General features: G+C 42.2%; 2 protein-coding genes and 1 long non-coding RNA gene across 3 annotated transcripts; 2 read left to right on the top strand and 1 right to left on the bottom strand.

Annotated features, from left to right (window-relative positions):
- Nucleotides 1-33,810: 33,810 nt before the first annotated feature.
- Nucleotides 33,811-69,072, bottom strand: KLF3 (Kruppel like factor 3). Its single transcript, XM_032400185.1, has 6 exons — nucleotides 68,620-69,072; nucleotides 53,272-53,367; nucleotides 45,497-45,983; nucleotides 45,060-45,210; nucleotides 40,002-40,162; nucleotides 33,811-37,866 (listed from the first exon to the last, which is right to left on the bottom strand). The coding sequence occupies exons 2-6, from the start codon at nucleotides 53,326-53,328 to the stop codon at nucleotides 37,685-37,687; spliced, it is 1,038 nt and encodes a 345-aa protein (XP_032256076.1). The 5' UTR covers nucleotides 53,329-53,367; nucleotides 68,620-69,072; the 3' UTR covers nucleotides 33,811-37,684.
- LOC116629907 lies at nucleotides 68,838-142,552 on the top strand. The gene is made up of 3 exons (XR_004298840.1): nucleotides 68,838-68,917; nucleotides 141,506-141,661; nucleotides 142,485-142,552. It is a non-coding gene; the product is annotated as an uncharacterized LOC116629907 (long non-coding RNA).
- Nucleotides 86,056-86,545, top strand: LOC116629906 (cytochrome c oxidase subunit 8A, mitochondrial-like). Its single transcript, XM_032400186.1, has one exon. The coding sequence runs from the start codon at nucleotides 86,111-86,113 to the stop codon at nucleotides 86,318-86,320; it is 210 nt and encodes a 69-aa protein (XP_032256077.1). The 5' UTR covers nucleotides 86,056-86,110; the 3' UTR covers nucleotides 86,321-86,545.
- Nucleotides 142,553-144,179: the final 1,627 nt, after the last annotated feature.

The raw sequence follows: 144,179 nt of genomic DNA, 5'->3' as shown, positions 1-144,179 counted from the left end.
TTAAATAGGGTCTTATTTGTCAAGAGCCTAGGGATGCCTTCTTCCCTCTCCCCAGCCTTCTTGCAAATAAACAAGCTGTGGATTTTTAGTGTTTGCATCACTGCTTTGGAGCTTGAGGGTAAAGTCCGACCATGTACATCCCGGGTTAATTTACCGGGGGACTTAGTCTTTCCTTCCTTCCTTTCTTTGGTGGGCGGCATGTTATCTGGGAGCTGATCTGTTTCTAACATAAGTTAAGGAGTCCTCTGTTTTTGCCTTGAGTGACAGGGAAAATACTTGAGCCTTAGAAGGCACAGAAGAAAATGAATGGCTTAGGAGGAGATTAAAACAAGGACTCCAGGGCAGTTTGAATAATGAATTAAGCCTTCATTATTCTTGTTTCTTTAACAGTTATTAATTAGTAACTGTTTTCCATAAAAATATCAGTGGGATCATCATTCTTAAAACTGGCCAACATAAACGTGATGTTTAATTTTGTGTTGTAATTAAAATTAGACGTTGTAATTGGCTTTTATTGTTATGTCTATTTCTGTAATAGGTATCTCCTCGGAAGGTACAGCAGCTGACCTTGTACTTTCCAGATTATCTGGATGGCAGGTTAATTTACATGCACATGCGTATGTATACACACTTGCCAAACATCTTGGAAGAAGAGTGGGTGTCTCTCTGCACCACAGAAACTTCCAACCTCCATGGAGCAGAGATTTGATGGCAGTTTCAATGGGCTGGGGCACCGCAGGACAGGGAAATGCACGGCCAGAAGCCTAGGCTGACAAGAGGGAAGTCTGAGAGTTGCTTTCTGTACGTTTTTCACATAGAAATGATTACAACAGGTAGATTCTTTTTATTAGTTAAAAATATTTTAAGAATGTGCATTTGTTGATTGGTTTTTCAGTTTTATCAGTGTTCAACATGTACAAAGGTTAACATGTCAAATGGTTTTATTTATTTTTAATTTTTTAAAAGATTTTATTTATTTATTTGAGAGAGAGCCCATGGGCGGGGGGGGGGGGGGGTGCGGACAGAGGGAGAAGCAGACTCCCTGCTGAGTGCAGAGCCTGACTCGGGACTCGATCCCAGGACCCTGAGATCACAACCTGAGCCGAAGTCAGACGCTTAAGTGACTGAGCCACCCAGGCGTTCCTCAAATGGTTTTATAAAAGGCTTTAATTGAAAACCAGCCATCCCCTGCTGTCCCTTTCCACTCTTGCTTTCCTCTCAACACCGATGATCACTTCCGTTTCTTAAAGCTGTTTCTTCTGGAGTTTGTCTCATATTTCTAAAAAATATATGCTTGTACTACTATTTTTCATACCCTCGTCTGTAAAATGGGTTTCACAACCTCATACGTTTGGTGTGAGCATTAAAAGGAATTAATTCAGGACGCCCGGCTCGCTCAGTCAGTAGAGCAGGTGACTCTTGATCTTGGAGTCATGGTTCAAGCCCCACACTGGGCATAGAGCTTACTTAAAAAAAAAGCAAAATAAAAAAAAAGGAATTCATTCATAAAAAGGACTTTTAACAGTGCCTGGCACTGTTGTTATGTTAACTTTTTGCTTTTAGTTATTACCTATTGTCTTCTTACCATAAAAACATTATATTTAGCTGTGTTATACAACACCCCCCTTTACACACACACACACACACATACACACACACACACACACATACGGTTTCCCCTCCTGGCCAGTATTTTTTTATCCTAAGTTTTTAAGACTTATATTTAGTGTTTACATTATTATAACCTTGAGTACCTATGGTTGAGTCACATAGAATATTATGATTACATTTTCTTTCTTACTGGCGTTAATCATTATCTTTTTTTTTTTTTTACTTGTTTATTTGCTTAGTACAATTCTGACACCAATTCCAACGTGTGTGTTTTTTCCACACAAGCAAAAAAATTCTCGGACACCAGCTAAGTGTCCTACAATTCAATTCAATCCTGACACTGTCAACCCGGAGACAGTGTCAGATCCCACAGGTGAAGGGACCAGTCCCACAGGACTGCCCTCTCTCCCACTTCAGAGGCCAAAAGCAAGTCCAGATTGTCCCCTGTGCTTCTGACCCACCGACTATCAATTAGGGGTTCCCATGGCCCACTCCCTGAATTCAGTTAATTTGCTAACGTGGCTCACAGAGCTCAGAGAAACATTTTACTTGCTAGATTACCAGTTCTTCATAAAAGAATATAACTCAGGAATAGCCAGATTGGACAGCTTCATAGGGCGAGGTGTGGGGAAAGGGTGAGGAAGCTCCATGCCCTGCCCAAGCATGCCACCCTTCATGAATATCCATGTGTTCATCAACCCCATCCTTTTGGGTAATGATGGAGGCTCTATGACCTAGGCATGATTGATTATCACTGGTCTTTGGTGGCTGATTCAACCTCCAGCCCCTTTCCCCTCCCTGGTGGTTAGGGGGGGTGGGACTGAAAGTTCTAACCCTCCAATCACGTGATTCGTTCCCTGGCAACCAGCCCCCATCTATAGGTTACCCAGGGGCTTTCCAAAAGTCACCTCATCAACGTCACAAAAGACACTTGTATCGCTCTAATCACTTAGGAACTTACAAGGGTTTTAGGAGCTCTGTGCCAGGAACAGGGACAAAGACCAAATATATATTTATTATAAATCATAATGTCACACTTTACTTTCTGTGGACCACGACTTCAATCATTCCCAACCCCTCCACCAGAAATCTCTTCTCAATATGTTCTAAAAGTGTAAATGTTTGGGGGGAAGCTATCCTTGCCAGGGCTCTCTCTCCTCCCGCTGTACTATGGTGGTTCTCTAAGTGGGCTGCACAGCTGTGCCCCTGGGATTGCCTCTTACTATCAACCTCAAAATTCCTTTCTGTTCTCCTCTACGGTAGATCCTCTTTTTTTTCCCTCCCACGAAATCTTCTTTCTTGCTTTCCATTTTCCTTTTGAGTGAGCACATCCTTCAGTAGCTTCTAGGTTATGAATGTCTAAAAAATTATCTCACCTTCATACACGATTGATAGCTGGACTAGGTATAGAATTCTAAGTTGAAAATATTTTCCCCTAAGAAGTGTGAAGACATTGTTTTTTCCCTAGCTTCTGGTGCAGCTCTTGAGAAGCTCTTGAGAAGTCTCTTTTATTTCTTGAATGAGGCTTGTTACTTCATCTCTGGATGTGTTTAGAATCTTTGCTTTGTCCTTGGAATTCCAAAATTTTATAATTATGTGTCTTGGTGTGGGACTTTTAAAATTTATTATGCAGGTGGGGTCCCTGGGTGGTTCAGTCTGTTAAGCCTCCGACGCTTGATTTCAGCTCAGGTCATGATCTCAGGGTCGTGAGATCGAGCCCTGTGTTGGGCTCTGTGCTCAGCAGGGAGTCTGCATGAGATTCTCTCTCTTCCTCTTCTTCTACCCCTCCCCCCATGCTCCCTCTCTCTAAAATAAAATAAATTAATTTAAAAAAATAATAAAATCTATTATACAGGGAACTCAATGAGTCCTCTCAATGTGAAAACTCATATACTTCATATCTGAGAATTTTTTTTTTGAAATTACCTTTGAATATTTCAATCCCTCTATTTCCTCTGTTTTCTCTTTCTGGAACTTCTATTTTATTCAAACATTGTAAATTTTGGTCTGGTCTCCAAATTTTCTTCTTTTTTTCCTCTGATATTTCCATCTCTGATGTTTTCCTGCTTTCTGGCATATTTCTCAAAATTTATCTTCCAACCTTTCTATTGTATTTTGCATGTCTGCTGTCATAGTTAATTTCCAAGAGCTTTTATATAACCTCCTAATTTCCTTCTCTTTTTTTCCTTTGAGCATATTAATGACAGTATCCTGAGGTTTTCTTCTGCCCCTTGCATTATTTCTATTTCTACTGAGCTCTTCAAAAAAAATAATATTTGTTTTGATCTCAGTTTTCCTATTAGAAAGTTTTCTCAGATGTTTGGTCATCCTTAGCTCCCCATTTCACCTTTAAGAGTAAGGCACTAAAAAATAGATGGGAAGCTATGTGGGGTGTGTGTGAGTGAGTGTGTGTGTGTGTGTGTGTGTGTCTGTACATACATGTGGTGTTGGGGGCTATAGGGAGCTTGCCAATGGGCAGAATTTTCTTTAGGGTGATCTTGCTGGGCTTTCAGCAATCCAAGACTGGAGTGGAGGAAAGGTGGTAAGGGCCCACAGGTGGGGGGGTGGGTTTGGGGAGACACAAACCTGTAAACAATATTTTCAACTTGCCACAATTAGCAGGATTTTTGAGTGATAGAATTCAAACAGTGTAATGGTAAAATATAAACCAAGCTGCATTAATTTATTAACTTATTAATGCATTAATTTATCAATTGATTCCTATTGGATTCAGTGTTTACTTTTAAAATTTCCTGGGCGTGGGAGAGCTGGTTGTTTTTATAGGGTTTTATATTTCCATAGGACAGTGTCCTATTTGTGGTGCATGTTTAGATCAGGGGGGAAAAAGCACTGGAAATCAATAAATCATCTCAAGCTTAGAAAAAGAATAGCAAATTCTACTCAAAGAAGCATATGGAAGGACATCGCAAAGATAAAATCAAAATGGGGATGCCTAAGTGGCTCAGTTGTTTATGTATCTGACTCTTAGTTTCAGCTCAGGTCTTGATCTCAGGGTCGTGAGTTCAAGCCCTGTGTTGGGCTCCACACTGGGTGTGGAGCCTACTTAAAAAAAAAAAAAAACAAAATGAACTGGGAAACAATGTACAATAGAGAAATTCATCAAAGTCAAAAGTAAATCCTGGTGATACTGATCATAAACAAAAAAGAGAAGACCTAAATTACCAATATCAGAAGTGAAAAAAAAAAAAACACTTCACCTTAGAGACTAACTACATCATATTATGAACCATTACATATTCAAGAGTTTTATATAAATTTGACAAATTCTTAGAAAAATAACCGGCAAAATAGACTTCAGGCATCTGAATAGCTCTTTAAATTTTTAAAAAATTGAATCTGTAATTTAATCATTCCCATAAAAAACAAAACAAAACAAAACCCTCCAGGTTAAAATGGCTTCACGAGAGAATTTGACCAGAGCTTTAAGAAATAAGACCAGTTTGACACAAAGTCTGCCAGAGGACAGAAGAAGTGGAACAATTTGCAAGCTGTTTTAAGAGGCCAGCACACCCTTGGCACCAAAATCTGACAAGGACATTATAAGAAAACTAGAGGCCAATTCTACACATACATGAAAAAAATCCAGACTAGAGTATTAGTAACCTGTACCCAGGCCAACTTCCTGCTGACAATATTTCGGCTGTTCAGAACGCCAGGTTCCATTTGTTCCAGAGCTGAAGGTGGTGGCCATGTCTGACACACTGACCCACAGAGGGCAGCATGGGAAGGATGTGCAGGGAAGCGTGGGGAGCTGACCAGTCTTTCCTCCCCTCAGTCACACCCGTCATTTCAGAGAGATCAACCTCTTGTGATATGACCAGCTACCCATGATTATTTCTGAGACTCTTGGGTTACCCTTCTATTGTTTCACCTACTCATTGTTTTTCTTTTTCTTCTTTTTTTAACCATCAGAGGTCTTAACTCTCTTCTAGTGGTTAAGAGCACTGCTTCTGGAGACCGTTTTGGGTTCGGTACTAGCGATGAAACGAATTTGCGTCCATTTAATCAAGCACAACTCTTGGTTCCTTCTATTGTCGCAGCAGGTTTGAAGTAAGTGAGCAGGAGTGACTCCCTCCCTCACTACCTCGCTGACAGGTTATCATTCTGCCACATAGATATTTATTAAGCAAATGTTTATGAACAAGCAAGTTTTGAGCCATCTCTGTAAACTTCGTTAGGCTGAAGGAAGGCCCAGCTTTCTGTCCCTTCGGGTGCTTCGTCGACTGCCTGGCATGATCAGGTCTTTCAGAACAAACTCACCAAATACACAGACACAGGGCTCTCTTTGCTTTAGAGCTGGGGTTGGCTGGAGAGTGAGCCACTATCTTCCGATCCGTGGCTGTACACAGACCCAGCTGCGGGCTTAGCCCCGAGCTTTACCCTTGAGGGTGAAAGCCGGAAGGGTCAAGGGTCCACGTGTTTCACCTGCGCAGTTGTGGGGAGTGTCTCTAAAATAGCTTAGCCAAGCCAGATATGTTCAATACCTTTAATTGCACCACACAAAACCCAGTTCTAAAATCCATCATGCTACTTAACCAGCCACGATGATCACAAATCAAAACCCATTTCTGACATTCGCCATACTGATTGGCAACGCATTAGGTGGGAACCAAGACACACCCAAACTGAGCATGCGCCGCAGCTGCCTCTGGTGCTCAGGCCCTGATTAGAATGTTCACTGACTACTGTTCATTAGAATAGACCACCCGAGCTGTTGCTCAACCAAAGGAATACGTGTATCACACCGCATATATACAAGTATTTAGAAGTAAGCTATAGACATTGAAACAACCATTCCTGCCACATCCTAATTAATGACCTGGACAAAGCATTCAACATTCCCATGCCTCAGTTGCCTCATTTGTCTGCACGCATGGACTGTTGGGTCAACAGAATGAAATAATATTTGCAAAGGACTTAACATTGTGCCTGGCATACAAAAAGCAACTAAGAAATGTAAGCTACTATTATAAGCTGTACACTGTACGTCTTCCGTTTGCTTCTCAGAAAGCCCTGGCTGCCAGTCCACACCGTGGTACAAATGGGGAAAATGAAACTGGGGTCCACTTATGTATGCTGGATGTGACTACATCCCAGGGACCAGACTGCCCTGCCCTCAGTTTACAAACCAGGAAATGATTTTTCCTCGGTATTTCCAGAGATGACTCATGATAACCAAGGTCATTAGAGACTGATGTACACATCAAAGTTTCAAGTTATAAATCATAATGAGAAATGTAGAGACCGACTACATTGGTTCTTTGAGTTCCTGGGAGTATGTGAATGATATCTTTAGTGTGGGTTCATTTTATGCCATGGATGAATTCCTGAAGACTTTGCATTATTCAAAACTCATGTAATTCAAAGCAAATGTTCCCATATTAATAAATTTAAAGTATGGAGGAGTATGTTCCCAGAGCACATAAATCTATACCCATTGGCGTGTAACTTCCTTTTAATGGTGCCTTTCATTTCTTCAGCATGATCTCTGGTATTTTGCAGAAATGAATCTGCTATATTGTAAGCATATCATATCATAATGGCTGTTAGGTCTTCTTCAGAGCCTTTTTATCATATCTAAAGTCTGTAATAAATGCATCGCTTTCAGTGCTTTTCTGTACCACCACATTATAAGTGCTCTGATGACATGGTCATAGGATATAAAAAAACATTTTAAATTATAATAACCTCACAATTGTCACTAAAATCACTTCAAGTTCTAAGCCACGTGAATAGCAGCATAGTTTAAAAGATACTAACGAAAGGAAGAGAGGATTTCTGTTTTAGAACTAAAGTGTTACAGTTTGCAATTCACTTGTCCTAGCAGGTTTGAAATTGAGCAATTCTTTGTTTCTTTTTTAATTTGGGGGATTTGCATGATTTCTCATTTTGAGCACAAAATAAAACCTTGTGAATGTTTTGTATCACGCAGTTACATGTAACTCAAATTCACTTAAAATGTAACCGTGGTACTGACAAATTCTTGCTTTCGGGTCTTTTTCCTTTCAAGGAGGGTATAGCAGAAAGACCTTGGCTTTGAAGCCACCAGACAGATCTAGGTCTAAATTAGTTTTCTTTGACTTATTAGCTGTGTGGGACTCAGTTTCCTTATGTATAAAATGGGAATTACAAGGGCGCCTGGGTGGCTCAGTTGGTTAAGCGACTGCCTTCGGCTCAGGTCATGATCCTGGAGTCCCGGGATCGAGTCCCGCATCGGGCTCCCTGCTCGGCAGGGAGTCTGCTTCTCCCTCTGACCCTCCCCCCTCATGCTCTCTCTCTCTGTCTCATTCTCTCTCTCAAATAAATAAATAAAATCTTTAAAAAAAAAAAAATAAATAAAATAAAATAAAATAAAATGGGAATTACAAATGCCTGTCATATAGGGTGATTCTGGAGATGAATATTAATACTTACCACTTATTAGAGGACTTACTATAGACCAACCGATTTATATATATTATTGGATTAATATTACAAAAATTCCATGATGTAGAAATTACTATTCCATTGAGAAAAAAGGCTTGTGGAAGTTAAGTAACATGACAAAGGCCACTTAATTAATAAGCAGCAGAACTGGAATTCAAACTCAGGTTTGAACTGACTTCACATCAAGAGACGCTACTCTTCCTTCCCAGAACTAAATGAGATAATATCTTTAAAATTACCAAGAACAGTATCTGACACAAAGCAGATGATTAATAAATGGCAATTATTATCACGATTATTGTGGGGAACTCCTCCCTCATGTCTAACACACACACACACACACACTCTCTCTCTCTCTCACACAGACAATTACAAAGAATCTGTACACTACATTGCCTTAACCTTCTTCCTTATTGATTTTATCATTCATGGTATACAAATAAATACTATGAAAGGAGAAATGGAACTCCTTAAGGTCTTTTCAGAGAGCTTACAATAAGAAAGAAAAATATCCAGTGCTTTTCTTCCTAGAAATAGATAACTCTGGCAAAGTCAAGTTATCTGCCAATAAACTGAGTGTGTGTATTTGTTTCCGAGGGCTGCTGGAGCAAAGAGACACGGACTAGGTGACTCAAACAACAGACATGTCTTGTTTGCAGTCTGCGAGTTTCCTTCTGTTGGCTGTGAGGGAGAATCTGTACTCTGCCTCTCTCTTCACTTCTGGTAGTTTGCTGTCGATCTTTGGTATTCTTTGGCCACATGAGTATCACCCTGATCTCTGCCTTCTTCTTCACATGGTGTCTTCCCTGTGTCTCTGTCTCTTCACAGTCTTCCCTTGTGCGTGTATGTCTTGGTGTCCAAACTTCCCCTTTTAGGAGAAGACAAGTCATCATGGATTAGGGCCCACCCTAATGACTTCATTTTAACTTGATTACCTCTGTTAAAGACCCTCTTTCTAAGTAAGGTCACATTCTGAGGTACTGGCAGTTAGGACTTCAATCTGTCTCTTGGGGGAGGGTTACAGTTCAACCAATAATAGTGTGTAGAAGTGTGCGTGCGTGTAAGAGAATACGTGTGAGCAAGGCTAGCACTGGACAAAAAAGTGGGGGGAGAGGTAAGAATTGTTGAAGACCATCTATCGGCACATTGGACGTGTTAAGTCGTGACTCTTTGGGTTGCAAGTGAGATACTCAACTTGAAGTAGATAAGCAAAGAGACAATGTATTGGTTTATATAATCAAACTACAGAAATGGCAGGAAGGGAAGAGCCTTGAGGATCGAGAGACGTGAAAGCTGTCAAATCTCTTTCTCCCCCTCTGCTCTTCTCCTGCATGCCACCTTCCTTCTTCCAGCCGTCCCACGAGGCGGCAGGCATGATGCTCGACCACTCCACACTTCCATCCATACCGCCTCGTAACCAGAGAATTAAGAACTTTCTTAGTTGGTGACGGAAGGATGCCAATAGGCTCTCCTTGGATCACCTGACCTTCCTGAAACCACCCCCTGATCCTGAGGGGATGAGGAAATATGATTGGGTCCACCCGGAGCACGTGTCCATCTCCAGTCATAGGTCCGGGGCGACTAGGACTGGCAAGGTTGAAATTGGAGAGGAGTGGTTGCCCAAAGAGGAGGACCGAACAATCAAGGTTCATCACAGAAGGGCTCTGGCACATTTGCAGCTTGAGGTGCAGCTAGAAGTTTGGCTCCCTGCAAGCTTGCCTGGGGGCTCATGTCCCCAGGGATGATCTGATCTATGCTTTTGCTCTGTCCTGGGATCTCACGTTCCTGGTTGTTGGGTAAGGCTGTGGTGGGGGCTGCCCGGCTCTACAAAACTCATTTCCTTCTTTTTCTGCACACAGAGCTGCACTCCATTTCCCAGCTGCCTTGCAGTTTCACTGTTGCGAAGCACTGACCAAGTCACTGAGTTCTAGCCACAGGAATGAGGCTGAAAGTGATGTGTGGTTCGCCCAAGTCTGACCCCTAAAGCCTCCCCTCCTCCACGCTCCTTCCCCTGCTGGCAGTTTGAAGCAGATGAGTACGGCTTGAAGGCAGCTTGAAGTCATGTCTTGAAGTCGGTGGAACTGCCACAGGGAAGGAGCCGAGGCTCCTGAATCCCTGCTTGGAGGAGAGGAGCCCCATTTTAGACTGATTCGAGTGGGAAGCAAACTTCCATTATTGGAGCAATTACACATTTCAGAGCTTTGCACAGCCATGAGTGCTGCCCTACCAACAAACTTTCTTCCCTCTCTCCACCTTTGGCTTCGTCATCCCTGGTTTCCCCAATAGCCGGAGGGGAATCCTGGACCCACAGAGTTGCGTTGGAATCCCGACTCTGCTGCTTAGCAGTGGTGTGACTTCAGGCAGGTCACGCATCTTCTTGAGGTGTGGTTTTTTCTTTTCTTTTTTTTAAAGATTTTATTTATTTATTTGATAGAGAGAGCACAAGCGGGTGGAGTGGCAGGCAGAGGGAGAGAGAGAAGCAGGTTCCCTGCAGAGCAGGGGGATCCCGATGTGGGACTCGATCCCAGGACCCCGGGATCATGACCTGAGCCGAAGGCAGCCACTTAACCGACTGAGCCACCCAGGCGCCCGAGGTGTGGTTTTCTGATCTGTAGGATAATGATGCCTACCTCACAATGTGGGCATGAGGATTGAACTAGAGAGAGTATATGAAAATAGTCTAGTTGTGGATTCTAGGTGTTGATAGTGTGTCTGTGTGTATATATATATATTTAATGATTTATTTTATTTATTTGTGAGAGAGAGAGTGGAGGGGCAGAGGGAGAGAATTTTCAAGCAGACTCCCCGCTGAGTGTGGAGCTGACGTGGGACTCGATCTCATGACCCTGAAATCATGACCTGAACCAGAACCAAGAGTCAGATGCTCAACCACCTGAGCCACCCAGGCACCCCTAGTATATATATATTTTTTAACTGCCACAGGGTGACTTCATCCCAAATGACTTCCCACCTAGTTCTGGCTGCGTTAGGTACTATCTTGTCAGTAAGGAGATTCCTCAGTCTCAGAAAAAAGCCTTCTGACTTAGAAAACTAAATTATGTCCTTGGGCTATGGTAAACTGCTGTTGCCACTAATCCTCTTCCTACCAGGAGGCAGACTCCAGCACATATTAAATCCCAGGCTCTTGTCCTATGTCTCTGAAATGTGTCAGATAGGAATACTTCTCAGTTCCAGGCTCGCAGGCCTCGGCTTCTCTTATTCATTCATTCATTCATTCATTTGTCCACTCATACATGTGTCCATCTGTCTGCTCCAGGCTCGCAGCCCTCGGCTTCTCTTATTCATTCATTCATTCATTCATTTGTCCACTCATACATGTGTCCATCTGTCTGCTTATTCATTCAAACCCGCAACAAATATTTATTGCATGCCAACTCTGTGCTGGAGATCCAGAAGTGAAAAGGAAAGGCATATCTTCACCCCCATGAAGCTCCCATTCGAATGAGAAGTCAGAGAAGAGAGTGGTAAGTGCCTCGGCTGGAATAGGGTGCTGCAGAGGCCCGGAGGAGGCCCGTGGTCCAGGCGCTGGGGTCAGGGAAGTCAGGAAAATCCACAAGCAGCGATGCCTAGCACAAGCTTTTCCAAGCAAAAGGATGGCAAAGCTCTTTCTACTACAATTACTAGCTACCCCTGAAATCAAGCTACTGGGGGATCTTCCACTTGTCAGCTGTATCATTTAGATATACCATCGCCATCACTCACCACCACCTCCCTTTCCAAGCCCTGCCCTGCCCAACTTCCAAACTTTTTAAGAATACAGTGCCCTGGGGGCGCCTGGGTGGCTCAGTTGGTTGAACATGCGACTCTTGGTTTTGGCTCAGGTCATGATCTCAGGGTCCTAAGACTGAGCGCCGCATCAGCTCCGCTGTCAGCACAGAGTCTGCTTGGGATTCTCTCTCCCTCTCCCTCTACCCCTCCCGCTCATGCTCTCTCTCTAAAATAAATAAATTAATCTTAAGAAAAAAAAAAGAATACAGTGCCCTGTGTAGTCCTATAGCTATCAAAAATTCTTTTATGCCTCATTCCCTCCCCATAACCACCAACATTCCACTCAAAGGGGCATAAACATCTTTAAGGCATTCTGTTTATATTGTATGTATGTATATGTACATATGTACAGTCTTCAAAATGTTGGTTACATATGCAAAAGCTTTAAAATGTAAAATATAAGTATACATGTTTGCATACATATACGTACACACAATGCATATATATGTGTCTCTATGCACCAATATACATATGTATAATCTCCAAATTTCTAAGAACACTAATTGTTCAGTTGGGGTTACTGTTGCTACTTCAGACACCAAACTTTATTAAACAAATTTAATAAAGTTGCTTTAATAAAGCAATAATAGGTGGCCTACAGCTTATTTTTCTAGCAATAAAAGCCAACAAACCCAACAAACTTGGCTGGCTGGCTGGAAGTGCTTGGCTGATACAAATTATTTTACCTTTCTCCTTTGAGAAAGCTTTATTGTTGGAATGGTGTTAATGATTTCTTCCCTTCCTTTGGTGTCTAGAATAATGCGTGCTATGATGCATGCCAAGGTCTGGATGACTACCAGCTGCCGGGAATTGTATGTTTACTGAGGGGTGGGACTGGAGATGTATTTTTTATATATATCATTATTATCTCTGCCATATTCCCTCTCTGAGCTGTCTCCCCATTATGGGACTCCCAGATTGTTGGAATTTTTGGTGGCCATGACAGTGACCCTTAGGGTGCAGAGAGGGAAGAAGCTTTCTATTAGGTTTTATTAATAATACTAATGGGAATAATGATGATGGCATTTATAATAGCAATAATCAATACATATATAATTAAAAATTATGCTCATTTACACATATTACCTCATTTATGTCTCAATTTCAACACATATGACTCCATTCATGTCTCATAACTGCTCTGTGAGGTGAGTTGTAGTATTAGAATCCTGATTATACAGATGAGGAAGGTAAGGCACAGAGAGGTTTAGTGATCTGCCCAAAGTCACACAGCGTGGCAGAGATAGGATTGGAACCCAGGCAGTCTAGCTCTAGGGTCCACCCTCCTTACCCCTAAGCCATGTGGCCTTTTCACTACTTGTATGCAATTTAGTCCTGGAAGGACAAGAAGGAGAAGAGCCAGGTATCCGAGGGGAGCAGGAGGTACTTCAAATACCTCATAAGACCGCTGGCTCTGAACTCAGGGCCCCGAACTTCTGGGTTCCCCCCCCCGTCCAGCAGGGGGCGCCCACAGTCCACATTTTCTGGGGTGCCCCTTAAGGACAGAAGCCTCTGCTGTTGAGAACCAGAACTCCTGACCCTTATCAGGAAGAGCCCCCATTTTAAAACGTTGTCTATCATTCTTGAAGTATTTGTAGTCTACTAATCAAAGGAATGCTCCAGTGTGTGGAAAGAATCAAGGAAATAATACCCTACATTTCTCGGAGGACCTGCAATGGGCATGGATAACCACAAGCCCAATAAACCTGCATAATCTCCAAGCTTACAGCAGCACTTCCTGGCTCCAGATAAACCACAGAGACATGAGAGGCAGGGATTTTTCTTGCCACACTCAGAAAGCATGTGATTCACACGAACCCCTGCTCTCGGGGTGGCAACGGACATAATAGTCCTCCCACCTGCTCTGTAAGGTCGGGGAGCCCACGCTGGACGCGCTGCGCTGCCCTTTGGAACTTATGTTGAGGTGTCCTCTCTAGCGACCTTTGTTATATGCTTTGTAGAAACTAGATCAGAGGAGCAGCGGAGAAGGCCCGACTTAACCTGGTCATGAGAGACAGGACGTGGACACAATTTGTAGTTTTCATAGTGGTGGGAGGAGGGGGGCTCGGGGAGGTGTCTGTACCCTTCTCAGTCTCCGCCCCCACCCTGGTAATACTCTGCAATGAAGAGTGGGTGGAGGGGGGCTAACTTTTAAGGGGGCCTCTCCGACTAGGAACAGGAACCGAATGGATTGCCCTGAGGATCCCTAGCAGCCTGCAGGGCACCCTCCCCAGACCCTCCCAGTGACCCTTTCTCTGAATATCTTCCGGTGTAAGAAATCTGATTCAAATTAAATGAGGAAAAACAGAGAGAGAAATAAACTGATGCCGGCCTCCAGGGAGGGGCTAGAGATCTCCGGGGTTCAGATTCCGGTCCGGCCTCCTGTGGGCTGGGCAGCCCCCCGAAAGTTGATTTACCCTTTCCGCACCACGGCTTCGTCCCTTGAACAAGGAAGATGACAAAATGCATCTCATAGGAGCATGTCCAGCGAATTAAGGCAGGTTAAGAGGAAGCCCTGTGTTTGGCCTGTAGGAAGCACCCGGTCAATCTTAGCTGTTGTGAGCAAACCTATTTGTGCAGGCCAGCACTCCCCAGAGAAGGAATCTTGCTTTCTGCCACCACCGCGATCCACCAGGGTAGGTCTCTCTGTTCCGGGCCCCACTAGCACACTTCCTTTCTCCCCCCGCCCAGGAACATACCGCCCTCCTCACCACCTCTGATCTGCGACCTCACTCCTTCAAGGTCGTTGACTAGATGCCATGCCGGAAGTTTTCTCTCCTGGAATCAGGTCCTGGGCATCTACCCTCCTGACTAACTGGCTCGGGGATGGGGTCAGTTGAAGTTCAAGAGGGCCAACATTCTGACTTTTACTGTTATTGATTTGTGTCGTTTCTAAGCCAAAGTGCATGGCCTCCAGGGCCAAGATTGCCGGCCCAACAATGCGTCCCTTCTCCCGTGGCCCTGTTTACCTTCTGGGAGCGGGCAGGGTGTGGCCAGAACTCTGGGTGGGGCTGCCCAGGACAGGCCTTGGAGAAGGGAGCCCAGCCACCAGCCACAGGGGCCTGGGTCTAAAGGCTGAGGAGCCTCGGGCTCTCTGCTCCTCACACAACAACAACAACAGCAACATGAATAGCATTGCCTTTCCTGAGTCCTTATGAACCATGTGTGGCGCTCCAAGCGCTCCCTTCATCGTTAGGACCAGGGGCTACGTGTGGGTCCCGGAACCACCACTCATGAGCTGCATGACTTTGGGGACTTGTCTTAGCCTCTCAATTCCTCGACATCCTCCTCTGTAAGAAGTGGGGTGGTTAAAGCACCTTGGCGGACGGCAGGGCTGGAGGCGCCCACCGGACCCCACGGCCACCATGCTGGAGCCCAGGAAGGGAAAGGCAGAATTAGACCAGGGGATGTCGGGGTGGGGGAATTTATCTTGGTGACTTTTGGATGCCAGGTGCATGTAGGTGTAAGTAGGCAAAGCTAAGAATCCAGGAAAGAATTGCTGGAGAAGGAATTAACAATCAGATTTTATATGAAAATGCCCACCTTGATCCTGAGAGAAAATAGACCACCTGGCAAGAGCAGCAATTGAGTGGAGTCTTGAGCACAGAAAACCAAAACAGAACTCACTGAAGTCTGCGTGAACAAAGCTGAGGTCAATTACTTAAAACATTTTATGTACCATAAGAAGGCTTTCAATCAAGGAAATAAAGTGTGTGTAAGTTGTAAAAGAAGAAGAAGGGGAAGAGGAAGAAGAAAAAGCACTTTCTTCCTTGGGCTGTCGGAGGATGAAGTGAGAAAGTCCCAGGATAGTTTCTGGCCCAAGGCCCAACGTTGGGTAAGTATTAGCAGTTGCTAATGTAAATTTCACCTGCATGACTTCATGCCCGCCTCACAACAATCCTGAAACAAGTCCTCTACAGAGCAGAAGCTTAGGGCACACTGAAAGAAGCAAGCAAAGCTGGGATTTGCTCCCAGGATTATCTGATTCTGAATCTCAAACTCTGGAACCAGAATCATGGTGTCTTACTGCCTTTCATTGACCAACCTCACCCCAAGAACCCTTGATTGAGTGCCTTGCTATGAGCCAAGATATTGTGACTTTAATCAGTTGAAACATTCCAATGTGCTCAGTTTTCATAGACACTTAACAGAGCTCTTCTCATTGGGCACTGAGCTGGGTCCTGGATCCACCTCCACGAGGGAGATGTTGGTCTTGCCCACAAGGAGCCCACTGGCCAATCTGCGAACAGAAAAACCCCTGTGTTGTGATCAAACAGCTTGACAGGTCTAAAGATTGTCTCCCCTTGCAATTCCATTTGGACAGCTACTTGAACTTCCTTACCTCTTTTGAGGGCCTTAACTAAAAACACCTATCCTGTTTTGCTTGAAATTCCCACTTCTAGATGGAGGTTTAAAGTAGACTGTTACATGGGGCACCTGGGTGGCTCAGTTGGTTTTAAGCGTCCAACTCTTGATTTCAGCTCTGGTCATGATCTCAGGGTCATGGGATCAAGCCCCACGTTGGGTTCTGTGCGGGCATGGAGCCTGCTTAAGATTCTCCCTCTCCCTCTGCACCCCGCCCCCCTCCCCCCCACCCCTGTGCTTTCTCTCTCTCAAATAAATGAATAAATCTTTCAATGAAAAAAACTTTCTCTAAAAAAAAAAAGTACACTGTTACATAAGATGAAAGAAAGGAATAAACTGGGGGAGACATTGACCATCCATTTATCAGTTATTGATTAATCCTTGAAAGGCTAGAAAGATTTGGTAAGGGTTGGAGGAAAGGAAAGACACCCCCTCTGGGCACAGGCCTCCTCTAAGTAGAGGCTTTGGAAAATTGCAACCAGATTCTGGAAGAGAGGTTGGGTAAACATTACCACTGAGAAACTAGGGAGAAAGTAGTAGATGAGATTTGCTATCTGCAGGTGTAATTCACCCTCAAGGTGTGTTGTAGATGGCTGCCTAGAGAGACTCGAAAACACCAAAATGAAATCCATGCATTTATGAAACAGACATGGGTGGAATACTCTAGGACACTATGCAAAACCGTGGGGATTTCACATGAAACTCAGCCCAGTCCCTGCCGCCAGGTGCCTTAGAGTATAATCTGAGACTAAATGTCAACAAAGAAAAGTAATCCAATCAATTGAATTAATCTGAGTGTTTACAGCCTTAAGTGTGTGGCCAGCATTGAGTGCTAGAAAGGGGGCCTTGGAGCCCACTCTTTTCGTGTTTATCCAGTCGCCGGGAGGGCCCAAGTTACCATCAGGAGAGGTGTGAGCTAGTTCCGAGGCCGGAGAAAGCCTTCTCGGGCTCTCCATCGTGGATAAATTTGTCACGTTAGTACTTATGGAGGCTTCCTCTGGGCCCAGGGCTGTTCCAAGCACTTGACACCTGATGGTCCATTTAATCCTCACAATAAACCTATGGGGTACATGTACTGCGCCCCTCCAAAATGTGAGGCCTGGATCCAGAGGTGGAGTGATTTACTCCAGGTGTCTCATGCAGCTAGGTAGAGAGCCGGGAACGACAATGGGGCGCCGGGGCAGGAATTCTAGCAGTTCCTCTACAGGTACCAAATAGCCTCATCAGGTGGGGCTTGGGGTCCTTGGTCACTTGATTGCGCGTGGCTAGGACACAATACAGACATGCCTCTCATGGCAATTTCATTATAGGGCATCCGGCTTGTACCCCAGTCTCTTCTGTAAATGTGGGCCCCGTGCCTTAGTTTCCCTGAGCCTGACTGTCTCAGGGTGCTCAGAAGAAAATCAACCCCCCCACTAGGAATGTGAAAGGATCGAACCCCAAAGCGAATTTATCAGACCTCCACCAGAACACAGTAGGTACAAGATCTAACAGCAGGAGCATCGGGACCAGAAGCCCGGGTTTGTTGGGTTTTTTTTTTTTCTTTTTTTTTTTGCTTCCGTCATGGTACTTTGTACTTGGAAAGAGAAAGGAAGGATTGAATACAGGAATGAAGTTCTGAGGACGTGGAGCCACACTTACAAACACACATGTAAGAAGTTACCCCACAGTTGAGGAGCTCAATGGGTACCATGGAGTGTGCTTTCTATCATCCGTCTTCACTCATAGAGCAGGGGCTCCCTCAAGGTGGGAACTTGGGGGAACCCCTGGAGGAGGTGAGAATAAGGGAGGTGGGGCCCAGAACTGGAGAGGGGGCAAGCCCAGTTTCAGAATCTCGAGGTAAGCGTTTGAGAGCAGGTAGACTTGAGGAACCCACAGGGTTTGGCAGAGGTTGTGAAATGCGCTGAGTTAAACCGAAACTGGAGGCTCGCGAGGCTCTGAGAGTGGAAGTTCTGAAACTTGTTCTGTTAGAGCCTCAGGACTTTCGGTGGTTAGGAGAAGGCGGGCCCAGGGGTGTGGCTTGGGTGTGGCCTGGGAGGATGGTGGGGGGATGGTAAGGCTCCCAACCCCACCCACTTCCAAGCCCTAGACGCATCAGAGCAGGACCCAGGGGATGCGGTGCTGGTCAGAAAGGGCTTGGGTTTGACCCCACTGACAAAGTTTGCTCAGAGGAGGGCCTCCAGTGGAAATAGGTGCCTCTGGAACCCAGGAAATCCGCACTTGATCTTAGCCGAGAGGTCGAGAAGTGATGGAACTCAGGAAATCCAAAAGAGCCATAAAACTGGGGCGCCTGGGTGGCTTCTGCCTCCGGCTCAGATCATGATCCCAGGGTCCTGGGATCGAGCCCCACATCAGGCTCCCTGCCCAGCGGGAAGCCTGCTTCTCTGCTTGTGTTCCCTCTCTCGCTGTCTCTGTCAAATAAATAAATAAATAAAGGAGCCGTAAAACTTTTACTGTTTCGGTTCAGTCCAACTCAATTGAATTCAACGAATTCAGCTAACTATTTACCGTGTAGTGGCTGGAAGCTAGGAATACAGCAGTGAACAAGATAGACAAACTCTTCCACCTGCAAGAAGTTTAGAGTCTAAAGGTTGACACAGATCAAAGCACAATGAAATCAACACTGAATTACAAATTGCAGTGCGAGCCACCAGACCTAGCCGCCCAGCTGCTTTAGATAGAGGGTCCTCCAAGGAAGCGACTTTTCCTTCGCAGCTAGCAGGGTGAGGAGCCCCCCAGGGGAAGAGTGGCTGCCAGTCAGCAGCTTGCCTGCCTCCCCCCACTTCTCCCTCCTCCAGAATCAGCACTGCCTAATCCCCATGGCTTCAGCCAGCCCTCTGATGCTTTTGAAAGATTTTCTTCCTGCTGCATCTAGATTTTCCAGTTTTTTCTGGCAGAAGCTTTGGTGTGCTGTAGGCTACTTTATCCCACATAGAAGTGGAATTCACAGCACTTACTTTCACACATTTCTTTCTTTTTTAACTACACACGTGGTACACAAATGCAATATCCTTATACACATTAATTGAAAATAACGGACAATACGACAGTAAATCATTGACGGTCCTCTTTGCCCCTCTCCGAGGCTTTCTGCCCATAGGTAATGGAGAAGGATGAACACTTCTTACCCTCCTTGGTGTCTCCCCTCTGTGTGAAGTTGTGACACTCCTGTCCACTCTTCCTCTCGCTTTCTGGCATGCCTAGGGGAGGAAGAAGGTGGCGGCACTTAGTTGGTGAGTTTGGGAACCGTACCGGAGGGGCTTAGCTCCGGTTTTGCCTCTCTTCCTCCTATTAGTGAGCTGTCTGTAAGAAAGGCAAATTCTCCTCTGTCCTGAGGGTTACTGGTCATCACCGCCACGTCCCCTCCCCTGGGGCGGGAAGACCACCAGCCCAGTCCTACACAGGCAGGTACGTTGGCCCTGTCCTAGGCTTTGATTAACAGACCATCTGGATCTCACATAAGGCATGCCCTCCAGCTTAGCCGTTTTCTGTAAAAAAAAAAAAAAAAGGGAGTATTTTGAACCACATCTGACATGCCTTTGGTGGGACCTAATTTTCATCCCCAATCTCAGCTGCAAGGCAGTTCAGGAAATGGCATGTTTAGTTTTCCAGGCTCTGCAGTCCCAGAAGGCGTGTTAGGAAAAGGTTGCATGAATGCAGAGGGCCAATTCACCCCATCCGTCCTGAGTGTGAGCGGTGTGCGTCACAGTGTATCTGCACTAGGGTGGCTAGTTAGTCCTGGAAAGCGCCCTAATCCGACGCCCGAGGGTCAGGTATGTGGTTCAGTATTAAGGTTGTATCATCTGCCTCTACTCACTGGAGTCAACTGATTTTACCAAGAGCACCTGACAGATGTTCCCTAGTCAAATTAGTATAGATTAGTTTGCAATGCATTCCTAGAAAATACTAAATTTTGATAAACACTATCAAGTTACTTTCTAAAGAAATCTCTAATCAATCCTCCCGTTACCAGCGGTTGAGAATGTCCTTTTCCTGTCATCTTAGCAGCTCTGGGGTCTCTTTCCCTTTTTTCTTGGCATGGCCTCCTTATTCATTCTGAGAGCACTAAATAGTAATGTAGTCAGGACAATAACTATGGTTTATGGAGCAAAACTCTACATTGCATGAAGTAAGGACTTTACAAACACAGTTTCATTCCATTCTGACAACCCCGTCATATCGATATGAGCTGCCCCTGTGTTACAGACCAGGCAGGTGAAGTCCTGAGAGGTTAAAGAGATTGCTGGGCCTTCAGAATGGCCAGGGACACCGCAGACACGTGAACAAGGGTGATCCCCTCTGAAGCCTGTGTGCTTAGGAGCAGAAGCATCAAAAAAAAAAAAAAAAAGAGAGAGAGAGAGAGAGACAGACTTAATGGCAAGGGTTCTTACCGTTTTCATAATAGTATTTGGTTGGTATTTGATTATTCAAATGCTCTCTCAAGGTCAGAGTTGTGTCTACCTCCAGCAGTGCAGAAATAAAATCTTTTTTTGAAGAAGGAAGATCATCCTTAGGATGTAAGCAGCTTTCTATGAACTCTGGGGGGGATCGTGGTGATTCCATTGCTCACCTGGGCTGTCTGTGCGGGAGATGAGCACAAGTACGATGGCCTCCATTTTAGAACACAGAAAGGAGACCAAAGCTTTCCGGTTTGCAAGTGGCCAGTCCAGGATTCCAATCGATAGATTCAGCCCCTGACTTCATGTTTGCCCTGTGTGTGTGTGCGTGCATGCCTTATTTAAAAAGGGTCAGAATGGAAGTGCACGGGGAGAAGGAGGATGTGTGTGTTTGTGGTGGAAGGGCAGTGCTAGCAATTTGGAGAAGCTGACCTTGGCCATCATCCCTTGGAATACCCGGAGACTTAAAAAGCTGACGCATAGGTCATAGGTTGGCAGGACGAGCCCTGGAGATAAAGATTTCTTCATTTATTTAAGATAAGAAGGTCTCCATAGGTCCCCTCTGTCCTCTACACCGTCCCACCTCCACACCCACCTTGCCCCACCCCACTCAGCTCCAAAGCACCGATTTACTGAGTCCGAGTCTCCAGAGGGGGAGACCTTAGAGTGTGCCTTCTCTGACAGGGTCGGCAGATGAGTTTATCTGCTGCGTTTGCAGCCCGATAGTGTCAGACGTGGATTGACTCTGAAGCTAATAAAGCTTCAAGGGATTCATGTGCATAAGTCCTTCTAAATTCTGGGATGGCACCAGTGTCATGCTCTCTTGCCATTTGTTTTTATGAAATTTGCAAGAGTACAATATTTTAACTGCATCTGGCCAAGATTCCTGTCTGACTTCTGTTCATGTCAATGGGACTGAAGCAGCTCCAGGAAAAGGATATTATCTAAGGAATTTCATTTTGTTTGGGGTTCTTAGAAGGTATGCATGTGTTCACATTACTTCCATGCTGAGTTACTGTCAGCTCATTCCAGGGTGGGAATAATATCCAGGAATACTTTTATCACTCACGGGGCTAGCATGGACACCTGAAGCCACAGGGTTCGAGGTCATATCGAAATAGGAATGTGTCCTGTGGCATCCGGCCCAGATGTGCCAGTGGAAGAATAGGGTCAGAAGCGAATCCATAGAAAATTCTTCCAGTCATCAAGGTGTGTAAAATCAAAAGCAGGGGACTCATTCTCATCAATACCTGCTCCAAACAGAAGTTCTCTCCTATCAAGAATCTACTCTCTTTTTCTTTGTTTATTCATTCGTTTTGTTTCTTAAATTCCACATATAAGGGGCCCCTGGGTGGCTGTCAGTTAAGCGTCTGCCTTAGGCTCAGGTCATGATCCCAGGGTCCTGGGATCGAGTCCTGTGTCGGGCTCCTGGCTCAGCATGGAGTCTGTTCCTCCCTCCCCTCTCTGTTGCTCCCCCTGTTCATGCTCGCTGTCTCTCTCTCTCTCTCTCTCAAACAGATACATAAAATATTTTAAAAATTTTCACATATAAGAGAAATCATATGGTATAGACAAACAAAACCAGACTGTTTAATACAGAGAACTAGGGGTTGCCAGAGGGGAGGTGGGTGGGTGGGAATGGATGAAACAGGTGAAGGGGATCAAGAGCACACTTATGATGAGCACTGAGTCATGTATAGAATTGTTGGATCATTATATTGTACCTGAAACTAATAGAGTACTGTATGTTAATTATACTTCAATTAAAAAAAGGCATCTACTCAATAATGCTGCGAATTATAAATGAAGCATATATATATGTCTTTCCCTTTTGAAGGAATCACATGAAATAGATTTTTTTTTCAGAATTTCTATATTTATAGGACACAAGCCTATAGCAATTCTACAAAGGTGAGTCCATTGGTATGCGAAATCACATGTTTTATGCATCCAGTTATTAAAAGACAAATTTTAATCAACCACAGGAGAGGAAAGATTGGCTTGTCTTTTTATTCTCTCAATAAAAAAAAATTATGAAATTGTTGCCATAGAAAGAAGCTATTAAAGACTATGCATCTAAAAAGTGCAGAAAACAAGTATTGTAAAGATGGTCAGGCAGTTTGCTAAGAGATACTATGATATTTTTATAGATTTTATAATGTTTAACATATCTACGGCTTTTAAATTTTATAGTTTATTTGGATTTCTTTTCTCATTTGAAATAAATATTCACATATTCACATAATCATAGTTGATTTTGTATTTGTATTTGTTATATTCTTTTTTTAAGAGTCCTTCCCCTTCCCAAATAGGTAAGCTTTGGGTCTCATAAAACCTGGCTTTACTCTTGACTGAATTGTACTGCAATTTTTTTTTTTTTTTAATATATATAGAGAGAGAGAGAGGGAGCACCAGCAGGTGCCTGGGGGGAGAGGGGGTTGGGCAGAGGGAGTAGGGAGAGAGAGAATCTTGAGCAGGTTTCACACCCAGCGTGGAGCCCACCGCAGGGTTCGATCTCACAACCCTGAGATCATGACCAGAGCCGAAATCAAGAGTCAAAGGCTTAACCAACGGAGCCACCCAAGAGCCCCTACACTGCATTTCTGAGACTCACGTCCCACATGGCTGCCTGCCCATCCCTGCTAGCCCATCCTTCTTGTCCTGCCTCCCCTTCCAATAAGATTGTATTTCTCCTTGATTTCTTTTGTCATTCTCACTTACCAAGATAATCTCCGATTTAATTGCAGCCAACTTGCCAGCCCATGTATTAAATTCTTGTAAAATCAGCAGCAGAGATTTTTGCAATGTCTGGCAGGCAAAATACTTGTAGGCATATTAAATTTGGTCTAATTAAAAGCTCAAATGAAACCAACTGTTTCACTCCATTCTTTATGAGGGAAGAGAGGCCTTTAAATGAAATTAGCCAGATGACTCTTTTCATTTCAAACATTCAGGTCAGCCATTTTCTCAACATTCTACTTTTAGTAAAAAGGATGTTCTGATTAGTAAGGTTGAAAGCTTCTGCTTATTAAAAAAAAAATAAGGTTGGGTTGCACCGTCTTACATGAGTTTTTAAGGTAGTCGTGGACTGACAGGTATACAGCCAGCATACAAGGGACTAGACTAGTCGGCCTGGTTTCTGCATGCAGTCGCGTTACTCATGCGCAGATCTCCCGATTCTTTGTGTTTACACCTACTAGTCCCCAATTGACCTTCCAGATTTTCTACAGGTTTCAAAGGAAGATATAATCATCAGTAACACTTCTTCCACTTTTGAAAATTAAAATTACTTGAGCTGACAGCTTTCTTTCTTCCTCTCTTTCTTTTCCCTTCTTCCTTAGTTCCTTCCTTATTTTCCTACCTCCATTGAAACACACATTAAGTTGTGACTTTAAATATGCAGGTATTCTTTTAAAAAAAAAAGATTTTATTTATTTATATGTTTAGAGAGGGGAGGGGCATAGGGAGAGGGAGAGAGAATCTCAAGCAGACTCCACGCCGAGTGCAGAGCCCCAGGTGGGCTCGATCTCAGACCCTGAGATCCTGACCTGAGCCGAAATCAAGAGCGGATGCTTAACTGACTGAGCCACCCAGGCGCCCCAAATGTGCATGTACTCTTGTAAAACATGTAGTTTATTTTGTATGTATATGCGTACCTACTTTATATGAATGGGTGTATGATATTGTTTCCTACTTTTCTCACTCCACACTATTTTTTTTTTTGAAAGATTTTATTTATTTATTTGACAGAGAGAGACACAGCGAGAGAGGGAGAAGCAGGCTTCCTGCCGAGCAGAGAGCCCGATGCGGGGCTCGATTCCAGGGCCCCGGGATCATGACCCGAGCCGAAGGCAGACACTCAATGACTGAGCCACCCAGGCGCCCCACTCCGCACCATTTTTGAGAGATAGCAATATTGATTTACATGTGTTCTTTGTATGGTCCTTGTAAAGATATTGAAAGTATCTTCTTCCATTCTGTTAACTACTGCTAACTTCACTGAAAAAAAATTTTTTTTGGTACAATCCAATCCATCAAAACCTTGCCAGGGAGTTTTCAGTCTTGTTGAAGAAATCTCTCCCTACCGGGAGCTTACAGTGATGGTCTCCTGCATTTCCTTCAGTTAGCTTTTAGTTTTTTTCTTTACACCAGGTATCTGTCTTTGTATATGATATAACGTAGTGATTCAGTTCTTCTCAAGCCATTTCCTAAGTGACTTTTCATCCATTAATGTGTGGTACCACCGTTCTTACATGACACAAGCCCATATGTGCCAGGATGCGTTTCCGGCTTGTCTCTTCAGTTTCATTGGTCTGTTTTCTCCTTCCTTCTCAGGCGTATTGCTAAAACGAAATCACAGATACCTAGAAACTGAATAAAACATTACTACATAACTTTTCAGTTAAAACAAATAACAATGATATGAATTTCCAGGGCATGCAGGTGTGTGGGCCCAATGGCAAACTTTCACAGGAACCCAAAACAGCCTTCATTACAAGAGGACTCCAGGAATCCTTCAGTAGTATTCGCTTTGTCTTCTCTTTAAAGGAGACTTTCCACCATGGAAAACATAAGCCCGTGCCAAGAATGGTAAGCGCAGATCTCCCGATTCTTTGTGTTTACACCTACTAGTCCCCAATTGACCTTCCAGATTTTCTACAGGTTTCAAAGGAAGATATAATCATCAGTAACACTTCTTCCACTTTTGAAAATTAAAATTACTTGAGTGGCAGAATGTAGCAAAAAAGGTAGGACTTTGGAATACGTGTGGATTTATTTATATATATAAAACAAAGATTGAGTTTTTAGGGACTTATAATCCTATATGTTTAGTTCTTCCTTAGTTCATTCATATGATATTATTCATTGAGCCCTTCCCAAAAAGATCACTAGTGAATTTCAACTAATTCTCTTGGAAGCATTTTTGGGATCCTCCACTTTTTCCATAAATAATTGTAAATCCTTGCCTTTTTCAACTCTTCCCCATAAATAATTTATTAATAAATGAAAAAGTGACATTTGGAAAAAAAAAAGACAAATAGCAAAACACTTGGGGATGAGCAAGCAACAGCCCCATCTCAGGATTCCCACCACCCTATGTGGCATCTCTGTTTGAATCAGAAAGAGGCATGTGTTTTGGGTGATTCCAACCCTGAGGGGGCTATGAGAAGTGAGCTAAAGGTCCCTTTGGGCAAAGAAACAACATTCCTTCCTTTCTGCAGGGCCTCCACTCACCCCTCCCAGGCCTGATGGTGCACTGAGTAGAAGACATTACATACACTATGGGGCAACTCCGCCTGGATGCCAAAATTCAGGGGACCCAATTAAAGCAGAACTTAGAAAGAAATTTGTAACTTTAAACACAAGCAAACAAGGGAGATTGAAAAGAAATGAGTTAGGCAATTTTCTCAAGCAGTTAAAAAATAGCAACAATGCAAACCCAGCACCAAGGGAGGAAATAATAAAGATAAAAGAATTAACGGAATCAGATACTAACAAAACTAACACAATGCACTCCAGAAGATTAATTAGCAAAACATACTTAGCAGTTTGAAAAAATTGGGATGATAGACTTCTGGCAAGACTGATCAAGAAAAGGAAAGAGAAGACAGAAATATGTAAAAGGTAGAATAAAAAGGAAAATAGCTCTTAGACACAGAGATTAAAAGAATTTTGAAATGCCATTATGACTAACAGTTTTCAAATATTGACTTAGAAAAACCAGATACATTTCTGGAAAAATGTGGAAGGTAAAAACTGGTGGAAGAAAGAATAGAAAATTTAAATAGAGTAATGATTATTTTAAAACCTGATTATTTAATAGTTATTAAAAACAAAGACCTCCACTGTCCAAGAGTTGGCCCAAGCTGTTATTCAGAGGAATTTTACCAAACTTTCAAGAATTTCTATCTTTTATAAGTTATTCCAGAAAATTGAAAAAGAAGGAAAGGGTGTTCAACTCCACTGAGAGACTGAATATACAAACAGATAATGGCCAGATCATTGGTAAAAATAGTACTCTGGCCCATAATACGCAATGAGCTGCCCAGGAAACTAATCCATTATTTATTGTAACCAGCTCATGAAGCCCAGGTGCTAGTTGCAAGTCAGATTTGTAGGAAGTCAGACCACTATCTCTAGTAAACAGTCAGGAAGCCAAACAATAATTCCTATAATGATTGGCCCCAAATAGCCAGGATTTGATTAATAATTGACAGCTTCCCCGATTTTTGCCCCCATGTTCAACTTAGGGCCAACCAGAAAAAGCCAACTGGGTAGCCCTAACCAATCACACAGATACCCTGCTTATACTTGGCCCTCCTATAGCTTCCCTGTGTCAACAATCTCCAATCAAGGCATACTTGAAGCCATTTTTCTTTTTTAATCCACCATAAAGCTTTCCCACTTTTCTGCCTGCTTTTGAGTCTGCCAAAACCCAAGTGATGTGGCTGACTCTCTTGCTATATCAAGCTCTAAATAGTAGCCTTTGCTTGTTCTCATCTAGTTGGTCTTCCTTTGTTTCCACATGGTTTAGGAAGCTAGTGAAACTATGATCAGGCAACTGTAAATTTGTTTCACTTATTGTCGTAGATACAAAATCCTAAATAAAACATGAGCTACACAAGTTTTAAATTTTATTAAAATATGCATATTTATATATACAAGCAGGCTTTATATAAGAAATGCAAGATTGGTTTCACAATCTATCACTATAACTTACCATATTAATGATCTAAGGAGAAAAACCACAGAGTATAAATAGATGAAGAACACTTGTTAAACTTTGTGCCCAGATAAAAAATCCTATAACAGAAATCATGCTTATTGGAGACATTTTTGGTTGCATTTCCATAAAGATTACAATAAGACAAGGATACTACTAATGCTTAACAATGTTGCAGAAATAATCCAACACCATAAGACAGGAGGTATGAGGATTGAAGGGGAAAAGTAAATAGTTACTATTGCAGGTATTTTAATTATCCTCATAAAAAAAATGACTCAATAGCATCAGCAGGCTAAGTAATAGAGCTAATAAGATAGTTCAGCCTGTTTGCCAGATACAAGATCATCTTCTAAAACCAGTAGTGTTCCTTTATAACAAAACCAATAGTGTTCCTTTATAACAGAAACTAGAAAATATAACAGAAATAAAGAGGGATGAGCAGGCTCACTCCAAACATTTGTGGTCCCTGCGGCAGGAATACAAATGAAGACCACAACATGTATCTAATATAAAAAATTTAAAATCAAAGCTATTTAAATTAAGCTATAATATGGGAGTACATTTAACAATATCTATCAGCAAACTCACCGTTTGCTTATCTCACCACACTACCATGTGAAAGAGGAGACAGAAGGCCAATATTTCTTTTTGCCACTAGGCCAGTTGGCACATGGCCAGGCCAGAATCCCTGGAAATACACTCCCAGACAGAGATTTGCATGCAGGTGGTTTAATGAGGAACGACGCCTATGATATAGAGTGTGCCCTGCATGAGACTGAGGGAAACAGGATGAGGCAGAAGAAGCTGAGAAATTTTATTTTATTTTTGGAAAAGTTCATGAAATATTATAAATGTCTTTATAAAAATAAGACCATTATAATTCTAGTATTTCATATCCATCTAGTTGCCACTGTGAAAATTCAATATCAGGCTTCATGCATGTTACGTCTACCGCTACACTGTTTTGCTTTGTCTTTCATTTTCAGCAGTTTGATTATGATGGGCCTGAGGGGGATTTCTTTGTGTTTATCCCAAGATGTTGTTTTGGAATTGAGTCAGCTACTTGAATCTGATGGGTTTTTGCTGTGGTGGTTATTGTTTGTTTGTTTGTTTTGTCTTTCAAAAAACTGGGGGGGGGGGGTTCAGACATTATTTTTTCAAATATTTCTTCAGCCCTGCACTTTCTTCTCTCCAGTGGCACTCCAGGGATATGAATGTTAAATCTTTTGTAATTCTTGCGGGTCCCCAAGGTTTTGCTCTTTTTTTTTTCAATTTATTTTCTCTATGTTGTTCAGATAATTAGTATTGATAGATCTTGAAGTCTACTGACTCTCTCTTCTGTGTTCTCTGCTATTGAGCTCATCTAATGAAAAATAATTTTTTTTAAGTAGGCTCCATGCCCAGCATGGAGCCCAACGCGGGAGTCGAACTCACAACCCCAAGATCAACACCAGGGCTGAGATTAAGAGTCAGACGTTTAACTGACTTAGCCACCCAGGTACCACGCCCAGTGAATATTTTTATTTTGGATGTTGTATTTTTCATTTTTAAATTTTCATTTGATTCTCTTTTTTAAATATCTTCTGTTTCTTTGCTGAGATTTTCTAGTGTTCCATTTGTTTCAAGAGTACTCATAATTGCTTTTGGAGAATTTTTATGATCATTCGTTTAAAATCTTTGTGAGATAATCCCAACACTCTTTGGGCTTAAGTATCTGTTGATTTTTTTTTTTTTCTCATGAAAGATGAGATTTTTCCTGATTCTTGCTATGCCAAGTAATTTTGGATTGTATCTTAGAAATTCTGTGTGTTATGTTTTGAGACTCTGATTCCTCTTTAAGTCCTCTATTTTAGCAGGCAGTCAACACATTTAGATTTAGGACACACATCCTGGCCCACTTTTGTGGGCTGTGGTTTAAATGTGAATTTGCCTTTTGAACCTTTGCAATGCTATTCTGGTCTGCCCCACTGTGTACTGCCGAGAGGCCAGTCTGCAGGCTCGGGGGTATTCCACGTGGTAGTTAATTCTCAAAGCTTTTGCTGCGATGATTATGGTCAGTGTAAGGCTAGGCTCACTCAGAGATGAGTCTCTTTTTTCTGCTCCCTTCTCTCCATAATCGTCTCCCAACTCTCTGGTTGGAAAGGGGCGGGGATGCTGCCTGTTTGCTGCTTAGTGCTGGGTGAGCACTGTGGACAGGGCTCCTCCCCACTGTCTCCGCTGCCACTACACCAGTACCTGGGGAAAGGGGAGCCACTCGGTGCAGAGTAAAGGGTGGTGATTGGGCTCCATCCCATAGACTCTGCAGCATGGGGGCAGCGGGGCAGTGTTGTGTCTTTTATGGTATTTGCCTGCACTGGGACAGTTATGGTCATAAAGGCTCCATCCTGTAGAGCCATCCTCTTTCTGGTTCTTTGTTGAAACAGAGTAGGTTTTCCTTGGATCTTTCTTTTTTCTTTTTTTTTCCTGTCTCTACCTGGTAGTGGTTCCAGGTTGTGGGTGTTCTAGCTCCCAGACCAGTCTCTATGGCAGGAGAACAAACAGAAAACTACCTCGAGGAATTTGCTGCTGGGTTGTCCCTCAAATCCTAAGTTCTCTAGCTAGTCTACCATCTTCTCTTCATCCTTCAGAGTCTACCAAGAGTTGCTTTATAATAGTCTTGTTTTAGAGTCTTTTGTTGTAATTAGCAGGAGGAATAGAGTGGAATGCACTTAATCATCCCTTAACTGGAACCAGAGATTCTTTTCTTAGGGCTTTGATTAATTCTATTATGTCTTTAAATGTACTTATTTTATAGTTTGTTTCTGACAATTCTACCACATGGACCTCTTGTGTTGTCCCATTTGTAGGGACAGCTGCCTCCTGCATCTGGTATATGTTTCCTCGTGTGTTTCGTTAGTTTGGTTTTGTGAATCAAAGTAAGGCTTTCTCTGTGTCATGGGTTAAGAGTATGTGCTTCCAAAAGTGTTTGGTATTTGCTCATATCCAGGGATTTATATAGGAAGTCTCAGTTTCAGCTACTGTAATCAAAATCATGTGGTTTTGGTGAAAGGATGGACACATAGAATAGTGAAACACCAAGTCCAGAAACTGACCTATATGTATATGGTTAGATGATTTTTTGACAAAACTACAAAGTCAATTTGAAGAAAGAGTAATCTTTTCAAAAGTGGTGCTGGATGGGGCACCTGGGTAAGCTCAGTCTGTTAAATGTCTGACTCTTGATTTAGGCTCAGGTCATGATCTTGGGATCTTGAGATCAAGCCCTGAGATGGGCTCCTTGCTCAATGGGGAGTCTGCTTAAGATTCTTTCTCTTTCCCTCTCCCTCTACCCCTCCCCCTGCTCATGCATCCACACTCTCTCTCTCTCTCAAACAAATAAATAAATCTTTAAAAATAAAGTGGTGCTGGAGGGGCGCCTGGGTGGCTCAGTCGGTTAAGCCTCTGACTCTTGATTTTGGCTCAGGTTGTGATCTCAGGGTTGTGAGATTGAGCCCTAAGTTGGGCTCTGCGCTCAGTGGGGAGTCTGCTTCTCTCCCTCTCTCTCTCCTTCTGCCCCTCCCGCTGCTTGTGCTCTCTCTCTAAAAGAAATAAATCTTTTTTTTTTTAAAGAGCTAAACATTAGCTACCACCCAATTTAGCAATCCCACTCTTAAGCATTTGCCCAAGAGAAGTGAAAACTTATGTTAACACAAAAATCTTTATGTGAATATTTGTAGCAGTTTTATTTATAATTGCCTCAAACTGGAAATAATCCAAATATCCTTCAACTGGAGAATGTATAAGCATATTGTGGTACATCCATATTAAATAATGAAAAGGAGCAAACTACTGATACATGTAACAACACGGACGAATCTCAGATACATACTGCCAAGCAATAGAAGTCAAACTCAAAAGGCTGCAATCTATTATGAAAAAGGCAAAAGTACAGGAAAGCAAAATAGGCCTGGAGGTAAGGATTGACTTCAAAAGGGTATGGGAGACTATTAGGGAGGATGGAATTGTTATTATTATTATTTTTTAAATTAATTTAAGGGGTTCCTGGGTGGCTCAGTCTGTTGAGTGTCCAGCTCTTGATCTCAGCTCAGGTCTAGATCCCAGGGTTGTGGGATCAAGCCCTGTGTTGGGTTCCATGCTGGGCGTGGAGCCTTCTTAAAAAAATTAATTTCAGTATAGTTGGCCTGCAATGTTACATAAGTTTCATGAAGGAGAGGCTCGAGGATGATGTGGGAGAAGCTGGTTTGAATGTGTGGTGGGACTTTAATTTGTTGAGGGATTGCATGAGCACAGCTGTAGAGGCATGTAACTGACAGGGAAGCAGCTGGACTTTGCTGCGGGTGATGCGATCTGGAGTAGATGGGCAAGCCTCAAAGGCCTTCTCTTTGAGTTTTTAGAGGCTGAGTTCTGAGCCTGATGGATTTCCTGAGAGTAATGGTTCCTTGTATGTCAACTTGACTGGGCTGCAGAGTGCCCAGACTAAACATGATTTCTGGGTGTGTCTGGGAGGGTGTTTCTGGATGAGATTAACATTTTTGAACCTATGGACTCAGTCAAGTAGACTGACTCCCCCATGTGGGAACAAATGGTGGAGAACAAAAGGTGGAGGAAGAATTTGCTCCTTTTGCTTTCTGCCTGTGTGCTTAAGCTGGGACACTGATCTTCTGCCCTTGGACTGGGGTTTATACCATTGGCTCCCCTGGTTTTCAAGCCTTTGGATTAGAATTACACCACTGGTTTTTCCACATCTCTGGCTTGCAAATGGCAGATTATGGGACTTCCCAGCCTCCATAGTCATGTGAGCCATTTCCTCATAATAAATCTCTTCCTGTGTATATAATATTCTACTGGTTCTCTTTCTCTCTGGGGAACCCTGACTGATACACTGGGTCAAGAAGTGTGAGAGATATGGTCTAGGAACCTAAAGATCCAGCTTCTGTCTTCTATCCTTAACCCAGACCACTCAGGATGCCCATAGGGAATGCAAAACGAGGGACATAATGAGAAAAGCACTCAAAGCAATAAACATGTCTAGATTTAGTGAGAATTGCCACCTGCCAAAGTCATACATTGAATAAGAATTCTAATTTGTAGCATGTATCACTCTAATTTAGGGGTCACTATGTATACAGAACCATTACCAACCACCATGATTATGATTGGGTCAAATAGGAAAAGGTAACAGGTTCAGTTTGCACATCTTAAAATGAATGTACCCTTGAAGAACAATTCCTTGTTTTGTGCACACACAGGTCACTCTGGTCTCTAACAGTTTAACTTCTACATCTCTATGTATGTGTTTTTACTACCATCTCAACTTGTCCTTCCCTGAACAGAGCCACTTCTTTCCTTTTAGGCACACTGGAATTGGTAACTTGCCCCCAGTAAGGCTCCTAATCTCTTCTTCACCCTGACAGCACTTAAAATATTGGACAATGATTATGGATTTGTGCATGCATGCATGTGTGTGCTGAAGATCCTTCCTTCCCATTCCTCTAAGAATTTGGTTTCTCATAAAATTTGCATTTGTCACCATTCTGATCACCCAGGCAGAATCCAGCTCTCATATACAAAATATAGCTGGAAGATTATAGCCAATCACCTAGACTAATCCAAGCCAGCATCCCACTGGGATGTAACAGTCATCTGTATCTTTTGAGTTTACAGTCAACTACCTCAGTGTAAAAGCAGGGAAGTTTCTTGGAGAAACCTGGAGAGTGCTTCAGAATTTGAGTTCAGCCTTCTCCCCAACCTCCTTCCCCTCTCCAAGCTGTGGAGGTATCATGTAGTAAGGGCCAGCCAGCATTTCATGTTATGCTAAGATGAAATCCAGGTTCAAGGTAGCTGCTGTGAGATCTAACAAGTTAGTATCTTAGTTTCAATTACATTTAAGGGGAGGGTAGAGAGATGTTACATTTTGCTTTAAACAAGAACTCTTAAGTCCCCATCAGAAACTATTTGGGGTTCCTAGGATACTGAGGACATAGCAATGTCCATGGACATGGTTTACTGCAGGCTTCAAAGTTTATCCAGAATTATTTAATGCAGTTGCTGTCCTGTTTCTGATTCCCCACTGCCCAAGCTATGAATCCTAATCTCTTATTTAAAAACTTAAAAATATATATATATTAGACATTGTATCTTTTAATACAAGGCACTGGAAATCTTTTTTGGACAGAAGGTCTGTGTCCTAAAAAATATCCCAAGAACTCACTTAGGTTAAGTGTGTGGATTCAGGGTGGGTTGTCTACAAGTCTATGGTTTGTGGCTTAGAAGACTTCCGGCTGCTGTTATCCAAAACCCAGGGACATAACTTCAAGGCTAAGTTAACTCATTTCGTGCATCTGCCAGTTTATTTTTCTTTCCCTCCATCAACAATTGCCTATCAGTGATTCACTTTGCAATTTCTAAGTACTGTCTCTTACATGTTACATTGCTAAGTTTTGCTCCTAGTGATCACTGCATATATAGTAATCACATGATCACACTTAATATTCTGATGGTTTTATTAACAAGTATATAATACATATATTGCATACTGTATATAGTATATGAGGACTGTACAGTACAAATTTATGTTCACAGTTTGACATGACAAAATGTCATTACTGAATTCCCATTGGACTACAGAGTAGAAACAGAGAAGGTACATTAAACATTCACATCTTTAGTAAGAAAGATTACCAAAATGTTTCAGTATTTGCAAGTATACTAATGCATGCTAAAAACCTTTACCCATTCAGTCTTATTAGCTTATAAAATATATTACACTTTATTAAAAATTTCTGCATAGTTTATACAAGTATTAAAGTACTGTAAATGTAATAATCCTGCTATACTTGCAGGTATGGTTTAAGAGATGCTAAGCAGAAAGATTATTTTGACCCTCTAACACTAAGTACATAACAGCAAAAAAAAAAAAAAAAAAGTGCTAGTATTTGTAAAACGTAATATTGTTGTAGCCCTCGTTTAATGCATGTAAAATGGCTTTGTAAATGTATTAAGTGAATTTGCGATCATTTAGAAATTGTTAACTTCGACCGAGAAGAGAATAAAGACAACTCTGAGCAACTTCATGTATAACAGCAATTCCTTCAAGATGACTGTATATTTTCAAACCAAATTATTTTCAAACCTTAGATCTTTGAGATTGTCTTTAAAACAATCTAATCAGGAATGACGTGCAGATAGATATACAGTATCAGCAATAAAGTCTTTCAAATTCCACATTAGTGCAACACTGATAGTGCAGATGGGTGTTTAATAAAATATACATCTATAGTTCCCCTAGAAATCTGTTCCAAGGCTCTTCAAACTTCCGTGTAGTTAGCATTTCCTTGGTTGAACATAGCTATGCTGCTAACACATTCTCCATACCAGATGATTTAGAATGTTAATGCCCATTTATGATGTAAATTCACATTTTAGAACTCTAAAATATGATGCATTCAGCCTTAATTTTTCTGACTTCCCCAAGATGACACTTGGACAATAATCAGAAGAAACTCTATAACAGAATTTATACAACACTAACTTCATGTTTACAAATCATTCTCATCAATGTAAAATATGGCAATTTAAAGCCACCATTGATAGTAACATGGCACATCATTAAAACCACATGTTCAAGGGCATCTATCTTGTATTTGAGGTCTTCCACAATAACAGCTAAAAATGCCTAAGAGACTAAATTTCTCAACTATCATAGTAAAATACAAATATATATAAAAAAGGAAAATTTGGTCAAGAGCCAATCAGTCAACTAAAGTATATAGGCCAGCAATGGGAACAGAGAAAGGCCTCTCTGGGTTGCCTTTCTTTCTGAGTTAAAATGGATCTTTGTTAATGAATGGTTAACATAACCTAGGCAAGCTGAATAGTAATGGAATACTCTTTGCAGGGTCTTGCTTGCTCTTTTGAACAAAATTTAAATATGCCGTGACAAACACCTCAAATTTCATGAGAACCTACGAAGCTTTCTATCAACTGGACTCACACTCAAAGCTAATTAATTATTCAAAGATGATCAGTCTACCCTTTCTTGCCTTTTTCCCCTACCTTCTCTATGGGTTGGAACACACACATACTGGTCATCTCCATTAAAACAAAAAAGTTCTTTGCATCCCAACTTGATTCTTCAGTGTGTTGCAAAAGAACCACTTCTAGAAATAAACACTTTGGCATGAATGTGACTAAGCATTTACAGTACAGACAATACCTACTTTCCCAAGAGCCATTTTTATCCCTCAATTCATGTCATAGTTGCAAAAACACAGACAAAAAAAGCCCAATTAGGTTTTAATATTCTAAACAAATTTTGCAGTGCTTACACAAAAAAAAAAAAAAAGAAAGAAAATCAAAACCAAGTGCCAAGAAGGTAACAAATGACTTTGCATTTCTCAACTACATTTCCTTTCAGCTGGTTCAGAGGGCTGATGAGTGGGATCTCTTAGGTGCACAGTCCCTACAACTAACTTTTATTAACATAGCGCCATCAAAGTAAGCTCCCCACACGATTTGCAGGCCTCCACAATCACTCATTCACTGATGTTTTAAAAACAATTGAACAATGTATTCCTCCCAGTTAAGGTTGTGTTGGATCCTGAGTTGCGGCTGGGATGAATCTTCAGGATTCCATTCTTCTCTCTTCTCTTCCATCCTTTATCGAGGGATGAAGGCGCATTTCGTTATATGCACCCACATTTGACCACTGTCACCCACTTTCTTCAAATTTAGAACCAATGACATTTCTATGCATGAATTATTTTTATTGGCATTTAGACTATGGTGCTCAAAAGCCAGCTTTTGAAAAACAAAAACTAAACACAAAACTTCCCCCGAATAATGGCGCTATTTATCTTTAACATAAACACGAGTCATTTTCAGCTTCTTCTGAGGGGATACTTGATAGTGATCGATTTCCAGCTCTTTAAAACAGTAAATGTTGGGTAATTCTGGAACTCTAAAGATATGAATCCCTGAACTGTGGTTTTCTGTTTTTTTGTTTTTGTTTTGTTTTGTTTTTTTTCAGAAATCTGTCCCCCGAATGAAGGTATCTGCTTCACAACTAGTTATATTTACAAATCTTGTCACTCAGGTCTGACATTGAATGCATCCACTAAAGCATTAGCAGATACTTACGGTATGCATCACAAACACAAATGACAGCCCACTTGGCACCCTATGGTTCACACAGAAGAGTTTCTGTATAAAAGCTGTATGAGTAATTTGATATGGGAATACAATTACCCCTCAACATTTCTCTGTTTGCAAAGAAAAAAAGCTGTTAAGTAGGTTGGGTAAAAGGCCACCCATATTCTTACCCAAAAGATTTTTTTTTTTTTTTACCATTACTGGGCAAAATATTGTTGTGATGTCCCGACAATCAATGCTCGATGACCCACGTTAAGGACATCGGAGGAATGGTGACAGGGGCAGGGATAACTCCATCCATTTTCGGCTTTGCTGTATGCTTCTGCACAGTTGAGCATAGAGACTGAAGCTCTGGGGATGCCTTGCGCAGCAAACCCTATGATGAAACCTCACCGGAGAGCCCTCGCCTAGGAGGAAGGGCCGGCTTCTTCCCTCCCCCCCCCCACACTTCTCCCCTGCGCCATGCCCCTTTGTTCTGACTCCGTGCTGGGCAAGGAGAGCATTTAGCCCTTCACTGACAGACATCACCCGCCTAAATCAGCAGCTCTGGCTCAGCTCCAGGGGTGGCAAAGACCTCCTTGTTAGCTGCAGGCCCAAAGGAGTATCGAGGACTTAATTTAGAGGACGTGATAAATCCAAGTTGACAAGCAGGATTTGTGAAGGGCAATGGAAGGGAAGAAGAGTGGATGGACGGTCCTACCTGAAATCTCGCTCCATGTCTCTACCTAGCCTGGGAGAGGGTCCACCCTTCTTGCTGGCGAGCACAAAATACGATCCCAGGGCACAGAGGTATGAACGTCCCTGGCAAGGACTTGCAGGCTGGATACTGTATTTCTAATACATTTACTTTGACATTCTTTTGAGAAATACATGGAGAAACCGACAATTGGTTATTTTAAGTTTACATGTTCCCTTGTTCTCATTACATTAAACGTATCTGTAAGAAGGGTTTGCTTAGCATCCCCGGAAAAAAAAAAAAGTGTTCACATTCTTTAGGTCTGACCCGTGGTAAGGAGAGGAGGATTAGAGAACATCTACTACTGACCATATGGAAGTTTGAATGATATAAATTCAGAGATTCAGACCAGCTGAATCCAAATTAAAATGTACATGTAAAAAATGAGTTAGATCATGGGAAGGAGGACAGAGAGAGAGCCGGGAGAGTGGGGAACCACGCTGAGGCGGGGGACGGAGCCATTCAAACTAGCATGTGGCGTTTCCTATGGAGGGCAAGGTGGTCAGAGCGGGAGAAGCTGCGGTCACAGTCTGGACACTGGAAAGGTTTGATTCCAGTATGTTTTCGGAAATGTCTTGTCAGTTCATCAGACCGAGCAAACTTCCATGTGCATCCTTCCCATGTACATTTGTAGGGTTTTTCTCCTGCAAAAAGGAAAAACGGAAGAGCTTATATTTTTCCTGAGGGCGAAAAGCTATTCATTAGTAAAAATTTTGCAGTTAAGATTTTTGAGCTACAGCTCTGGGCAAATATTATTTCTAAGGTATGTCCGTTCGTCTGTTCCCCCCAAAAACCAAGAGTGCCATAGAAACCACAGAAGGACAAAAAAGAAAACAAGTGGCTTAATTCTCTTAATATTTAACTGGAACTCTGCTGCTCCGGCCGCTCCGGCCACTCCGGCCGCCACCCCCCCCCCCCCCCCCGCCAAAAGAAGATTTTAAGAGTTCTTAAAGCATAAAGCCACTAAAATCCATCCTGAGGAGCTAGCAAATAATTTTGGTTTCACCCTCAATAGTAGGGATGAATCACTTAAGAAACAACTTGTGATCTGTATTTATCTCCAAGTCTTCAAGCTACTGAGGTGAGTTATACGCAGTGCTTTCCACTTAAAGAGGAGTCCAAATTGAAAGTTTGCGGGATTTCCTTATTATTTTAACAGTTTCCTAAAAATAAGAAGTGTGACAGACACTGGCAGGGATTTCAGCATCTTATCTTTTCTTTTAGTCAACAGCAATTATGCCTAAGTATAATGCTCTAATTGAGACATACTAAAAATACAGTAATTCCTCCTCAGCCTGTCAGAAGCCAGGTCTCTCCAACCCCCTGCTGTGGGATAATGGTAGCTGGCAGGTGAGGAACAGGAGACCCTTGGGGGGAAATCATAGGGAGGAGCCAGCATGAAGGCCCTTACAAATAAAAAGGCTGTTAGTGGTAATCTTACATGTTTTTATGAGTCATCGTGGGCAAATGGGCCTCACAAATCAATTCCCACTTACTATCCCTTGTTCTCTAGAAATTTTAAGGATTGACATTTCGAGGAGCTCTTCAGAACTGTCTTATCTGCTCTGCTTCAGAGAATATAAATGCTGAGGTATTTTTCCTACATCCAAATTGTTATTCAAATAGTCAATGTCCTTGTAATCTTGGGCTGGAAGTTGGTAACATCCACCTCTCAGGTCGCATTAATGCCCTGGGGATGCTTTTACTGGTTTCCTTGGCATCTCAGACTGGACATTCCTCTAAACACAAGGCCCCCCTCCTCAGTTCCCTCTGTAAGAACACTGTGACCAAGCCCAAGAACTCAGTTGTCCGCAAGCTGACTTTTCCTCTCCCCAAGTCACTGAGAAACTTGACACTCCACACCACCACTTTCCTTCCCTTCTCTCTTCCAAATCCCAGATTTTCCTTGTTGTAAACATTCCTAATACGAATGACTCATAAGGCTCAAAAACAAACAAACAAACAAATGACATTCTGCCTGAAGGAAGATGGGCCCAGGGAACAACTGCTGTTGTACTAGAATTTCACATCGAAGGGTTTGAGGTTAGGTCAGATCAGGCCTGCTCTCAATCACCCATACTGGCTGATGAATCAGGCTGTGGACGACATTTCTGTACGGGTTCCCGAAGCTATCTTGCTCATGAAATGTTCAAGGGCAAATGGAACAGTTTTATGTTTTCTTCACCTGTATCATCATTTTTGGAAGATCTGGCTGCATGCTCTGTATTCAGTCCTGGGCAGAATAAATAATACCCCAGAACAAACCGGACAGGCAAGAGCACAGAAGTTCCCTCCGTTTTAGAAGACACGAATCACCCAAATATCTTTACTTTTCCGTATTTGTTCTGCGTAAAGAACTGTGGGGTTTTTTCTTTTTTTTTGCCACTGTGAATTTGATAATGTACCACATTTACTAAATGATGGTCCACACGAAGGCCGCCTCCTTGATGAAGTGGGCCCATGGCTAAGAGCACTTTTCCTCCATTCCAGCAGCCTTTCCAACCCTCCCTCTCTCCTCCCGCAACACAGAGGACAGAACTCCACATGACTGGATGGGGGGGGGGCCTTGAATCCATTCTAACTCATTACAAAAATAAATCTTGACCCAAAAAAGTGCGTTTTTCACGACCGGCAGACAGATCTGTGGACAGCTCTGCTCCCTTTCAAGGTGCCTGGACCGTGTCCTCATAATCACCTTTGAAAGTTCGACTGTTTGTCCCTAACATTCCATCTCCCTGTTTCTTATGAGAAGAGTGCGCGCGCCTTGTAGTTCTGATACCTGTGTGTGTTCTTCTGTGCGCTTTCAAGTGAGAGCTCTTAGTGTACACCTTGTTGCATCCGTCATAGTCACATCTGTGGATCCTGCGCTTCCTTTGGGTGTCCGGAGATTCCACAGGTAAAGGTCTCTTTCCTGGTTGCACTATGACCGACGGGTGATTCCTAGGAAAACCAACGCGAAATGTAAAGTATCGGGGGAGAGGCCCTTTCCTTTCCTTCAGTCTACCAAAGGCATTAACAACACTAGGCAAAACCAAACAAAACCAAAAAACCCAACAAAATAAACAAAAAGAAATTAGCTGATCAACCCAAGAAGCACTGCTATATTCATTCAACAAACATGGAGCGAGCACCTACCATGAGCCAGGCACTGTGCTTGGCACCGGGACACAAAGATGAATAAAAACAGGGTTCCTGCCCTCGAGGAGCTCACACTCTAGGGGGAGACAGACATGTAGATAAGTAATGACAGTAAGAAGGATTAGGTGCTATGCTAGAGGGAGATGCAGGTGCTAGGAGAGGCTCTTGCCCTCGGTTAAAATTTGCCTATGTATAGAATCTCGTGGTACGAGAGCAATGCTCAGTACGGTTCCAATGTCTTCCCACAGCTTGCCCTGATGGTCATTTATTGCTCTGTAGGGAAGAATGCAAAAGGTCAAATTCCTAAAGCTCAGGCAACCCCACTCGTTATCTACATTTTATCCTTTACATAATTGGCAATGAGCTTCTCTTAAAGATCACCAATTCACATTTGAGCTTCAAATTCTGGCTCTTCCAAAGTAAATACATAAATAAACAAATAATGGCACTGCTGTTTTCAAACCTCAAACCTTTACGGTTGCTGTTATTCCTGCGTGAGGGAGAACTCTGGCGCAGTGCCGGCTCTCGGGGGCACCTGGCGTCTCCCTGCCTTCCTGCCCGCTCACCCAGACCCGTTCCTGCGTCGGCACACCTTTCCAGGGTGGCTTTGAAATCCAATCATGTCAAACACCGTTGCTCTAAACTTTCTCTTTTTCAGAAGGAGAGAAGAGGCAGATGGGGGAAGAGCTGGGGAAAGTCTGTAAAGCTTTCTCGGGCTTCCTCCGCTGATTAATGTCAGTAATTAAAAAATTCTAATCTGTTCATTTGCTTTCCTAACGACTAATTACATGATACATCACAAGCTTATGGAACTGGCCTCTGACGGTAATGAAAGACTTCTTTGTCTTTTAAATTGGAATCTAAAGTTCTTACAATGTTCCAAATAATATACGAATTTTTCTGTACAAGTATGGATGAGGAGAAAGGGAATCTGATGAAGGCAAACACTCAAGCTTAGGAGATAAAAAAGGATAGTAAAATTTCACCATAAAAATCAAAAGGGGGCCCCTGAAATGAAACTTGTTTTGATCTTGGTAAAAATCTCAATACATGTCCCCCATCAGGAACTCTTCCAGGCACGCTAACTAACTAGGAAAAGAATAAAAGGTGCATTGATTTTAAGTGACTGTACTTATTTCTCACTTCTATTAGCAGCAAAGGAAAATGGCAGTTCTGAGTCTCACTTTACCTTCCTACCTTAATGTTGAGTGGGGCAATACAGAAGAATAAAGTAGCCAAGTTTAGATGGAAAAGTGAACATGGAAGGGTGGGAACAAGAACTTCACTTATATGTATGTACAAACAGAGAGAAAATAGAAAAGTGACAATCTGTGGACACATACAGTTTTTAGAGAGCTGAATTATTAATTTAAAAATCCTTCCACAGAAAGAAAAGAGTTCTCAGTTTATTTTTAACTTTCAACCTTAATGCCATTGATTGAAATGTTTCATCTTTATTAAGAGAACTTCAGGAAATAAAATGCTGAGGGGAAAAAAACTGAATGGTTAAATACATCTCCTCTGCCTCTGGGATACTGGGGGAGTATCCCAGGTGATTTTAGAAATTTCTCCCAGTTATTAGACTTCATGGGTTGGGAATCTAATAGTTTCCGTGCGGTAGTTATGATTGCTTTTCCCAGCTCCTTTTGCATATAAAGGTACGTTAAAAGGCTGTGTGCTCCAACGTCAAATCCCAGCTTTGTCACTCGCAGTCCATGGGACCCTGGGCAAGGGATTTATCCTCTCTGCGCCTCCATTTCCTCTGTACAATGGGGATGGTGGTAATAGTATGACCTCAGGAGGTTGTGAGTAATGTACACAGAGCACTGCAGTAAAACATCTGTTCCAGATGTCAATCTACTAAATGGTAGCTGTCAATATTTTGAGGTTCAGAAGCCCATTTGCAAACTTCGCCCCTACAGCTGTTTAATTTCATGAGGAGCTTTTTGGGGGATGTCCCAACACCAGGAAAGGAAATCACTATTCAAGCCAATGTCTACCTTGACAGGTAGCATCATTCTGAGAGTGGTTGGCGGTCCCATCTCTAAAGAGCCAGATGCTGGCACAGGCAGCAGCTGGATGGCGGGGTCCCAAGATCTCCCCCTTTCTGGACTCTCCACTGCTCATTTTCAGAGAGGCTGTTTGGGATCATTACAACCAAGAAGTTAGAACAGCTATTAAATATCAGATACCTGGTCATTGTTTTGAGTTAAGCCGGCCCCTCGTTAAGTTTACTGTAATTCACAGACACAATTAAATGGGGAGAGCTGATCCTCAAGCTCTTTGTTCTAAATACATTTCACATGTGTAAATATAAAAACAAAAAAGGAGGAGGAATCTGATAGACATTTGAGTGCCTTCAAAAATAATCCTAAAGCTGTAACTCTTATGTTCAAGCAAATGGATTTCAAAGCTGTATTTTAAAGTCCGCCTTTGGAAAGGAAGGGTTTCCGGAAGGCGAATGATTATCAGGACTGCCTCACCGCAATGGTACTAGGTGCTTGGTTTCAATCGATTCTTTCCTGGCTAGCTGGTTTCCTATGTGGGCTGCTACTGGGCACATTCCAAGACATTACTTAATCACATCTGGGAGAGAATTACTTAAAAGAGTACATGTTCCAGTTGTGGCTAATCTGTTGCATTTTTTGAGGAGCAAAATGCATTCTTAGGTCAGCATTAAAATAAGCCTATTACTCATTAATCATTAAAAGCCACTGAGCTTGAGATCACCAAAAGAACATCACTTAAGGTAAGCAAAAAGCATTTTCTTTTCAGCAGCATTTAGGACACAGAATATTGCTTTCAAATATTCTTCTATCGTGGTTTACATTGTAATTCATAATAACCTCGACTTTGGAATAACCCTTTTTTGGTCCAGGGATCATCCCTCTCTCTGCGGGCACTTTGCTTTATTTAGCTGCACAGCATCTCATCCATCAGCTGAGCAGGAACAATGACAAGTGCAAGTCATGTTGCCAGTCACCTTGCCAGAGACACCCGGCATCATAAAAGAGGGAACTCAGCCTACAAGGTGTGTCGATTTTGGCTGGTCTTTCTGCGTCTCCTTTCACTCGAGAGAGGAGTGGGAAGCACTGGTCAGACAGGGACGTGGCAGGAAGAGCCCTCATCGGGTGGCAGGGGATCAAGCCCGGGCCCCACTGCTAGGCGAGTTATCTAATGTCTTGACTCACCCGTCTCCATTTGCTCCGACTCCCACATGCTTGTTGTGGGGGAATGAAATAAATCCTTTGAAAACATGTGAGAAAGTCTCATTGGGGGTTAGAGGGGGGGCACATTATGCAACCGTGAAAGGTAATAATGTATGAGTTCATCCGACACTCTCTCCCTGCTGATGTGGCTGCTCGTAGGATTCTTTCTCTTCTTCATCTCTCAGGGAGTGAAGACAACCCCTCCCCCCAAACACCTGACTAGGACTTGGTGCAATGGGCACTTAACATGACCTACTATGAAGGCACCCACTTGGGTTGAATGTGGATAGAACTAGAATGTATTTTAAGTTCCAGAAAATAGTGGTTCGAAAGCCAGAGAATGCACACTCCGTTGCAGAATGACTTCGGTAAGGGAGGGGGGAAAAGATGAAGCAGAAAGGTGGGCAGAACTCTGTTTCAAGTTGGAACAAAGTGCTATGGGAGAAAGATGATGGAAGAGACCTGGAGGGGACGGTAACTATTACCTTATACCAGGAAGTTGGCCATTGCAGCCAACCTTGAAAGTGCCACAACACAAGACCATTACAAGAAAAATAATGACAACCAATAATGAAAATAAAGAGGACACAGAGGCAGCAAGATTGACTAGGCCAAGGTCATACTTAGGGTGGAGGGCAGAGCTGGGATCCAAGATGTCCGACCCAAAGGTCACCTTCTGAGCTCCTCCAAACACAGTCTCCAGTAGAAAGCAAGGCTTTCTATTGTAGCAAATCCCATCAGTGATGCTATTTAACTTGTATATGACACCTGTCACATTATGGCAAGTCAGACCTAAAACAAACCACTGTCCGGTGTTTGGATGTAGGTCAATACAGAAACCTTCCTCCTGGTTGGCAGTTCTAAAGCGAACTGAATATTCTAAGGGCAGATGTGAGGAAAGAGACCAGAGAATAATGGGTTATTCCAACACTGAACTTCTCTGAGCTACATGGACTACTTTCTGTTGCCACCACTATTTACAGGTCTTTCTTGGACTGACTTCCTTGGGCTCATGGTTGGCCTGAAAATTCTGATTCAAGACATTCCCCATCACAGAAACAGTATTAGAGGTGACAACTGGAAGGACGAGGTGTGTCTTATGAAGTTTTAAATGATCCAACCTTACGCAGAATATCTACAATACCAAATTCAATCCATATTGGGATTAAGATTATGGGAAAACTATGTATAGTCTGGGAGGATAAAACAAAAACACCCAAAAAACACTGAGATAAAAATGATTTATGTGACAAGTGGCAAATCCTGAGTGATCAATTTGCTGCCAACTTGACATAGATGTCATAATGCAGTTGATATAGCAGAACACATTGCCCTTGGAGAGATTTCCCCATCTTTCCCAGGGGCTGCCACCTACTGCAAGGTGTTCCTGGCAATCCACACCACACCATGAGTTGGAAGTGTGTGCTTCCAATCCAGGTCCCAAGATCCGCGCTGCTACGCAAATGTCCGATAGATCTGAACATACTTACTCTTGCAACAGTGCTTGCGGGGGGGACACTGAGTTCATTAAAGGGGGTGACATTTCTTCAGGATAATAATCTGTCCTCTGTGGTTCAATCCCAGGTTCTATTTTAATTTTTTTCTGTAATATAGGCTTCTCATATGATTCAATTACAGGTACTAAAAAATAAAAATAGAAAAGTCACTCCATGTACAATTTACCAACTTCAGCTTTTAAAAAGTTTATTGTACAGCTTCTATCTACAACACTGATGTGTGGAGTATCTGTTTGCTTTGGCAAAATTATAGCAGAAAGGAAATCGGGTGGGGGGGGCGCTCTCGTTTCCCCCTACCACTACTCTGCCAGCAAGCAGCATGCATATGAAGCTGGCCCGGAGCGCCGCGCGCCACGCGCTGGTGCAGACCGCGAGCGCCGCCGCGCCACAACAGCGGCCGTGGCATTTACCTTGCATGCTGCTATTTGAGTTCTCCATCTCCTCCGACAAGGAGACCATGAGCGGCTGCTGGAGGTGGCTGGTGTACATGAAGGGGACCGGCTGCACCACGACGGGCTGGATAACGGGCAGTATCCCGGGGCTGCGGATGCCGTGGCGGGACAGGGCGGCGGCCATCACCGGGGGCATGGACAGCGGCACGCCGAAGGGCTGCACGCCCGGGGGAGGCGGCGAGTACTTCTTCATGGGCGGGCTGGAAGAGGGCATGCTCAGGCCGGGCGAGGCTCTCCGGTGCGAGGGCTGGAACTTCAGCGAGGAAGGAGAATTGCCCGCAGAGGGCGGGGAACTGCGCTTGTTCACGGTCAGGTCCACCGGCTCCATCTGCATCCCGTGCGACAGGCCCTCCGGGGTCTGGAAGAACTTATCCGGTAACGGTGTGGAGTAGATGACGCCGTACTTGTTGGGCTTCATCGACTCCATGTAATTGGATGGGTAGGACTATCGGGAAGGAAAAACAGAAACGTCCAAGCCGTGACACAGGTGCATTCCCTTGGGAAACGTGAATGAAAATGAAAATGTACTACAAGGCCCTCTCAATTAGGTGGGCTCAATAAGCGGCTTACATTTAGATGTCTAGTGACCCTAAAAGAAATGCTACGAGGGGGCTGGTCTAATAAACGTTAAGGTTAATGGGATAACTGTGTCCCACGAAAAATCTCAAATTGAATTCTAAGATGATTCCCACGTCAAACGTTAAGGTTGAGGTTGATACTGGGCAAAAATTCTAAATAAAACAGGTCATAAACAGAAGACTTATTATGGGCCTTGACTGGTAGGAGTCAGTGTCGGGGTTCACCAACAGCCAGCCAAGCCAACGTACCCCGATGCTTTGCTGATGGGGCTTCTCAGTCGGCAGGAAATCTTTCCCCTCAGCAGCAGGACGTGTGCAGTTCTCACCATACGCTTGTGTAGAATACGGAGAAATGGAGCTGCGCAGCAGTACATTTGGGGGGAGGGGGGGCTTCAGCTGCTGACCAATCCATGCCTAGGGTGACCTGACCACCAGTCCTGGTTTGCCCCAGACGGTCTGGTTTTAGCACTAAAAGCCTTACATCCCAGGACGCCTCAGTCTTAGACAACCAGGACGGTCAGTCATCCTGCTCACCTATACGCTGAAGGCCACCCACTATAGCACAATTATGTCCCTGACCCCAGCTTGTTCAATGGTCTTGGTCACAGTCTGAATGAAACTGTAGAAGGTGACTTGATGTCCAAATTTGCACATGACACAGAACTGTAAGAGACAGCTAAGAGGACTCAAATAAGGACACACGGTGCTTGAAGCGACTTGCACACAAACTGGGGCCCGGTGTTTCCTCCAAACCTAAGATCTGACAATTGACCTAATTTCTTTAAATACGTTCCTCTTTTGTAGTATCAACATAATGGACTGCTACCAGCTTTAAATACAAAAGTCATAATCACTGCACACTATGGGTGCAGTCCTTGGCCATGGAATTCACTAGAATGACTTCTATCCTTAACTAAAATTGGAAAGAAAAACTTTGTTGTAGGATGCTTTTCAAAAAAATAAACCCAACATAAGCTATTTTCTTTACTCGTAGGTATTTTAGGGAAACTGAAACTTTTAGTGGTAACATGTCAAGTCCATCTGCAGAATACTACTTGTATTTGAATACTTTATACTGAAAGTGATAAGCAACATACTATGCCTCTCTTCCAGCACTCAAATCCGATGCAGTTCTCATTCTGAGGCAATACTAGCTCATGATACAACCAAGAAAACCCACCAATGGGGCCTTATCATTAAAGAGCTTAAATACATGATAAATTTCTGAGCCGCCCCAGTCCCCCAAGTGGCCACTATTGTGAGTTATAAATGACTGTGGGACAACAGTGGTTTTTACTGGGATTACTACGGAGATCATACCCTTCCTTCTCTGGGCCTCCACTAGGTGAAATCTCCACCTGGCTATGCATCTCCTGTGTTGTTTTTGAAAACTCCCTTCTCTGGGCATACCAGGCATAAGTAAGTATCAGGGAATATGGGGGGTATGGGACCAGGCAGTATCTTTCTTTATCTGCTTTTGAAGTCAGTTTCTCATCGTTAAGATTGTGTGTTTTGTTCTTTTCTCCTTTCTTTATCCCTGTCAACGCAATCTCTATGATCTCCTAGCATAGTGACTCCTGCAGTACTAGATAGTACACAAAGAACACACAGTGCTTTAAAATAGTTATGTGTTTATTTAAATGCATAAGAAACACTTTTTTTTTTTAAACAGTAGTGATACAAATATCCTTTTCAAAATAAATTTATTATGTTAATAAAAGCAATTCTACAAAAGAGGGCAGGAAAAATTATTCACTAAATATTAGAAGTGCAGGTGCCATGAAGATAGGGCAAAATTTGTCAAGGTGATATTGAAAACCCACATTCTAGGAGGCCGTGAAGTTAAAATTAAAATTGAATTCAATGAGATAAGCTATGTATTGAGCTTAACATACACTGTGGTGCTAGAAGTCCCTTCTTTTTCTGGACAAGTAGCAGCACTGTAATGGGTTTGATCCAATCAGGGCTTCTCAAACTTCACTGTGCACGAATGCACCTGACCCATCTTGCCAAAATGCAGATTCTGAGTTTCTGGGGAGCGGCCCTATGTGCACAGACCCCTTTTGAACAGCATGGCTCTAAATGACAAAGAGATATAGAATAGAATAAAAATACTAATTTTTAGTATTAAAATTTGGTAAACCATTCAAAAACAATTTAAAGGTGGGGGGAGAATTTTTCACTAATAATACTGCTTAAAAACAAGGACGTGAAGGATATAAAATCAGGAAATGCAAAATTATATAAATTATGGTTTATAAAAGATTTAATTTATTTAAAGAGAGAGAGCCCAAGTGTGCACATGAGCGGGGCTGGGGTGGGAGAAGGGGAGGGAGAAAGAGACAATTCCTAGGAAAATCCATGCTGAGCGTGGAGCCTGACGTGGGGCTCCATCCCATGACCCTGAGATCATGACCTGGGCCAAAACCAAGAGTCGGATGCTTAACCGACTAAGCCACTCAGGCGGCCCTATAAATTGTTTCTGAAAACAGCTTTGAGTTTTGTATCAAGAATCACAGGAGGAAAAGACTAATACTACCTTTCTTTGGAACCAGGAACATATAAGTATACCACAGGGTGAGAGGCCCAAAACATACAGCCATATTAGTATTAAATATATTTACATTTAAAAATTAAAATAGGTAATGTTAAGAGGCAGCGATTTGCTAACCAAAAAAAAAAAAAAAATTCTAATATATACAACAAAGGTTTAAAGAAGTCATTAAATACAGGGGAGAAAGATTTCTCCTAGTTCTAAAGGTTAACTCACTTTATACGATTCTCAAAAGGGCAAAAGTTCTGGTACTAGAAACAAAAAGTTAGGAAATGGGAGGCAGCACTAATTGTTTCTACTCATCAAAATGTAGCTTCTCCCTTATTTTCAGCCCTATTCTTCAAAGACCTCCCTATGACCTAGATTTTAATGCCAAGTTATTGGCAGCTAAATAGAAAGCAAAACGAGGACACAATTTTATTGCTTTCATTGCTGGATTTTTCTAACTGTGGGGTGAGTTTAAGGAAAGCAGGAATTTAGAACCTGGGAGATTTGCAAGTTTAATAATATTCTTAGGTTTCTCAAGCCATCAAGGAAGAGAAAGCCACACATCAGGCCAAGTTTTATAAACATTATGCACACTCCTGCTGACTCTGCTCCCCAGTGGATGCCCCCCATCCCCCCTGCACCGATATGCAGTGTTTGCAAGGCTACGGGGCTAAAAGTCGGGAGACGCATTTGGATACACAACAGAGTACACAATTAACTATTTCCAGTCTGACCGCCTTGTGTAAAAACGGTGAAGAAATGTGGTTCCTCACACCATCTCACCAGACAATTCCATAGCAATGTTTACCAGAACCTTCTGTAAGATGTGTTTGCTTTCATTATTTGGGTGCAGCACCCAAGCTACCACAATCAGCTTCCAACAATCCGGTTCTCCACAGCCTAAGGACAGATACGGGATTCCTCTGGGTGTGTGCCTTAGCTGAGCACACCCTGGCAAGAGCTGCCGGCTCCCTGTTCCAGACCTTTCCTATCTTCTAGCAAAGCAGTGCAAAAAAGCGCTGTAGTAGCCCCAAATCCAAATCAGAGGCAAGTATTGAGGAGGCAGCCAAAGGTCCTCTAGCCACGGAGAGCTATCCACTCCCCCTATGCACATCGCTTACCCAGGGAGGCCTTATATCCTGGAACAGAGCAGCCTGAAGACAGGACTCCAGCAAGGGTCTCTCCGATCTTCCGGCCCTCAGTAGGGATGGTAACGGGCTCTAACTTTTCAAGAAGTTCTCTCCTGTTGTGCCACACATTCATGTGTTCACCCTGTGTAATTTATTTGCTGACTGCCTCCTCTTACTAGAATGGGAGATGTGGGTCTGGCATTCATCGACAAACACGTGATGAATGAATGAAGTGAATCAAGGTACACTCTGTGCAGGTTTTTACTACTGTCAAGACGAAGGATAGTACCCATTCTTTTGATTCTCGAAAACAAGGATTTCAGTTGTGACAGGGAAGAAGGAACGGGGGTTTGGTTGATTTTCCAAAGCTACCACTTTGTACTTAAGTGAGCATTTCAATCATTTCTTGTTTTATTGGGAATAGTTTGGGTGAGTTTTCCATCACAGGACAGTTGAAGCAGACGGAGTGACTGCACGAAACATGGGTAGTAGAGTCTCTGTCTCACTGCTCTTGAATATGAAAACACAGTGAACATCCATGACAGGGCAAAGGCAAGTCAAAGGGATCTTCATACCAAGGGTGGGGTTCCCAGCGCAGGAAGGCGTGGTGCGTTTATAAACACACACTCTGGAAACAGCAAATGTCATACCCTTCTGTGCAAACAAAAGTAGAAAGCTCTCCTTCTACCAGGCTCAGAAAAGTCATGAAAGTTTCTGTGAGAACAGAACAGAAGTACTACTGATTTTAAGTACTTTTCAACCTGTTAAGGAGTCTGTTAGAAGATAATTTTCATTACAAGAAAGGAAGGGGGAAAAACACACTTTTTTCAAAAGTAATCTTCCTCTAGGAATAAAATAAGAAAGAATACTTTTCAAAACTTTGTTTTCTTTCTCACTTCCTGAATTAAATTCTTTAATTTCCAACCGTCTTTGACAATATATTAGTAAAAGCAACTCTGTTACTTGTGCATTTTGTATTCACATGCTGCCTCACATTGTACATATTGTCTCTAATTTTACAGAAAGAAAAAAGAGGCTCAGGGAGCCACTGGGGGTTTGCCAGCATCACGCTGATAGGAAGTAGGAGAGACCTACAGTGCGGGGAGGGGGTGGTCTCTGCTCCACATTCTTGCAAATGTTCATAGGACAATCCAAAGCCTTCCTGTTTGCCTCAAAGCACAAGGTTTAGCAGAGGACGGTACTGAGGCTTACATTTCACTAAGAAAGAAATGACAATTCCTTATTTTCTCTAAACTATAGCAAAATACCAAACAGGTAATCAACCTTCAGGTCAAGGGTGGAATTAAAAAAAAAAAAAAAAAGGTGGAATAAAGGAATAATAAATTAGACTTAGCACACTCCACCTACAGAAGCAGGAAAGAAAATCTGAAGGTTCAAGAGTGGAAACAAAACTTTTTGAGTTTTGTTAAGTAAAATAATCACAACACCCCACACTCCCCAAATGTTTCAGTTAACTGAGGTTTTGCTGAATTAAGAAAAAGAAATTTCATTGTAAGGACTGATACTAACTTTTGGTGAAATGATCTAATTAAATTCTCTAAGTGTTAGCTGGAAGTTGAAAACTAGAGTGGGAAGGAGAAAAAGACCATTAATTGCAAAAATACTTCTATGTATTTTAACTTCATGCATTTATATAAGTTACAGCATTATAAGTATGTTACTTCGAATTCCTTTTACTTCCTTTTTTTTTTCAGTCAAGTGCATTTGCTTGCACTTAATTATATCATACCAACTTAGCAATGAGGATCTTCATTTGAGCTTTAAATTGGCTCTTCAGCCATATTTTCATGCTTGATTAAAAGCATTGGAAGTATACTGAATATTAAAATGCATCAAAGATGGTTCTGCATCATTTATAAAATTAATCATATTCCCCAGTACTAAAAACCTATTCATATTTCAAGGATATAATTAATAGGGAAATTTTATACCTCAATTTTCCTCAGTGATCATGCAATAGTTTGGGGTAAGGGGCTGATGAATACGGTGACAGCACCGAATAACATTAGAAGTCGATTTAGTTTTTTGATTAATGAAGTTCTTATTGCTCAGTTATTACCGTATTCAGACACTTGGTTATCCAGTTATCACGCTGGAATGTAAATGTTATTTCCTTAAAGCCACCTGGACCTCACTTTTCATTGTACACAGCGGTCAACACGTCACTGGCTCAGTCATACCCATGGCCGCTCAGCTCCAAGGGCCTCCGAGTGACCCCTGTGTCTTGTATAAACATTTTTGGCAGGAGCCTCAGTGGCCGATGCGTAAGGATGATCTAATTTTGCAAGCATGTCATTACCAACCTTCAGATACACAACTCCCGGCCAAGTTTTTCCCCTTGTGACTATTTTCCAAGCCCGTGGAAGAAAAGAGCAAGACAGAGTGGGAGCCTTGCCTTGTTATTTCCTATTGGCCCAACCAGATGGCCATGAGTCCAAACCACTCCCTGCCTGGAAGTCCCTGGACACTTTCTGTTACCACCCCATCCCATTTCCACAGCACCAGTGCTGGACCTCGAGAAGCCCCTGGACTCACTCCTAGCCGCCTGGGGCCCAGAAGCATCCCAAGGGGCCGGGCTCACAGAGGGGCTGACTTCGCACGAAGGTTTTGAAGAAGACAAGGTTCCCTTCCAGCCACAGACTCCTCCAAGTGGAAAGGAATCCCAACCTCACGGCCACGTTCTCTGTCGCTAGCTTCTCCTCAACCATCTCACCCAGGCACAGCTCAATGTAGCTGCTGTCAGCGGGTTTTAAGCAAATCATTTTATTCTGAATACGTTTTTAGATGCAGGACTGAGGGTTTTTTTTTTTTTTTTAATCAGCTCCATGAAGGACATGCTGAACACTACAGGAGACAAAACGAGATATTTTTTCTTCCAGTATTAAAAAGAAAAAGACATTCACAAACATTTTTAAGGAACTCTTCTATATGATCGTGGTGGTGATCTTGAGTAAAAAAACACGTCACAGGATCATATTCCTGATGCAGATTTCTTGTAAAAGTACATCTGAAAATTGCTTCCTAACCATGATAAACATTGAGTACAGGACTTTTTTTTTTTTTTAAATGTCCCCAGATGCACACATTAATTTTTAAGTCAGTCTGGCCAGACTTTTTTTTGGCCAAAACCAATAATCCTGAGAGCCCAAACTAAAATGCTGGTCACTGAGGAGTTTTTGCAAAGCCTCCTTCTGTCATGACTAGATTCACCTGTGACCCAAGTTCTGTGCTGATCACATCTTGGAGGGCATGGGGCATGGGGCTTGAGGAAACGTGGACCCCATTTATTAAAGGATGCAGTTGCTAGAAGGGTGTTTACCCCACTTACTGACCGAGGCTTTAAGAAAAGTCTGTTTGCCAAATGCCTGTCAAGTGATGAGTAACTTTAAGGAGCAACACAACACACAGTCATGTTACTGGCACTGGGAATAAAGAAGAGGTGCTCCATTTTGGAAAACTTACCACTGACACGGGGTCCATGGCCTCTTGCTTGACAGGGACTGGGTCAAACATGAGCATTCTTTTAGTTCGGCTTTCTAGGGTGCTCTGGTGTTTGGCCTAGAAAACAAAACAAGGGGTCCAAATGAATCCCAAGGTTACTTTAAATATAAACTAGTAAAAAATAAAACATAATATTCCTCAAATCCCTCCTCTGCTCCTTCTTCTCCCCTGGCCCCAGAATGGCTGGAATTTATTTTCCTTACCTATGAAACATGCCATTTGATAGAATTAAAACCAGATGCCATGGTCCTAAGTCGATGAGAGCCAACTGGCATTTCTAACTCAAATACATAAACCCTGACATTTCTGGAACAATATGTATGGCCCCTTCTGAGCAGCCAAGCTTGCTTAAGAGTGCTGTGCAATTCACCAGAAGTTCACATGATATATGAGTGTTAAACATTTTTCCTTATGTTCATTACAGAAAAAAATCAAGAAAAAACAAGACAGGCAAAAAGAAAAACTAGAACCAACCACCATTCATACCTTTGTTTTTATCCTTCCAAACTCTGTTTTAAAATGGATTATAGCACACATACTATTTAGTACCCATAATTTCACTTGACAATTGATTGTGAAAATGTTTCTTTTTCAGCAAGTATGGTTCCATACCATCGAATTCAGTGTGCCACTGTGCGGAACGGATCAGTTTATTTATTTATTTATTATTATTATTTTTTAAAGATTTTATTTATTTGAGAGAGAGAGAATGAGAGAGAAAGAACACATGAGAGGGGATAGGGTCAGAGGGCGAAGCAGACTCCCTGCCAAGCAGGGAGCCCGATGCGGGACTCGATCCAGGGACTCCAGGATCATGACCTGAGCCGAAGGCAGTCGCTTAACAAACTGAGCCACCCAGGCGCCCCCGGATCAGTTTATTTAAAGTACCCCTTTTTACTGGGCACTGAGGTTGCTTCTAAATTTTCACCATTATGGATGGCAGTGAGCATCTTTGGACTTAGGTCCTCCTGCACATCCTTAATTCATTTTTAGGGTCCATCTTACGTAGGGGAATCCTTGGGTGAGAAGCATGCACGTTTTCCAAAGCAGCTGATACATCATCCAGCAAAAATGCTCTATTTTTAGAGCATTCTATTATTTCCGTGAATAAAATAAGAACCCATTTCTCAACACATCCACCTGCAACGTGTATTACCACTTAAAAAAAAAAAACTGTTTGCTAGTTTCAAAATGGCAAACTATTTTTATTCTAAATTGATTTAATTATTAAAGTCAATTTTTTCCCATCTTTATTTACCATTTGCATGTCTCCTCTAGAGAAATGCCTATATTAGGGCCTTGCACCCCTCCCCAGAGGCTGCCCATTGTTTTCTAAGCACTTTTTATATATGAAGACTATTAGTTTGTATTCACTCCAAGTCTTCATTAGGAAATAAGCGAATCTTCAGCCTAATGTAAAGGAAATGTCCATCTTAATCCTGTTTGGCCTCTCTCTTCTCCTGTTGCTACGCTAGTGTTATCCTTCCCTTTCCTTCAGTGTTCTGGACTAGTTCACTTCCGGCATTTATCTACATCAAGCCAACTGCTTCCCCACAAGACAAAATATTCAGTCTGCTCAACATTCAGCTGCATTTCATAGGCTTTGGAATCACTGCTCAGCTAGTACCCAGATCTTCAACAACCTGCTTCAGGCACCTACTATCCAAATTCGTCTTAAGGGTTCACAGAGCTTTGGTTGGAGGCAAGGTCTTTCCTGGACCACTCTGTTTTAGGTGGGAAAGTGAACAAGTTCCAGACTGCATTCTACCCGAAAAAGCTGCAGAAGTCTCTGGTTCCAGGTTCCCTCCTGTATTTCAGTATGACAACTCCCCAGCCCCAGCCCCACCTCCACGACCGCAGTCCTGCAGTTTGCTGTATCCATGCTCTGTGGGCTATACTAGGAAAGCTTCCCATACAATTATAAAAACAATACTGTGTCATTCTTGTGCTCCCTTGCTCCGTTGAAGGAAGACTGTTCTGGGTCTCATGACAACACGTGAGTATCGTCATTAACTCAACATAAGGCTCTGACTTCGAATTTTATTTTCCTACATCACAGTATGTATTATAATCTGTGAACACAATTTAATACCAGGCTGCTCAAATCAATGGTGCTAATACCCTCTTATGCATGCCAGCAAAAACAAACCCCAACAGCCAGTGAAAAATGGATGATTTCATAATGAAGGATGAAAACCCCTTTTGTGTCTTAGGATCTATTATTAACCAGTTCCCAGCCTAGCAGCTGCAGAGATGGATATGGTTCTAAGAACTGCTGCCCGGTGCCTCCTAGCAGACTGTAAACAAGATGTGAGGCCTCCGGCTTACATCAATGAGGTCAGGTAATTCAGTAGCCCTCACCCTTGGCTGGCCACCCCTCCCCCAAGCCTTTTAAATTGAATTTAATGGCCACCCCTCCCCCAAGCCTTTTAAATTGAATTTACTCTTACAGATTCATTCACTCTACTGGAGTGTATCTTGATGCAAATCCTTCTAAATGAAAGCAGTCCTATGATCAGGTGCATAATGAAAGGGTCCAGGTCTGGAGACTCAAGCAGGAGATCTGCATCCTCGCTATGAAATTGAAAGCAAAGCAAAACTCTTTGCCACAAATACGTATACAATTTTTAGACATACATACTGTATTCACGTAAATTTGTCAGGTCCAACTTCTGGAGCAACGTCAAGTATCTGCCTCTTTGCTAACATACCTAGCCTTAGAGGTCAGTCCCCTCTGCCGTTTTAAAAAACTCAGACCTGGGGCGTCTGGGTGGCTCAGCCGGTTAAGCGTCTGCCTTCTGCCTTCGGCTCAGGTCATGATCCCAGAGTCCTGGGATCGAGCTCCCGCATCGGGCTCCCTGCTCAGCAGGAAGCTTGCTTCTCCCTCTGCCTGCTGCTCCCCCTGCTTGTGCTCTCTCTGACAAATAAATAAAATCTAAAAAAAAAAAAAACCAACAACAAAACCCTCAGACCGAATTGTTTAGAAGTGACTAGCAGCCTACATCCTGCCTGAGACCTCACCTAGAGCCTCGTCACTTCCCAACTGCACCAGGGCACTAGCTTCCCAGCATGTGTATGCCTCACGGTAGGTACCTCACCCCCCTCACCACCAGTAAGAGTGCACAGTGGAATTAGCATGGGCTCTGGTTCAAACTCTAACTCCACCATTTAGCTCATAAAGCCTTTAATGACTTTTCCTAATACCCACAGCAGTGACTACTAAATGCATTTAGAAATGAATGACACGTTAACCTACTACATCTCTTCTCATTTTAAGACATTATTTAAATCCCTTGCATTCTTTAATGTTTATGTTTTATCTAAATTTAAGGAACTTCATGCTTCACAAGACTTGAAATCGTAAGAGAAAAAAGTAAAGTCTAATATGGAGCATCTGCCCTAATAAAACTTGATTTATTTGTATTAAAAAATTAATTGTAAAGGTATGTTTATGTGTTCAGAATGGTACCTCAAGAGTAACCCAATCACTGGTGAAGGGGTATTTCTCATCATAGAAGGATTTCAGCTAGTGAGTGAAAAAGGAGTGGTAGAATTAGACTATCTCATTTCAAAACTCCTAAACAAGGCATCACCGGACAATCAAAGACTGTGCAAAAGTCGAATATCACTATGAACAGAACCAAACTCACTCACTGTCCATTCGCATGTCGAACAGTACTCTGTTCCCAATTTGGTCGCTTCTAAAATGACTGATCATACTTTGTGTCGTCACGGGATATGGAACAAGAGAAGGTGAAGGACATGCAAAGAAAACTGTACACTCTCAGCTGTTAATAAGACGAGGTGGGACAGCTTTACACACATCTGTGTGCCAATTTTTAAATGTATTAACTATATTTTAACGTTCAATGACAAGGGAGAGAAGCTAAGCTAGAAAGAAACCAAATTTAGGAAGAGAATAGAACACATTAACACAAATCGGGCATTTGTTTGTTTATTTGCAGAAAAAATCTATACTCTGTAACTACTGTGCCTATCTCTGAAGAGACCACTTTCGCTACCGGTATTGACCTTGGCTTTGGGTTTTGGTCTAGAGTCGGAAGAGTGACTGCAATGTCTCCCAGGTGCCTTCCATAAAACTCATGTACTGAAAGAATGAGAACTTAGTGGCTTTTGTTACACATGGGCCACTCATGCTCTGGGGATACTGCCATCCTTTGAAAAGAATGCTCAATAAAATACAAAGGCTGAGGAAATCTAGTATACAACACTGACCGCAGTCTTAAGTAGAACCAGTAGGTGGCGCACTAGAACAGGTATTAGAGGCTAGGGACACAGGCAGTAAATTGAGTTTGCCAACCTCAGGGTCTTTAAACCTAGTGGGTTTTAAGCAGGCCCAGGAATTCTGTTAACCATTTTGTGTGGGTATCACAGAGATGAGGAGACCCCAAATGTGGTTGTTTTTCCAAACAACTATTTTCCAATCATTAATACATTTACATCTTAGTTGTACTGAACTTGCCAGAATTATTTTCCATAACCGGAACAAATGTCATCTTCTCTGTGTTATTTTGCTGGGAAGGGTGAGACGACTGAATTTTTCCTCCAAAAGAAGAAACACATTTCCCTTCACTCTCTCTACTTACACTTCTGACTTTTCAGAAGTCAAAATACAGGTCAGATTTTTTTTTTTTTTTTTTTGCCAAAATGCAAAAAAACGTGACTTATGTATTTAAAGCTTTGGTGAATCATTTACATAGTTTCAGAAGCAATATAGTTCCATCTCACAATCATATCCAGTCCACCCTGAGGCCTACTCAACAGTCACTTTATGAGGGTACAAATGAGCCGCAGAGCTCAGAAATAAACACAGCCCTTAATGTAAGAGGCTATGATGTCACCAAACCTCCTTTGAAAGTAGCTTGACTTGAAGTGAGAGCAAGTTTTATTATAGAAACAATCTTATAAATGATTGTCCCTTCCTTAGAAGCGTGACAGACACACACACACACACACAGAATGTGTGTGTCTGAAGCAAAGTTTCTTGTGATACGGCAGGATTTGCTTCTGAGGTTCTCCCTTCTTGGGCACTTTCCATCTCTTTCTCTCCTCAGATCCTCAAAGGGTCCCTGCGTTATCCTCCCCCAACCCAGCCTGAGCCTGAGCCTCCAAATTACCTGCCGCCCTCGGAGCGGTCTTTGTCTCCCAGCTGACCTCTGCAAGGTGTAAGGAGAAAAACAGTATGACCAAAGCAAGACACCATCTGCGAATGCCCTTCATTTTCCCAAGGGTTTGGATGTTAAAAGAGGAAGTGCACTGCCTTCCCCCACCCTTTACTCCCCAAAGGAACTGCAGGGGAAAAAGAAAAAAAGAAAAAAAAATTTTTTTTAATTGTGTGTGTGTGTTATGTGTGTTAATTCTTGTGTCAGGAGAAGGACCAGGGCAGGCAAGCAGGCCACATCCCTGCAGCTAAACTTTCTTTCAAAAGAAACACTTCTTCACGTCTGTACCCAAACTCTTTAAGAGCTCCCGAGTCGTCAAATATTTCATGGCAGCTGGCCTGGCCAGAAATACAGGGGCGCCAGGCAACAGATGTGGGAAAAGGCATGTTTAGGTTGGGGGCTCCTTTCAGAACAGCCAGATGCTGGCCCCTACCTGGAAATGCGCCCCAGTTTTCCCATCACAGGATGATTTTCACCTACCTTTGTCTCCTAGTGTTGGTTTGAGAGGAAAAAATTCCACGGAGTAGTTCTAAATCTTTGCCCCTCACAAATTAGATTAGCCATTTTGCATCAAAATGTTTTGTAAATGGGAAAGAAGTTAATTATTTAGTTTTAGATTAAATATAATGATCCGACGAGCAAACAATCCGCCCTCTCTCCTCTCTCTGCTAACAAGCCACCCAATTTTACTTTCTGCCTCCACCCATCTGCTCCACCCTGTGGAGAGTTGCCAAGGCGAGTCCAACTTGTCCAAACAGGACACGGCTTCAGATAAGATTCTGCCCACACCCTGTACTTCGGAAAAGACCAAGTGAAGCAATTGATTTTGCATGTAAATAGGGACAGGTGCAAAGGTAACAACCAAGCAAAATCCCTACACAGTTGCAGACTGAGAGGGGCCCGGCTCAGCAGGGGGGTGGGGGTGGGGAAACCCGAACCCATATCCTTCAGGTAAACTCTCAAGTTCAATGCCACCTGGCTAGTAGCATTCCACACCTCTCTTAAAGAAATTTTTCGCAAATGCAAATCATTTCGCCTCCTAAGGTTACACACTTGTTTTCCTTCTTTATGCTCTCTGACAATTTGTGGTGTTTTAGTTTTAAGGGCCAGCAACCCAAGATCAACTGAAAAAAACAAAAAACAAACAAACAAACCCCACCGCCCATACTGTGTAATAATCCTGCTGTGTACATGTCCTACAAGGCCGGTCACAGCCCTCACGCTTCTCTTCTGCGAAGCGTTATATAATCCAATCCAGCAGGGCTGTGTGAGGCCGCAGTGCCGTGCCTCGCCTCTGCCTCGGTGCTGGGGCCCTATCACTGGAGACTCACCCCGCTCTACCCCAAGGGGCCTCCACCCATGGGGCCCCACCCTGGAGGGAGTGGGAGGCAGGGAGGGACCGACCAACTGGCTCCGGTCAGCAGCCAGTTCCTGGAAATTCCGGCCTGAGCAGGGATGGCTGGAACCTTAAAAATAACCAGAAAGAGGGGCGCCTGGGTGGCTCAGATGGTTAAGCGTCTGCCTTGGGCTCAGGTCATGATCCCAGGGTCCTGGGATCGGGGACCCACATAGGGCTCCTGGCTCAGCGGGGAGTCTGCTTCTCCCTCTCCCTCTGTCTCTCCCCCTGCTCATGCTCTCTCTGTATCTCTGTCTCAAATGAATAAATAAAAATCTTAAAAAAGAAAAAAAACCAGAAAGAATTGTTAGGGTGGTAGTAATGCCCTTGGCTCCCGAGGGTTCTCCATGAAAAGTTTACCTCACAGAGCCACCGGACCTCTGGATATGAAACCGTGAGCTAATACTGCCCCCTCCCTTCAAAAGTACACAAAAGGGAAAGAGGAGAGCATTTTGAGCCCCTGCTATGTGAGAGAATTAATTCAACATGTCCCCAACCCAACTCCTCCTTCTCCTTGCTCCTGCCTCAAAAAGCCTGCCTGCCTGCCGGCCCCCACCTCCCCATTTGCCTTATGATCTGGTCGTTCACCATGGAAACCTAGAGGTCATCTTGCAAGTCTTCCTCAGCGACTTTTCTCTCCATTCCCGCTCTGTGACTGAGTATCTCCCTCCGCTCGTCTCCCACCATGTCCCTTGGTCCCTCCAATTCATCCTGACCCCCTGGCCACCGACATTTCTCAAAGCCCTCTCCTCCTTAGTCTTGCCCAAGCTCACAAGCCTTCCTCCGAAGGGATCCCCAAGGCTTGCAGAGTGGGTTCAAGCGCCCACGCTCCGCACCCCGTTTCTAACCGGCTGCCCCCTGCTCCAAGCGCCCTTCACACTGGCTGCCCTGTTCCCTCCACCCCCATGCCTTTGTTCATTTTTGGCCCTGATGCTGGGCAACCAGCGTGGAATGCCCCATCCCCTTCCGGCTTATCTAAATCCTAATTCTTCAAAGACCAGCTCAAGGCCCTCTCCACCCTGTGCAGCCAGCTGATTGCGCCCCAGTTGATCTGAGGCCACCCCTTCTTACCTAGATGGGCGGGGCCTTTTAGATGGTTGTCTCAGACCACCACCTGGGTTGGGAGCACCTGAAGGACAGGGGCGCCTTACATTTCCTTAGGGGAGCAGAGAGGGCCCCCTCCCAACTCCCCAAAGGAGGTCAGCCTTGCTCACTAGATGCTGTTTTCCAGTAGGCAGAAGGAGGGGTTCGAAGAGCACTCAGCCCATCCTAGGACTTCCACAGCCTCTCCTTTTCCTTTGGCCTTGAAGACACTTGAAATCTCCCCTAAATAAGTAATAGGGGTGAGGGGCCTAACCTTAAAGGAATCTTTTTAAACCAAACTTCCTTAAAAAAAGTTATTGCTCCTAACCTTAACCTTGCCTGTTATGGGTCCTCCAGAGACCTTATTAGTATCATCCTCCAAGAATTTTTTTTTAGCTACCCAGAGAGATCTTCTAAACATATCTAGTGTTAAAGCAGTACCCTCTGCTTTAAAACCTACAATAGAAGGGGGGGAAAAAAGGAGGAAAAAAAAGCAAAAGAAGAGGCAATTTTGCATGAGGAGAGACAGAAATGAGTGTGTGTGTATGTGTGTGTGTGTGTGTGTGTGCAGGTATTCTTTTTTAAAGGATACTTTTATGGACCAAGGAAAGCAAGGGGCTAGGTGATGTCACAGGTTTCCTGCTAATCACGACACCTTCACGACCAAGGTGCTGTTCTTCACATGGAGTGCGTCACTGAATCGGGTGGGTGGGTACTACTTTCCTATTACTTTGACAACGATGGCACAGAGAGGTAAAGCAATCTGCCCAAGATCACACAGCTGCTAAGTTGTAAAGCCAGGTTTTTGAACCCAAAGTAGTTGGACTTCAAAACTGGTGGACCTGGCACCCTCCTCTGCTCCCTTCCCAGGCAGAGAACAACATGACACCACCAACCGAGACAGGGGGCTAGCGCTTCTGCAGATGCAATCTGTCCACAAGGGATGTGGAAGGCAGGCACAGAGTATTTACAATTTCACCTCCTCCCAACTGGCCCCTGCCGCCTGCCCAGTCTCAGAGTGTGCATGCTGGACGCAGGATCAGAAAGACACACTCTGAAGGCCCCAAATTAGGCTATTATTCTTCCTAGCCAATGCACCTGCAATTGGTCCATAAAACTACTCAGAAAAAAAAACAAAAAAAACAAAAAAAAAACCTGGCAGCTTTACCCGAGTAAATACGGAAATCCTCATAATACTGTACAAAGGTGGAAGGGTCAGGTCCTCATCCCCATTTTAGAAGTGAGGAAATGGAGGACCAGAGGTGAAATGACTTGCCCAAATTCACAGAGCAGGCTGGAGCCGCAGTCAAGAACAGAAGTAAGTCTGCCGGCAGACCCAGGGCTCTTTCTGTTCTGCTTCGGAGTCCGTGCCGTGGCCAAGTCCTCTCAAACTGGGACCACTCCCCGGGTACAGAGGGGATGGGACGTGCTCGGTGCCGGCCAGCCCGTGTGAGGCAGTGCCCTGGGGAGGTTCCAGAGGGTAATTAAGATTTCAGGTGATATCACTCGGGACCTACTCCATCCTGTGGCATAACTAATAATAAGGACTGCACATAATTTGAGATTAGCTCTAATGAGTAGGTGCTCAATAAGTACTTGGGAGATGAATAAATGAATGGATGTCAAACTACCCTTCTTACACATGAGGATACAAAGAAGGGCAAGGGCCTCACAATGATTGTGTGGCAGGTGTCACTCAAGGAAACCTTGCCCAGGGGCCAGTGAAGCTAGCCTGAAAATCATCTAAGTCTCAAACACAAAGTAAACGCAAACACTTTGGGAGGCTTGGGAGAGAAAAACTCCTTTGTTTGGAGAATAGAGCAGCACAGGAACTTGAACTTGCTAAGGAAAGTAGTTTTGGGGTGCAAAGCTTTGGAAGGTATCAGAGTATAAAAGCACAAGATAGAGGAGTGGATTTCAGTGATTAGACTCAAGCACAGTAGTTAGTAGACAGAAGGTGTACATGCCAGAGGAGAAAAAACCCCACAGTTCATTCACAGGTCGCTCTCCAGGGTAGAATGCGCTGACCTCAATGTCCACTTGGTCTCTTATGTCTAGATTTGGCGAAACTCCACTGATCCGGATTGAGACTAGCCCCAGGTCATCCCTGGAGATCCCCAGGCCTGCCAGAGATTGGTAACCACCTTAAGCAGGTCCCAGGCTAAGCTGGGCTCTCTTCAGTGTCCTCTGGTCAGGGGGTTGCCTCAGGAAGCACCCCCTTCCTAAAAGTCAGGGTAGGGGCTAGACCCAGGTTTGTTCAGAATGCACGGGATGAAGGGCCACTTAACGTGCTACATTTTGTCTCCAGCTCCCCTTAATAATTGGATGGAGGAAATGATAATGTATTCAGCCTGCCAACACAATAGAGTGAGTTTCAAAAAGCTCCAGGAACCTGTTTTGCTAGAAAATGAACTTTACTACTAAAAACCCTGACAAGGGATACAAAATATACTGATTTTAATTTTTTTAAAAAATGTTTCATTGAACTATGGTGACATTCCATAAAAAGCACAGATCCAATTAAAAGGATATTTTTGCTTTGGGAGGAAACAGTCCTAGTTCTGGTGCAGAACTGTGTCTACAGCACTGTGTCTCTTTTTCATTACGACCAAATTTCAAGGAAGGAGAGTTGAGGGGGAGAAAAAGCAGGGCTACCTCCTTTAGACAATGCTCTCCCTTATCGAGGCAGACTGCTGTCTGGTTTCCTGTCTCAAGCTCTGGCATTACTGTTTCAGATGAGAACCGGGGTCTAAGAAAGGGACAGATCAGGCTTGAAAATGAGAATACTAAAAACCACCACAATCCTCTTGCAACTCACTCCAAGATGAATTTTGACTAGAACATTACACATTAGCAAACCAGGTATCAATCGCTTTATGAATCTAGAGATTTTTTTTTTTTAAAGCTAGAACCAATGAATATGAAGCATTTCAGAAAGAAACCCAATTTCCAGAATAATGTAATTCCTAGTCTTTAAAGGATGAGGTTACTTGTATTTTTTTTTTTTCTTAAAACACAACTGGTGTGAAAAAACAGAGTAAGAAATACCACCTAAGAAAGCTGTTCATTATAGCAAGAATGTCGACTTGGAAATATTAAGACAAGTATGTAAAGGGGGGGGTAGAAATAAAATGGGATTAAATTAGATAATGACTTGCATGGTCAAGAGATGAAACTATTATTCCCATTTTTTTCCCTTTTGTAATTTAGTAACTATCAGACTGGTATAATTTTCCCAAATTGTTCAGCTTAGCTTTTAAAGGTTTGAAAAGCTTTTTTCTGATAAAATGTATCAGACCCTAATCATGTCTGTTAGCCAACCACGTCCCTGTCCCCCAAAATGGGGAAGAAAGAATAACTTGGAGTAAGCTAAACAAAGATTTTATCTACAAAATCTAGTTGGATTGTTAACAGCTTTGGACTAAAATTGAAAAAGTTGCTTGATTTGGGTTACTTACGAATTTTAGTTTAAAGGTCCCTTGCGCTCTAAATCAGTTTAATATTTCAAGTTTTCTTCTCCCAAAGTTTTCTTATTGAAAGCTTCCAAAGCATCCATCTTTTTTCAAGGAAGGTTATCAGTAACCTTCTATTTGATTCTAGTAGTTTTCTTAATATCATACCATATATTTCCCTTTATCCATAAAGAAAGAATGTGGTAGAATGTGAAGTTAAAAACCAAAGTACGAGTATCACCAATTTTGAGGAGGATAGGATCTGATTTGCTGCCTCGGCAACTCTGAATTAATTCCATTAGAGAACACTGTAGATAATTCCTTCGGATTTTAAGGAAAATCCAAAAGTAAGTTTAAAAAGAAACTTGCCAGGAGTTTTCTTATCCCACTTATTTCTTTAAAACTTAGTTTCTGAAGAACCAAGAGAAAAAGTTAGGTTTTAAATAGTTAACCTAGAAATGTGTTAGCCCACAACTGACAGAATATACCAAAAAAAAAAAAAAAGGGGGGGGGATTATGAAAAAGTTGGTGTTGTAAGACAATAAAAACAAGAGAAGTCTCCTTCTGTTTTCAAAATATAAGATTAAAATTTTCCAGACTGTCAGGAATATGAATTTCTCATTTCCAGTTCTCCTTTTCTCGGAGCTTTTTATTCTTAAAACAGGTCGGAAATCAGATGTAGAATACATCTTGGTCCTTGGGAAAATTATCCTAGCACTTACAGCTTTGTCTTTTTTAAAAGAGATGACCCTGGGATTGATTTCCTCAATGTATCTTATGTTTTGGCTTCAATACTTTTCCTAAAGATTTCATCCTTAAAACCTAAGTGAGATTCTTCCCATCAGCCCAGTCCGCCAGGGAGGCCTCCTGCCTGGAGGGCCAGCGCCACCCGGGAACAAGGGTGGGCCACAGCCTGCAGCTAATGCCAGGTCTTCTAAACTGCAAGGTGGCAATCCCCCTCCAACACTGACAGCTTCAGGGCCAAAGGCCTATCTCTAAGCAAACACCCTGCCCACCTCAAAACAAGCCTGGAGAACAGACGAATGCAACTCCTTTAGACGTCTAGCCAACCTGCACACACGTTTCTCAGAGTCACCCTTTGGCAATGGTGAATTTAAAAAGACACAGTATTTATTCCCTCACAGAAAACACACCGGAGCAAAGGGTATATGTAAAAAAGGTTAACCGACTCCTCATTATGACCTAACACTGGCCTCTTAGGCAATCGCCAAGTGTGTAGAGACATGATAACTCCCTGGGTGGGGATCGGGAGTTTAGGGGCAGGGACCGCGGCCTGGTCTGGGCTACTGATCTACCAGAAAACAGCCCGAAACAGGAAAGAGCACACATATGCCACTTGGAATGTATGACGCAAACCCCAGCCTTGAAACAAAGAACAGGAAACAGCTCTGCTGGCCGTGGAGAGCAAGCTCAGAGAAACATTTAGCCGGCCCTCCCTGACCCTATATTCATGAGCAGCTGGAGTTTTTTCAGACAACAACAGGGGGGTGGAGGTGTTTGTTCTATGGGTGTGAATAATAACACCGGCTTTATACAGGGGACCTGCCCTATTTACAAATAGGAGCTTCCACATACAGTAAACATCGTAAGGGAATATGTGATTTTATCATATGCGGGCAGCAGAGATCTTCCTAATTAACACCAGCCTCCTTTCCAATTTCTTTTGTCTCTTTCTCCCCCATCCCAGTGGCTGGTCTCTAGCCATAATCAAATTCGGGGTTAGGGCAATGATTATTGTTCAGCCTCAGCATCATGAGGAAAATGCAAAGAAAGCACTGGTAAGAATTCAGAGGACAACTGGGTTATCCCACATGAACTGACAACTGGACCAGTTCTAAGGGCCCCTCAGCTATGCAGAACTACATTCCTAGACACTGAGTGCGGGCTACCTAGAGTCACCCCCTCCCCAAATTTCACCGTCTTTCTCAACTGCATAGTCAGAAACCTATCCGCACGCAGCTGCACATCTGTTCTCCATGTACACACATCTAAAGAAATTCACCTTTTGAGAATGTGATTCTGTTCCTGACATTTCATTTAACCCAAAAGTGTTATACAGTCTAGAGACCAGAGTATCAATTTTTATAAGATATCTGAAAATGTCTATTTTCCCTTAGGTATATTTAAGGTAGTAAAACCCATTCATAGTCTTTCCCCCCGTTATGTCTCTTTATTTTGTTAGCCAGGACTGTTCAACTCAGGTTTCCATGATCAGAGATTGAATAATCTGTGTGTAGACAAAACTACAGGTAAAAAAAAAAAAAAGGCATCACTGTGCCCATAGCAACCAGAAGATTGGGTTTTAATTTAGAAACTTTGCAGCGAAAAAACAATAGCATGTTTTATATCTGACAAGATTTTGTGGTCTTAGCAGCTACTTTTCTTTGTTATTCTCACACTAAGATTTTTAGACTTGCATTCTCCTTCATGAAAGCCAAATGTTCCTTAAAGTGTATCTTTACTGCACTTACAATAGTACATTAGGCTTTTTTCTTCTAATACTTCTGCTGCAAACCCCACTGACTGTGGAACTGGGGACAGTTTCTCTAGAGTTGAAATTCATCAAACATCTCATCTCAGGTTTCTGGTAACGCGCTAAGGTCAACATACTCCATGCTTTGAGCCGCAAGAAACTCATTTGTCCATTCTTTGTTAAAAAAAAAAAAACAACACTAACTCGTGAAATTTTGGAGATGTTAATGTTATCAGGTTGCCTTTTCCCTAAAACCAAGTCTTTCCTCCAGTTAGGCAGATTATCATCCAGATGGATTTCTTATAAAAATGCTGCTCAAATTCATACAGAAAGCACTTAAAAAAAAAAAAAGTACAAAACTGCTCAGTGGACAGATCTATAATGAACAACTGCCCTAGTCTCCTACTCGATTTTGCTAATAATTATATCCTAAATGTAAATGAAGTCAGAATACCACTACATACTTCTCCCCAAATACCAGACTCTTGTGAGAATACAACCAAAATATTTAAAGTATCTTGGGTGATATTAGCGGAAAAATACATTCTGAGCTAGTAAAAAATTCAGTGCAAAATGTTTATTTTAGTGCAATACAAGAAGGTGAGCAATTTCCAGTTTCCGTTTAACCTGACTTATTAAAAATAAGTCCAGTTCACACAGGTTCTCCATCTATTATTATTGTATATTGCTGTAAAATGTAAAGCAGAAGATTCTCCCTGATATCTGCCAAAGAAGTGGATATGAAAATTCCAAGTATTATCTGCCATCTCCAAGAAAGGCACTCTGAAATGTTAGGTAAGTCCCAAGGGTCCAGGTCCAGGGGATCAGTCCCTCAGTCCCCACACGGCTCGAGTCCCTAACGCTGCAGGCAGTTGCCTAAGGCGCTCTCCGCCTCCAGCCTCGCTGCAATCCTTGCTCCAGGCACTGCGGCAGGTTCTCTCTGTGCCCCCGAGGAGGACTCTCCAAACCCGGCCAGCTCTTTTCTCCTGCCCCCGAGGATCCAGACGCCCTGGCAGCTCCTGGGCTCCAGGACCGAGAATGGGATGCTGCCTTCAGTCCCAACGGCCCCAAGTTTCTTCCCAGAGGGCCCGGGAGGTTGCTCCAAGTTTGCTCCGGCGGGCGAGCGGTGGCGCGCCCGGTCCGAAGAGGGGGGCGGCGGGGGGCGGGGAGGGGAGGGCGCGGGAGCGGGGGGTGGGGGACCCGGAGGGGGAGGAGCAGGAGCAGGAGTGCGCGGCCTCCTCACTACCTTTCTCCAAACAACGTTGCCACACGCGGAGAGCACTGAGATTTCTGGGGCTTTGGAGGGAATCGCGAGCGAGGGAGCGGGCGAGCGGGCGGGCGGGCGGCAGCCGGGGGACCACACAGGTGAGCCCCCGCCCGCGCCCTCGCCGGGACCGCGGCGGGCGCCGCCGGTCTCGGTCCCCCACATCGCGGGATCCGCACGGTGGCTCCCCCGAATCCCACACTTTCAACCGATGAACCCGGGGTTCCCCCCTCCCCCTCGCCTCCCCTTCCGCCCCCACCCCCGGCTTCCAGGAGCTGTTGCACTTTCCCAAGCCCACAGGCGCCCCCACCCCCGCGTTGCACCCCCCCAGCCCATTCACTGCGCGCCCCCCAAGGGAAAAAAAAATGAGACCGGACGAGCCAGAAAGGGCGACAGCAGGAGTCGGGCCGAGGGAAGGTGAGGGAGAGGGGACTTACTTTTCGAGGCGCGGTGCTGAGCGCTGCAGACGAGAAATAAAGGCCCTGATCCGAGCCGTCTTGAACCCCGCGAATGCAGTAATGTCAGCGCGCCAGCCGGGGTGGCGGTGGCGGCCGCAGGGCACGGGGACAGGAACGGGGACGGGCGCGCGTGCGGCGGGCGCTCGCGCTGCGCTCCGGCTCGGGCCCCGGCTCCGCGCGGCTCCGCTCCTGGCTCCCCTCTGGCTCCTGGCACCAACTCCGGGCAGTCACATGACGCCGGCGCCGCTCGCTCTGCGAGCCTCCCGGGGCTGGCGGGGTAAGTAGAGGCTGGGACCCGGGGTGGGAGGGTCAGGGAGGGGAGAGGGAGCCGCCGCGGCCGCCCGGGCTGGGCGGGTCCCCACCCACTTGGGTGGAGGCAGCCGCCGGAGGGGTCGGCCGAGTCACTCGCGCAAACACGCACCCCGCCCTGCGCCCTTCCCCCGCCACCCCCGCCTCCCGCGCCGCCTCCGCCCCGCCCCGCCCAGTCACCCGGGGACGGCCTGACAGACACTCATTATTCCCCGGAGCCGGGCGCCGCCCCGCCGGCCCAACCTGTCCGGCGAGGCGCGGCGCGGCCGAGGGGCTGGGCGTGCGCGGCGCGGCCCCCGCCCTTGAGCCTCCGCCCTCCCCCCTCCCCCCACCCCCCCTGCCCGGCCCGGCCCGGCCCGGCCGGCCCGGCCCCGTGCCCCTGCCCGCGCCCCTGCCCCCGCCCCGGAGTCCCCGCCCGCGCCCCCTCCCTGCGCCCTCCGCCTCCCGGCCCCCGCCCGCTCGGGACCCGCCGCCGCGCCGCCGCCCCAGCCCGGGGGGAAGGAAGGGCGGCGCTGCCCGCTCCGGGCGTCACAGGGCTGCAGCCCGCTGCGCCGCTTCCAAAACACACAGCCGGGCGAGCGGGCCAGCCGAGGCGGGGGACCCGGGCGGCCCGGCCATCAATCAGCCGGCTCCCGCGGGAAGGGCGGCCCCGGGCGCGGCGGGAAGGGCTGGGCCCCGCGGCCAGCGCGGCTCCTCCTGGGCCGAGTGCGTGCAACTCTCTTAAAGAAAAAGCAGAAAAAGGCAGGGGAGCTGAAGGAGCGGAGGAGCGGGGCGGATTCGGGGGCAGAGGAGCGGCGGGAAAGGGGAGGGCAGTGGGGATTGACTTAAACCCTTAAATGGTCCCGAGTTTCCAAGGTCATTCGACACACTGTTAGAGCGCTCTTTCTTTGTGCCCGGGGCGCCGGGTCCCCTCGTCGCCCGCCCCGCAGAGGGGCGGCCCGGGGCTGGGGGTTGGGGGCGCGTTCCCGCCCCCCCCCAGGGCTTCTTTGAAGGTCCGGGGACCCCCGGAGGCAAACTTCCCACGGGCCGGGCCTGCCACTGGAGCGAAAAGGCAACCGGTAGCAGCGGCATTTGCTCAGCCGGGCCTGCCCGAAAACTTGGCAAACTTCGGTCGGGTTCCTCCTGCCCGGAGGGAGAACTCCGGGCCAGCAGAGGGCTCGGCCCGGGACCTTTCATTTTTTTGTCGCTTCCCTGGGACCGAGCGCGAGCGTGCTCGGTGCGGGGCGGCGGAAACGCGCTTGCTGTCCCAGCCAGGCCCCCCGGGAGGACTTGGTATAGCTTAGCCCCCGAGTTTAATGCTTTTTGAATTTCTTTTAAACAGTATTAATGTAATAAAGAATGCAATAAAAAGAACAAAGGACAAATTGGTTCAATTGTTTTAGTCCTGTGTAATGTTTAAAAAAAAAAACGCGCTGCTTCAGTGTATTGCTTCAAGATGTTTTAAAGGCCCTTTAAGTGCACCATTCTCACTTTGATGCTTCATCCAGGCATGGTACTGCTTAAAACGTAGAGATAACAGTATATGCCGAGCCCCATCATGTAGCTACGCAGTACTATAAAATTAGTACCAGGTAACCTCAAGTAGTGAAATTGCACGTTATAAAAAAATGCACATAACATAAAAGACCACATGGAGAACACCCAGATCTGACACTGGTTCCTGTCCCATAAGATTAATGTTTAAAAGGGATGAGGAGTTTCTTTTAACGAGTAAAGGACAGATGCAGGAAAATAAGTTGGATTCGTGTCAATTACTAATTGCGGTTCATTGATCACTGACATCAAACGTCTGATTGGATGGCTTAGATTTGTATTAGCTGGAAGACCCTATTAGTGATGACTGACGAAATCGTTTTGCACTTCCGTGTCTGGCTCCGTAGTAGGGGCCCCAAAACTATAGGCTTTGCTCAGAGGACACCAGAGGTGAAAACCTAAAGCACATAAACCGTGTTCTTTACATTGTTCATGTGGGTGTGGACCCACATGTGAAAGAGGTCTGAGAAAAGTGTGATCCAAGATAAGTAGGGAGTGGCTTCGATATGGAAGGTGGGGGAAGGAGGAGAAAAGTCATAAAAAAGTTTAAATAATGAACACACTGTGTTCAGTGCCCTGTGGGAGATAACTGAAACACAACTTGTACAATGATGAAGGATCCATTGAAGGAGACCACCATCTGTCCAGGTACCCAAACCAGAAATGTCTGAAGTCATCCTTGACTCCTCCCTTCCCCTAGCTGGTCAGAGCCCTGTCATTCACTGAATCTTGGACCTCCTCAATCCTACCCATTCCTTGACTACTCTCCTGGTCCCGCCCATTGCCACAGTGTCTTGGTCAGCCTGTTTGTTGCGGGGGCTGAAGTGTGGGAAAGGGATTGGAGCAAAGGAATAATAAGAATACTTTTTCTAAAATGGAAACCTAAACGTGTCAAAGTCTTCATTACATTCCCATCGGATAAAGTCCAAGAGTTTACTACCTGTGCTGACCTGGCCTCCATCTATCTTTATAGACTCATCTCTTCCTATTATCCCCCACCCTATCCTTCCCTCCAGCAACACTCAACTTTTTTCCCTCCAACTCACTCTCCCCACCTCTGGCCCTTTGCACATGCTAATTTTTCTAGGTGGACTAGCCTCCTTGCCTTCTCCCCCAACTCCTGACCTCCACTCTCATTTCTGTACGTTCCATCCATCCTATAATTATTGACTTAAATGACATTTTCAACAAAATGCATCTTGTCTTACCACCATCCCTCATCCCACCTTTGGATGAGTGGAGGTGCTCCTTCTTGGTGCTCTGATAGCACTCATGCTTCACCTCTTCTAACTCTTTCTTATAATTGGTTATTTAACGCTCTTTCCGTGGCACTGAAATAAGAAACTCTGTGAGGGCACGGACATTGTCTTTTTAGCAAAATTGTATCCTCATGGCCCAGATGTTCAATGAATATTTGTAAAATGAATAAATGTCAGCTATGAATTGGGAAGAAGTCATTCAGAGCTAAAGAGATGAGAGAATAATTGGCGAGCTTCAAGGTGGCAGTGGCCATGAACTGCATATACCTTTGAGATAGTGAAAAGTAGGGAGGAGGGGGTTCTCTCTCCCTGACTGTCTTTGAGCAGTAAAGTGAGATGGTCAAAGTGGTGCCTAGGTCTTCTTTTTATCCTTAACATTAGCACAGTGCCCACACGTGCTCAGTTGTTCAAGACATCCCGTATAAACGAAATATCTCAAGCTTGGTCCTTGTGGTAGCTGCTTTACTCTTGTTCTTTGAGGACAGTAGGCCAGTCTGGTTTAGGTTTGGGGCAGCACATACTGGGGGAAGGATACTCCTCCCTGGCCCCAGCCTTGTTGCTCCCAATCAGTCATGGCAGCCCTGGTCTCTTTTGCCAGTGACTGGCTGGAGAGTAGATATATGACCGAGTTCTGGCCAGTAGGATATGAAGGGAAGTGTGCTGGGGCTTGTTTTTCATCCTGAGTAAAGGATGTTCTGGCCAGTTCTGGCCAGTAGGACATGAAGGGAAGTGTGCTGGGGCTTGTTTTTCATCCTGAGTAAAGGAAACTCTTGCAAGGATAAACCCCCAGACCTGCTTTGAAGTTACGTGAGGATGTGATTCTTGACGCTGTGGCAGCCATCTTGTAATCATGAGAAGAAAGCAAGGTTTCAGATTTCCATAAGGATAAATAGCTCTTTTTTCATCATTAGTCATCAGCTCAAATATGACATCTTCAGAGATGACTTCTTTGACCACATAATCTAAGATATCCCTTCCCCAGTCTCTGTCTAGTTGTTCTTGTTCATTTTTTAGATACCTTTTTCCCCACTGGAACCTGGGCTCTGTGAGAGCAGGGACATTCTATTCTTCACTCCTATTTCCCAAGCTCCTACAACAGGATCTGGTAAATAGAAGGTGTTCCAGAAGTAATTGTTGATTAATGGCTGACAACTAAATAGTAACAGTGTGTTGAAACTGATTCAGGGATGCGCGGACACAAGCCACCGCACACCTCCATTTTCTCTTCCGTGGCTTGTATCATAGTTCCATTTCAGGAGGTCTCTTTCTGCTGTACAAAGACATATTCTTGAGATTCCTTCTTCTTCTCCCACTCTCTTTCAGAGCTTTTCCATTCCTTCCCATAGGAAAGTTTCTCCTTTTCATTTGACGATGCACAACGTTATGAAGGTAGAAAAGTGTCATGTGCTTAAGAAATTATGAGCAACACAGATAACATCTACCTTAAACGATAACAAAGCCATATGGTTTTTTCTTTTTTTTTTTCCTGCTAGCTTTATTGAGATATTATTGGCCTATAACATATGTAAGTTTAAGGTGTACGACATGATGGTTAGAGACACCTATATATTGCAAATGATTGCCATAATAAGGTTAGTTAACATTTCCATGCCCTCACATAATTAGTATTTTTTGTGTATGTATGTATGTGTGCGTGGGGATGACATATAAAACTAACCTGTTAACAACTTTCAAGTATATAATACAATATTGTTAATTATATTCACCATGCTGTACATTAGATCCTAGACCTTATTCATTTTGTAGCTGGAAGTTTGTGCCCTTTGACTGACATCTCCCCATTTCCCCCCTAGGCACTGGAAACCACCATTCTACCACCTGTTTCATGAGTTTTGGCTTTTTTAGATTCCACATATAAGTGAGATCATACAGTATTTGTCTTTCTCTGTCTGACTTATTTCACTTAGCATGATGTCCTCAAGGTCCATCTATGTTGTTGGAAAAGGTAGGATTTCCTTCTTTTTTAATGTGTGTGTGTGTATGTGTGTGTGTGTGTATGGCAAGAGAGAGTGAGAATGAGAGAGAAAGACATTTTTCTTATCCATTCATCCATCAGTACTTGTTGTTTCAATATATTGGCTATTGTAAATTATGCTGCAATGAACATGGGAATGCAGAGATCTCTTTGAGATAGTGTTTCATTTCCTTCGGATATATACCTAGAAGTGGAATTGCTGGATCATATGTATCCTATATATATATATAGGTAGTCCTACCGTAAACTTTTTGAGGAACTGCCATACTGTTTTCCATAGTGGTTATACCAATTTACATTCCCATCAACAATGGTTATGGGAATGTAAATTATGTCCCATCAACATATATATATGGTAGTCCTACCGTAAACTTTTTGAGGAACTGCCATACTGTTTTCCATAGTGGTTATACCAATTTACATTCCCATCAACAATGCAGAAGTGTTCCCTTTTCTTCACACCCTCACCAATACTTGTCTCTCATCTTTTTTATAATAGCCATTCTAACAGGTGTGGGTGATAACTTGTTGTGGTTTTTATTTGCATTTCCCTGATGATGAGTGCTGTTGAGCACCTTTTCACATACCTCTTGACCATTTGGATGTCTTCTTTGGAAAAATGTTTATTCAAGACAAGTCTTTTGTTCATTTTTTAATCAGATGGTTTGTTTGCTTGTTTTGTTATTGAGTTATATGAGTTCCTAATACATTTTGGATATCAAGCTCTCATTAGTAGGTAGTTTGCAACTATTTTCTCCCATTGTGTAGATTGCCCTTTCATTTTGCTGATTGTTTCTTTTGCTGTGAAGAAGCTTTCTAGTTTGCTGTAGTCCCATTTGTTGACTTTTGCTTTAGTTGCTTGTGCTTTTGGTGTCATATCCAAAAAACTGTTGCCAGGACCAAGGTCAAGGAGCTTTTCTCCCATGTTTTCTTCTAGTCATTTAATAGTTTCTGGTCTTACATTTAAGTTTTTAATCCATTTTTGAGTTAATTTTTGTGAGTGGTGTTAAGATATGGGGTCCAATTTCATTCTTTTGCATGTGAATATCCAGTTTTCCTAATATTGTTTTTATTAAAGAGACTATCCTTTCCCCACTGGGTATTCTTGGCTCTTTTGTCAAATATTAGTTGACTGTATGTGTGTGGGTTTATTTCTGGGCTTTCAATTCTGTTCTATTGCTCTATGTGTCTGTTTTTATGCCAGAAACATAGTATTTTGATTGCTATAACTTTGTAATATAGTTTGAAATCAGGAATTCTGATGCCTCCAACTTTGTTCTTTCTCAGAATTGCAAAACCATATGTTTTGAAATAAAATTAGAAATGCTAGACTAAGGGTCATCTATCTCAAAAGCATTACAAAGGGCCCAGAGATTCTCTTTGGTTTCTCTGCAAATTCCACCAATATTATCCATCGATCCATCAATCCATCCATTCATTCAATTTCGGTTTGCCAGGAAGTATTGAGGTAGAGTAAGGTGACCAAGAGTTATAATAAATATGAAACTGGATGTATGATCTCCCCGCTTCCCTCACCCCCGACCCCTCCAGGAGCTCTCAACATTTCTAGTACAGATGGAACTCAACATTTCTAGTACAATTGGAATTGTCCTGGATTATGTTTGGCAAGACAATGCAATTGAAGGACAGTGGTACAAAACAGTTGAAATGTTGGATCTTGGAATCTAAGTTGAAGAGCTAAAACAGAAGGGGACTCCAGAGAGATAGCCAAAGGATCAATGAACTGGACATTTCAAATACACTGAAGAGAGGGCATATTGGGAATAATGGAGTGAAGGGTTAGGAGGTGAGCAGTTGGAGAGTGGGGACATGTGGCCTTAACATTTAAAGGTGGCACAGTACCAGAGATGACAAGGCTCAGGGTGTACCTGTGGGTGTGGGAGACTAGAAGAGGTGGTGAGACCAAGGGAAAGAATGACTGGGGTACTGAGCGGGTTCACGGAGCCTAAAATTACTCAGAATTGTGGCCGGACTTAGGGTCAAGAGCAAGACCTAGGCTCTCAGGCCACATCTTCCATTCATGAGAAAAAGACTTCAGGGAACTGGTGAACAACAGCAACCAGGAGAGAACAGCTAGACACAGCCTCCTTCTTCTATGGTTAAATGTGCTTTCCGGACGTCATGATTATTTGAGTCAAAAATAATCATTCATATGGGGTAATAACCAATAAAGGTTATTTTACTAATAAAATATGTCAATAGTTTTATTTTCTACTTTTTATTGCAAATGTACTATTTCTGCTTCATTGAGAGTTCGAATCCCCCTTTGGAGGGGAGGGGGACTTGTCAGGGATCTTAAATATTATTTATTATATCATTTCAAAGGGAATATATTATTATATTATTTGAAAGGGAAATGAACTGTAACTTCCAAATCAATAACCTACGCATGTAAAGATGTAGAGTGTAACTTATTTCTAATTTGGGGACTACCTAGATTTCTCCTGTGCTGGGAGGCAGAGTGTGTAAAGAATGGGGGACCCACAAAATAAGATAAACTACTTGTCATTTTTCAGCTGGTTTTGGCATGGGCCTGACTATGTTTCCAACCCTCCCCTCTCCTGAGAAATTATCGGCACTGAAGTCCCGGATTTAAGTTACTTGAGCAAGTACTGGTTGAACATTTACCGTAGGTCTGCGCTGGGTGCAGGAGTAACTAAGCTAGCAAAGAGAGGGTGTGTGAATTATGTTCTAGGAAGTGGCCTTGCCACCTTCCTTTTTCTGCTCATTCCAAGTGTGCTGCAGGCCTAAACCCCAAACCCCGCAGACCGAAGCTCTTCCCTCCGTGTCAAAACCTGGTTACACAGGTTTCACTGGTACTGGCCCGGGAAGAAGACTTCAGCCTTTCGTTCCTTAGTCTCTCAAGCCAGCCAGCCAGTGAGGCCACACTTCACATGCTTTAGAAGTTTTGCTGATACGTTCTGGGAAACAGTCAGCAGATGGTAAGATCATATGAACGGGAGAGAGTTCTTTATCACCCTTGTCATTCAGAAAGATTTGCTACTTGAAGACAATATTAAAATCATAATAATGGTCGTATTAAAGTGATAGGAGTAGGGTGATATTTTTTTCTTTGCCTTTGAATACTTTTCTGTTTTTTTTTTCTTTAATGAGCAAATACTACTTTTGTGATTAAAAAAAAAAAAAAGAAGTGTGCTTTTACAAAATAGCCGAGAAAAAATGTGCACGCCGTGTATGATTAAATGTGGGCCCTCAAAGCACAATTTTGCGGGAGGGGTCCTTGAAAGCGCCCGGGGCCCAAAGGTGTGGTTGTGTGCTTGTGATTCTGAAGCAGGGTGGGGTGAGGAGGGAAGGGCTCTCGGAGGGGAGGGCTACGGGAGAGGGTGAACATCTCCTTTTATTGACTCTTAACTTGTTAACGGCTGCTTGAATAGCCGGACCTGGGCAGGTTCTTGGAACCGGAATTCTTCCTCAAAATAATACGTATTTACTTTAAAAACCACTCCAAAGAGTAAACGTTGAAAACAAAAACAAAAATAGAAAGCCCAGCACACTGAAGTGAATAGAGCCCAAGTTCCTATTTCTCAAAAGATAGAACCATACTTCCTGGAGCACAAGGTCCACTCACCCTCTCCCCATGCGCTCTGGCCAGGATCTGTTGATTCAGCGGGAAACAGAAGAGTCAGCAGTTGCGCTGGATGTGAATTGGTGCGCGGCTACCTTCGGCTTCCCAAAGCACCATTAATTCAGGGGGGATGGCATCGCCTGAGCTATTGGTTTCTAGCTTCTCTCGGATTTCTTTCTAAGCTACATTTGTTTGTCTGTTATTGTTCTTAAAGTTTTCTGGGTAACTATAAGCAACAGACCTTGTTAGTTCCTCTTGAGATTGCCCACTACTCCCCACCCTTATTTCTCACCTCCCAGCATCCTGTTTGTCTCCCTGACTCTGTCCCCCGCCCCATCCCCGCCCCCGCTCAGCTTTTAGCCATGTTTTTCTTCCCTCAGTTAGTTAATTTTAAATTTCTATTTTTATCAGTGTTCTCAATACCAAAGGAGGCCTACCATACATTCGTTTTTTGTTCATTGATTTATGATTTCTTCTCCTGTGAATACCTTTAAAATGTGTGTCATGTACGTTCCAATGTGTGTCTCCCCCTACCTTGTCTTGAAGACACTGTATTTCCAGAAAATTTGGAAGAGTAGAGAGCATAAAAGAAAATATGGGGGAAACTTTGAATTTATGTACAGGACCTTTTTTCGTGAGTTTTGCCTATTTAAAATTACTCTGTTATGATAGGAACAAAAAATCTACAGTGTATACTGTATTTCTACTCACATCGGTATAATCTTTAGCTTATTAAAATTTAAAGAACATTTTGGCCTGTCCATAATTTTATATGAACTATTTAGACTTATATTTCAATTTTGCTCAGTATTGCTGTAGATGTCTCTATTAGCTATTAAATGCTATAGAATCCAGCATCTCTTAAATCTTGCAGGTTTAGAGAAACACTAAAAAAATTTTTTTTAGAATACCACCATGAAAAAGTCATCAGTACCACTGAATGTATGGTTCTGCCTATTAGTAGTATCTTCACAGGAGAGAAAATTAATTTTCTAAAAAGAGGAGGAAAACACTTTCAAACTCATTGAATACAACTTTTGCTACACAGTAATTTATCTAATCAGTTTCCTTTTCTGTACTGAAGATAAGAAAAATAGAGACTCAAAAGAAGCAGAAATTGACCATGATGTATTCCTAAACTCCTTTCTCCGAATACTATGGAGATGTCTGAAAAATTAAGATTCACCCCAGATTCACACAAATTTCTCTCCTTTCCATGATTGCTTGTTTGGCAAATTTCTCAAATATAATTCGCTTTCTTTCACTTAGTGCTGAGAAGACAAGGGCATCTTAAAGAAGATCCCAAGAAGATTCAGGAGGAGACAGGAAAGGTCTCCATGAGGATTTATTACCATGTCCCAGGAGAGATGATTTTGGTAGAATCTTAGTTTGCTTCCCCTGCGCCCCCCAAAATATCTCAAGGTGTTCCCTGTTCTGTTGTCTTTGAAAGTACTTTGCCAAAAGTCCAGTCCTCAGGACTTGGCGGTTTTGATTAGATGGTGGTGCTAGCAAATGAGCGATGCCATTTGGATGACAACATTTGTCACATTTCCTCATGTAGTTCCCTTTACTTTCTTCTCTACTTCAAGCAAAAGTACACTTAGAGCCTTAAAAAAAAAAAAAAAAAGCCCAGCTAATTTAATCTAGACCATTTGGTACAGATGACCTGATGAAGATGCATTGTCTAATTCAGACACAGTGATTGCTATGTCTGATGCCCTCCCTAATAACACTGTTGATCATGTTATTTCAGGTCTAGATAAGTCTTTCTATTCCATAGTCTTTAAAAACTAGGAAAGGAAAGCAAAGCTTGTTTAGCTTATTTTAAAGAAAATGTTTCTTGTATTATTGCTTTTTTTTAATAAGTATAATCCAGATTTTCCTTTTGAATCTAAGAAAGAAATATTCCAAAAAAAGTTTAAAAAATTGTTTTTATACTCTAGAATTACCCCCCTTCAGCTTCTCTGTGTAATTTATGTTTCTAGTTAGCGTGACCTCCAGTAAGCTGTTTGTAAGCTAATTAGGGTACGGGCTTTATCTTTTTACAGCTCCTGTTACAAGTCTTTATATTTAACAGACAGTTCTATATTATCCCAACAACTGATTGCCTTAACAATATAAATAACGTGTTTTCTCATTACAACTTATTTATCTATATAAGAATACCTATACTCTGATTTATATAGTATCAATTTGCATTTTTATGTTTTATACCTTATTACATATTACTTGCTTTAGTATCTCTGAGTTATATTCCTGAAAATATAAGCTTTATTCAAGATAGTGTTTGTTATTAGAGCCTAACTTTTCAGGGGAAATATTATAATTAAATATTATATTTAAAATACTGTACTTAAAAGGTTCACTCAGAATGTCCTCTTTATATCACATAAACATGGAGAGAAAATTAGACTGGGGATTAAACAAGGAATGGTCACGAAAATAATCAAAGAAGGTGACATCCATGCTTATGTGTGAGGTTAGGGCCCTCCTTCTCCAATTATCTTTATTTATCATTATTGCTTGGATCCAATTAAATGAAAAGAAACATAACAGGATTTTTAAAGGTCATATGAAAATGAGATCAAGTGGTCAGAAAGCATCCTGAGGAATATCACACTCATTTTTCCTAAAGGTTTTGCCTTAAATCAAGAGAAAAGACTTCCTTATATTGGCTCACGTTTCCTATCAAGGGAATCAGAAAAAATCACTGACTGTGAAAAACAACAACACAAAAAGTAATTAATTCTGTACAGTATTTCTTTTACCTGTGATCGCACAAACCACACCCTAGCTGTTTGCCAAAGCCCACAGAGGCAGAGATCGAATGAATTTCCGCATCCTGCTGCTGATTTGGTTATCTGAGGTAAGTGGCTATTCGATCCAAAAAACACCCAGAGGAACAAAGAGTAAGAATCCTTGGAAAGGAAACTCCCAATGTAAATTAAATAGGCATTATTCAAACATAAGGCATGGTGGATGTTTATTAGACTGATGGGCAATGGTCATGCTATACTCTTTGGGGGCTGTAGCCCCATATCAAGGACGTCATTACTATTCTCTATTTCCCACTTGTGGGAGGATTTGTGCCCAAGTTGTTAAAAGAGATTGGGATTTGCCGGTGCGTTCTCTGGCTCTTCATACCTGTCAGGGCCGTGGCTGGGTACGAAGGCTGATATGTTTTTTCCAGTGATTTAATTCAAAATCCATTTATAATATTTGCTGGACCCCTATTTAGATAGGGGTAGAATTAAGTATTTTTCAAGGTTCCTGTCCTCAGAGACCTTAGTCCGAAATGGAAACCAGACACATATCTTCACACAGAGATAACTAATGGTATGAGGAGGTAAGTGATATATTTTTTGAATGGTAGTCCAAAATGAGCGTGGTATCACTTTGGCTTCAGAGGGTCAGGAAAAGCTTCCTGGGAGAGCAGCTGAGCCTAGAAGGATGATGTAGCCAGAAGATGCACAGGCCACTGTGATTCTAGCGAGGGGATCCTGTGGACTTGGGGAACAAGTTTGAAAGACCAGTGAGAGTTAGATGGGACAGTGCTTAAATTTAGGCCGAGGAGTAGAGACGTCAAACAATTGATTTACTCTGTCAAAGCTGGATTTTCCAAGACCAGCTTGAATACCATGATGTTTTGCCCTTTTCAATTAAGGTATCTGCTAAGGGCGATTCAATATTTAATGTTTTACAACGCTTACGTAAATACATTTACATAACTTTGTTATTCTCAGATTATATCCTGATTTGGTATTTGGAAAATAAAATAATTTATTCAGTCTTAAAATATTTGCTGACTATCTTGTGCCAAGTACAGGACTGAACATTTATGTGATAGTTCAACAATTACTTATTAGGGGCACTCGGGGTACAACATAGAACAAAAAGAAAAATCTCTGTCCTCATGTCCTCATGGAGCTTGTATTCTAGCGGTGTATTAGTTTGCTGAGTCTGCCACAACCTGTCTTAAATAACAGAAGTTTATTTTCTCACAGATATGGAGACTAGATATCTGAGGTCACAGGGTCAGCCAAACCGGTTCCTTGTTAGGACCGTGAGGGAAGGACCCGTGCTAGGCCCTCTCCTTGGCTTGTGGATGGCCAACTCTCCTTGTGTCTTCACATTGTCTTCTCTCTGTACTTGCCTGTATCCAAATTTCCTCTTCTTATAATGACACCAGTCACACTGGATTAGGGCCCACCCTCATTTTAACCTACTTACTTTGTAAAGACCCTATCAGCAAATATGGTTACATTCTGAGGTACCAGGGACTAGGACTTGAACATATGCATTTTGGGAAGGACACAGTTCAGCCCATAACAAGTGGGCAGTGATGACAGAGCAGTGAATAAATTCTAGAACGTGGGTGGTCCTGGTCGCTGTGTGCCAGGCACGGTACCAGGCAGGCTCATGTGCATCATTGCATTTAATGCTGTAACCAACCCTGGAAGTAAGTATTGTTACCCAAACTTTACAATGAGGAAACTGAGGGCGGACCACCCTCATAGTTCATAGGGGTGTTTGCTTTAGGGGCCCTGTGCTTAATGTTTTCAGTGGTCAAAGCTTTGGAAATGAAAACTGAGCCGTGGCTGAATGTGTAGGGTATATATTCGTGGCTGATTCAGATTCAGAAGCAATTTCTAATGTTAATGTAGAGAGGGAAGTCTTTTTTTTTTTTTTACATTAGGTTCTAAGAAAAAAAAAGATAAAAGTAATATTTGATAAGTATATTTTTTCCTCTATAAATAATCCAATATATTATTTTATGAGTGCACACTATTATATATAATAACACATTATTACAAATAACCATAGTTATTTATAGTATATATACAACTATCTATTAAATAAATCCTACATTTTTTTATAGCAATAATCACTTCCTTTGGATTAGCTAGATTTAAATAAAGTTGCAGGTCACTTCTGACCTGTACCTCTTGATTCATCTCCAGACTAGGAAGCTTGCCATGGCACTACTCCTATGGAAGGAATCCTCACAGTACCTGTTTTGCCTGTTTTAATTATGATGCTCCTCTGGTGGACAGATTCAGATTCAGCAAACATTTATGGAGGACATACTGTCACATGGCAGGCAATTTCACAGAAATCCATGTGTTTCATAAATATGGAAAACCAAAGGATAATATGCGTTTTTTATGAACATCAATTTTACTCAATTATTTTACAGGGAAAAAAGGACTTAACTTTTTTTTTTTTTAGTTAAGGTAACCAGTGGATAATTTAAAATGTAATTTAAATATTGAAACCATATTAGGTATACATTATAGTGTGAAATGCAACATTTTCATGAACTTTCAAGATGAAACTCATTTCAAAGGAGTTGCTTTTGTTTTGAGTTGTGCCTTTAGTTCTATAGAGATGGGAACCTGCCCTTCTCCTTCCGAGGGCTGGGGTTGGGCTGGGGGGCGTCTCGGAAGACAGCCTTTGAAAAGTTCTGAAATTTTCTTCGTCTTCATAACAACCACGTGCGGTATATTATCCTCATTTAAGAGATCAGAAAACACAAGTTTGGGTAAATTATCTTGCCCTAGTTAGCACAGTGAGTAAATAGCAGAGGCAGGGGTTAAAATTCAGACTTTCTGACTCCCATTCCGGGGCATTTTATATTGCACTACATTCACTCCTTGGATGAACGAGGCTTCAGCCCTCCCAAGGCTGTGTAGACCTCACAGTTCTGCATGTCCACATGGTCGAACCTCATTGACTCATGGATTCATGCACTTATTTGTGCATTTAATCAATAAATAAATCAATAAATATTGAGAGCTTACTATGTACCAGGTTTCATGCTGGGTCTGGAGGACACAGTGGTTCGCGACAAAAGCAGAACATGGTTCTCTCCCTTATGGAGCCTGCAGTCTAGTGGAAGAACAGATGTTAAACAAATACCACAGAACACTTGTTTATAAACGATCGGTATTATGAAGCGAAAGCATAGGGTGCCATGAGAGGAAACAACAGGTGAGTTAATTTAGATTAGTGATCAGAGAAGACCTCGTTAAGGAAGTGACTTTGATCTGAGGTTTTGAGCATGAGTTAACTAGAAGAAAACTCATTTGCCCTTGAAGTAGTTACAAATTGCCATCCTACAAAACCCATCACTACAATTCCCTCTATCTTCATTAGATTCCTTCTTTCTCCATGGCGAGATCAAATTCCTACCCTCAGCCATCACATTTATTCTTTTCTATTGTATCTATCCATCCATCGGTTCATTTACCTATCCATTCATCATCGAGCATCAGCTACGAGCCTGGCACTATTGTGTCCTGAATCCTTTTCTTTTTCATCTTCACTCTCTTCTTTGATTCTCCCTTGACTGCTTTAACCTTCTGATTCTTTTTTTAAAGCTTTATTTATTTATTTGAGTGGGGGAGGGGTAGAGAGAGAGGGAGACAGAATCTCAAGCAGACTCCCTGCTGAGTGCCAGCCCGACTAGGGGCTTGATCTCATAACCCTGAGATCATGACCTGAGCCTAAATCAAGAGTCCGATGCTTAACTGACTGAACCACCCAGGCGCCCCTAACCTTCTGATTCTTGAATTTATTTTTGACTCACATATTCAGTCTTATGCCTTTCCGAGACCAGTCACTTCCCTCTCCTTGGGCTAAACTATCATTTCTCATCCTGTTTTCAACAAATGCATTCTTTCCTCACATTTTTCTGAAATTTTTATAATCAGGTGCAAGAAAATTAATGAAGTTTTGTTTGTTTGTTTGTTTTGTCAACTACTTGGTATTTCCATCCCTTAACACAGAAATACCACTAATATAAAAAACAAACATTTTTGGAATCTCTTTCTTTCTCACTCTACCTACTTATATCTATCACCTGTTTATATTTGGGATCATTTCTTTCTTTTAACTATAAACTCCTGGAGATGGACAGATCTATCTGTGTAAGTTAATATAGCATCTGGTGCTAATAGTAATCACTTCTTAAACTTTTCATATGCTTTTAAAAGAGGCAAGGCACATCCTTTATAGGCCTGCTAATATGTTTGATGTACCTCTGATATAAAAGCACAAATGAATTCAGAAATGCACAGGCCAAGATTAGCCTGCTTTCACTTTCTCCTATAAAGTCATTTCTGTCCTTTCTGTCATAACCTGGACATAAAAAACCCAAGTCAGCAATAATATAGTGTATCATCAACTATTTAGGCAAACATACACTTACTTACTTCTCTATCTCCACACAAGTCAGTCAAATCCAACAAACGTCCTCTGGAAAGTCTGAAGACTCAGAGTGCACTATCTAGAAAGTTCCACCTATCAAAAAGTAAGTCGAGGGGATTTCTCTTTGTAGGCATGATGGAGTAACAAGGACCAGACTTAAATGCCCACCGTAAATAATTAAAAAGCTGGATAAAATATGAAACGATGGCTTTCAGACATTGGAAAATAGTCTGCATAGGATTATGATTACTGAAAGAAGAGAAACAAACAAGTGAACTCAGTAACTCCGTGGCTTTCTGCCTGGAAGCAATTTCTAGACTGTTGACTCAGGAACGGGGACCCAAACAGATTCTGGTAGCTTTGCTGAGTTGATAAGATGGAGGCCAGAGTTTGAGGAGGCTGAGATGGCTAGAGGTAGTGGGGCAGAGTTCTGGGAAGGAGGGGGCTATGCAGAAAAATTGCTCCAGAAATATGTATAGGAATCTTTTGAGTCTTTGCTGAGTACCAGGACACAAGTATATAGAATGACACTCCACAAGATTGGACAGAAAAGACTGGTGAGTTGTAAGCTGAATAAATCTCAGGGCGCACATCAACTGGGAGAAAGTTTGGTTAGCCAAAGTGGAGAGTCCTTGTTCATCCTTGGAACATTCAGTGGATACCCTCAAGTAATCATATGTTAGTAATAGGTCTGAACTATCCTTTGAGTGAAATATTCTAGACCAGGGGTTGGAAACTTTTCTTAAATTTACAGATCACAATCATTTTTGGGTTGTGGGTCATATGGTCTTCATCACAACTACTCAAATCTGCCATTGTAGTGTGAAAGCAGCCATAGAAAATACATAAGTGAATGGGTGTGGCTGTGTTAACAAACTTCATTAACGTTATTAACAAAAAACAAGTGGCCAACCTGTGAGCTGTAGTTTGCTGACCTCTGCTCTAGAACAGCACTGTCCAACAGAAATATAATGCAAGCCACATATATAATTTTAAATGTCTGGTAACCACTGTACAAAGGAAAGAAAAGTAGATAAAATTAATAATATATTTTACTTAACCCTATACATCCAAACTATTATCAATTCGACATGTAATCAATATAAAAATTATTAATGAGGAAGTTTGTGTTCTTTTTGTCATACTAAGTTTTCAAAATCTGCAGTGTAGTTTATACCTATAGCACATCTTAATTCAGATTAGTCACATTTTAATAGCCACATACAGCTAGTGACTACCATAATGGATAGCACAGCTCTCATCTCTCTCCAGTAAAGCTTAAAGACAGGTGTCAAAGGAATCAAACTGATGGAACAATTAATGTCACTGCCTGCCAAAACAAAGCCCAATGCTCTTTAAAGGAAGACAACACAATACAGACACTTAATAATGTAACAATAACAATGTCAGCATCAAATAAAAAATCACTGGACATGCTTAAAAGCAAGAAAAAAAATACAACAAGAAGAAGAATCAGTTAAGAGAAACAGACCTAGAGGCCATTTTGACTTCCTGACCTTGGGCAGTAGCTGGCAACTGTCGTCATTCTGCGCGGTCATGTCTTTGTCGACGGCGCAGCTGCTGAGGGGCCTGACAGGTCTCACCCGGAGGCTCCCGGTGCAGCGTGCCCAGATCCATTCCAAGCCTCCGCGGGAGGAGCTCGGGACCATGGATGTTGCCGTTGGGCTCACCTCCTGCTTCCTGTGTTTCCTCCTGCCATCGGGCTGGGTCCTGTCGCATCTGGAGAGCTGCAAGAAGCGGGAGTGAAGGGGGCTGTCCTGTCCCTCACCCTGTGACCTGACCACCCCTGGCCTCTCCTGATCATGTCTGCTGCATCCCTGGCCGGTCTTCCCGGGATCATGTCCCTCAATTACAATGACCTCTTCTGCAGTCACGACCTCTCCATTTCTCCATGGTGACATCGTGGGACCACATATATTGGTTTATAAGGCCCTACTCGGTAAGGCTTTCCTTGTAACAATAAAGTCTATTTAAACCTTGGGAAAAAAAAAGAGAAACAGACCTAGAAATGACAAAATAATGGAATTAGCACACATGCTGATAAGACAGATTTTATTATTACGTATAAATATTTAAAGGAAAACAAAAAAAATAATCAGAAGAAAAATGAAGGATATAAAAAACCAACTGTGACTTCTAGAGATTAAAAAAAAACGCAATTATTTGGACTGAAGATTTTAGTGGATAAGATTAACATCAGATTAGGCACTGCAGAAGAAAAGATTAGTCAATGTATAAACATAGCAATTAAATTGATCCAAGATGAACCACAGAGAGAAAAAAGACTGAAAAAAAAATAGATGAGGGCGCCTGGGTGGCTCAGTTGGTTAAGTCACTGCCTTCAGCTCAGGTCATGATCCTGGAGTCCCGGGATCGAGTCCCGCATCCGGCTCCCTGCTCAGCAGGGAGTCTGCTTCTCCTTCTGACCCTCCCCCTTCTCATGCTCTCTCTCTCTATCTCATTCTCTCTCTCAAATAAATAAATAAAATCTTTTTAAAAAAATAGATGAAAGGAGGCTTAGTGATTGGTGAGAATAATATCAAACGATCTACCATAATTGGGAAAGGAAAAAAGAGAGGACAGAAAAATATTTGAAGAAATAATGGCCAAAACACTTCAAAATTCACTGAAAACTGTACTTCATAAATCTGAGAAACTTAAAAACTCATGAAAAAAACCAAGCTACATAACAATCAAATATCTGAAAACGAGTGTTGAAGAGAAAAATCTTAAAGGCAGTCAGAGAAAAACACACATTAAGTACAGAGAAATAGACATAAAAATGATTACAAACTTCACCTCAGAAATTTAGCAAGCCAGAAGACAATTAAATAACACCTTTAGAGTGCTGAAAGAGAAAAGTCAACTTGGAATCCAATATCTGATGGAAATAGCCTTCAAAAACAAAAGTGAAATAAGGGTGCCTGCATGGCTCATTGGTTGAGTGTCTGAAGCTTGGTTTCAGCTCAGGTCATGACCTCAGGGTCATGAGATCAAGCCGCACGTCCAGCTCTGCACTCAGCAGGGAGTCTGCTTGAGATTCTCTCTCTCTCTCTCCCCCTCGGCCCTTCCCCCTGTTCATACACACACATACACGCTCTCTCTCAAATAAATAAATAAATCTTAAAGACAAAAAAGCAAAAAAACAAAAACCAAAGGTGAAATAAAAACATTATCAGACAAACAAAACTTGAGGAACTTTGTTGCCAGCATATATATACTAAAAGACATGTTAAAATTATTCAGGCAAAAGCAAAATGACAACAGATGGAAACTTGGAATACCAGAAATGGTAAATATGTGGACAAATAGAAAAGATTTGTTTCCTCATTTTTAAATTTCTTTAAAAGTTAATCAACTATATAAAGCAAAAATAAAAACAATGTATTTTTGAGATTTATCAAATGCGTAAAAGCAATATGTATGACAATAGCTTGAAGGACAGAACGAGAGCAGAGGAAGTCTAGAGTGCTAAAGATTTTATGTTATACATGAAGTGGCATAATACTATTTGAAAGTAAATTATGAGTTAAGATGCATATTGTAAAGTGTAGAGCAATCACTAAAATAAAATAATAAAATATATCTCACCAACGGTGGAGATAAAATGGAATATTAAGCAGTACCAATTAACTTAAAAGAAGCAGGAAAAGAAGATAAAAGTAACAAGAAAAGATGAGACAAAATGAAAACTAATAGTAAATGGTAGACTCAACCATATTGATAATTATATTACATGTAAATGGTCTAAAGACTCTAATTAAAAGTCAGAGATTGCCAGACTAGATAAAAAATTAAGATTCTATTATATGCTGTGTAGGAACAAACCACTTCAAATATATAGACAGGATAGGTTAAAACTAAAAGGAGGGAAAAAGATATACTATGCAAACATAAATTATAAGAAAGCTGGAGTGGCTATATTAGTATCAGATAAAGCATGCAATATAAAAAGGAATATACTAGGAATAATGATAAAATATTCAATTTATTGGGGAGATATGACAATCCTAAATGTAATAGAGCTTCAAAATACATGAAGCAAAACCTGACGAAATGAGTCAGGGTTCTGGGAATCACTTAAATTCTCTGAAGTGAATCAGTTGTGTGGCATTGGGAAAATCATTTAATCTGTGAGTGAAAGTTTACTCCCTTGTACAATAAAAATAATCACACATATTTCATGGGTATTTTGTGAGGATTAGATAAAAGTATATGTGAAATTAAAAAAAAACCAAAACAACAAAAACCCAACCTGAATTGAAAGGAAATTTAAAAATCCGCAGTGACAGTTGGAGTATTCAACACTTTTCACTTATAATCAATAAAGAAAGAAGGCAAAACCAGCAAGAATATTGAAGACTTGAATGATACCATGAATCAACTGTACCTAATTGGTATTCATAGAATACTCTACCCAACAACAGCAAAATTACACGTTTTTTAAAAGTTCACCTGGAACATTAATCAAGAGAGACCATATGTTAGTCATAAAACAAGTTCTAACAAATTTAAAAGTATTGAAATCATAGGGTTTGTCCTCTGACCATAGTGAAATTAAATTAGAAATCAGTAACAGCTATTTGGGAAAACTCCAAGTATTTAGGAGTCAATAGCACACTTCTAAACAACACATGGGCCAGAGAAGAAATCATAAGGGAACTTAAAAAATATTTTGAACTGAATGAAAATGAAAACATATCAAAATTTATGAGGTGCAGTTAAAACAGTGTCTCAAAGGAAATGTATAGCATTAAATGTTAATATTAGAAAATAAGAAAGGTCTAAAATCAGTAATTTAAGATTCTATCCTAAAAAGCAAGAAAAGAATATATGTTGGCTAATTGAATTTAAATTTAAAAAAATTGTTTTAAAAAAGGCAAGAAAAGAAGAACAAATTAAACCTAAAAAAATAGAAGGGAGAAAATAACAAAGATAAAAGCAGAAATCAATGACATATAAAACAAAAATAATGGAGAAAATCATTGAAACCAAAAGCTAGTTGGAGAATTTCAACAAAATGTATAAACCCCTAGCTAGATGCATTAAGGAAAAAAGGGAGAAGACACAAATGATCAATATCAGTTACACACCACTGATGCTACCAACATTACAAGGATAATAAATGAATATTATGAGTATTTTGTTGTCAATAAATGCAACAACTTAGATGAATGGGCAAATTCCTTAGAAGATACAATTTGCCAAATATGACTGAAGAAGTAGAAAACCTGAATAAGCCCTGTATCCTCTAAAGAAATTAAATAGGTAAATTTAAAAATTTCCCACAAAGAAAACTTGAGGCCCAGAAGATTTCACTTTGAATTCTATCAAATGTTTAAGAAACATACCAACATTTCACAAACTCTTTCAGAAAATGGGAGGATGGAATACTTTCCAACTCATTTCATGAGGCCAGCATCACCTTAATACGAAAATCTGAGAGTGAGCTACAAGAGAGAAAAAAAGAAACAGCATGAGACCAATATGACCCATGAACATAGACATAGAAATCCTTAGCAGAATACTAGCAAATCGAGTCCAGCAATCTCTAAAAGAAACAATACATCATGGGGGGAGATTATTTCAGAAATGTCAGAAAATCTAGAGGAAGACCTTTGAAGGTGGGGGTGCATGCCAATGGAAAGTAAAAAGTAAAAAGCGAGTATCATTAGCTTCAATAGTCTTGATTTTCATCCTTTTAACAGCTGACATTTCTGAACATTTACCACAACCCAGGAAGCAAGTTCAGAGCTATATGTGATTTCTCTTGTTTAATCTTTACAAGAACCCTATGAGGTAGGTACTATTGTTGTAGGCATTTTATAAATAAGTAAACTAAAGCAGAGAGAAACTTAAAAACCTGTCCACAGTCCCATAGCTATTAGGATTTGGACCTATATTGTCTGTCTCTAGATCCTGCACTCTTGCTAATAATGCACCACTCTACAAAGAACTGCTCATTTTCTGTGCTTTTGCCTATCAAGGCTTATTTCGTTACTCCTGAACATTTATCCACTTTTTCAGTCCATAATTAAGAACTTCCATCTGAGTAAAAATATTAAGTAGTTCCAAATGCAAAATACTTCTAAAATAAAAGTATGTGTATTAAATTATAAAACTTATAATACTAGCATGGAAGATGTACTCCATTATCACCTCCTAAATTTTTATGTGGCTACAACTTTCAAAATTTTAAATGCCTAGATCCTTCAACCTAGTAATTCCATCCTAAGAAATTATCCTTTAGGAAAACACACGTACATATGCACATAGTCAAGGATGTTCACTGCAGCAATGACTAGAAAATTGGGAACTACCTAAAAGATCACCAGCAGGGAAATGGTTAAATACATCTGGGACATAACCAGGCCATACAGTGGAATACTATATAGTCCAAAAGAATGCGCTTGATCTGTACTGACAATATATTAAGCGAGAAAGGCATATCGCAGACCAATATATGTAGCCCGATGCATTCTCTATTAGAGAGCTCACAAAAATATCTGTTACATATAAATGCTTTTGTATATATTTAGAAAATAAATACATGGATGCACATGAAACTCAAAATAGTGATTAACCCTAGGGAGGAGGATTTGGTTGAAAGGATGAGGGAGGGAAGTCTTGAAATTTTCCTCTTTTGTTTTGTGCACTTCTATACTGTTTGAATTTGTTTTAACAAGCCCATACTACCTGATCTTCATTCTTAAAAAAAATAAAGGTAGCGTGAGAATTCTTCCCCTTGAGGTTCTTTTCAACTGTACAGCTCTAACTTCAAAATTTGAGATGGGAAAAGAAGCAGTTAAGGCGTTCCCTAGTGTCCTCCTTCGATTAAAATATTTTAGTGATGTCCCATGTGTTGGGGATCAAGTCTAAACTCCTTGGGGCGCCTGGGTGGCTCAGTCAGTTAAGCGTCTGACTTCAGCTCAGGTCTTGATCTCAGGGTCCTGGGATGGAGCCCCGTGTTGGGCTCTGTGCTCAGCGGGGAGTCAGCTTGTCCCTCTCCCTCTGCCCCTTTCCTGCTTATGCTTGCATTCTCTCTCTCAAATAAGTGAATAAAAAATCTTAAAAAAAAAAACCTCAACTCCTGAGTGTAGCACTGCAGGTTCTCCTAAATTTGGCCATCTGCCTCCCTGTCCCGTGTCTTCAGCAGTCCTCCAACTCACAGACTCTGCCCTCATTGGAATGTGCTAGGACGTGGATTCCGAGGATTCTCCGTGATTATTGCTACATGTTAGCTGCACCCAGGTTGCTCACTTGCCTCTAAAGACATCCTCAGCTACCTAACATTTGTTCTGTTCTTTGAGACTCAGTTTAAATGTCACCTCCTCCAGAAGATCCAGCCCACTAGCCAGCTGCACTCCGGTCTGGGCAGGGCGTTGCTCCTAAATGCTCCATGTTCCCAGGCATACCCTCTGTATTATATTACTACCCTACTGCTCCTTGTTTTCGTATCCCGTTTCCCTCTAGGTGAGAACCTACTGAAGGCAGAAGCTGCGTTTTGTGTCTCTATACGAGCCTTGCCCATCCCAATGCCTGGCTATTGGAGGCCCTTAGCAAGTGGCTGTTGGATCGTACAATGCTCACATCCCCTTTCTGGAATCCACTCATTGGCAGCCTCAAAGAAATATGGGAGACCAGATTTTAAAATTCCTCACTATTACTTCTTTCCATAGAGACTAACTTAAAATTTAGATCCACAAAACCATAGCACTTTAGAACTGGAAAGGACTTAAGAGTTATCTAGAGGAGTTGTTTTCAATCAAGAGTCTGTGAACTACGGGCACCTGGGTGGCACAGTCGGTTAAGCCTCTGACTTTTGGTTTTGGCTCAGGTCCTGAGATCCAGCCCCGCGAGGTGCTCTGCGCTTAGTGCAGAGTCTGCTTGAGATTCTCTCCCCGCTCCCTGCCCCTCCCATTTGTGCTCTCTCTGTCTCTCTAAAAAAAAAAAAAAAAGTCTGTGAACTAGTGCAAGTCTTCATACTCCAAAAGGCAAAATGAGAAAAATATGAGCAATAGAGCAGATTAAAAAAAAAAATCGGGTTAGTTGCATTTGGTTTAAATGATGCTTTCTTATTCAGAGATTATGTCTCCCTCTTGTTTTAAGGTTATTTATGAATTATGTGCTTGTAGGGTTCTTTTTTTTTAGTTTAATTGGTCTATTAAATAAAAAAATCTGGAAACCCTGGCTCTTGTGTCTTTCACCTCAGAACTAAGACCCAGAGAGATTATCACTTTGCCCATAGTCAACAAAGAAAAAACTGTTTCAGTCCAGGATCCTTCTGCTGTGATGTATAATGCAATTGCGTATGTATACAAATATTATATATGTTTGGTGTGATTGGTTTTCTGTTCAGTATTTTAAATCCAGAAATGCAACAGTCAGTTAACATATTTGTTGTATTACAATGGAAAACAGGCTTGCTGTTTGACAAGTGTCTATAACCATATGGTACTGCTGTCTGTTAGTATTTGGTGAGGTTTTAAGAAATGTCAGAGTCTTGAAATTGTATATATGCAATATTATTATTGACTTTGATATGGAAATAAAGACTGTTTACTATCAAATTTTGGATGCTTTCTAAGTTTGAAAGTGCCGTAAGCATCTTAAAAAAAGAATTTAAAGTGACTTTGAGTTTGGCTATTGCTTCAATTCTGATCTTAAACATCTGAATGCTGTCCAACTAAGAAATTCCACTTCTGAGAGTTTATCATGAGAAAAGAATGAGAGATGTGTGCACAGATATACAGATAATGGTGTTCATTAAAGCATTTGTGTTAAAGATTAGGGAAAAAACACAAATGCCCAGTAATAGAGAATTGGTTAAATACATTTTGATGTAGTCCTATATGGCTGTATTTTTACCTTCCTTTGTATACTTGTTTGTGTTTTCTAATTTTTATCTACCACACATTGTACTTATATAAGTAAAAAGTTTAAAAATCTGCCTTAACTTAACATTTTGTCCAAAATAATGTTTCTTACCTGTTTTTCTTATGCTTTTTTTCCAATTTGACATTATTGATTAATATAATTTGAAAGCCCATCAAAGTTCAGTATATATTGACTCTAAATTTTATTTTTTCAAATTTAGCTTTTACATCTTCTGTTTTTATGCAGTTTAGCTTGGCTTCGTATCTGACACTGAGCTGCTATCGGTCAGCCCACAATCCAATGGAAAGTTGTCGTTCTCATTTTGAACACTATACTCTCTGGCAAGTTCGTGTTCTAGGCTTGTACATTCTAATTAGCTATCAGTGAGGGCAAGCACAACCATAAACTCAAAGATCTAAGGACATTTGAAGGTGTAATTGGTCTAAGTATTTATTTTTCCTCTAGATCTGGCTGCATCTTAGCTCAGAGTAGGAAGGTTGGCCGTGGGATTTACTAGGGTTGCAGCCTGTTGGCCTAAAAACCAGAAGGAATAGCATCTGAGCATTTCCAGCCCCCAAGAAAGCCTCTTTGAGAGAGGAAGACAAGAGATGCTTTATCACATCCTAGCTATGTATGCCTGTGTGTGCGTACCTGTGTGTGCACCAGTGTGTGTGTGTGTGTGTGTGTGTGTGGGTGGGTGGGTGGGTGGCTGAGAGATGAGGGGGAGGGGGGTGGGAGGGAGAGGGGAGAGGGAGGGAGGGAGAGAGAGAAAGGTGAGCGGGATTGTGTAAAAGTGTTTCTGGAATCTCTGGCACGAGGTTAGTTCTTATTCGCTGTTAACAGCTTCCAATAGTTCTTCCTAGTAGTTTTTCTACTTTTAATTAATTAATTAGCTGTTCAATGTCGGACTCTTTCTAGAATGTAAGACACCTGAAGACTAGAACCATGTCCCCGCCCCCCCAAATCCCAGTACCCAGCACAGTGCTTTTTATATATGTAGTGAGAATTTAATAAATATTGGTTAAATAAATGCCTGTATGGGTTTCAAAAACCCTCATTTACTTCTGTTGGTACCTTGTCTAACAATTTCTACGGCTGCTGTAGCTTTTCTTCTTCTTTCTAGAAGAGGACCATTTCATCAAACTGAAGGAGGGGCTTGTTGACTATTTCTGCAGCAGGAAGGGAGGCCCACCCCTCATCCATTGTAAACTTTAGAAAGTGGGACCCAGGCCTCAGCCCTGTTCTTGTCAGGCTCCTCCCTTTCCTAGCTGCTCCTACGCTCCAGATAGTTTTGTTTCAAGGTTCTGGGTAACACAGGGCAGCAGCCTTTTGAGGACAACTGATGTGGATTACCGTGTGCCTGTGGGAACTCCAGCCACCTCCTGAACACTGTGGGCCTCCATCTTTAATTTGCGCAACATACTGCTTGCCTCCAGAGAGCAGGGTGAAGGCACTGATTTTTGCCCGATTTGTTCGGTGCTCTGTCTCCAACTCTAAGGATGTGCATAAGTGCCTGCTCCGTGGGCACTCAGTAACTATTTGCCGAATGAGTGAACAAGTGATGGAATGTCCTCGTGGCCTTTGAATAGCATCTTGTGTTTGATGCATTCTCTTGGCTATAGTTTGCCCAGTTAAAAACTTGAAATGTGTGCTGTTGATGAAGAGGGCCACCCTTTACGGACGCTCTTCCCCAAATTACAGTTCCAGTCCTCTGCTACATAATCCTTCTAAACTGGATTCCACTTCTTTCATTTCCCCTTACAGAACATGCCAGACTATTAATATTGGCAATCACATGCTAGTCTGTAGGTTATAAATTTCCAAATTTTCTGATCAACCACAGATTTTATAAATATAACACATCCGCCTTTTTTTTTGGTAAAATGCTGTACTTTCAAATCAGTTTTTCCATAAGAATACCAATTTTTGCTATGTGATTCGGAAATTAGACAAGTGGGGATAATATACACTAAACTTAAAACTAGTCTGCCTTCTTTTATAAACAACAAAAACCTTGTCACTCCCAATTTGTCTTGTCTTACAGGAAGCTCAGAGCGAAGATTTGTGCCCCCTTGTGCTATCTATTTTTACCCTCAACTTCCTTAAAACAGTGATTTCACCTATTTCCCTTCATTACCTTGTTCTTTTAATCTTTTTAAAAAATATGGCATCGTGCTTTGTTGAAAGCGGCCTCAAATTCTTTTTCAGTAGATGGGAAATTATAATTAATGAGAAGAAAAATATTTCCCTAACCAACCATTGACAGGTGCTTTTCAAAGCCCACATTCCAAGATGCTATCAATGTCTCCTTCTAACTCACTGGCTATCAGCCTTCTTACTGAGCCTGATTTCTCCAGCATTACAAGTGTGGGAAAACATGGGTGTTATGCTAGAACATCAGAGTGCGGCAGAAAGAGCCCCGGGTTTGTAGACAGCAGAACTGGGCTCTTGTTACAATTCCACTTATTAGTGGAGTAATCTTAGATAAGTCATTTAGCCTCTCCGTGCCTCAATTTCTCTTCTATACATTGGGTATAAGAATCACGTGCTGTACCTACTGCACTGGGTTTTTGTGATGTAAATGATATAACACATGTCTAGATGTTTTGTAAACATTACGGTTGTCTGCATTTCTGTGTCCCCCACAAATCTGTATGTTCTTCAAGATCAGGCACTACACCTGGTTCATATTTGTATTTCCAGGGCCTGGTTTGTGACCCAAAGATGCACTTTAAGAGAGGGCACTAGATGTGGGTGACATGAAGTTACCCATACTTTTATTTCAGGAATGCTCTGCTGGTGTCTTGTTATTAACAAACCTTCATTGATCAGCTGGACTTAACTGAATACCTTCTGCATGCTTTCTATTGCCTCTAGGATACTGAATTGAGGAAGACGTATAGAAAATAAACAGAAAAATGGAAGGGCATGAACACACATACACTCACACACCATTATAGATTCATAAATGTCAGGGGTCACAAAATGGTGACTTGAGGGCTAAATCTGCCTCCAGACAGGCTTTCTTTTTTTTTTTTTTACATTTATTTTATTTTATTTTATTATGTTATATTAGTCACCATACAATACATCATTGGTTTTTGATGTGGTGATCCACGATCCATTGTTTGCGTATAACACCCAGTGCTCCATGCAGTACGTGCCCTCCTTAATACCCATCACCAGGCTAACCCATCCCCCTCCCCCCTCTCCTCTAAAACCCTGTTTGTTTCTCAGAGTCCATAGTCTCTCATGGTTCATCTCTCCCTCCAATTCAGACAGGCTTTCTTTGGCTCAAACATTAAGTTTTAAAGTATACCCTGATAAGGGGCACCTGGCTGGCTCAGTCAGTGGAGGACGCGACTCTCGATCTCGGTCAGAGTTGTGAATTTGAGCCCCATGTTGCGTGTAGAGATTACTTAAAAATAAAAATCTTAAAAAAAATGTCCCCCAATAATTTGAAATCCAAAAATGTGGATTTTCCCTTCCCCTGAAATTGTGAACAGCCGGTCACACGAGGCCAGGTCCCTCCAAGGGGGACCGAGGCAGCTGTGACCATTTCAGGCACGTCCTTGACAGTTCAGGGAGGCAGCCCCGTCACTTCCTGTTGTGTCGTGAACACCGAGGCAGAAAGGAGCTGTGGCCCGTTATCACATTTATTGTGCTTAAAGAGCATTTACTGCACACCGGGCACTATTGTAAGCTCTTTGGTTCCCCATCTACCTACCTGTCACAGGTTAAGAAACTGAGGCATAGTCAGTGCGCGACGGATTCAGAATTCCAACCCTGGTCATCTGACTTCCAAGTTCTCACCATTAATCACTCAGCTGTGTCACGTCTCGGCAGGGAGAGGAGGATATGAAAAATCATACCTAACTACAGCACAAAGTTGTGCCAGAGCACTGTATTCTGTCTAATTAGAGAAGGATTCACAAAGGCAGTGTGCAGAGTTGTAGAGTTTTAACGATAAAAAGAATCATTAGTCCAGGCATGTTAAATGTACCGTGCATAGGCTTGTTCCAGACCTGAGAGCCGGGCATACAGAGGGCAAGCCGGGCTAATGCAGCTGAGTGAGGTGGGGACAGAAGACAGACCCGGGGGTGAGGTGTGGCAGCCGAGCCCTACGACCTGGAGCTGAGATCTGATACCAGAGGAGAGTAGTCTGACCTGGGCGGGTGAGGGAGGCGATAAGGCCGAAGTCCTGTTTGACCAACGTGATGTGGGATGAATCGGCATTCTTAAGGAGTCCTGCTGAACTTCATTCATTGCTTTCACAATATCAGAAAGTCGGTTTTGTAATGCAGGTGTCCCTATAATACTGGCCTGACTGTTTACTTCTGCTTCAGTCCCTGAGCTTATGAGCAAATACTTTAGGCACTATAACGAGCAGAAACTTGAGACAGAGCTTATCTTGTAATGCCGGGTTTTGCATCATATCCAGGGTGTGGTGTTACTTTAGAAGGCAAGTTCAATAATTACGTGTTTACAGATTGAGCAAACAGTGCATGTGCCCTGAGATGGCTCAGAATTTATACTTTGAGAGCCCAGGGAACTGACTGACTTAGCTGGACAGCAGCCTCAGTACCCAGATGTGTCAAGTGGTCACAGTATATTCAATATATATATATGTACATATACATGTATGTAATATATATATATATGCATGCACATATTCAATATATGTGTGTGTGTATATACATATAGATTTATACACGTACGTACTTTCATTTTTGAACATTTATGTAGCACCTTGTCTTTAATCATACTTATTTACAAAACAGCCCAGAAAGCTTAAAGATGTTAAGTGAATCAATTAAAGCTAATTCAGGCAAGCCCAAGTCATTGACCTACCCAGTGTCCCTCTCTTTTTTATGTATGATCTATTAACTGTAGTACTCTGTGTTTTGGTGTTCCCTAATAACATAATGAAGTGACCAAAATTAAGGTTAAAAGCATTAGGGTCATTTAAACTGCCTCTTTTAGGAAATAAAAATGCTGATTAACCAGTTATATTCCTTTTCTCTTGCTCTATTATTATTTCTCTCTTCCAGAGACAGATTGGAACCATGTTGACTTCGCTGCTCTTAATAGTGCTTGTCAAGTAGTGTCATACAGTAAGTGTTTATACGCATCTGTACTGATGATTTGTGGCTCACACCTCCACCTAGTCTCAGTTTCCCTGGCTTATTTCCTTGAGATAATTTCTTCCTTTTCTATTTTTGCATTTTCAAGAACAAGGCAAGGCATAATAGTTATCCGATCCAGGGCTTTCTGAACACATTTGAAAAATGGCAATCCCTTCCTATTCTAGCTTGATAATAAACCTAAAGGCAAGCTTTCAAGCACTGACTTGTCCTTTCCCTCCTCATTCCAGCTACTACTCACTTAAAGTGCAGGGCTTTGAAATTCTCTGCTTAATTGGGCTACATGTCACTGCTGTCTGTGGAAGTGGCTTTAGGAGGCAGGTGTGGGTTTTTTGGGCCTCCTTTGCTGTGATTTTACATGTCGTGTTTGCATTGCTACACTAGCTCCCAGGACCAGGCAACATCCTTAGCTTCCCCTGGGGCGGGTAGGAAGGGGCACACCCTAGATTGTTCTACTCCCTTTGAAGTAGATGACATCGGAGTTTGGCCCTTACTTGCTCTGGTTATTCAGACGTTCTGGACTTAAGTTTCTGTTCCTTTTGGAATGGTCATCAGATGTCCACATGGAGACTTTTGGTCTACTTAGAGCTATGCTAGGAGAAGCATGAAATTACTTCCCGAAGGGTGTGGTCCTACCCCCTCAGAACCGGAAAAGGGGCGGCCATGTTTGGAACAGTAATCCATCCTGTGGAGTGTCAGTTTCCTTATCTGTAAAGTGTAAGCATCAGACAAAATTGCCTCTAACATCTTCTTCTTCTTTTTTTTTTTTTTAAGTTTTATTTGTTTAAGTCATCTCTATACCCAATGTGGGGCTCAAGCTCATGACCCTGAGATCAAGCGTCGCATGCTCTTCCGACTGAGCCAGCCGGGGGCCCCCAAGATTGCCTTTTCTAATCAAATATTCTATGAGCCACAGAAGGCTAAGAATACATATAAACTGAGAATTCTGAAATTTTAAGAATCATTTGAAAAAAATGAGACTCTGGCACCAACCAACAGGACTGAGAGCTTGCAGACAAAGAGAATTAAGGTTGAACCCAGTCTGCCCATTCCTTGCTCTGTGACCCTTATATATTTCTTCTCTCTAGGCCTTAGGTGTCTCCCCCTTAAAATGGAAATGCTGGTATCTACATAGTGGAGTTGTTATAAGGATTTAATAAATGTACATAGTATATTTTAAGTACTACATGCTTGGCTGGCCCATTGCAGCCACTCTGTAAATGGTGACAGTCATCTTCTGACTGTATGGTTTTGGGAACAGCGGAGGGTTTGGAATAGATTCGATCTAAGGAAGACGGCTTATAAAGTCTTTGGAGTTGAGGAAGGACTAAGATTGACGTTGAGGATAGAGTAGCTACTGAAGGAAATGATACAAAGGATGTGATAAGAAACTGAGGTGAAGGGTACTGATGGATGAGACCTTCTATTCACTTACTTCTAGCCCTTGTTACAGGTGTAGATATTTCTGATGAGAAAATCTCCTTGTTATCAGTATAGTCTTGTGTCTTGTCCAGCATTTTCCAGACACAGAGTCAATCTTTGTATTCAAAGACTATGGTATACTGATGACACATTGTTCCTCTTGTTATCCATTATGGATAAGGCGGTGTCTGAAAAAGACCCATTCCGGATCAGCATTTCTTTCTCCAATATCCCGCTATGGAGATTGGCTGAATTTTGCTACTATCAATACTTAGTGTGCCCATCACCTTCAGTGTTTCCACATACAGTTGGATCCTTCACAATCTTGCCTTGCAGATCTTAACCTGGGCTCCTGTAGGTCTCAGGGAATGTTTGAAGTCCTTGAAATTCTTTGCAGAATTGCATGTATATGAGCATATGTGCATATGGGGGGGGGAGGGGAGGGCACATGGGACCCTGGCAAGAGCTAAAGGATCAGATCTAAAGAAGCCAGACACTGTTGCTGAAGGTGTCTTATAATAGGAAAGAATGTGGAGAGCCTGGGTGGCTCAGTTGGTTAAGTGACCGACTCTGGGTTTTGGCTCAAGTCATGATCTCATGGGTTGTGGGATGGAGCCTGGTGTCAGGCTCCATGCTCAGGGGAGATCTGCTTGAGATTCTATCTCTCCCTCTCCCTCTGCCCCTCCCCCCTCTCGCACGTGTGTTCTCAATCTCTCTCAAATAAATAAATAGATCTTTAAAAAAATAGGAAAGACTGAAAGTGACTTCACGAGATGAAAAAATGGTAAAACACAGACAAGGAAAGGTCCCCCCATACCTATTTGCTTTAATACCCCCACTCCTATTCCTTTCCTCTCACAAACAACATAACGATGGCATCTCTTCGGCAAGATGCGTCACGGTTTTAGGCCAGCTCTCCACGACATAATTCAGGGTCTCACTGAATAGTCTGGAGGATCTCTGGTGAGTGGATATGGAGACTTTGCACTTTCTTCATTATCCCTAGAAAGGGCTTAATTTTTTTTTTTTTTTTAAGGGAAACTAAAGTGTCTGAGAAAGTTCCCAGGGAAAGAAATGAAAACTGATTTTGACACCAGCAACCTAAAAGTGTAAAGTAAAAGGGACAGGATGAGATTTTTAAAAGATAAGAAGGAAAAGTGCTTGTTTTCCAGATTTCATTGCAAAGACAATCAGTCCTTTGTGCTGGCTTTGCCTCCAGGCCAGCCACGGCCACGGGGCCACACCCCAAGGCAGCTTTGGCTCCTTTCCTTCTCTTCCTCTTCCTCCCCTTCCTCCTCCTCCCCTTCTTCCTCCTCCTCCTCCCCTACCTCCTCCTCTTCTTCCTCCCCTCCCCTCCTCCTTCCCCTTTTTCTTTCTCTGTCTCTGGGTCTCTCTATCTCTCTGTGTCTTTCAGTCCCTGTTTCCCTCTCTGTTCTCTCCCTTACACACACACACACACACACACACACACACACACTCATCTTTAAAAGGTACAATCTTCATTGTATCACCAGTGTCAGGATTTGGAACATCTTAAGGAGATGCTGACTACTATAAGCCTCCCTTGGGAAAGGAACTGAATTTTTGTTGAATCTGATTTGAAAATACAAAACTTCTCTTTTAGGAAAGGGGAGGAAATCAATTAATAGATAGAATTTGTTGAGCCTTTGTGAGTCCAACGCTTCTGTTAAGCTTTCTGAGGGAGTCAAAAGCCCACAGCTCATCATTCACCAAATATGACAGAATGCATATTATACCTGGATGTAGAGCTTGCTCTCTAGGAGTTTATCTATAATGTGAGAGACAGGTCTCACGTCCCTGAGTCAACCAAGGAAAATAAAATATACTCAGACTTCCGAGAAGGGAAAGATTAGGTGGACTGAAAGAACACATCAGATCATCAAGAGACAAATACTGAATGACCTTCAGTAGGGGAATGGGGTTAAATAAAAGTGATGGTTCCAAATGATGGAGTACTATTTAGCAGCCAAAAGTATGGAAATAAATCTAAATGTAGCTGCATGGGTAAGCCTCAAAATAGTATCGAATGAATGAAGCAATTTTGGGGCTATGAATAGCATTATACCAAATATGCAAAAAAAAAAAAAAACCCACATAAAATAACATCATTTATTCTGTGTGTGTGTGTGTGTATCTTTTTAAACATCTGGAAGGAGACATATCAAACTCAGAATCAAGGTTACTTTTTGAGGATGGCGCAATCAGGATAAGGGTACCAGTCAAAGATATCTTTAGTTTCATCTGTTTTGTGCTGGTTGTATTTGGTGACTTGCTTTGGTGACTGGGAGTCTCGAGGCCCAGCTCTCTTCTGCAGAAAGCAGTCAAAGGTTTTGTAAATACTTGGTCTTCTCCAGATGTCCCACGTGACTTCCTGAGAGCCAGGGCCTTTCCGAGGTCCCACGAGCGGGGTCTCTTCCATTTTCTTTTGTGTCTCCAGCACAGTACTACATGAAGACCTGCCAAAAGAAGGTTACAACCAGCACGGTGCATTTAAATGTTTGTGTTTAGCCATTCAAGTTGAGCGATGAATTCTTTCTCTGCAGTCCCCTCGATGTGGCTCTGTGATATCATCAGATGTCTGCATTTGAAGTCTTGAGCCAAGGTCGTTCTCCTGCGGCACTCCTCCAAGTGGCCCCAGGGAACCGGAAAAAGGCCCGGCGTGAAACAGGACGATGCACAGATGATGGGAGGGCCCGCGAAGGCCAGGTCTAGTGCCTTCCGCCCCTCCCCAGGCCTGGCGTATGGATCCAGAGCGTCTGTCCTACAAAGGGGTTCGGTTTCAGCACTATGCAGTTGTCCTAGAACATCAGATAGAGAAAATTTTACCTTTCCAACCATCCTCCCTTTTCCCCATTCAGGGCATTTAACGCCAAACAGGTTTTCAGGACACGCCCTGTACCAGCCCAACCCAAACCTGCCTCTCCCCCATCCCCAGGCTCAGGAGACAACGGGCTAAATGCATCACGAGGGCTTCACAGACTTGCAAAAGGGCCAGCTATTTTATTTTTTAAGTGGGAAACGTTCACCCTAGGAATAAGTTGCAAAGGGGCATACAATATTAAAATGTGCTTCTCTTTCACTTTATAAAAGGGAAATGGATTTCGTTTTAAAGTCTTTACTTTTGCCTTTGGTGAACTACTTGCATAAATATCTGGAGAAGTTAATAGCCTTAGCCAATTATGAACACACTCTTAAAATGGTTTGAAGAGCTTTGTTCCTCCAGCCTCCCTCCTTTTAATATTATATTGAGAGTTTATGTATAATCTAAAGTGTTCTCATTATGACAGCACCACTAGTCATTTGAAGAATATATTCATCTAAATAAACACACTCCAAAGTGAACCAAATGCTAATGCACATTTTATTGGATGCAAAGACAAACAATATAATTATCCTTGAATTTCAGAAAATCAAAGGTAGTAAAACAAGTTTATACCAGAGGCCAGGGCAGGGTTTATAAGTTAGCCATTTACAGGTTGTCTCCAAGCCACACAAGCTCAGAAAGTTTGCTAAAATGAGCTGAGGGTTACTTGGGCAGACTAACAAAAAGGAAAATGTCTATCAGTTTTTCTTTTGTTCTTTCCAGATCCTGTTCAAGTGTACATGAGCCAGCAGGTTCACCAGAAAGCTATTGAGCATTGGCTGGAACACATTATGCAGGGTGAATTTCTTCTGGAATGTTGCCAAGGGTTTTTTATGCTTCTGTGGTAGGCATTTCTTGAACATTGTCATTTAGCCAAGCAAAGAGCATTTGCTTAAAGGATAGAAAATGTTTAAAAATTCTTGTTTGTTTAAAAGCAGGTTAAATAGCAGTATGATTTTAGGGTAAGGTAGAGAAAAGCACTTATTTCTCTAAGTGATCTGATCATAAAAGTTTTTTGCTTTAACCAGATTCTAGTTTTTCCTAAAATAGTTGTACATATATTAATACTGTCTTCTAGAAAGTATCTTCCGGTGCCTGCTTTTTCTTTAATGTGATTAGCTGTTTTTCAAAACTAAGTTTTCACTTCAGAGAGTTCACACATGTTTGTGTATGTAGGAGCTACTAGTAATAGCTAAGGGAATTTGGAAGTGCAGAGAACATGCTAAAATAGAATTTCTTTTTTCACTTTCAATTCTAGAACTATGCCATAAAAAATAAAAAAGGAAAGCATGAAAATGTCTTTAAATTAGAGCAGATAATATTTTAAAAGTACTGCAAATTGGACTATAAATTCCAAGTTCAGGTTTTTGACACGTAAAAAATACAATGCATAAGCATCTCCCCAGAAATTATTCTCTAATGAATGGTGAAATCTGATCCCCAACCACCTCACTTTAACAAAGCTTTAATTTGTGCCAAAGTTCTCATCGTATTCCCCGTGATATCCAGTAATATACAAGGGCTCTCTCTAAATTTGTCACGGAGAAATCCTAAATATACGAATTTGAATACCGTGTCTACCATTCACTAGCTGTATGACCTTGGTTAAGTAACTTGGCTTCTGTGAGCTTCAGTGTCCTCATCTGTGCACTAGGAATGATAATATCTATCATGGAGCTGCCGTGAAGACTGAGATGGCTATTAAGGAGTCTCAAGTGTTTTATAAAGGCTTAAAAAACTATTCGTTTCTTTCCTGTCTTCCCTGATCCATTCCACAACTACAAATCAATCTGGAGAGATTTAAATAGGCAAAACTATGATCTAAGTTGGGATTGTGTTGTTTTCGTGTTAGGATATTTCTAGCTGCTGCATTTTGTACTTGCATGTGAAATATACAAGTTTCTGTAAACATTCTTTAGCCAAATTAATCTGTTTTTGTTTTGATGAAGATAGGACTGCTTCTGATATGGGAGAGCTAAAATGATCATGCAAAAGAACTCCCTTTCTAAAGAGCTGACTCCATCATGAAAATGCACTCAGTGAAAAGTAAATATGATACCACCTCTTCCTACTCAGTATTTAAATGAACGCATAAGGAAAAACATGGCAATTCTCCTTTTATACCTAAATCCTATGGAATTTGCTGCCTCCTGTATTCAAGTTGGGGCTATGATCCTAAACTTGGCTCCCTTCAATTGAGGTTTGTTACGTACTTGGCATGTTCCCACAACCAAACCTCCCATCTGTGACCTGCACCTGCAGCTCGCAGTATTCAGCCCAGATAGCTCTGTACTTCCGGGCCACTCAGGTCCCTGGAAGCGCTGGCCGTAGCCTTTCATACCCCGTTTCTCAGCTAGTTTAGATGCTTACAAACATTTGGGTGTTCTAGTTTCTGTAACTTTGTTTTTGTTCTTTAAAAACAGCTCTTCCCCCACCCCTGGCACATCACCATTTTTCCAAGGCACTCATTGTGAGATGCGAAGGCTGGTGCCTGTCGTTTGCATTCCAGATTGAAACGAACAGAATCTAGACTTTTTTCTTTCTTCCCTCTCTCCTTCTCCCCCCCCTCCTCCCCCCCCCCCCCCCCCCCCCGTATTATGACAAACAAAAGAGGATATGAGATGTATTTATTCTTTTGTAAAATGCAGAAGTACCAATTCCAGGAGATGTTGAGTTTTCCTCATTTACTTTGGAGTTGTTTACGTTAACTGTAAGTCCTACTTTCAATAGATATGAAGGTAGGAATTTGGGGGAGATGGTGATGTGGAAAAGCGACTTCTTTCTCATTTGCCCAGAGACGTTTAATTTCTGGAAAGAGCATATATAATGGCAAGTGAAATGTCCTGGTCTCTGGGGCCAAGAATGTGTGCTGTGTGTGCTTGTTGCGTGTCTTGCAGCCTCTAGGTACAGGCTGGCACTTACACCGCTCCCCGCTGCGCTCCCCCTCGTGTCGGCTTCGTGGCTGTTTCCCCTGCACAGGGTGCTCTCCCAAGGCAAAGGGGCTTGCTGATGGCCCGGGGTCTTTGGGTAGAGAAGAATAAACCTGATCAATAAATTCATAGCGGTCGATTTAATTGCTTTAAGAAACCATTCAAAAAGAGAATGTCAGGAAAGGGTGTGAGCAAACTAGCACCCTCCCTCAGATTCCGGCTTGGGGGTGCAGTTGGAGACAGAACTGATGTGAAATAATGTAAATGGGGTTTCTTAAATATTTAAAAATATTTCTTGAGAGGATGGTACTGGGAATCTGTGGGTCATTATAATGCTTTTAAATATACGTTTTTTTTAAAGGTTTTATTTCATTTCATTTATTTATTTTTTAAAGATTTGTTTATTTGTTTGAGAGAGAGAGAGACAGAGAGAGAGTGGGGGCGAGGGGCAGAGGGAAAGGATCTCAAGCAGACTCCCCACTGAGCGTGGAGCCCCAGGTGGGGCTTGAGCCCACCACCCTGAGACATTGACCTGAGCCAAAACCCAGAGTTGGGATGCTTAACTGCCTGAGCCACCCAGGCACCCCAAGGATTTCTTTTTTAAGCAATTTCTGCCACTGTAAGTTTGGGTTAAGGTTAAGCATGAAGGTTGGGAGAGTTTACAGCTCAGACATCAGCATTTCTTCCCCCTTTCCCTCTTCTCCCCACTGCCTTTTTCCTCTCCTCCCCTCTTCTCTTTTGCAATGGGCAGGAGACTTGTCTTCTTCAAGATGGTCGTGATATAGTAAAGAAGGCCTCCAGGCAAACGAATGCAGATAGCCCAGCCTGGAAAGAGTGTGTACTCTCATAAAGGGAATTCAGAAGCAATCAGTCCCGAAAGGCTTCATGGGGAGGTGTCTTGCAGATGACAAGACAGGAAGTGAGAAGGGAGCGGTGGTGATGAGATCCTGTGAAACTGGTTCGGGCAAAGGAAAAAGCATATGAACACTGCTCCGACTAAGAGAGCCCAGTAGTTGTTGAGAGCTTACTACGTGCAGCCACCTGCTAACTATTTTACATGGATTGTCTCATTTAATTGTCACATGAAACCTTTGGGGCAGATTTTCTCCCTATTTTAATCAAGGGAAAAATTGAGGCAGAGTCAAGATATGCTACCTGCCCACCTTGCACAGCTAGTGAGTGGTAGGCCAGGATTGGGATTCCAGAGTCCGGCCTCTTAACCTCTTTGTAGAAAGGATCTGGTTTTTGTGTGGGAAGAGGGAAGGGTGGGATTTCAGTGTTTTTGTTTATTAAAGATTTTATTTATTTGAGAGAGAGAGAGAGAGAGCGCTAGAGACAGAGCACGAGAGAGGAGGGGGAGGGGTAAAGGGAGAGTGAGAAGCTGATTCCCCGCTGAGCAGGAAGCTCGATGCAGGGGCTCGATCCCAGGACCCTGGGATCATGACCCAAGCCGAAGGCAGACACTTAACTGACTGAGCCACCCAGGTGCCCCAGTGTTTTTGTTTTTTAAAAAAATTCCTTTTCTCCCATATTGGTGTGGAAGGAAAATTTTTCTTCTAGGTGTGTGTGTGTGTATGTGTGTGTGTGTGTGTATGAAAGGTAATTTGTAGATGGTTGGACAACTGAGAGGAATATGCTCAGAGGTAGAAGAACAGTTAAGAGACATACTGCCATCCCAGGTAAGAGATACTGATGAAGATGATAGTTATTATTTTACTGAGCACTCACTATGAGCCACCGTATCTTTACTTCATCCTCACAATGGCCCCATGAGATAGTTATCCTTCAATTTACAAATGAAAAGACCGAGGCTCTCAGAGGCTAAGTAACTTGTTCAAGGTCACACTGCTGGTAAGAGGCAGAGCCAGGATAGGGGTACGGGTGTGTCTGATTGCAGGCTCTTAACCCATAAGCTTGGACAGCATGAGGAATAATAAGTGACATAGACATACTCGGGGGGTGTGAGGCTCCCGAGGTGTCCTCCAAGTGTGGAGATGTCTAGGAAAAAATAGAAATATGTATCTTTGGAAACTTAGAAGTTGACAGATGAATGAAACCAAGGGAAGAAATGTGTGGAAGAAAAAGCTAGCTGGGAATGGTGTCCTGGGGACCATTCCACAGAGAGAGACAAGGCTGAGAATGAAAAACCCTTAGAAGGTGCGGAATGAAGACCCTGCCCCTCCGCTCTGTAGCGTGTCTACTGGGTAGTGGTAGACAAGCCCCTTACCTGGCGTTTCATCCTCTGCCTCTGTAGAAGTGAAGAAAGGAAACTACATTCCTTTTTTTTTCTTAAGATTTTTTACTTTTTTAAGTAATCTCTACGTGGGGCTCGAACCCACAACCCCAAGATCAAGAGTCACATGCTCTACTGACTGAGCCAGCCGGGTGCCCCAGAACCCACATTCCTCAATAACTTCACAAGACTTTTTGTGATCATCACTGAAGTGCTGGACATAGCCATGCTTTAAGAACTCCAAAGTTCTTTACAATCCAATGTGTATGGAGACAAGAAGGGAGCAGTGGAGGGGTCTGAACCCAATAAGTGGGCAGAGGAAGCTGGGGGACAGAGCTGTGAGTTTTGAAATGTAACAAGAAGGAGGTTACCTAGATATGCTTGTGGGCTGGGTCCAGGTGGAACCCCCAGAAGAAACACCACTCTAAGAAAGACTTAGAAGTAGGCTAAAAGAGAGAGAGGAACAGGAAGAGAAACACTTAGGAACGTGAGTGAAGAGGCTGGTGCCACAGGAGAAGCCCCAGCGTGGGTCTGTATGTCAGGGACTCCTGCCTCACCTTTGACCCTACCAGGTTCCTTGACTGTGAGTACATGGCTTTCTGGGCCTGGGGGTTCATCTCTGTGAACATGATAAGAGTTGGCATGGATGAGGGCATGGATGATGAACCCAACAGCCCAAACTGGGAATGACAAGTATTCCTTCACCTCCTGCCAGGTCCACGGCTGTGTGGAACATTGTGTTGAGGTGGGTAGTGAGGCCAGGGAAACAGATATCAAGGTCAATGAGTGAAATCTGCAGGTGGTGTGTGGTGTGGGAAGAGCTTCATTCAGGCCTGCCCTACGGTCCCCTCCAGCCTTGGCCCCCCCAAAACAGGAGACTCCCAGTCCAGGAAACTGAAGGGTCAGAGGAAAGTCCTTTCTGGAATTCTGGAGACAAGGTAATCGCTCATGAGATGTCAGCCTTGTGGCCTTACCTCTGGGGGCCGACCTGGGCCCTTGGGAAAAGTCTCTGCTTTGTGAGGAGGCAAAGAAAAGAGAGCACACTGGGAGTGGCCAGATTCTTCTGATAGGTGACTCCTGGGGTCTGGGCCAAGAAAGGGTTTTGGACAGGAAGGGGATTCACAACAGGGCATGCTTGAGAGGAATTGTTTAAGTCTTTAAACCCTTGCCAAGGCAGAGAACATGAGACTGGACCTGTAAGTTACTTTAGCTATATATAGTATGTAACCTGAAAATGCCTCCCTGGGCAGCATTTGTGTTTTTGACTCCCGGTGTGTGCCTCAAGTGGAGGCTGGAGTGGGGGAAGGGATTCTGCTGGGGACAGACAAAAGTGGGGAGGCACTGGCTTTGAAGACCACATTTCCTCCCTTTTTATGCCTGGGTGTAACCAGAGACCAGAGTCAACAAGGAATCTGGCTCAGGACTGCTTTTGTTTGCAGCTCTCCATGGGGTGTGACTTGCTTTTTTCAGAGGTCAGTGAATTGTAAATTGTGTAATTTTGGGTTCTGCTGAACCACCATAGGGGAGACCTTTGAGGGGGTTGGTAAGAGAGGGGTAGATGGTGTCACTCAGGCATCTAGGAAACTCTTGCTCTCTCTAAGACCAGACCCGGCCACATGGAATTCTCCCATTCATAGGCAAGCAGAAAATACATATGGACTTGGGTATTAACATCTGAATTTGCTTTAGCAAATGGATCTATGTCAAATATCCTAAATAAGGTAATATCCTAAGTTCAGAAGGAGCAGGAACAGTAAACCCAATTATTTTCTATGATTGATTACACTTTTCTGGTTACAAATATTTGTTGTGGTCTATGAAGATATATACATAAACCCTGTGCTATGGAGAAGGGTACCATGCTGGGAACTGCTAAAGGTCTCAATTTATTTTTGATCTACATTTTCCTCCCCCCTCCTTCACGTGCTTAGCCCAGGACCTGATATTTATTCATGCACTCAACAAAAATCTGTTGAGCATTTATCTTATTCCAGCCACTGTTCTAAGGGCTGGATACAGAAATCAAGCAAGCTCTTGCTCTCTTAGGACTTAAAATCAATTGGTCTGGGGGAGACAATAAAATCAATATATTGTATACTATATCACGTAGCAAGACATGCTATGAGGAAACATAAAGAGAGGTACAGAAGATAGAGAGGGGCAGTATCTCTGGGGAAATGGAGTTGGAGAAGAGTGAGGAGGTGAGCCCCGAGGCTGACTGAAGGTAGCATGTCCAAGACAGAGGGGGGTGTTCCAGGGAGGGTGCAGGGGAAGTGGTGGGAGGTGAGGTCAGAGGGGAATCAGAGCAAAGGCAGACCTTGTGGGGCACTGCAAGAACTTTGAATTTTATGCTGAAGGAGATGGGAAACTTATGGAGGATTTTCAGCAGAAGCCAGACAAGATCATTCTGGCTACAAATTTTAAAATAAATCGAAGAGGGCAAAGATGGAAGCGAGGGAACAGGATACAATAATCTAAGCAAGAGATGATAGTGGCTTGGACTGAGGATATTCCAGATTCTAAATATTTTGAAGGAATAGTTGGCAAGATCTTGTGATGAGTGGAATGTGAACTTAGAAGGAGAGAAGTAACGATGAGCCCAAGACTTGGGTCTGAGCAGCTGGAGGAATAGAGCTGTTGCTTACTAAGATAGGGAAGGCTGGTAGAGGAAAAGGTTTGGAAATAAGGGATCCAGAGTTTGGTTTTAGAATTGTTAAGTTTAAGATAAACAACCAATAGAGAGGTCCAACAAGCTGTTGGATACATGAGTCTGGAGTTCATGGGACAGGATGGGGCTATAGGTATAAATTTGGGAGTGGAAAGCACATGAAAAATTAAAGCTATAGGTGGGAGGAGGCCACCTAAGAGGAGGGGATATAGGCAGAGAGGAAGAGCAATCTAGGGATGAACCTGAGGGATTCCACCATTAGTGGTTAGGGATATGAGAAGAACCAGCCAAGGTGATGAGGAGGAACCAGTGAGACAGGAAGAGAGAGTGACGTCCCAGGAAGCAAGGCGAGAAGCTGTTTCAAGATGGGAGTGTCCAACTGGGTCAGATGCTACTGACAGATGAAGTATGAAGAGGACTAAAATTAGTCATTGGATTTGGAACATGGAAGTCATTGGTAAGTTTCACAAAGGCACTTTTAGTGGAACCATGGGGATGAAAGCCTGATTTGGAGTAGTTTCAAAACAGTATGGGAAAAGAATAAGTGGAGATAGTGAATATGTAGACAATTCTTTCAAGAAATTTTATTGTAATGAGAAGCCAACAAGAACAACAACAACAACAATAATTGAGGCAGTTGCCAGAGGGAGAAATGTCAGTCTCTAATATGGCTCAATAGCATGCCAGGGACTGCTTTTAAAACAGTGGGTTGTTCTTTTCTGAAGAAGGCAGTCCCAGAAGAACCCTAGAAATGCATCTTGTGACTCTCCTGTTGGGCCTTGCTAAGGACTCTACACAGCGCCCCTATCTGTTACAGGGAGCTCTAGCATCATTGGATCTGCCAGATCATAGGAGCCAAGGACACCTTGCACAGCAGCCTGGATCTGCTGCGGAGCCGTCTCTTGCTCTGGACCCCACTCCAAACTACAAACATCTTGGATCACCCAATACATATGTTGGAGCAGTTGATTCCCTGTTATAGGTTATGTTTCTCTAAAACCCAACGGGGCTCACCAAGCATTAGATTCTCTAGCAGTAGTAAGACCAAGGTGTAATAACTTGTTCTTTACCTTTCAGGAGATGTCCTGACATGCCCTAGATCATCGAAGTCTTAAAAACTTTGCTAGAATGGGAAGCATTGCAGGATCCTTTCTCAAGGGGACCCAGGCTTTGGGTCTGAAAACTGGCTCAGCTCTGGAAATTGTGGGCCCATCAGCCTTCTCCTTAATAGCTCTTGATTTTTATTTTTTGGCCAGTTCTACAAGGCATGCAACACTCTATTGGCTGCTCATCTATCTCGCTCCTAAGAACACCATGGTCTATTAACCATCATCAAAACCTCTGTGGGTGGAGGCCCACTGGTCGCCCCTCTGGCCCTGCTGCCTGTTACGGTTTATGTCCGTTTTGGCTCTGATAGTTAAGCACTGGCATCTGGCCTTTGTTATTCTGGGATCTCATCATTCCCCTTGACACGAGGAAGCCCACCTAGAAGGTTGAGTCACCTATTCTCAGTCTGGCCCACAGCAGAAGTGCATCAATAGGCCTCTCAGAGATGAGGCCGCTCACTGAGATATTCTTTATTGCCTAGTGAAGATAATGTTCTACGAACCCTTTCAAGAAGCATAAGTCTCACACGATAGACTTGTTCTAACATTCCTGTCTCCCTGAGCATTGTGAGCCCTTCTTCAGTTTCCTGCCATGGCACTCCAGACTCTGTCTATAATTTACTGTCAGGCATCATCATGTCCAAGCCTCAAGGAGCCATTCAGGAACACACTACTACAAACTGTAAGGGGGTTTGAAGTCAAGAACCTCTCCCTTGCTTTCATATTCCGCTCCCCTCCTTGTTCTCCTGTTTATCATCCTCAAAATCACTGCCCCACATGTCCCCCTAGTTCACACTGATGCATCTCTGCCAAGTCCTGCAGCTCTTTCTGAGGGTAAGACGTTTTCTGCTGGATTTGGCACTCTGTTTCTCCACTCGGGCTGCCTCAAGACTAGTGATTGGGCCAGGAGCAGTGAATGGAGGTAGAGGCAGATCTTCAGGAGAACAACACAATTTTCTGAGAGTCACCGTCAAGCATCTAGTCTCACCCAGATCTGGAGAAGAAAACAGAAGCAACATTCAGGTTAATATCAGTCAACTGATGGGATATTTTGGATGGACTAAGAGAAGCCAAGGAATGTCCCCTCAGGTTCCAGGCTTCTTCCTGAATGATTGGGAGGAAGCTGGTGGTGGCGAAATATATGTGAGGCCAGAGAGCACTGTGGGAAGTGGGGTCAGTGCACTGTGCTTGGTGAGCTGTCATAGGTTGCTGTATAGTTCCAGAACTCTCATTCCAGCAAGCAGAACTACATCAATCATTCATTCATTCGTCTATTCATTAACTTAACATTTATTGAAAACCTCTTCTGCTAGGTATTTGGGTTCAAAGATGAATAAAACCCCGTCTTTATTTTCCAGGAATTCAGAGTGTAGTGGGAAGTGGACAGAAATGCCCTTTACTATTTACTATTACATGTGATAGAATAAATTGATGTACAGGGTGTTGTGGGAGGGGAGACGGAATAAGAAAAACACTTGCCTGGTGTGTATGCACACAAAGGAGGAGTTATATAACGCACACTTCCATTCCGCATTTCTAGAGCCACTTGACCACAATCACTGGTCACAGATAACGTAAAGAATCTCAATTTGGTAGCTGAGAGGAGTGTAAAGTCAACCTTCCTTTTTGTTCTCCACATCTATGCCTAGTTTCTTTTTTTTTAAAAAGATTTTATTTATTTGAGAGAGAGAGAGAATGAGAGAGAGCACATGAGAGGGGGGAGGGTCAGAGGGAGAAGCAGACCCCCTGCCGAGCAGGGAACCCGGTGCGGGACTTGATCCAGGGACTCCAGGATCATGACCTGAGCTGAAGGCAGTCGCTTAACCAACTGAGCCACCCAGGCGCCCAACTATGCCTAATTTCTTAATCTGTTTTTGCTACCCATCTCCTCTTGTCCCCCAGTTTCATTGTCCTAAATCTCTTTTCTACTTTTTTACCTGATGTACTTTCACAGATCTCTTGAATCCCTCTTGCCAAAAGCCCAGACTTTTGGGCAAATCCTTACTCCCTTTCCTCTGTACCTGTCTTGGGAGAAGGGAAAATGTCTTAACATGTGCACCAGGTAGGCATGTTGATTATCTAATTTCAGCCTTCCATTGTTCCCATTCTATAAATGAGACCCAGGGAAGTTAAGGAATTCGCACAAATTCACACAGCTAGATAAGAAAAAAGCAGGATTTTCAATGTAGATCCAATATTCAGAATACTGACCCGTACCTTAAGCTCTCCCAGATGACTGAGTACCTGGAAAACATTCCATCCCAAACCTTTTCTGTTTGAAGTCTCCCAGGAGAAGAGAAGAAGAACTAAAAGACTGCTTTGTAATTTTATAATCTCTTCATATTTCCTATCAAAGATTCGGTCCCCTCCTTGTACCCCCAGACTCATAAGGCACTTACATCTCTCCTCTAGGATGTATAAGAATATGAATTTCTCATGACTATAAATGTACAATTGGAATTCCTGGACATTTATATATACTTATTGAGTGAATATCACTGAATAGTTTTTCCAAAGTGATTGTACCAACTTACATTTCCACCAACAGTATATGTGCTAATTGTTCTCATCAGCATTTGGTATTGTCAGTCATTTGAATTTTAGCCATTCTGGTGAGTTTGTAGTAGAATCTCATTGAAGTATTAATTGCATGTTCCTGATTATTGGTGAGGTTGAGCACATGATTTAATAAGTATAATATTTGAAATAGATTTTTTTGAAGATACTTTCTTCCAGATTAAGAAAGTCCAAAGCTATACAGTTTCCTTTTAGCACAGCTTGAGCTGTATCAAAAAAATTTGATTTGTCATATTTTCATAATTACTCTGTTCAGAATATTTTCTAGCTTCCATTGTGATTTCTTCTTTGAACCTGTAGGTTTATTTAGAAGTGTATTTTAAAATTTCCAAACATGATTTTCTCAATATTGTTTTGTTATTGATTTCTAGCTCAAGTCTGTGGTAAGGTAACATACTCTGCATGATTTCAGTCCTCTGACATTAGTTGGGGCTTGCTTTAAGGCCCAGAATTTTGTAATTTTGGTGCATAAAATAAATGAGTATTCTTCAGATGTTGGGTGTGGTGTTCTTACAGGCCCATTAAGTCAGTTTTATAAATGTGTATACACTTCTGTGAATATGAACTAACTTCTGTCTGACCTATCAGATCTCGGAGAGGTTAATAAAATTTGAGGCTATGCATTTTAGTTACATAAAAATTAAAACTCTTATATCTTCTTGATGAGCTTAATTGTTATCACTATGAAGTCACTCTCTCTATCTTTAGTAATGCTTTTAGCCTTAATATATATAGTTTGTCTAATATTGATATCATTATATCCTTGAGAAATCTTATGCTTTAGACTTGTCTTTTGTAAATAGCATGTGCAATTCAGTGTAATTCTGTAAGACAGTCTTTGGCTGTTAAACAGGAAATTTAAACATTTACATGTAATCTAATTTCTGATTTTTAAAATTTAAATTTACCATCTTGCTCAGCTCCTCAATTTCTACTACTTGTTCTCTATTCCATTTCTTTCAGTTCTTGATTTCATTGCATTGATTGAGGACTTTAAAATGTTATTCCAATCCTATAAAATTTTGTAGTGATTGCACTAGCTATTGCAATATGCACACTTAACTTTTACAAATTCACTATTAAATGGTTCTTTTCCCTCTTCTTGGACAATGCATGGACCTTAACACACCATCACCCTATTATTTCACTCCTGACTTAATTCTCTTGCAATGTATTATAATTCTCTATATAATTCTCCACAAGACATTATTTTTTATTGTTTTATATTTATCATTCTTTTTTGCATTTCTGACCTTTTATTTGGAATTATTTCCTTTTGCCTGAAGGCTATATATATATTAGTTCAGATCTTTGGGGATGAATTCTCCCAGTTTTGGTTTGTTAGAATAGTTCTCTTTTCGATATATATATATATATATCTAAATATATCATCTATATCTCTATCTATATCTATATCTATATCTATATCTATCTATCTATATATATATTCTGGGAATAGAATTTAGAGTTGGCAGTTATTTTCTTTTGTTATTCTTATTATCTTATTATTTTGAAGCTATTATCCCATTGTCTTTTGGCTTCTAGTGTTGCTGTTGAGAAATTAGCTGTCAGTCTAATTACCTTTAATGGCAATCTGTCTTTTTACTCTGGCTGCTCTTAAAATATTTTCTTTGTTTATGATCTTTAGCAGTTTTACTATAAAGTACCAAGGTTTTCCTTTGTTTAACCCATTTGGGGTTTCTTGGATCTGTTAATTGATGTATTTAATTAGGTTTGGAAAATTCTCAGCAATTAACTCTTCAAGTTTATTTCTGTGCCATAATCTCTGTCCTCACCCTCCAGGACTTCAGCTAAATATACATTAAGACTTTTCATGGATCTTTTATGTCAGTGCCATAGTCTGAGAAAAGGTAAGTACAGAATTGAAAGTAACCATTTTAATGCTTTTATAACAACTGGCAGACTGATTTTATGCCATGAATCTAATAAAAATTTGGGCTTATATTTATTACGTCTTTTTCTACTGATTTACTTCAACTGCATTTTACAGAACTATCAGTTTGTGACATTTTGCCTTTTAAAAAATTCATTTAGGAAGTGCTTTTCTAGGTCTCTTACACTCTCTTCTAATTTTTCCTTTATTTTTTCTCTCTATGCTTCATTCTGGATATTTTCTTCCATATTACAAATTCTCTCTTTATCTGTGTGTAATTGACTATCAAATCTATTCATATGTAGATTTATATTCCATATGTATCTTAATTGTTTATTGCTATTTAGTTCTAGCATTTTCGGTGGCTCTTTTAAAAAATAGTTTTCAGTTCTCTGCTAAAAATTTCAAGGTTGAATTTCCTCTCTTTCAACAAATTAAGTATAGTTTTTTTTTTTTTAAGTATATAAAAATTCTAATATCTGAGTCTCTGTACTCTATGGCTGTATTTTCTTGTTTTTCATTCATGTGGTTTTGTCTCCTTGCTTTTCTGTTTTTGTTTTGCTTTGTTTTTTGTTTTTTTGTTTGTTTTGTTTTGTTTTGTTTTGCTGTGTGTGTATGTGTGTTCAGGTATTTTCAGTGTGAAGGAAAGGGGTTTTCACTCTTCCCTGCTCCTTGTGGGATATCTACATCCTTCATTGCCTCATAAGAAGAAAATGTGTAAGGTAATAAATACTTGCTGTTCGTTTGTTTGTTTGTTTTAAATGCTTGCTATTTAAGCTGCTTAGTTTGGAGACATTTGTTGCTCAGTAATAGATAGCTAACAATATACTTGGGTTTGAATACCAACATTACGCTTTACTAGCCTTGTATCCTTGGACACAGGACTTCACTTTTTGAAGACTGTTTACTTTTTCTCTTTTTAAAAAATGGTAATAATATCTACTTACAGTGCTATTGAAGCCCAGTCTGTTATATAGTAAATTCTTAATAAATAACTATTTTTATTTTTATTACTTTTATTATTAAGTAAAGTGAATGCTTAAGAACAAAGAGAGCTATAGAACCACTATAAAAAGCAAGCACAAACTCTGCAAAGAATAGCCACCTTGGGCCAGTAAGTATAGTGCAAAGAAGCTTTATCTGCTTTCCTAGATCCTAAGAACATAATTGTGTCAGAGTCCACATAATGAGGATCATGAATTGCCCATAAAAGGTCAGAACAGAATCTATGTTCTGTCATTTCCTCTTTTTTTTTTTTTTTTTTAAAGACAGGAAACACACTAAGATATATAATATACATTTACTTGTCTTCTTTAACAATGTGTTTGTACTTAAGGAAGTTACAGCAATCTAGAAAGTTCTTTTCTCTGGAGCAGTGGTTCTCAAACTATCATGCATCAGAATCATCTAGAGGGCTTACTGAACATAAAATGCTGGACTCCCCTCCCAGAGATTTTGACTCAGCAGGTTTGTATTGGGGCCTAAGACTCTGAATTTATAACAGATTCCTGAGGTGATGCCAATATTGTTGGTTTGTGGCCACATTTTGTGGACCTCTGCTTTGGAACATCTTTGTCTCTGATAAATGAAGCCTTATAAATGTGTTAAAGAACACGCAGTAATATTTAGGCAAAATGTGGAGTAAAAGAAAATCCAATTGCTTTACAAGAAAGGATATACAAGGCCCTGTATGATATAACCCATCTATTTTACCTATTTTATCTTGTGTTGTGTTTCTTATTTCCACATGGCTTTCGTTCTGTTCTTCGAAGACACCAAGCCCATTTCTGTCTCAAGGCTGCATTTGCTGTTCCTTCTGCCTGAGGCTCTTCTCTCCCAGATTATGGCCTCTCTCTGTGTCATCACTGAAGGCCCAGCCCCAAATGTCACCTTTCCAGAGAGGCATTCTCTACCTAAAGGAACCATTCTCTATCACACTTCCCATTCTACTTATTTATTCCTTTCGTGCCACCTATTGTGATCTGAAATCGCATTTTGTTTGCTTATTGGAAAATTCCAATATAGCGGATACCTTGTCTCTTAAGTTCTTTACTGCCTCCAGCCTGGAATGGGCCCTGGTATGTTGCAGGTGCCCACAAGATATCTGTTGGTTGGAAGGATCAGTGTTTGACATGGGTCTCTTACTTTACAACCTAGTTTCTGAGAGAAGTGAAGAACACTGGTAACCTGGGGAATATGGAATATGCTCCCTCCCTACCCTGCTTTCTTACATGCTACAGTTGCCAGGATTCTCCCCAGTTTGTAATGTGAAGGAAAGGGGTTTGTACTTTTCCCTCCCCTGTGCTGTCTTCTACACTCTTGGTTGCCTCATAAGAAGACAAGATGGTGACTTGGGCGACACTTGTCACAGTCAGGGACTCCAGAGAGCTGCTAAATTGGTCACTTTTTCATCCATCCAGAACACTCCTAACTTGTATAAGTGATTCTCTTCAGGATGGCTGGCATCTGCCAAGTTGTCCCCAGTTATAATGAGGGAAGGAGAACTGCTTCCCTACTCTTGTTGGGTGCCACGTGGGCTCAGCCTACAGTTGCTCCCCTCAGGTAGCTCCAACTGTTTGGGTCCCAAGTTAGGAATGGACCTGATCCATCCCATTGGCAAGGACATGGGCCACTAAGATGAACAAAGAAGCAATCCTGCTTACTCAGATATTTTTAAGTTGTATTTATTTTCCTCCCAATGGTTTACTCATTAAAAACTGAGTGCTTGTGCCAATTCTGGCTGTAGACGAGGCCTGGACATTTTCTCTACAGACAATTGTTGGTTGAGCTGACTCACTCCCATACCCTCTCCTCCCCATGTCTCTGACCCTGGCACCTGGTCTTGCAGTAATCTCAGGCTGCTGCCATGAGCCAGGGGAAAAACAACAGAGCTTTCTCTAGGGAATTAAGGAGAGAATCTCATGATCTAGGCACTGACTTTTACTGTTATTTTCATGAGGTTTGGGGGAGGGTTTTTCCCAAATAAAAAGAATTGAGAGCTCTCTTGGTTGGGGATGCTTCAGATCCCCAGAGTACTAGAGTTAGAAATGTTTATACAGATACATTTCATATTTTATCTCTCCTTTAGATAGGCATATAGAACATTCCAATTATATGAACTTCTTTCACTTCTGTCCTTTATCCATGCTAAGGTCAGTTAGAGACACTGATTAGTGTCACTTTATTAGTGACTTTGGCATTTCTTGCACACCTTATTGTGCCAAGAATGAACTGAAGATGGATTTGACAAGAAGCAAAGGCTGTGGGTGGGAGGCTTTGGCAGCTCCTATGTGAGCTGCCTTGAGGGTTTTGTTAGGCCAACTCATCCTCCTCTAGAGCTTTCCTGTGTTTGTGTGGGAGTTCAGTGCAACAACAACTTGTTAGGTGCCTACTCTATACCGAGCACTCTTCCCAAGTAGATGTTGGGGATACCAAGACTAATAGAATTCTCTCTCTGCCTTCATGGAGCTCAGAATCTTATTGGGAGAGGGACTTATGGTGGTGATTTCAAGATGGCTATAAAGTCTTTTTATTCCTTGCCCTGAATTTGAGCTTGTCCTGTCACTAGCTTTGACCTATAGAATGTGGTGGAGGCAATATTGTTTAACTTCCGAAGTCGGGCCTTAAAAGATCTACAGCTTCACTTTTTCCACTCTTAGAATGCCTCTTCTTTGAAGCTGGCCACCATGTAAGGCGTTTGTCTACCTAAGATGACCACACTGTGAGGAAGCCCAAACTGGTCACATGGAGCAAGAGTGTGAGAGGAGCACTAAGGACTACCCATGTGACTAAAACCTTCATGGGCTTTCTGTTTAGCTCAGCAGCTAGCTGATTCCAGCCAAGTGAATGACCTCAGCGAATGCCACGTGGAGCAGAAGAACCACCCAACCAAGCTTTGCCTAAATTCTTGACCCATAGAATTGTTAGCAAATGAAATGGCTATTATTTTAATCCATATAGTTTTAGAGTAGGTTGTTACTCAGCTATAGATACACACAAATATTCTTAATGATGGAAGGATGCATAGGATGTTATAGGAGCACAGAAGAAAGTACCTGAGCCAGCTTGAGGTGATGAGACAAGGGTCCTGGAATGCTTTCCAATGGAAAGCATTTGCTTGAGTAGAATCTTCTCTAGTGACCTAGATGTGAGCCAGGTTTGCGGGAGGGTAAAATCTGTCTAGATACAGGAGAATAGAACAAAATAACATGGAGGTAATTAAAAGCTTGGTACGTATGTACCAAGGGATCTTCAAGCAAGTGTAAGGCAGAGAGTATTGATTGGGTAAGGTTGCAGAGGTGTTCATAATAATAATAAGAGTAGTAATAGATCATCTTTATTGAACACTTACTATGTGCCAGATACTGACCTAAGGTTTTGTACGTATTAACTCATTTAATTTTCACAACAAACTTATATTATTGTTCCCCTTTTACATTAGAAGAAAATGAGGCACAAAGAAATAAGTAAGTTGCTCAAAAGCACAAGTTGGCAAAGTGCAGCCTAGGGATTTGAACCTAAGCAGGGTCTTGGAGGATTTTTGTGTGCCTCTTTAAAGAGCTTGGGATATGTTCTGTAGGTGATGTGAAGTGATTCAAAGGTTTTAAGGAAGGGAGTAACATGGCCATATCAAAAGAATCTGTTATCTTTATAATTTGTTCTACATTGGTCATTTTCTTTGCCTGTTGTCTGTTTCTCTATAGTGACTAGCAGTGAACTCTTTATAACAAGCAGGGCCTGTGGGCTTATCTTTGAAGGATATAAGGAAAGAGGAAGGTATGGGGGACATGTGTTACTCCACAGCTGGTCATGGGGGTGGAGGGGAGGACGGAATGCCCAGGGAGAGAACGTGTGTGGCAGCCACCAAGAGAGGAAAGTGGGCTGCATCATTTACCCCACGGAAAGATGAGAAGTGCAGCATATGGGAACCAGGCTGGTCTGAGAAGATCTTTTAGGCTGAGGCACACATAGCCTCATGGGCTTTGCAGACAATCTGCCTCTCTCTCTTTCCTCCTCCCCATGGCCTTTCAGGTGATATTAAAAATAGCTGTTGGGTTTCCAACAGCAATTTACAAAGAAGAGAGCATTTCACATAAATTCGGAAATGCTCATGTGGCTGTGGGCATTGCTTTCTGAAGGTGTCCTTATGGGTAAGCCATCAAATAGCTTCTCCTGCATGCACCACACCCACTTCCTCTCTGTCCCCTGCACTGTCAACCAAGGGCAGTAGAGCAGACTTAGTAGAGTCTTAATCTGTGTGCAGAGTTGTCATATCTTTACTTTGACAGATTTTGTGCAAGGAAGGAAGAGACAAAAATATGAGTGTACAAGAAGTGTATAAGAAGAAAGAGGTCTGGCTTAGGTTCTAGTAGAAGCCAGGAAATCTGTCCCTCAGACTTAGGTTAACCAACTCTTCCTTTGTATGATATGGACAAATGTCTGAAATTCCTCCTCTGTAATATGAGGGTGAAAATTGATTTCACCACAAATAATAAGAATAACCATTGTCAATGTTTCTGAGCATGTACTAAAAGCCTGACCCAGTACTAAGCATTTTGTACACCTTATTTAGTTAATCCTCACAATAACCAGAGCTCAGTGGAGTTCACTGAAGCCATTCTTCACCATTCTATCTAAAGCTCCTATACTCGTTATCTGTTGCTGTGTAACAACTTACTTCAACTTGTAGTCACTTCAAACCACAATAAAAATTTAGTCTCAGAGTTTTTGTGGGTCAGAATTCCAGAGCAGCTCGACTGACTGATTATGACTTGGTGTCTTTTATGAGTTTGCTGGGTCTGCAGTCATCACTTTCAACATAGCAGGTAAGCACTGGCCAATGGCACCTCCTTGCAAAGGGACCGTCCATGAAACTATTTGAATGTTCTCACAACATGGCAGCTGGCTTCCCCCAGGGTGAATGATCCAAGAGAGAGCAATGTGGAAGCTGCAGTGTCTTTTATGACCAACTCTTGGAAGGCACATACCATCATTTCCATAACATCCTATTGGTTACGTTGGTCAACTCTATTTATTGTGGCAAGGACTACACAGGGCAGGAATACCAGGAAGTGAGGATCATCAGTAACCATATTTGAGGCAGGCTATCACCTCCCTTTTAAATTTCTATCACATTACTGTGTTTTACCTTTAATAGCACTTACCTGACATTATCTTATTTGTTTGCTTGCCATCCATTTCCTCCCCACTAGAATGTAAGCCTCCTGAGAGCAGGGATTTCATCTTTTTTATTGCTGTATCCTCAGCACTGGAAAAATGTCAGGTGCAAAGTTGATGGTCAATATTGAGCATGAGCTAGGTACTATTATACCATTTCAGATGCAGAAACAGAGGCTCAGAGAAGTCAACTAATTTGACAGAAGTCACATAGATAGTAAGTGTTGGAGCTGGGATACCAACTTATGCATAGAGACTGATACCAACAGTCTACATGGATAGTGTTCGATGCTTCCAGGGGTGCCATTATACAAATGGAATCACATGTGGAAGTGGAGAACAGGACAGCATGTGGGAGAAGGACTGGGAGAATTCAATGGGTAAATGGGAAATACTAGGAGGAAGTGTGTAAGTAAGTGTCTTATCAATGGAGGGGTGTGGGTATGGTTGAGATGACTGGGAGGGAGATTGAGAGAGAGACAAGGAGACAGAGGGAGAATGTGTGGATATGGTAGCTGGGTCATTACAGGGGAAATAATGTACTCTGAACAGCTGTAATGACATAGACCTAGAGATAATACTTTGATAAGGTCTTATTTGCCTCAAAATTCTTCAAAAAGTTGGTCTCCAAGAAACATCCTTATTAAAATGACTAAGTAAATTTTCCTTTAAAAATCCCATAAGCAATTTAAATCATTATTTGATTAGCAAGCATATTGCCAAATTACACATGAATTGCTAACTTAATTATGTTTGTGGGAATTATCCATTTTCTGGACTATTTGCCAGAAAAAGAAAAGTACTGTCTGTTTGGCCACCCACTCTCCATTTTCCTTCCCAGCCTCCTGAGGGAGGGGCCCTGGTATTCATCAAACATACAATGGGGTCCTCTTAGAACAATGCCTCCCCCACCCTCTCTCTTGGCCTGGGAGATGGAAACTTCGGGGAGGAGTGGAGGGAAATGATAATGAAAGGCCCTCACTTATTCTCCCTCCTCTGAAGCATTCTGGGTGCTGAGTTAAGGGACTAGGGGTCTTGTCTTATCTGTGTGGAGGAGCCTTTGGTCTTTAAGTGAGACCAGGGTGAGATCCAGGGGAAAGGCTACAGAAGTTGGCTGTTGAGGTGCCCCAAATCTAGCCTTGAAGCAAAGATGGTGGTGGTTCCTGAGTTTCTTCAGGGCCCAGCCTTGTTCACCAGAGTAGGAAAACAGAGAGAGATTCTGTGTAGGAGGCCTACTCAGGAAAAATGAAAGAGTTTGCATTTAGCTTGAAAGTATCCTCAGGAACCTGTGGGTAGTTATGGTTAATTGGACCAAAACCAGACCTGGCTGAAAGATTAAAATAACTTCCCCCTCAAATTAGTGAGTTTGTCCTCACTAACAGCATCTAGACAGAGATGGAATAGCCACGTGTCAAGGAGAATGGCATTCTCCCTGTGTTTACCACTCAGGCTTATCTCTTAGTTTATTCAAGGCAGACTCTAGGAGGGCCCCATCTTGCCTTTTCCATGACGCCCTTATGAGGGGGCCATAGCACAGTGGTTAGAGCAAAGGCCTTAGAGTTTGCTTCATTTTGTGCCCTTGACTCTGGCACTTACTATGTGACCAAAGGCAAGTTACGTAGCTTCTTTGTGCCTCCATTCTATCAAATGTAAAATGGGAATAATTGTTCTTATTTTATAGAGTAGTTGTGAGGACGAAATTAGGATAAGACATGTAAGCTCTTAGAATAGTACGTTGCATTCAATAATTCATTTAACAAACGTATATGCAATACATGTTGCTATGTGCCAGGTATTGGAGAAGGATGAAGGAGATCTGGCTCTGGCCCCAATGAAACTCACATTCTAGTGTGTTTGTGGGGGGTGGTAGGCAGAATTATGCCCCCCTAAGATGTTCATGTTCTAATCCCTGGAACCGGTGAATATATTAGGTTACATGGCAGCGGGAATTAAGGTTGCAGATAAAAATTAAGGTTGCCAGTAAACTGGCTTTTAAATAGCAAGATTATTCTGGATTATCCAGGTGGGCCTACTATAATCACAAGGGGCCTTAAAACATGGAAGAGGAGGCCAAAGAGTGAACATCAGAGTGATGCGTGTGAGAAAGACTTGACCTGCTGTTCCTGGCTTTGAAGACGGAAAGGGGACAAATGCCAAGGAGAGCAGGTGGCCCCTACAGGATGAAAAAACGCAAGGAAATGAGTTCTCCGAAAGGAATACAGCCTTATGATACCTTGATTTTAGCCCAGTGAGACCCATTTCAGACTTCTGACCTCTGGAACTCTAAGATAATACATTCGTGTTATTCAAACCACCAAGTTCGTGGTAATTTATTACAACAGTGATTGGAAACTGATACTAATACAGACAAGAAATAAGTCAACACATGAATATATCCTATAATTTCAGGCATAAGTATAAGAATAAAATGAAGCAGGTTAAAGTGATAGAGAATTAGTGGAGGTGGAGTCTCCTTTTTAGGTAGTCAGAGAAGGCATCTCTGGTGACATGACATTTGAGGAGAGGCTTGAATGAAATGAGAGGACCAACAATGGATCTGCATTCCAGGCAGAGGGAATAGAGCTGACAAAGCCCTTACGGAGGGAAAGATTTTCAGTAGTGGAAGAAGGGTCTGTGTAGCTGAGGCATGGTAAGCAAGTGGGAAAGTGGCAGGAGATGAGATCAGAGGTCAGATTCTACAAGCCTTTGGAGTTTGGTTTTTATGGCAAGAAGTTTGGATTTTATTCCCAGTGTGATAGGAAATCACTGGAGGGGAACCACTGAGAAGGTGGTATGAATGGATTTACTTTTTACAAAGCTCACTTAGGCTGCTGTGCAGGGAATCAACTGGAAGGAGTTGAAGAGTGGAGGAAACAAGCCAAATTAGGAGAATACAATGCAAAAAGATGGACCAGACTTAGCTGGTGGTGATAGAGGTGGTGAGAAAGTCAGATTCTGGACATATCTTGGTGGTTGGAGCTGACTGGATTTGATTCTGGTTTGGATATGGGGTGTGAGGGAAGGAAATAAATCAAGGACACCTCCTAGGTTTGGGCTGGAGCAGCTGGGTGAACTGACATGCCATTTAATTAAAAGTTGGTCATCCCCACCACTCAGGAAGTTTCTAAGTTGTTTAGTTCTGCACTTGATTAGGGAATGCATGGACAATGCAATCTACTTTCAATCCCAGGCCAAGGAACATTTTAATTAGGAAGGAAATATTAGGATTGTAGATGCATACAAATATGGTTTTCTGATGCCAAAAAATAAATGGTTTCAGATTGTATGTGGTTTTATACTACCCATCCTTTCTTTCTACTCACTCTCATCTCCAATTAATAGGGACAACCTCATAACAGGTCAAAAACAGGAAATGATGGTAGAATGCCAGTATTGTCCTTAATTATTCCATTTCCACAACTGCAAAAATCTCATTTGTACTATTTAATGACCTAATTTTGGCAGCACTTATGTGTATCCATTTCCAATGCCAAGACTGATATACAGTTGACCTTTGACCAACAAGGGTTTGAGTTGCACAGGTTCACTTATATATGGACTTATTTTTTTCGATAAATACAGTCCAGTACTGCAGGTATTTTCTCTTACTTGTGATTTTCTTAATAACATTTTCTTTTCTCTAGCTTACTTTATTGTAAGAATACAGTATATAATGCATATAACATACAAAATTGGTGTTAATCAACTGTTTATGTTATCAGTAAGACTTGTGGTCAGCAGTAGGCTATTAATAGTTAATTTGGGGGGGAGTTAAAAGTTATACATAGATTCTCGACTGCATGGGGAGTCAGCACCTCTCACTCTTCATGGTGTTCAAGGGTCAACTGTATATTTAAAGATTACTTATTGAAACATGTAGTTAAGAGAAGTTGTTCTTAGTAACAATCTATATTTTAACTTTTAATCCATATATCAGTTAGCTTTGGCTATGTGACAAATGATCCCACACATAGGGTCTTATTAAAATAATAACTAGTCATTTAATTCTTAATTCTGTAGTTTGGCAATTTTGGCTGGGAAGCTGGGAGGGTCTGGTATGGGCAGGATTGGCTGATCTTGGTTGAGCTCATTTATGTATCTGTGATCAACTGGTGGGTTAGTTGGGGCTGGATGGTTTGATGGCTCAGTAGAGGTGGCTGGGAATAATGAGTCATTCCCTATAGGGTTTCTCCTCTTCCATAGGCTAGCCTGGGATTCTTTATATATGATGGCAGCAGGATTCCACAATTGGGGAAAAAACATGCAAAGCCCCTTGAAGCCCAGGGTCTGAACTTTTCAACATTGCTTCTGCCACAGTCTATTGCCCACAGCAAGTCACAAGTCCAGTTCAGATTTAAAGGGTAAAGAAATTGCCTCCTTCCATCAGGATTGCATTATATAGTCTGTAGATATGGGGAGGGGTTGAAGAATTATGGCCATTTTTGTAACCTGTCACAATCATTGAGAGTGCTTTTGGTTTAAATAACAGAAAATCCAGCTCTAAGTTACTTAAGTAATAAAGACACATTTATTTCACAAAATATGAAGTTTGGAGGAAAAGTGATTACAGGGTTATTTTAATGGCTTAGCAATGCCATCATGGTCCTAGATTTTCTTTTACCCAAATTTCCACTCTGTCATTCCCAGCGTCTTTGTTTCTGTCCACATTTTAACAAGATGTCTATAACAGTTTCAGTCTTTACTTATAAATGATAAATGTCTAGAAGAGAAAAATGGAATATCTCTGTCTTGTGTTTCCTTTTAGAAATGAGGAAAATCTACCCAGAAGCCCTTTGCAGTCTTCCTATTGGGTCCCATTATATCATATGACTGTAACTTAGGATAAATAGATTGAGAAGCTCTGCTTGTCAACTTCCTATTGGTAGCTTTTGAGGTAGGAAGATGGGAATTAAAGGTGGTGAGCTATGCATACATTTCCCTCAAGAAATATAGCAGCTTAAGAATGGTGAATGTACGGCAAGTATTCCATGCAGAAAGTAGCTTTGGGTTTATCCTTTTGGATATCCCTACCATTTGCAATGAATTCTTTAATAGTAATGATAACAACAACAACAATAGATGGTAAAATGAATTCAACTGATAGGAGGTGATGTCTTGGGCTCAAGGGATTTCAAGTAAGTTAGGACAAGTAATTTAAAAAGTCTCATTACATGATTCTTATTTTGACTGCTTATATCTGCTTCTTGAGCCATGTGAGAAAGTATATTTCTTTAAATCTTCCAGTCCACTAATGAGGTCTGAGTTTCACAGTCTTGAACAGAGAAATAAAGAGTGAAGGGATGACAACATAGCCACCAGCTAGGAAACTTTAAAACTTTTGTTTATGGACTACATTTGTCCTTAATTTAATTAAGCCTCACAACATCTATTAGTTCTCCTGTCTTTAAAATTTGACCTGGAGTGACATATATGGCAAATGCAAGTATCATTTTCTAGGAAGTGTCAAGTAAAATGTGCCTCTCCTTTAGTCTCCATAAATAAAATGTTTTGTAAAAAGACCATCACCTTAGCAACTGTCAACTGAATCAGCCTTATGAAGGTAAAGTAAAACTGCAAGTTAACCTGCAGAGAGGGCTTGGGTAATTTTTTTACGATTAAAGAAAGTGAAATTAAAAAAAGAAAGTGACTTCTGACCAGGCTTTGAGAAGGATTAAACTATGTAAATTTAAAGTAAACACAGTTTCATTTTAAGAAGTTACCCTGAGAGGCAAAATTGAAAATCACAATGTTCTACAGTTTCCTTCCATTTATGATTTGTTTGAATATCTATTTTTTCTCTTCATTAAACTGCTTACCCTTCAAAAAGCTTTTCCTCTTTCTATAAGTATCACCGTTAAAGTAAAAGCAGCCAGTGCATTTAGTGAATTCCACACTGTGGGGTTTTGGGGGTTTTTTTGGTAGTATTTTGATCCTTTGATAGGATTTTGTCATTAGCATGCTCGTGGGTATGGGGGGGTTGGAATGGCCAACCCTCTTACCTACAACAACTTAAATATTTATGATAGGACTTTCAGAGGCAAACCACAATGATTTTAGAAAAGAATTAACAAGGTGGGTCATTGGTCAATGATCAGATGTTGGTAATAAAAACATAAGCCTAACATATGATTGACTTTAAATATACCATTTTTTTGAATCACATATTACAGGGGTGATAGAGTTCAGATATCAGGGTATGACGCTGGTTAGCAGAAAATATGGAGTAAATTTCACTTTTGAATATTGGATATTTTCTAAGAACAAAAAACTGCAGTGAGAAACATAAAGTCATTTTTTGCACCCACCCTCAAGATATTTACACATGGAAGAAAATGTGAAGGAACTGCTTCCAAACTGTGTTAACTGTGATCATCTCTGAGTTCCAATTTGGGGGCAATTCTCCATTGTGTTTAGCTTTGGTAGAGTCCCTTGCCCTAGTTGCCTGTGGAAGCTGCAAGGGGAGCCCCTTTCTTGCTCACTGCATAGCAACCAGGGAGTGGTCATACGAACTAGGCTTGGACACTGAAGGCTTCCAGGCTTCCACCTGGAACTTCAAAACTTGGATGTGTGATGCAGAACCTGGAACAAGGTAAGCGAGTGAGGCATCTAGGGCGCTAGGGTGTAAAATTTAAGGAGGCACTCATTCTCAGCGGCCAATCTGCATTTGTATGACCCTGAGAGTAGGTACCCACTTAAATTTTGTGCTCCAGCCTCCTGACTTGCCTTCTTGAGTCCCAGCTATGGTCTGATACTTGGACAGTCAGAAAGCAGATCATTACAGTGGGGACGGAGGTGAAGACAGTGGAAGGATGATAGTGGTGGCAGAAAATGTGACGCTGGTGGCAGTGGCTATGGTGCTGTTGATGCCAATGGTGACATCATATAGATCAGGATGAGCCTGGCTCCAGATCCCCTGGGAAAGACTCCTGGTTCTCCTGACTTTGGCTTTGTCAGCCCCTTAACAATCCCTCCAATACATTCTTTTTCTACTTAAGTGAACCAGAGTTGGTTTCTATTGCTTGCAACCAAGAACCCTGAGCAATACAGTGAAATTGTGAGCAATTTATTCTTTGTTCTTTTTTCTCCTTTTCTCTGTTTTCAGTTTTCACATATTTATAACCAGATTACATTTTCACAGAGGGCCAAATATTTTTATAAACTTGTTCTGTCATCAAGTAGACCAACGTGTATAGGGCGGGTTCCAGACTCAGTTAATTCAGCAATTCAGTGATGGATTCTTTCCATCTCTCCACTGTTCCATGGTTAATGTTGGCTTTATCCTCAGGTTAGTGCAATTCCAAGAATTATATGCAGAAATGACAACGTCTAGAGGAAGAAGAGAAAGGATTTCTTCCTATGATGCTTTTTTAAGAATGAGGAACAAGGGCGCCTGGGTGGCTCAGTCGTTAAGCGTCTGCCTTCGGCTCAGGTCATGATCCCGGGGTCCCGGGATCGAGTCCCACATCGGGCTCCCTGCTCGGCAGGAAGCCTGCTTCTCCCTCTCCCACTCCCCCTGCTTGTGTTCCTGCTCTCGCTATCTCTCTCTCTGTCAAATAAATAAAATCTTAAAAAAAAAAAAAAAAAGAATGAGGAACAATTCTTCAGGAGCCCCACTCCTGATTTCATTCTCATTTTATTGGCCAAAATCGAGTCACCTGCCTAAGCACAGCCTAAGTCCTGACAAGGGCGATATTTTTCTTAGACCAATCAGACCAATTCCTAGAGCTGGGGTTGGTTTTCTCGGAGGCACGTGCCACTGTAGGGAAAAAGAGAGTGACTGAATAAAATTGAACTTCTCTTTGGAAAGATTGAAAGGTTGAATGGAGGCTGCATAGTCCACCTGCAGTGCCCACAACTTATTTTGGTTACTTGTTGAGTGCTTTGCGCACTTTGGCGTGTGTGGTTACAGGCTCAATATTAATGTATATGCATTTTCTTAAGCAACAGTTCATCCTATCTTCTGCTTCCAGTTTTTAAATGCTGACTAGAGTATAGTAAAACTGTGCAGCCACTTTGGACAATAATATGGTGGTTTCTCAAAAAAATAAATAGAATTATCATATGATCAAGTAATTCCTCCTCCAGGTATTCAAAAGAATTGAATGCAGGATCTCAGAAAGATATTTGCACACTCATGTTCATAGCATCGTTATTCACAATCCTCAAGAGGTAGAAGCAACGCAGGTGGCCATTGACAGACGAATGGAGGAAAAAAATGTGGTTTATACATACAGTGGAATGTTATTCAGCCTTAATGAAGAAGGACATTCTGATACAAGCTAAAACATGGGTGAAACTTGAAGGCACCTAAGTGAAATGAGCTAATGACAAAAGGGAAAATTCTGTATGATTCCACTCCTATGCGGTACTTAGAGTAGTCAAATTCATAGAGACACAGAATAGAATGGAGGTTGCCAATGGCTGGAGAGAAGAGAAAATGGGGAATTACTGTTTAATGGGTCCAGAGTTTCAGTTTGGCAAGATGAAAAGAGTTCTGCACAACAATGTGATTGTACTTAACGCACTGAACTTGTACACTTAAAAATGGTTAAATTGGGAAATTTTATGTCATGTATATTTTACCACAGCTAAAAAATACCACATAAATTAAAACAAAATAAAATCCCATTTTGAGGGTTAATTTTATGTATCAGTTTGGCAAAGTTATGTGTGGTACCTGCTGTCTGGTCAAACACAAATCTAGATGTTGCTGTGAAGGTATTTTTAAATCTGATTAACATTTAAATCAGTAACTTTTGGTTTTGTTTCTCTGGGGAACCCTGACTAATATAGCTATGTTTTTTTTCATAAACATTACATAATATTTACAGAAATTTTATAATTAAACACCTTCCTATCTTTATGACTAGAGGACATGAGAAACCCGAAGACCCAAAGTTGTAAATCACAGTAGCCCTGGACCAAATGTCCGTGGGATGGATGGAAGTTGTGCAGGAATAGATGAGGAAGTGTGTGGGTTGGGAAAACCCCACAGAGCTTCCCCCTTGGCCTGGAATTCCCTTTCCTTACATAGTCCTCTATTGTATTCTTTCTGAAACCACTCAAAACAATAGCTGGTATGAGTAGCACTCAAAAAACGTTAAAGGCGTTTATTATTATTTTAGGGGAAGATAGGTCTTCCCCATTCATAATATTTCCTTTTATGTGGAGGCAACTCTACTAGGGGAATCATCTGGACTCTCCCTCCTCTTTCTACTCCAGATGGCTGAGTTTAGAAGAAGAAACACAGTGTATTAGTCTCTTGGGCTACAGTAACAAATCGGCACAAATCGAATGGCTTAAAACAATAGAAATGTATTCTTTTGCAGTTCTGCAGTCAATTGCTCTACCACTGAGCTATACCCCCACTCTTTTGCAGTTCTGAAGGCCAGAAGTCTAAAATCAAGGTGTGGACAGGATTGGTTCCTTTCTGAGGCTTTGAGGAAATGTCTGTCCCATGCCTCTTTCCCAGCTTCTGGTGGTTGCCTGTAATCTTTGGTCTTCCTTGGCTTGTAGATGCATCACTCCCAGCTCTGCCTCCACCTTCACATGGCCTTCTCTCTGTCTTCTGTCCTTCTCTTCTAAGGACACCTGCCTTTGATTTAGGTCCCATCCAAACCCAGGATGATCTCATCCCAAGATCCTTAACTTAGTTACATACACAAAGAAGCTTTTTTTCACAAATGATGTCACAGTCACAGATTCTGGGTGGGCATATCTTCTAGGGGGCCATCATTCAACCCACTACATCAAACCCATGTATTCCAGCCTCTTCCTCCCTTTTTCTTCTTGGGGTGGGCCTGACTGCTGAAGATACAGGTTCTGCACTGATTCTCCTGTTGTAAGTTTTAGAGGAGTCTTGTCCTCCGTCAGGAAGTCTGTCTCTGCCATGCAATACTGTGACTGCATGGATAAATCTGTGTAATTCTGGGTTCAGAATTGGAAACCCACTTCCCTGCAGCCATAAAGCCTTATTCTTCAATATCAACTATATCAAATAAAGGTGATAGTTTGGTTTCCCATCTGCCTAATCCCTCTGTATTATTTCTCAATTAGTTTAGAATTCAGGAAGGGACGAAAGGTGCCTTCTTCCTGGATCCCTTGAAAATTCAATTACTATTTCTTAAGGCTCAGCTCAAATGTCACTCACTTTCTAAATTCTTCCCTCACTCTCACAGGCAGAATTAGCCATCTCTTCTGGGCCTCCATGCTCCCTCGTATTATCTTTTTTTTTAGGATTTTATTTATTTATTTGAGAGAGAATGAGAGAGAGAGAGAGAGAGCATGAGAAGGGGAAGGTCAGAGGGAGAAGCAGACTCCCTGCTGAATGGGGAGCCCGATGTGGGACTCGATCCTGTGACCCTAGGATCATGACCTGAGCCCAAGGCAGTTGCTTAACCAACTGAGCCACCGAGGCACTCTCCCTCATATTATCTTATTAGTACTTTTTTCCATTGGATTTCAGTTGTTCACAGGCTGTCTCCCATTTTGCACCTTCTGAACCCCATTCCATTGCTATTCATGATCAGGCAGGATGAGCAAGGACTATATTTTGACAATCCATACATCCCTCTAAGAATACAAAACACAAGGCACATGATTAGCCATCATGCATCCTGCTTTTCTGTTGTACTTTTGATTTCATTGTCATCTTTGTTTCTGTGCTGTTAGGCATTCATGAACAAGAAAGAAAACCTCACTTTCTTTACTGAAAGTGGGATCCAAAGTACCTTGTATTTTTTGTCAAACCAATTTATGGGTTTTGCCTCCTAAGAAAGAGTGGTCATTTATACTGCTTTATATATCTTAAAATGGAGAATTTTACTTTTACCTTTGAAAGGTTGAGAAATTTAAAAAAAAATGCATAAAAAAAACCCCATAAGACTTACACAGCATTTCATCATCCCAAGTCCCCGTCACCTTGTCTTTCCAGTTTATTCTCTCTCAACTCCATAGGTGAGTGTGTAATTAGCTCATTAATAACATTATATAACTTGTATGTACTGATTTTTATTTACCATTATATCAATAAGTATTTTCTCTTGTCATAATATATCTTCCAAATTATGATTCTTTTGGAAGGCTATTTAATTTTCCTTCTCATAATTTATTCAGCTATTTTCTTCTTATGGGATATTTAATTGTTTTTAATTTTTAGCTATTTAAGATAACTTTAAAAAGTCTATTTCAGGGGCACCTGGATGGCTCAGTCTGTTGAGCCTCTGACTCTTGGTTTCCACTCAGGTCATAGTATCAGGATCTGAGGTGGAGCCCCAAGTTGGCTCCCTGCTGCTTAAGATTCTCTCTCTCTCTCTGGGTGCCTGGGTGGCTCAGTCCTTAAGTGTATGCCTTCGGCTCAGGTCATGGTCCCAGGGTCCTGGGACGGAGCCCTGCATTGGGCTCCCTGTTTCCTCTGGAAGCCTTCTTCTCCCACTCCCCCTGCTTGTGTTCCCTCTCTCGCCATGCCTCTGTCAAACAAATAAATAAAAGATAAAAATCTTTAAAAAAAAAAAATTCTCTCTCTCCTTCAGCCCCTCCCCACCCCACTCGTCTTCTCTCTCTCTCAAATAAATGAATCTTTAAAAAAAAAAAAGTCTATTTCAAAAATCGATTATAACTCTGACATTATATGTAGCAAAGCCCAACAGTGGGCAGAAACTGGAGATGGCAAACAATACAGTGGTACACTGTACTGAAGAAAAGTCAATTGCTAAGATTGCCAGCCCCAACTACAACCCTCCTGTGACGCAAGTAACCCTGAGCCCTGCTTTCCTGGCTACAGCAGATTGAACCGAGACCTGAGGCTGTGTCTCCAGCAGCCAATGAAATGGGCTGATGCAAGAGCTCCGCCCCATGTGGTCCCTGTTTCCTAGATGATGACTGGCCAATCACGCAAAGCCTCTTCAAATTCCACTTGAATTTGAAACCTATTGAGTGTGGGGGAGGAGGAGAGCTAAACCAAAAGGTTGGGTAGAAATGGGCGGACGCCCTGAGCGCAGTCAGAAAGCCCTGTCCCCATGGCGGTGGGGGCCATGACAAAACGGAAGCAATGGCGTGGAGGAAAAGAAGTGCCGAGGGGATTTGGCAGCACGAGCAGAGAAAAGCAGAGGCAGAGTGTAGCTGAGTCACCACACTGGCAGAGCATTAGAGAAGGAGCAACGCATGCCTACTGCTGAAGCCATGTCAAGAAAAACAGGTGGCTGGAGGTATACTATGACCTGAATGACATTCCCAGTTCCGCCAGGCAGCTGCTAGAGCTGCCTCCTGCTCTTCCCCACTTCCTCCGGTATCCTCACAACGAACCACGTTAACCCGAGGCACCAGAGCACGCCTGTCTTCCTGGCAACCTGAAAAAGGCTGATCGACGCCATGTAATATTCATATCTCTATTATGGCACGAATCAGGTGGCTCTATGATGATTTGTTATGCTTCTCCCTGACTACGCTCCTTAAGGTCAAGGACTATGTTCAATGCCTTCTTAAAACATCCTCAGCAACCAGGACAGTACACGAACACATGAATGATGAATGAATGAGTGATGAATGAATGACTGGTGAAAAGTGTGAGCGTGTGTGTGGCCAAAAGAGCCCTCGAAACACAGAGTTCAGTCAGAGAGCATGTCTCTGAAGGAGGTAAGTTTTTGGGTTTTGATTTTGTCTGCCCTTAATTTGGAGTACAAAACTGTTTCGTCTCAGGAATTTTATTTGACACAATGGCTAGACAAAACCTCCCCTTCAACTTTGTTGTAAATAAGCCACATTAATTATTTTTATGCATTTATTTACCAAGCATTTATTGAGTCCTGCCTCCTATCAGACGTCACGCTAAGCTCTTAGGATACATTATACTGTCCTGTATGAGGAGGAAGCATGTGATGAATGAGTCCCAGCCTCACGGAGCTTTTCAGTCTAGGAAAGAAAGCATGCCATTCACACCAAGAAAAATAAAATAATGTAGAATGGTACAGTGGTGCAGAGTAGTGGGGAACGTTGTTGCTGAAATGTGATTTTAGAAAAGACACTGGAAAGTTTCATAGAAAGGCTTGCTGTTAAGGAGGTAGCAGCGTCTTTTAAAACCGTGGTTAATAATACTCTCTATATTGTCAGTTTAATAAGACATGATCATCAAACCAGGATTTTCAAAGTTATTTGGAATGTACAAGGTTGTGAGCTCTTGAATTTACTTTTTTCTGGTAATATTTATCTACTGTCTCAAAAGAAGGTGTTCTTATTACTATTTCATTTGAGATGAGAAATCACTATTTTCTCCGAAAAGGAAACTTTGCAAAATAGGACTCTGATATAAGAGTTACATCACTGGCTGATGTTTTTTAATACGATTTGGCAGTGTGGGGTTATAATGTCACCATGCTTACTTGCTGGTAACATGTCAGCACTTCAGTTGAAACTTCAAATTGTGACTTTAATAGCAAAACAACGTTTATTTCACTGTATTTGGACTCGGGACCATAGTCACTGCGATATCGGAGTTTTAAAAAAAATGATATTGTTGAATTTATCATCATCTATTACAGACATATTTGAGAAGCATCTTCCGGGTGAACACTGTAATCAACAAAGGAGCCTCATCGTGGTTTCTGTAATTAAACTCTGACATAGAATTTCCTGTTACTCAACTTTTGGTCTCCTTTCAAACTTAGGCACACATTTAATGGAAGAACATCCTGGGAGTTCCACGTATGCTGTTTAAAAAACAGTTACTGTTGGGGGCACCTGGGTGGCTCAGTTGGGTGAGGGTTCGACTCTTGATTTTAGCTCAGGTCATGATCTCAGGGTCGCGAGGTCGAGCCCCGCAATGGGCTCCATGCTCAGCGGGGAGTCTGCTTGAGATTCTCTCTCTCCCTCTGCCCCTCCCCCCCACTCACATATGCACACTCTCTATAAATACATACATACATATATAAAATATTTTACAAAAATAAAAAAAGGTTACTATTTGTAACCACTCCCTACGTTAATTAGGATTTTCTCAATACTGTGCAACTAAAATAAAATACAGAAGCAGACTGGGTGTTGAGACTGATAAAAGCCTGTAATTGTCATTCCTTATCCCTAATTTAAAATGTTCACGTTGTATTTGTACAACTGTTGTTTTTACCTGCCCAGCATCCTTTCTTCTTCTGGTAGAAGCACCTCAGTTTCCCTCTGAGACACCACCTGCCTCCACACTCAGTCCATGGAGACTCTGGGTGGTCACTCAGTAGGCAACATAGTCAGGCCAGTGACAGGGTTAGGGGTAGGCCTGTGAGCCAGGCCCGGCCGCTGAGGCTTCGTTCTGGGACTGTGTTGGGCTCTCTTGGGAAGGAGATGACAACTGACAAAGCTGGTTACAGGCTCTGAGCGTGGGGCCACCACTGCGAGGAAGCCCTTCTAGAGAGCGGAGCAGCCGGCAGAGAGGGATGCGGAGCTGCGTTACAATGGGCAAAAAGCTTTGATTGTACTCCTTTAGCTTCTCCTGAATCCCAGAACCACTTCTGGATTTACAGAAGTAAATAAATCCTTCTTTGTCCCCCACTTTTTGTTTCTTCCCTGAGTTAGTTTAGATTGGGTTTTCTGTCACTCGCGCTCGGAAAAAAATCTTGACTAACGTGGGAACGATTACAACTTTTCCCGTTGGTTAATTTAAGAAGAGGCAAATGTAATAAAGCTGAGATAATAAAAGTCAGTTTGTATTGATAAAGCATCACTTCTCTTGGTTATATATACATTCAAGTTTCATGTAGGAATCACTTGACAAAAGTTCTGTTGAAATATAAAAATTTAAAAACCAATATAAAGTACAAAAATGCAAAATGCCTACAACCCCTGACCTACAAAAATAAGGTCAAGTGCAGGCACAGCAAGTCATTCCAGGCCATCTGCAGCCTGTCCTGACCTACCTTTCCAGCCTCAGGCTTTGCACTCCGTCCTTGTCAGAATTCTAACACTCTCTCTAGCTGCCTTTGCCCCTCAGCTCTTCAAAGTCTTGCTTAGCTTGTGTCTGTTCAGAATACCACCCTTTTCTAGCTGTTAGTTTCTTTTCACTCCTTCTTTATGGTTCGACTAAATAGCACCTTCTTTGTAAAGTCTTCCAGAATCTGCCCACGTAGAATGAATTGCTCTTCCTTGTGCTTGGCCACCATCATGGTCTGAGCTGCGTTATTGCTGGGGAGACATAAATGCCTTTGTTCTAGTCAGGAGTCTCATGGGCAGGGCCTACTTCTTATTCATCTCTGTATACTTCCTGTTTATACTCTGGCACCTAGTAGATGCTCAGTGCATATTGGTCAAATGAAATTTCTATGCTGGGGCTTGGAGAAGCTTCTACTCTGCTTTGCTGTGCTGGGTGCTACGGGCCCTGCTCACGTAGGGTGCAGAGGGACCTGCATATACAGAGCAGCAGTGCCGTCAGCATCCGCACTCACCAAACGCCACACGTAGCCTGTGTTCCCCTCCATTCACACAGTCCCAGTGCAAGGATGACTTTTATTAGCTCTATTTATTGGCCCAAACATAAATGGCTTGGTTTTAATGGGGCCTTGAGCCAAATATAGTAATGCACAGATCAAAGAGCCTCCAAGGCTATTCTGTATTGCGGATGCCACCATTCTGCATCAATTTGTCTTCTGGCTTAGTGGTCTGGTACTTTTTCCTTGGGAGTCTCTATTTATCATAAGAATGGGAGCTACTTATCCAAGGAGTTTACGAGTATTTCACAACACATTCAGCTATCAGGAGGCTTGCTTCAGACCCAGCCGGGCTGGGTGTGGCACCGTCTTTGGGCAGCACTCATGCCCCGTCTCACCTTCATTGGGCTGCTTAATTGACTTGTGTGCTTCGGGTCATCTGAGCTGATGGTGACTTCCCATGCTGCTCTCCCAAATAACTAGTGATAGGCATTATACCTGCAAGTATTAACCACTCCCCACTTAAGTTGGACTTGTTGGACAACATTACATGTTCTGAAATGGTCCTTCTCCTTTTTCTCTTGGACTTTCTTGGGGATGAAGCACCCCGCCCCACCACCTGTTGAGGAAGAACATGATGGTGGACGCTTTACCCTGTATCATGGTCAAGACATCCTCACACTTGGAAGGGAATGTTTGTCTAGCAGAACTCATTCTTTTAAGCGGTGAGTTTAGCTGTGATGACCCAGTTCCTACTGCATGATTAAGAATGTCCTCTTTGTGAAAACAGCCACGCTGAGAGAAGTGACAATAGAAATGCTAGGGTTGTTGGGATGGCCCAGGGCCAGTCCAGACATATCAAGATGAAACTCCTACCTTTGGGGCTGAATACTGCCAGATTGCCAGTGGGAGCAGGGAGGAGGCAAGGGAGGTGACAAGGTCCTATTCCCTTGGGCATTCCTACTTAGTTGGACAGTGGAAGCGAATAGCAGGCTGGAGAACACTATTTGGGACATGTGCTGACATGTTAAAAAGAGATGGCTACCCTGATTTTCCAGCAGTCAATCCATCTCAAACCATTTTATTTTCAAATTGATCTTTTCTGTTGATTTGGCTATCGGTTGATAACCCTCTCTGGGTTTACCCAATTACCCCTTCCTAGCAGTGGGGGCCAGGGAAACATTACAGGAGTTATAAAACCAAAGAGGGGAAGGAGTGCTTAGAGTGGATGTGTTGCTTTTTGTAACTAAAACCAAAAAAATTCAGAAAGAAATTTTCCCTCCCATTCTTTAGATCTTTTGATGTTGTTTTCCTGAAAATGCACAATTACACATATTTTAGAACATGGAATGAAATAATTAAGAAAATATGATCATAAATGGCTACTTTGTGATCTTGGGAATCCATTCAGGTCAGTCTGTTGTTAAGAAAATGGCAGGAGTTGGGGGCACCTGGCTGGCTCAGTCCACAGAGTGTGCAACTCTTGATCTTGGGGTTGTGAGTTCAAGCTCCACATTGGGTGTAGAGCTTACTTTAAAAAAAAAAGAAAAGAAAAAAGAAAGGGGTGCCTGGCTGGCTCAGTCGGTTAAGCGCCTGACTCTTGATTTCAGCTCAGGTCATGATCTCAGGGTTGTAGGATCCAGCCCTGTGTTGTGAGATTGAGCCAAGCGTCCGGCTCCAGGCTGAGATTCTCCAGCCTTGAGATTCTCTCTCCCTCTCCCTCTGTCCCTCCCCCCTGCTCCCGCTCTCTCTTTTGAAAGGAAGAAAGAAAGAAAGATGGAAGGCAGGAAAGAAAGAAAGAAAAGGGCCGGAGTGTTGGTGTCTGCAGGACATAGGTTCAAATCCTATCACAGTGAAGTTCAGAGAGAGAACATGTATCAAAGTACTCAGTTCCTAATAGTGTTGTTTATTGTACTATAAGAACATTTTAAAAAGTGAAACTAAGTAGAGAATATTATTCTTGAACCCTTGCTAAGTGTATGCACTATGCAAGAGTAAACCGCTTGCTCTCCCCAGAGATTCTACCATTTTTGTAAGAGAAGGCAGTGGTGGGCAGCCCCTCCTTTCTTTGCACACTTCCCCTTGTTGCATTTTGATCTTGAGATTGGTGGATGTCTTCCTGTATCCTCAAAGGACTTATGGTTTAGTGGACACTGAGAGTAGCATCCACTTGTTCCTGCAGAGATTTGAAACAAGGGGCTTATTGGCCATCTCACTCAAAAGGCCCTAGACAGAGAGAAGGAGAAGGAGGAAGTCAAGAGATTTGGGAGTTGGAAGGAGATGAGTACTCTCTGTATTGGCCTGGCAGAGGAAAAGCTCCTAAGTGCAGAAAACATAATGACTGCCTTTGTTTGCTGGAAGGTTGCTGGTGTCTTTGGTTTTCAAGTTTTTGCCTGCTCCGTAGAAGCAGGCAGAAAGCAAGAGATGCTGGATTCCCTGGAGTCCAGCAATTTGTAATGCCATCATATTAAAAAATTATTTTCATTTGTTGGAATGTAAATTCAAGAGGAAAATGTGGGATTGTTGCGTAAATGTGTGATATTTTAAAGCCTAATAAGTCAAAAGCATCGTAACTTTGTAAGAAAGCCACACGATGTGAAACATTTTCATGCTGTTAACCTAGCAAAGTCATCTGAATCATGTGATGTACACTTAAAATATTGCAGACATTTCTCTACCCCCTCCCCTTGCCATTATAAGTGGGGGAGGGTAAAGAAAAGTTTTTTCCTCCTCTTTTGTGTTAAAACATTTTAGTAGCTACCTTTGTGTAATCGATTATCATATGGGGGTAAATGCATGGATTCTGCTTTGGTTGGGATAAAAAGCTCCACTTTTTATTAGTGAGCCCCTCCCCTGTGCAGGGATGGGGTTTCTTATAAAATGGGGTTCTCGTGAAGATTGAGGGAGTAGATATGCTCAGTGCTTGGTGATGGGAGCGTTCCGTGGCTGTAACCCCTTCTTCTTACGTGCCATCAGTTTACCCTCTCCAGCACTTTATGAGAAAGATAGAGCAGGAGTCATTAATGTCCTTGCAGGGAATAGAAAGCTCACAATGACAGAGTCCCTGTCCTGGAATCACTTAAGTGGGATTCAAATTTAAGTGTCCTGGCTTTCCACCGCATCTCCTGTGATATCAGGAAATTTTACACTTTTTTTTTTTTTAATCTTCTCCTTAATGCTCGGGGAGTGAATTAAGGTCACCTGTTGACTGAATAGGCCTCCTTCAAATATGTATTCATTGATTGGCTAGAACAACTAAGAAGCAGGTATTACCCATTGTAGTGTTTGGCCAACGTTCCCTGATAGGATATCACAAACATTCAGGCATTTTATAAGAACATTTTTCCCTTTGAGAGTAACCAAGTGTTTCATTATGTTTTTTTAAGGTTGGAGTAAACAAAGGCAATTGGTGTTTGAACCACTATTATTGCCAAATTCACCAACTAAGTGCAAACAGGCTCACATGCCCGATGATAGCATACAAAGCCACATTACAAATGATGCAGTCATTGAAAATGGAGCATTTGCACAATCCGAAAGTATGATTAATCTTACAAGAGATCGATTTCCATACTTTTGTCCATAACATGGCTGTCCTTACTTTTCATCAAGACACTGAAGCCTGAATCACCCTCCCGGGACCTGAAAGACAGCATCCACGACAGGAAACAAAATCGAGAAAGACATCTCTTCATTTTGTGGAAGTGTCTGCTTGGAAGCCCCAGAGCTGAGAGGAGGAGGAGGTGATGGTGAGTCTGGAGGAGAGAGGTGAGTGGAGCTGGCTGCAGCCTGGAAAGGCGAAGCTGAGAGGCAAGAGCTGCTTTGGGCAAAGTGCTTGTCAGGAATTGATGAAGTTGCTGTAAGGACAGTTTGTTCTATTTCTTTTAAGTTTGTTTGTTTGTTTATTAGTAGCCTCCATGCCCAACGTGGAGCCCAATGCAGGGCCTAAAATCATGCCCCTGAGATCAAGAGCTGAGCTGAGTTCAAGAGTTAGACGCTTAACCCACTAGAGTCACCCAAACGTCCCTTTTTCTTTTAAGTTTTAAGAAAATATTTCTAAGTTGATTTCACAGAATTTTATCACTGGGAGAAAGCTTAGAACTTACTTGCCATTTTTTTCCCCACCTTTTTTGGTGGATGGAGACCCAGAAGGATCCACAGATCCCCCAGTGTCACAGTGCTAGTTCTACATAACCAAGTCAAGACTCGTCTTTTGACTCCCTTTTTGACTCAGCATTAGCTTACTGCTGAATCCTGCACCTGATACATTGTTGATATTCCACAAATATTGGAAGGAGGAAGGAAGGAAGGAAGGAAGGAAAGAAGGAGAGAGGGAGGGAAGGAAGGAAGGAAGGAAGGAAGGAAGGAAGGAAGGAAGGAAGAAAGGAAGGAAGAAAGGCTCTACCTCCCATACTTTTCGTTAGTGGACCCCATTTTTGTACTCCACAATAAGAAAAAAAAGGTGAAAGAGATGGTGGTGGGCTTTGTAGCTGGGCCCAAAGATTTAGAAAGCCAAGATTCTCCTTATGGTACAGATTGAGAAACATCAGAAAAATGACTCCGCTTCTTTTTTATATTTCCATTTCCCAAGGGGCAATCATTCAGCATTGATGTGTCTGATCGGAGGGTCAGGTTCTGAAGCCAGCCACAAGATGAAGGCCACAGACAATCAAAACTGCCCTTGTACCTCTCTTAAGAAGGTGCCATGCCAGGGACTGGTGGACTGTTTCTCAGCCAGTACCCACCCCATGCCACCCCACTCTGACTTTTTCACATAATCAAACTTACAAAAGTTAAATGCATGTAAATTTAAAAAAATTTTTTTATTGTTATGTTAATCACCATACATTACATCATTGGTTTTTGATATAGTGTTCCATGATTCATTGTTTGTGCATAACACCCAGTGCTCCATGCAGAACATGCCCTCTTTAATACCCATCACCAGGCTAACCCATCCTCCCACCCCCCTCCCCTCTAGAACCCTCAGTTTGTTTTTCAGAGTCCATCATCTCTCATGGTTCATCTCCCCCTCCGATTTCCCCCCCTTCATTCTTCCCCTCCTGCTATCTTCTTTTTTTTTTTTCTTAACATATATTGCATTATTTGTTTCAGAGGTACAGATCTGTGATTCAACAGTCTTGCACAATTCACAGCACTCACCATAGCACATACCCTCCCCAGTGTCTATCACCCAGCCACCCCATCCCTCCCACCCCACCCCCCACTCCCAGCAACCCTCAGTTTGTCTCCTGAGATTAAGAATTCTTCATATCAGTGAGGTCATATGATACATGTCTTTCTCTGACTGACTTATTTCGCTCAGCATAACACCCTCCAGCTCCAACCACGTCGTTGCAAAAGGCAAGACCTCATTCCTTTTGATGGCTGCATAATATTCCATGTATATATACCACATCTTCTTTATCCATTCATCTGTCGATGGACATCTTGGCTCTTTCCACAGTTTGGCTATTGTGGATATTGCTGCTATAAACATCAGGGTGCACGTACCCTTTCGGATCCCTACATTTGTATCTTTGGGGTAAATACCCAGTAGTGCAATTGCTGGATTGTATGGTAGCTCTATTTTCAACTTTTTGAGGAACCTCCATACTGTTTTCTAGAGTGGCTGCACCAGCTTGCATTCCCACCAACAGTGTAGGAGGGTTCCCCTTTCTCTGCATCCCTGCCAACATCTGTCATTTCCTGACTTGTTAATTTTAGCCATTCTGACTGGTGTGAGGTGGTATCTCATTGAGGTTTTGATTTGTATTTCCCTGATGCCGAGTGATGTTGAGCACTTTTTCATGTGTCTGCTGGCCATTTGGATGTCTTCTTTGGAAAAATGTCTGTTCATGTCTTCAAATGCATGTAAAATTTGACTCCACTGTTCTACCTAGTCCACAGGGAAGACTGAATGAAGTACTAATAAAATATTCTAGAATCAAGGTCTACATGAAGGGTATTTCTTTAATTTGGTGGAGTTTCTTAGTTAAAGAAGAGATGGCTAAACTCTAGAATCAGATTTTTTTTTTTTTTTTTTTTTTTTGCTGTGGAGGCTTCAAAAAAGGGAAGCTTTTGTATGAATATCCCTGGGAAAAGGAGAATGAATTTTATGATTACTGAATTTAGAGAAATTTAAATGCAAAAGGAAATCTGTCTCTGCTGCCCTCGCCTTCCTCTTCCCATCCCTTAAAAAACAAAAACAAAATTCCTGGTTTTCTCGTATTTCCTCTTGAAGACTTGATTCAGGCATCAAAGCCTTCGATGGTGACCAGTTTCC

The sequence above is a fragment of the Phoca vitulina genome, unplaced genomic scaffold (genome assembly GCF_004348235.1).
Source record: "Phoca vitulina isolate PV1807 unplaced genomic scaffold, GSC_HSeal_1.0 scaffold3, whole genome shotgun sequence".
NCBI classification, from domain to species: Eukaryota; Metazoa; Chordata; class Mammalia; order Carnivora; family Phocidae; genus Phoca; species Phoca vitulina.
This window is presented reverse-complemented; position numbering and strand designations above follow the sequence as displayed.

What these genes read in the sequence shown, in the direction of transcription:
- LOC116629906 (XM_032400186.1), top strand. Translation starts at nt 86,111, where the DNA reads ATGTCTTTGTCGACGGCGCAGCTGCTGAGGGGCCTGACAGGTCTCACC.
- KLF3 (XM_032400185.1), bottom strand. Translation starts at nt 53,328, where the DNA reads ATGCTCATGTTTGACCCAGTCCCTGTCAAGCAAGAGGCCATGGACCCC. An exon ending in CCATGGACCCCGTGTCAGTG is followed by an intron (nt 45,984 to 53,271) that starts GTAAGTTTTCCA and finishes CCTTCCCGATAG; the next exon opens with TCCTACCCATCCAATTACAT. An exon ending in CTCAAATAGCAGCATGCAAG is followed by an intron (nt 45,211 to 45,496) that starts GTAAATGCCACG and finishes TTTATTTTTTAG; the next exon opens with TACCTGTAATTGAATCATAT.